This window comes from Salvelinus alpinus, chromosome 23, assembly GCF_045679555.1.
Source record: "Salvelinus alpinus chromosome 23, SLU_Salpinus.1, whole genome shotgun sequence".
Taxonomy (NCBI): domain Eukaryota; kingdom Metazoa; phylum Chordata; class Actinopteri; order Salmoniformes; family Salmonidae; genus Salvelinus; species Salvelinus alpinus.
In genome coordinates this window covers 17,979,477-18,121,903 of record NC_092108.1, presented here as the reverse complement: position 1 = coordinate 18,121,903, position 142,427 = coordinate 17,979,477, and the positions used below count along the sequence as shown (strand labels likewise).

Genomic DNA, 142,427 nt, shown 5'->3' with positions numbered 1-142,427 from the left:
ATTAGATATTAAATGAACGATTTGTTCATCAGTCCTAAATGGCTATTTGGGTCTAATTTGATAAACCGCTTTAGTGGTCACTCATCTATCCAGATTAAACCTGGATTATTAAAAACCTCAGGACAATAGGAGAACTGAATGGACAGGGATTACAGAGAGAAAGTCCAGTTTTGTGTGTGTGTCTGTGTGTGGGCTTGTACTGCGTGGAAGCACAGGGGCAATAGGGTGAAACTGACCCTCTCTAACACCTCTCTCTTTACTTCTCTCTTTTCTTCTCTTTTGCTGGTCTAGTGTTCCTTTATCCCTTTATTCCTCATTGGAGTGTTCACTCTGTTCGTTCAGTTCTCTCTTTTTCGACAGAGCTCTTCTGCTAAACTAACCCCTCTCTTCAATTCACTTCAAGGGCCTCTGCTTTAGAAAACCTCCTCTCTCCTTCTCTCTCCCTCGCCATCCCCTCCCCTCTCCTCCCTCCTCCCTCACACTGTCTATTCCTTAGCCCAGGGTGAGTGGCTGAATTTAATGAATTCTCTTTTCTTCTCCAGCAAGGTGCTGAAAGCTGATTCTGATTATGAAGAGAAAAGGGGTTGTTTTTCTCTTGAAGTTTCAACGTTAAACTGCGTAGTGATAGTTGGCCTCGACTCACCAAAGGTCAGTTGTTTTTTTAATTGTTAAGTTCAGCATTTGGGAAGGAAAATCTGATCCTTGATCTGTGCCTACTGGAAAATTCTACCCGAAGCAAAAACCAATGAAGCCCACAGGTAAACATACAGCTGTTAGACACGCCCTCTGAGGTCACAGTGGATAGAATGATATTGGATCAGCTCTGAGCAGCTGTGAAAACCTGTTTCCCATTAGTTGTGATTGGATAGAGGGAGAAGCTGCTTTATGAGGGGAGATTGTAACTGTTTAATCAAATTATAGTCTTAGTGCCAAAAAAACAAACATTCCGTAATGTTTTGTCTCCCGTCGTCTCCCTTCGTCTCACGTCATGGACTACTCTGGGACACTTACTAAATAATTAAACAGATGTTGTGATGATGAGGGGACAATGCTCAGAGGTGTGTAAACTGTAGACACACATGTACACACACTCTGCCCACTGTGTTTTGCCCCTCTGCAGTATGGTAATGAGCTGCTAATCTCTCCAGTTTACCTCAGGAGGAGTGTGTGTGTGTGTGTGTGTGTGTGTGTGTGTGTGTGTGTGTGTGTGTGTGTGTGTGTGTGTGTGTGTGTGTGTGTGTGTGTGTGTGTGTGTGTGTGTGTGTGTGTGTGTGTGTGTGTGTGTGTGTGTGTGTGTGTGTGTGTGTGTGTGTGTGTGTGTGTGTGTGACAGAGGCGTGGTGCCTGAGGAGTTCTCTCACCCTTCTGCTCTCACAGGGACACAGGCTGTCAACACATTATACAGCAAAGTGTGTGTGTGTCTGTGTGTGTGTCTGTGTGTGTGTCTGTGTGTGTTTTCTGCCTTATTTATTATGCTGAAGCCACATGCACTAATTAGTCCCTTGGACAAGCCCAGGGCCATTTGCAAAATCCCAATGATTAAAAAACAAGTCCAAATCCATCACTCTGTCTGACCCACACACACCTACACACACACACACACACACACTTGCTTACGAACACGTACAAACACGCAAACACACACACACATACGTTACTCATGTTTTCCATGTGTTGGGCATGTGATAAAAAGTCTTACAGAGAATAAAGAAACCACTTCCAAATGTCTGTGGTGTGTGTGTGTGTCTAATGCAGTCCTATCTGTAACAGTGCTGTGCTGTCCATGGAAACTGCATGTGTTACCAATGGAAGGGTAGTTTAATATTTCAACTTGACCTCTAAAGTTTGGATACCCCAGGCTAACTCCTGTCAGAGAGAACACACACACACGCACGCACGCACGCACGCACGCACGCACACACACACACACACACACACACACACACACACACACACACACACACACACACACACACACACACACACACACACACACACACACACACACACACACACACACACACACACACACACACACACACACGCACACAAAGCTTTGAGGACCTGCAACCTGTCAGAAATCACACTCTAGATGTCAAGTGTAGAGTGTGTTCGTGAATGTGACAGACAGAGACACAAAGAGAGACAGAGGGGAGAGGGGTGGAGGTAGAGAGAGAGTGAGAGAGGGACAGAGATAGAAGGAGGGAGAGGGGAGAGAGAGAGGAGAGAGGGACAGAGATAGAAGAAGGGAGAAGCGAGAGAGAGAGGAGAGAGGGACAGAGATAGAAGGAGGGAGAAGCGAGAGAGAGTGAGGGACAGAGACAGCAGGAGGGAGAAGCGAGAGAGAGTGAGGGACAGAGACAGCAGGAGGGAGAAGGGAGAGAGAGAGAGAGAGAGACAGAGACAGCAGGAGGGAGAAGGGAGAGAGAGAGAGAGGGACAGAGACAGCAGGAGGGAGAGGGGAGAGAGAGGGAGAGAGGGACAGAGACAGCAGGAGGGAGAAGGGAGAGAGAGAGAGGGACAGAGACAGCAGGAGGGAGAAGGGAGAGCGAGAGAGAGGGACAGAGACAGCAGGAGGGAGAAGGGAGAGAGAGAGAGAGGGACAGAGACAGCAGGAGGGAGAGGGGAGAGAGAGGGAGAGAGGGACAGAGACAGCAGGAGGGAGAAGGGAGAGAGAGAGAGGGACAGAGACAGCAGGAGGGAGAAGGGAGAGCGAGAGAGAGGGACAGAGACAGCAGGAGGGAGAAGGGAGAGAGAGAGAGAGGTACAGAGACAGCAGGAGGGAGAAGGGAGAGAGAGAGAGAGAGGGACAGAGACAGCAGGAGGGAGAAGGGAGAAAGAGAGTGGGAGAAAGAGAGTGGGAGAAGGGAGAGAGAGAGTCAGGGAGAAGGGAGAGAGAGGGGGACAGAGATAGAAGGGAGAAAGAGAGCGAGGGAGAAGGGAGAGAGAGAGTCAGCAAGAAGGGAGCGAGAGAGAGGGACAGAGATAGAAGGGAGAAAGAGAGTGAGGGAGTAGGGGGAAATATACAAGGTCTGAGGTCATCTGCCTTTGTCCTAAAGAGTAGGAACACAGACTTCATCAAAGAAATTGGAAATACAGACATTGTCATCCTACAAGAAACATGGTATAGAGGAGACGGACCCACTGGGTGCCCTCTAGGTTACAGAGAGCTGGTAGTCCCATTCACCAAACTACCAGGTGTGAAGCAGGGAAGAGACTCAGGGGGTATGCTAATTTGATATAGAGCAGACCTAATCTACTCTATTAAATTAGTCAAAACAGGAACATTTTACATCTGGCTAGAATTTAATAAGGAAATGATCTCAACAGAGAAAAATTTCCTCATGTGTGCTACCTATATCCTCCCAATAGAATCCCCATACTTTAACGATGACAGCTTCTCCATCCTAGAGGGGGAGATCAACCATTTCCAGGCCCAGGGACATGTACTAGTCTGTGGCGACCTAAATGCCAGAACTGGACAAAAACCTGACACTCTCAGCACACAGGGGGACAAACGCCTACTTGGAGGTGACAGTATTCCCTCCCCCATATGCCCCCTTAGACACAACTACGACAACATAACCACCAAAAATGGGTCACAACTCAAGCAGCTCTGTCGCATGCTGGGTCTGTACATAGTCAATAGTAGGCTTCGAGGAGATTCCTATGGTAGGTACACTTACAGTTCATCCCTTGGTAGTAGTACTGTAGATTACTTTATCACTGACCTCAGCCCAGAGTCTCTGAGCGCTCACAGTCAGCCCACTAACACCCCTCAGATCACGTTAAAATCACAGTCTACCTGAACAGAGCAATACTCAACCCTGATGCATCAAAGCCAAAGGAACTGCTGTCACGCCCTGATCTGTTTCACCCGTCTTTGTGCTTGTCTCCACCCTCCTCCGGGTGTTGCCCATCTTCCCCATTATCCCCTGTGTATTTATACCTGTGTTTTCTGTCTGTCTGTTGCCAGTTTGTGTGGTTTGTCTCAGCTCCTGTTTTTCCCTAGTCTCTCTTTTTCTCGTCCTCCTGGTCCTCCTGGTTTTTTACCTTTTCCTGCCCTGACCCTGTACCCGCCCGCCTGACCACTCTGCCTGTCCTGACCCTGTACCCGCCCGCCTGACCACTGCCTGTCTCTGACCCTGAGCCTGCCTGCCGTCCTGTACCTTTGCTCCACCTCTGAATTACCGACCTCTGTCTGACCTGACCCTGAGCCTACCTGCCGTCCTGTACCTTGGCCTCTGCTCTGGTTTATCGACCCCTGCCTGCCTTGACCTGTCCTTTGCCTGCCCCTGTTACAATAAACATTGTTACTTCACACGGTCTTACCTTGATTCCTGATAACTGCACAATATTAAGAAATGCTCTAAGATGGAAGGAAAGTAGTGTAGAAACCTACCAAAAAAGAATTAGGCAACAACCAATTCAATCCCTTTTATACAACTTCCTGTACAAAACATTTCACTGTAATAGTGAAGGTGTAAACTTGGCAGCAGAAAGCCTAAACAGTGTATTTGACCTTTCAGCTTCCCTATCAATTTTTTTTAATCCAAGCAGACAACCTAAGAAAATTTACAACAATGACAAACGGTTTGATGAAGAATGCAAAAACCTAAAAGAAATTCAGAAACCTATCCAACCAAAAACAGGGAGGCCCAGAGAACCTGAGTCTACCCCTTCACTACAAAACAATACAGAAATACACTACGGAAAAAGAAGGAACAGCACGTCAGAAATCAGCTCAATGAAATGGAAGAATCCATGGAATCTAACCACTTCTGGGAAAATTGGAACACACAAAACAAACAACCACAAGAAGAGTTATCTATCCAAAATGGAGATGTGTGGATAAACCACTGCTCCAATCTTTTTGGTTCTATAACAAAGAACAAACAGCAAAAACATATACATGATCAATTACAAATCTTAGAATCAGCTATTAAAGACTACCAGAACCCACCTGATTCTCCAATTACATTGAATGAACTACAGGACAAAATACAAACCCTCCAACCCAAAAAGGCCTGTGGTGTTGATGGTATCCTACATGAAATGAGAAAATATACAGACCACAAATTCCAATTGCCTATACTTAAACTCTTTAACATCATCACTAGAACAGACTGCAGCACCAGGCCTCACCCTACTAGAATCTGAAGTCAAATGTCTACTGTTTGCTGATGATCTGGTGTTCTGTCCCCAACCAAGGAGGGCCTACAGCAGCACCTAGATCTTCTGCACAGATTCTGTCAGACCTGGGGTCTGACAGTAAATCTCAGTAAGACAAAAATAATGGTGTTCCAAAAAAGGTCCAGCTGTCAAGACCAAAAATACAAATTCCATCTAGACACTGTTGCCCTAGAGTGCACAAAAAAACTATACATACCTTGGCCTAAGAATCACCGCCACAGGTAACTTCCACAAAGCTGTGAACGATCTGAGAGACAAGGCAAGAAGGTCCTTCAATGCCATCAAAAAGAACATATCATTTGACATACCAATTAGGATCTGGCTAAAAATACTTGGGTCAGTTATAGAACCCATTACCATTTGTGGTTGTGAGGTCTGGGGTCCGCCAACCAATAATTCACAAAATGGGACAAACACCAAATTGAGACTCTTCATGCAGAATTCTGCAGAAATATCCTCCGTGTACAACGTAAAACACCCAATAATGCACGCAGAGCAGAATTAGGCCCATTATCAAAATACAGAAAAGTGATGTTAAATTCGACAACATTCTATAACAAAGCCATCACCTACAGAGAGATGAACCTGGAGAAGAGACCCCTAAGCAAGCTGGTCCAAACACAAACAGACCCCACAGAGCCCCAGGACAGCAACACAATTAGACCCAGCCAAATCATGAGAAAACAAAAAGATAATTACTTGACACATTGGAGGGAATGAACAAAAAAACAGAGCAAACTAGAACGTTATTTGGCCCTAAACAGAGTACACAGTGGCAGAATACCTGACCACTGTGACTGACCCAAAATTAAGGAAAGCTTTGACGATGTACAGACCCAGTGAGCATAGCCTTGCTATTGAGAAAGGTCACCGTAGGCAGACCTGGCTCTCAAGAGAAGACAGGCTATGTGCACACTGCCCACAAAATGAGGTGGAAACTGAGCTGCACTTCCTAACCTCCTGCCAAATGTATGACCATATTAAAGCCACATATTTCCCTCAGATTACACAAACCCAATTTTGATCAACTCCCATATCTTTTGGGTGAAATGTCACAGTGTGCAATCACAGCAGCAAGATGTGTGACCTGTTGCCCCAAGGAAAGTGCAACCAGTGAAGAACAAACACCATTTTAAATACAACCCATATTTATTTATTTCCCCTTTTGCACTCTAACTATTTGCACATCGCTACAAAACTGTATATAGACATAATATGACATTTGAAATGTCTTTATTCTTTTGGAACTTCTGTGAGTGTAATATTTTTTCTATGCTGTCTCCACCACATTTCCAGAGGTTCATTCACATGTGAACAAGTGTGCTTTTGAGCGAGCGTGCATGCGTACGTGTGTGTGTGCGTGCATCTGTGTCTCTGTGTGTTTGTGCATGTGTGCACGTACATGTATTCTATAGAGACAGCTTACCAAAGCACCTCACAGATTTATACTGTACTTTTCTTTAAAGCCTTTTGTTTCCCATAGACTCCTTATGGAGAAGTCTGGGAGAGGTTAGAGTAGCTGGGGCGAGGAGGAGAGAAGAAGTGGAGAAGAGATGAACAGACTAGAAAGGAGGAGTACATAGACAGTCTTCCTGTGCCATATGGTCGGGGTTGAGTTCAGACAGATAAAATGTTGCCTAGCGACTCACAATGGTTAACCACACAATAATAAATCTCTAACACACATGCGGTGACCTCACCCATTATAACCAGCATGTCCAGAGATGCAACCTCTCTTATCATCACTCAGTGCCTTGGCTTACCTCCACTGTACCCGCACCCCACCATACCCCTGTCTGCACATTATGCCCTGAATCTATTCTACCACGCCCAGAAATCTGCTCCTTTTATTCTTTGTCCCCAACGCTCTAGACCAGTTTTGATAGCCTTTAGCCATACCCTCATCCTACTCCTCCTCTGTTCCTCGGGTGATGTGGAGGTAAACCCAGGCCCTGCGTGTCCCCAGGCACCCTCATTTGTTGACTTATGTGATCGAAAAAGCCTTGGTTTCATGCATGTTAACATCAGAAGCCTCCTCCCTAAGTTTGTTTTACTCACTGCTTTAGCACACTCTGCCAACCCTGATGTCCTTGCCGTGTCTGAATCCTGGCTTAGGAAGGCCACCAACAATTCTGAGATTTCCATACCCAGCTACAACATTTTCCCTCAAGATAGAACTGCCAAAGGGGGAGGAGTTGCAATCTACTGCAGAGATAGCCTGCAAAGTTCTGTCATACTTTCCAGGTCTATACCCAAACAGTTCGAACTTCTAATTAAAAAAATTAATCTCTCCAGAAGTAAGTCTCTCACTGTTGCCGCCTGTTATCGACCCCCCTCCGCTCCCAGCTGTGCCCTGGACACCATATGTGAATTGATTACCCCCCATATATCTTCAGAGCTCGTGCTGCTAGGTGACCTAAACTGGGACATGCTTACCACCCCGGCCATCCTACAATCTAAGCTAGATGCCCTCAATCTCACACAAATCATCAAGGAACCCACCAGGTACAACCCTAAACTACAATCTAAGCTTGATGCCCTCAATCTCACACAAATCATCAAGGAACCCACCAGGTACAACCCTAAATCCGTAAACATGGGCACCCTCATGGACATTATCCTGACCAACTTGCCCTCCAAATACACCTCTGCTGTTTTCAATCAGGAACTCAGCGATCATTGCCTCATTGCCTGTATCTGCTATGGGTCCGCGGTCAAACGACCACCCCTCATCGCTGTCAAACGCTCCCTAAAACACTTCTGCGAGCAGGCCTTTCTAATCGACCTGGCCCGGGTATCCTGGAAGGATATTGACCTCATCCTGTCAGTCGAGGATGCCTGGTCGTTCTTTAAAAGCAATTTCATCACCATCTTAGATAAGCATGCCTCTTTCTAAAAATGCAGAATTAAGAACAGATATAGCCCTTGGTTCACTCCACACCTGACTGCCCTTGACCAACACAAAAACATCCTGTGGCGGACTGCAATAGCATCGAATAGTCCCCGCGATATGCAACTGTTTAGGGAAGTCAGGAACCAATACACGCAGTCAGTCAGGAAAGCAACGGCTAGCTTTTTCAAGCAGAAATTTGCATCCTGTAGCTCTAACTCCAAAAAGTTTTGGGACACTGTAAAGTCCATGCAGAATAAGAGGACCTCCTCCCAGCTGCCCACTGCACTGAGGCTAGGTAACACGGTCACCACCGATAAATCCATGATAATCGAAAATTTCAATAAGCATTTCTCTACGGCTGGCCATGCCTTCCTCCTGGCTACTCCAACCCTGGCCAACAGCTCCGCACCCCCCGCAGCTACTCGCCCAAGCCTCCCCAGCATTTCTCCTTCACCCAAATCTAGATAGCAGATGTTCTGAAAGAGCTGCAAAACCTGGACACGTACAAATCAGCTGGGCTAGACAATCTGGACCCTTTCTTTCTAAAACTATCTGCCGCCATTGTTGCAACCCCTATTACCAGCCTGTTCAACCTCTCTTTCGTATTGTCCGAGATCCCTAAAGATTGGAAAGCTGATCCCCCTCTTCAAAGGGGGTGACACTCTAGACCCAAACTGCTATAGACCTATATCTATCCTGCCCTGCTTCTCTAAAGTTCTTCGAAAACCAAGTTAATAAACAGATCACTGTCCATTTCGAATCCCACCGTACCTTCTCCGCTGTGCAATCCGGTTTCCGAGCCAGTCACGGGTGCACCTCAGCCACGCTCAAGGTACTAAACAATATCATAACCGTCATTGATAAAAGACAGTACTGTGCAGCCGTCTTCATCGACCTGGCCAAGGCTTTCGACTCTGTCAATCCCCGTATTCTTATCGGCAGACTCAATAGCCTTGGTTTCTCTAATGACTGCTTCGCCTGGTTCTACTGTCTACTTTGCAGACAGAGTTCAGTGTGTCAAATCGGAGGGCCTGTGGTCTGGACTTCTGGCAGTCTCTATGGGGGTACCACAGGGTTCAATTCTCGGGCCGACTCTTTTCTCTGTATATATCAATGATGTCGCTCTTGTTGCGGGTGATTCCCTGATCCACCTCTACGCAGACGACACCATTCTGTATACTTCTGTCCCTTCCTTGGACACTGTGCTAACTAACCTCCAAACGAGCTTCAATGCCATACAACACTCCTTCCGTGACCTCCAACTGCTCTTAAACGCTAGTAAAACCAAATGCATGCTTTTCAACCGTTCGCTGCCCGCACCCTCCCGCCCGACTAGCATCACCACCCTGGACGGTTCTGACCTAGAATATGTGGACAACTATAAATACCTATGTGTCTGGCTAGACTGTAAACTCTCCTTTCAGACTCATATTAAACATCTCCAATCCAAAATCAAATCTAGAATCCTATTTCGCAACAAAGCCTCCTTCACTCACGCCGCCAAACTTACCCTAGTAAAACTGACTATCCTACCGATCCTCGACTTTGACGATGTCATCTAGAAAATAGCTTCCAATACTCTACTCAGCAAACTGTATAGAGTCTATCACAGCCCCATCTGTTTTGTTACCAAATCACCTTATACCACCCACCACTGCGACCTGTATGCTCTAGTCGGCTGGCCCTTGATACATATTCGTCGCCAAACCCACTGGCTCCAGGTCATCTATAAGTCTTTGCTAGGTAAAGCCCTGCCTTATCTCAGCTCACTGGTCACCATAGCAACACCCACCCGTAGGACGCGCTCCAGCAGGTATATTTCACTGGTCATCCCCAAAGCCAAAACCTAATTTGGCCGCCTTTCCTTCCAGTTCTCTGCTGCCAATGACTGGAACGAATTGCAAAAATAACTGAAGCTGGAGACTTATATCTCCCTCTCTAACTTTAAGCATCAGCTATCTAAGCAGCTAACCGATCGCTGCAGCTGTACATAGTCCATCTGTAAATAGCCCACCCAGTCTAACTACCTCATCCCCATACCGTTTTTATTTACTTTTCTGCTCTTTTGCACATCAGTATCTCTACTTGCACATCATCATCTGCTCATGTATCACTCCAGTGTTAATCTGCTAAATTGTAATTCTTCGCTACTATGGCCTATTTATTGCCTACCTCCTCATGCCTTTTGCACACACTGTATATAGACTTTCTTTTTTTCTACTGTGTCATTGACTTGTTTATTGTGTTATTGGCTTGTTTATTGTTTATTCCATGTTATTCCATGTGCAACTCTGTGTTGTTGTCTGTGTCACACTGCTTTGCTTTATCTTGGCCAGGTCGCAGTTGTAAATGAGAACTTGTTCTCAACTGGCCTACCTGGTTAAATAAAATAAAGGTGAAATACATTTTTTTTTAACACCCACACATACACATACACAACCTGTCAAAAGTTTTAGAACACGTACTCATTCAAGGGTTTTTCTTTATTTTTACTATCTTCTACATTGTAGAATAATAGTGAAGATATTAAAACTATGAAATAACAAATATGGAATCATGCAGTAAGCAAACAAGTGTTAAACAAATCAAAATATATTTTATATTTGAGATTCTTCAAAGTAGCCACCCTTTGCCTTGATGACAGCTTTGCACACTCTTGGCATTCTCTCAAACAGGTTCACCTGGAATGCTTTTCCAACAGTCTTGAAGGAGTTCCCACATATGTTGAGCACTTGTTGACTGCTTTTCCTTCACTTTGCGGTCCAACTCATCCCAAACCATCTCAATTTGGTTGAGGTCGGGGGATTATGGAGGCCAGGTCATCTCATGCAGCACTCCATCACTCTCCTTCTTGGTCAAATAGCCCTTACACAGCCTGGAGGTGTGTTGGGTCATTGTCCTGTTGAAAAACAAATGATGGTCCCACTAAGCCCAAACCAGATGGGATGGTGTATCGCTGCAGAATGCTGTAGTAGCCATGCTGGTTAATTGTGCCTTGAATTCTAAATCACGACAGTGACACCAGTAAACCACCCCCACACCATAACACCTCCTCCTCTATGCTTTCTGGTGGGAAATACACATGCAGAGATAATCTGTTCACCCACACCGCGTCTCACAGAGACACAGCAGTTGGAGCCAAAAATCTCAAATTTGGACTCCAGACCAAAGGACAAATTTGCACCATTCTAATGTCCATTGCTGGTGTTTCTTGGCCCAAGCAAGTCTCTTCTTATTATTGTGTACTTTAGTGGTAGTTTCTTTGCAACAATTCGACCATAAAGGCCTTATTCACACAGTCTCATCTGAACAGTTGATGTTGAGATGTGTCTGTTACTTGAATTCTGTGAAGCATTTCTTTGGGTTGCAATTTTTGAGGCTGGTAACTCTAATTATTATACTATTATTTCAACAAGGAACACAGACTGAGACCAAGGTCTCTTTTACAGCTGGGCCCTGCGTTTACACATACAGTTTAGGTACAATGATGAACAAACTACACAAGACAAACAAAACAATCACAGATAACAAAAAGATACAGCTGTCACGTTCCTGACCTTATTTCCTTTGTTCAGTCTTGTTTAGTTGGTCAGGACGTGAGCTGGGTGGGCATTCTATGTTATGTGTTTCTATATTTGGTTTAGGGTTGTCAACTAGCCTGATATGGTTCTCAATCAGGGGCAGGTGTTTTACATTTCCTCTGATTGGGAACCATATTTAGGTAAGCTGTTCTCACTGTTTGTTTGTGGGTGATTGTTCCTGTTCGTTGCGTTCTTCGTTGTCTGTATGTTCACATGTTCAGGTCTGTAGCGTCGTTAGTTTCATTTTCTGTTTATTGTTTTTGTTCGTGTTGTTAACCTGTCTAGCCCCCGGGTTCCGCTAGCGGAACCCCCCCCCCCACATTCCACTGAAAAGGCAGCGCGCTAAATTCAAAAAATATTTTTTTGAAATATTTTACTTTCACACATTAACAAGTCCAATAGAGCAAATGAAAGATAAACATCTTGTGAATCCAGCCAACATGTCCGATTTTTTTTATGTTTTACAGCGAAAACACCACGTATATTTATGTTAGCTCACCACCAAATACAAAAAAGCACAGACATTTCTTTCACAGCACAGGTAGCTTGCACAAAACCCCCAAATAGAGATAGAATTAGTCACTAACCAAGAAACAACTTCATCAGATGACAGTCTTATAACATGTTATACAATAAATCTATGTTTTGTTCGAAAAATTTGCATATTTCAGGTATAAATCATAGTTTTACATTGCAGCTACAATCACAAATATCACCAAAGCAGCTAGAATAACTACAGAGAGCAACGTGAAATACCTAAATACTCATCATAAAACATTTATGAAAAATACATGGTGTACAGCAAATGAAAGACAAACATCTTGTGAATCCAGCCAATATTTCAGATTTTTTAAGTGTTTTACAGCGAAAACACAATATAGCATTATATTAGCTTACTACAATAGCCAACCACACAACCGCATTCATTCACCGCAAAGGTAGAGATCGCAAAAAAACAGCAAAATATATAAATTTATTCACTAACCTTGACAAACTTCATCAGATGACAGTCCTATAACATCATATTACACAATACATATATGTTTTGTTCGAAAATGTGCATATTTAGCGGTACAAATCGTGGTTTTACAATGTGAATACGTAGTCAAAATGCACAAAATTGTCCGGAGAAATCTTGGACAGTCACCTAATCTAATCAAATAACTCATCATAAACTTTACTAAAAAATACATGTTGTACAGCAAATGAAAGATACACTAGTTCTTAATGCAACCGCTGTGTTAGATATTTAAAAATAACTTTAGTACGACATACAGCTTACGTTATAGCGAAACAGCGCCCAAAATAAGGGCGGAAAATATGACTAAACATTTTCAACAGAAATATGAAATAACATCATAAATGGTTCCTACTTTTGATGAGCTTCCATCAGAATGTTGTACAAGGGGTCCTTTGTCCAGAATAATCGTTGTTTGGTTGTAAAATGTCCTCTTCTCCTGTCGAATTAGCAACCAAAGCTAGCCATGTGGCGCAAACGTGCCCAACTTCACACGAAGCAAAGAAAAGAAAATTCCGAAAATCGCAATTAAACGTTCAATAAACTGATATAACTCGGTTTAAAATAACTACTTTATGATGTTTTTATCACATATATCAAATAAAATCAGAGCCGGAGATATCTAACGTCTATACCGAAAGCTTTTCAGAATGCAATCTGGGGTTCCTTCTCGCGCCTTCCAAGACAATGAAAATTCCAGACACGTCATTCCAAAAGCTCTTGTTCGGCCTCAGATCAAGCTAAACACCCCATTCCACCTCTCACTGCCTGTTGACATCTAGTGGAAGGCGTATGCAGTGCATGTAGATCCATAGATTTCAGGCAAATTAATAGGAAGGCCCTGGAACAGAGCCTCGATTTCAGATGTTTCACTTCCTAACAGGAAGTTTGCTGCAAAATGAGTTCTGTTTTACTCACAGATATAATTCAAACGGTTTTAGAAACTAGAGAGTGTTTTCTATCCAATAGTAATAATAATATGCATATTGTACGAGCAAGAATTGAGTACGAGGCCGTTTAAATTGGGCACAATTTTTTCCCAAAGTGAAAATAGCGCCCCCTAACCCAAAGAAGTTGTGTTTCCAATAAATATGGAAACATACCACGCTGCGCTTTGGTCCTCCTCTCTTCCACCTAATGACGAGCGTTACAACAGCAGCAGATTGTTACATTTACACACAGGTTACTCCCCTAACAGCCAGAGCAGATGCAAGCAATACAAAAACAAAAATCCTCCTAAAAATGTTTAAAATGGGAAAGTGAGACAAGAGTCTCAAGTTTAAGTTTAGTCTGTAGGCTATTCCATAAGCAAGGAGCGTAACAGGAAAAGGCAGCCATACCCAACTCTGTGGAAATCACATGGGCCTCAAGTGTAATCTATGATGAGACCTGGTTTTAGGAATTATAATTCTAATATTGATGAGTGGTGATAAATAAGAAGGTAGCTAATTCAGAAGTGCTTTATGGACAAACACGAGAGCATGTTGTTCTCGTCTCACGGACAGCGAAGTCCAACCCACATTATGATATAAAACATAGTGGTGAGTTCTGTAGCTAGCACTCGTAATAAACCTAAGTGCGCAATGATAAGTAGCATCCAGCAATTTAAGTGTGGATGCCGTAGCATGAATGTACAGTTGAAGTCGGAGGTTTACATACACTTAGGTTGGAGTCATTAAAACTCGTTTTTCAACCACTCCACAAATTTCTTGTTAACAAACTATAGTTTTGGCAAGTCAGTTAGGACATCTACTTTGTGCATGACAAGTAATTCTTCCAACAATTGTTAACAGACAGATTATTTCACTTATAATTCACTGTATCACAATTCCAGTGTGTCAGAAGTTTACATACACTAAGATGACTGTGCCTTTAAACAGCTTTGAAAATTCCAGTTAATGTCATGGCTTTAGAAGCTTCTGATAGGCTAATGGACATCATTTGAGTCAATTGGAGTTGTACCTGTGGATGTATTTTAAGGCCTACCTTCAAACTCAGTGCCTCTTTGCTTGACATTATGGGAAAATCAAAAGAAATCAGCCAAGATCTCAGAAAAAAATGTGTAGACCTCCACAATTCTGGTTCATCCTTGGGAGTAATTTCCAAACGCCTGAAGGTACCACGTTCATCTGTACAAACAATAGTACACAAGTATAAACACCATGGGACCACGCAGCCATCATACTGCTCAGGAAGGAGATGCATTCTGTCTCCTAGAGATGACCGTACTTTGGTGCGAGATGTGCAAATCAATCCCAGAACAACAGCAAAGGACCTTGTGAAGATGCTGGAGGGAACAGGTACAAAAGTATCTATATCCACAGTAAAACGAGTCCTATATCGACATAACCTGAAAGGCCGCTCAGCAAGGAAGAAGCCACTGCTCCAAAACCGACATAAAAAAGCCAGGCTACGGTTTGCAACTGCACATGGGGACAAAGATCGTACTTTTTGGAGAAATGTCCTCTGGTCTGATGAAACAAAAATCGAACTGTTTGGCCATAATGACCATCGTTATGTTTGGAGGAAAAAGGGGGAGGCTTGCAGGTCGAAGAACACCATCCCAAATGTGAAGCACGGGGGTGGCAGCATCAGGTTGTGGGGGTGCTTTGCTGCAGGAGGGACTGGTGCACTTCAAAATAGATGGCATCATGAGGCAGGAAAATTATGTGGATATATATTGAAGGGGGCTGGGTGATGGGTTGGCCTGACCCTGCCTGTGTGTGTGTGTGTCTGTGTCAGTGAAGGGTTGAGGAGTGTGTGCGAGGGGGTGTATCGGCAGATCCTCCCCACATCCCTTCCACCTGACTGCCTTCCTTTGTGTGTGTGTGAGAGAGAGAGTGTTTGTGACTGTGTGTGTCTCTGTGCAGGCAGGTCACCTGTGATACAAGTCAGTATTCGAAGTCCATCTATTTCTGAGGACATTGGGAGATTATGTGAAAATCGGCCACTAGGGGCAACAGTGAGCAATGTTACCTTCAAGTAGGGTCAGGTTTTGCTCGGGCCATCAAACTCAACTCTGGACCTCAAAGCCAGTTCCACTCTAATCAGGGACTGATTTAGACCTGGGACACCAGAGGGGTGCAATTCATATTCAGGTAGAACAGAAAACCAGCAGGCTACGGACCTTGTAGGTTAAGAGTTGAATACCCCTGGGCTAGAGTGTTGGAAAGGATGGCAGATAGGCGTAAGCATCTGCCTCTGGTTCCAAACCAAAGGTTGTATGTTCAAGTCCAGTGATAGAAAGTTAGTTTTGTTTTAAGCCTATCCCAAACCTTAACCCTTACCTTAACCATTCGAAGTGCATGCCTAACCTTAAGAATTGGGAGTTAATGCCTAAACTTAACCTTGGAACGATACAGAGAAGTAAACTAACACTATGAAATTCTACATTTGGAACAACTTCGAAATTTGATGAATGTCTGAATCTGACGTGAGACTGTAAGAGCTTGTTGTTATGTGAGTGTTTGTGAATGTGTGTGTCTGTGTTAGTGTGTGTGTCTGAATACTTATGTAAATAAGGTATTTTTGTTGTATATTTGTAATACATTTGAAAAAATGTCTAAAAACCTGTTTTCGCTTTGCCATTGATTGATGATGATTTTTTTATTTTTTTTTATTGAATAACGCTGTAACGTAACAAAATGTGGAAAAATTCAAGGGGTCTGAATACTTTCCGAATGCACTGTAGATTTCTGCTACCTGTATAATGCTGCAATATTATTGCCATATTTCTCCTACAATACTTATATTCACTTATATATGAATGCAATATTAACACAACATTATTGTCAGCAGCATACAACACAGAAATGTGCACACACACACTAACACAATATTTATCGAGAGACACATGGATCAGGGGGCCTGGGTCCCAAGAGGTGGGGTCCATGTGGTGCACACACACACACACACACACACACACACACACACACACACACACACACACACACACACACACACACACACACACACACACACACACACACACACACACACACACACACACACACACACACACACACGTACACACACTCACACACATACACAGGTGTTTGTGGAGGCAGAGTGTTAGTCAGAGGGGGGTCTCTCCTTTAGTCCTCATGAAAAGAGCATGATGAGGGAGAACATGATTGACTCTAAACATTAACGTTAATGTTTTATAACCATACATGTTTAATGACCACAGGTTTATATGAGGCGTTGTGTGGTTGTTTCTGCCTGATTGACTCTTATGGGCTTTCTGTGTTTTGGCACATGAGGGGAACCCAGGAGTATGAAGTGTGTTCAAAGTGTTGTTGGCGCGCGCGTGTGTGTATGTGTGTGGGGGTCCATGAATCTAGGGGAATGCCTTCTTTGTTGTGGCGATAACAAAAGCTTTTCCTTTTAGTGTTTGTGCATGAGTAATTACTCCTAGGATTGAGAACGGATCTGGTGTGTGTGTGTCTTCATGTGTGTGTGCACCCTTAACCTTTAAGCGACTGTACCTTCATTGCACGTGTGTTTCCGTATTTGTCTATTCTTTTCTTGAAAGTAGTTAGAGATTTTGTACTTAATATCTAAATATTCTGGAAGTGCTATAAAGTCCAGAAGTTATAGGCAGAATTAGAAAGTTGGCTGTGAGAAGTTTTACAGTATGTTTACTTTTAATACTTCTATCTGCATATTTCAAAACATGGCATGTGATAGTGCGGTGAGTTACCCAGTGGGTTGGACTGTATTTAAAAAAAAACATATTATAAAACTTCTCACACCCAACTTTCTAACTCTGCCTATAACTTCTGAACTTTATAGCATTCCAGGTGACTACTTCATGAAGCTGGTTGAGAGAATGCCAAGAGTGTGCAAAGCTGTCATGAAGGCAAAGGGTGGCTACTTGAAGAATCTCAAATCTCAAATATATTTTGATTTATTTAACACTTTTTTGGTTACTACATGATTCCATATTTGTTATTTCATAGTTTTGATGTCTTCACTATTAGAAAATAGTAAACATAAAGAAAACCCCTTGAATGAGTAGGTGTGTCCAAACGTTTGACTGGTACTGTATATATATATATATATATATATATATATATATATATAACATATTTCCACTTAAACGAACAGTTACACTGGGCATTTAACTGTAGCATAGTGAATAGAATGCATTCCAGAGTAGAACAGTCAAAACCTCACTGAAAGGGTTAACAAGTAACAGTTCCCTGAGCGACAGTCTAACCCACTGTCAGATCATAGCACTGTACACACACACACACGCACGCACGCACGCACGCACGCACGCACGCACGCACGCACGCACGCACACACACACACACACACACACACACACACACACACACACACACACACACACACACACACACACACACACACACACACACACACACACACACACACACACACACACACACACACACACACAGCTCCATAATGTAGGTGCCTAACGCTCTCCTCCTCATGATCAAAAACATGAAACTAGGAACAAAAGGAGAACAGTTAAATATTCAACCTCACAGAGGGGAGACAGGGCTTTCTGACAGAATGCCTAAATGTGAGACTGTCTTCACTAGTTCAAAGGCCTTTGTCATAGAGAAAAACACAGAGAGAGACAGAGAGAGAGAGAGAGAGAGAGAGAGAGAGAGAGAGAGAGAGAGAGAGAGAGAGAGAGAGAGAGAGAGAGAGAGAGAGAGAGAGAGAGAGAGAGAGAGAGAGAGAGAGAGAGAATGTGTTCTAGAGGGGGTAAAGCCCTGAACGCTTCAAACCAAGAACCAAGGGCCCCTAATCAGCCCCCCACGGCCCTCCCACACAAACTATTTTTCTCTGTTCCTTTTTTCTCCCTCTCTCCCTCCCTCCCTCTCTCCCTCCCTCCCACACATACCAAGGACTCTCTTTCTCTCCCCTTATTTTTCTCTCTCTCCCACACAAATTCATAAATCTAACTCTGTATTCTTCCACACTCTCTCCTCGGTGTCCCCCTTTCTCTTCCTTTCTGTCTGCCTTTGCTTCTCTCTCTCCTTCCTTTCCTCTCTAACCCTCTCCCCTTTCTTCTTCCACTATTTTTCTCCCTATCTTTCTCTTTCCCTCCTTTTCTTTCTCACCTTCCTCTCTCTTCCTCTCCTGTGTGTGTGTGTGTGTGTGTGTGTGTGTGTGTGTGTGTGTGTGTGTGTGTGTGTGTGTGTGTGTGTGTGTGTGTGTGTGTGTGTGTGTGTGTGTGTGTGTGTGTGTGTGTGTGTGTGTGTGTGTGTGTGTGTGTGTGTGTTTGTGTGTGTGTGTTTGTCTGTGTGTGTGTGCGTGTGTGCGTGTGTCTGTCTGTCTGTGTGTGTATGTGTGAGTGTCTGTAGACATTATTTTTCATTCCGTTTTTCTTTCATCCTCTCAGTTCACCTTCAAACGTGTGATAAACATGTGAACCTGATTTGAGTGACAGCTGTTTGAAGGGGCGTGTGCAAAGTGGAGTAGAGATTACTGGGAATTGTGAGGGATGATAGTGGGTGAGTCTACAAAGAACAACAGAGGTGGAGAAGAGAGGAGAGAAGGAGAGGAGAGGAGAGAAGGAGAGTCGAATGGAGAGAATGGAGAGGAGGAGAGGAGTTAGAAATGTTGAGATTATCAGTCAGACTGGAATCCCTCAGCAGCCAATCAGTATAAACACACAGCGGCTTCAAGCCAACACACACAGCGGCTTCAAGCCATCACACATATCGCCCCAAGCACAACATAGCTCGTTAGTGCAACATGCCCAAAATGTGTCTCTCTCTCCCTCCCTCTATCTCTCTCTCACTCTCTCTCTCCTACTCTCTCACAAAACTGGCAAAATCATTAATTCCAAATAAATACACATAGACATTACATTTTATGACACAGAACATATATATAATATACGTGGTGAGAATGAAAGTAGCTCATATAGAACTGAAATGTATTTTTGACGAGGAAAAACATGCAATTACACAGGTAACTAACAAAATAAAGGAAACACCAACATAAAGCGCCGTAATAGATGATACCATTCTACCACAATAAATTCTATCCTTTGGTATTGTGTTGATGGTGGTGGAAAACGCTGTCTCAGGCGCCGCTCCAGAATCTCCCGTCAGTGCCAATTGGGTTGAGATCTGGTGACTGAGACACACACAACACATACACACCTACACCCTTTAAAACACTATGGTCCTTTGAGACCCCTCTTTCAAAGTCACTGAGATCTCTTCTAGCCATGGTAGATAAAATAATGGGCAACTGGACATTTTTCTAAATGACCCTCAGCATGATGGGATGTTAATTGCTTAATTACCTCAGGAACCACACCTGTGTGGAATCACATGCTTTCAACATACATATCCCTCATTTACTCAAGTGATTTATTTTATTTTGCCAGTAACCTAAATTTACAGTAGAATGGAATCATTAGTGTGTGCCTATGTGCATGTGTGTGTGTTTGTGTTTCTGTGTGTGTGTGCGTGCCTGCGTCTGTGTACAGCGCCTTTAGAAAGTATTCATACCCCTTGACCAGTGGAGGCTCCTCAGAGAAGGAAGGGGAGGGCCATCCTGCTCAGTGAATTTCATAGAAATTAAAATTGTAGAACATTTAAAAAGTTATCCTTTTTAGATAAAACTATACTAAATATAATCACGTTACAATTTTTTTTTAAAAACAGGTCTACAGTAGCCTCAACAGCATTCTGTAGGGTAGCACCATGGTGTACCCGGAGGACAGCTAGCTTCCATCCTCCTCTGGGTACATTGACTTCAATACAAAACCTAGAAGGCTCAAGGTTCTCACCCCCTTCCATAGACTTACACAGTAATTATGACAACTTTACGAGGATGTCCTCCAGCCTATCAGAGCTCTTTCAGCATGAACTGACATGTTGTCCACCCAATCAAAGGATCAGAGAATGAATCTAGTGTTGAAAGCATAAGCTACAGCTAGTTAGCACTGCAGCGTATAAAATGTGGTGAGTAGTTGACTCAAAGAGAGAGAAAGACAATAGTTGAACAGTTTTTAACAAATTAATTTCTTCCAAAATGAAGGAGAAGTGAAACAGAGAAATAGAGAGATTATCATTTTTTTCAGTTTCACTTACCTTAGCTAGCAAATGCAGCTAGCTAGTTTAGCCTACTGAAACACCCTGCACAAACAGAGGGATGCTATGTTAGCTAGCTGGCTATGACTATTCAACACAACACTGGAACTCTTCCAAGTCAAGGTAATCTTTTGGTATCACTAATTTATTGCCACCAGTACTGTTTTCTGACTGTACACAGTAATGTTACTGTATGATTATAGCGTGTTTACTAACACGTTAGTTCTACTAGCTATGGTGACTATGATGTTACTTTAGCTAAAACGTTTTTTTTGCCAGGTCACATACAGCTGATGTGTTGTGCATTAAAGTCCACAAGTGATGGGAAGAGGTGAGAGGAGGAGAGCGCATAGATGCAAGGAATACACCGTGGCTGCTATGAAAGTGAACTGTGTTTACGCATGATCAGGGGTGTATTCATTCCGTCAATTCTGTTGAAAAATGTTTCTTAAACGGAAGCAAATGGGACAAAATGGGGATAAACTTACCTGAATTTGTCCAATAGAAACTCTTGTTTGCAACTGTCGGACTAATGATTACACCCTATACCCGCTAGATGCACGCAAGAGTGTGCTAGGTGACATTGAATGTCACTGTCTGTCCATGTGTTACTGTCTGTCGCCTCAAATTTGTCTCTCGACCTGTGTGTACCTACATTAAAAAATTTCAATCATAGGCTAGGTTGTAGCAACCTGATGATGGGTGTAGGGAAAATGTGAGTATCATGTAGTAGCCTAAACCTATTGATGTTGCATTGAGCTGGGTGAATGGAATATGAATGAGACTCATCAAATATGCTGTAATAGAAATAAGGCCATGGTCATGAAAGAAATAATCATCCTCCCTCATCTTAAACGGCACTGACCACCACTGCCCTTGACCTATTCCACATTTTGGTGTGTTACACCCTGAGTTCAAAATTGATTAAATGTATTATTTTTCTCACCCATCTACACACAATAACCCATAATGACAAAGTGAAAACATGTTTTTAGAAATGTTTGCACATTTATTGAACATGAAATACAGAAATATCTAATTTATATGAGTATTCACACCCCTTTGCTATGACACTTCATATTGAGCTCAGGTGCATCCAAGTTCCTTTGATCATCCTTGAGATGTCACTAAAACTTACTATTGGAGTCCACCTGTGGTAAATTCAATTGATTGGACATGATTTAGAAAGAAACACACCTGTCTATATAAGGTCCCACAGTTGACAGTGCATGTCAGAGCAGAAACTATACCATGAAGTCCAAGGAACTGTCCTTAGATCGCTAAGATAGAATTGTGATGAAGCATACAGTACCAGTCAAATGTTTGGACACCTACTCATTCAAGGGTTTTTCTTTATTTTTACTATTTTCTACATTGTAGAATAATAGTGAAGACATCAAAACTATGAAGAAAAAAAATATGGAATCATGTAGTAACCAAAAAAAGTATTTCATATTTGAGATTCTTCAAGTAGCCACCCTTTGCATTGATGACTGCTTTGCACACTCTTGGCATTCTCTCAACCACCTTCATGAGGTAGTCACCTGGAATGCATTTCAATTAACAAGTGTGCCTTGTTAAAAAAAAATACAAATAAAGAAAAACCCTTGAATGGGTAGGTGTGTCCAAACATTTGACTGTTACTGTATATCTGGGGAAGGGTATAAAACAATTTCTAGAGTGTTGAAAAGTTTCCAAGAGCACAGTGGTCTCCATCATTGGGAAATTGAAAAAATATGGAGCTACCCAGGACTCTGCCTAGAGATGGCTGTCTGACCAAACTGAGTAACCCGGGTAAGAAGGACCTTGGTCAGGGAGTTGACCAAGAACCCAATGAACACTGTGACAATGGCTGAGAACCTGTCAGATGGACAACAGTCTCTACAGCACTTCACCAATCTGGGTTTTATGTGAGAGTGGCTAGACAGAAGCCACTTCTGAGAAAAAGCCACATGCCTGTTTGGCCCTGTCTGGGGGTATCGTCGGACAGGGCCACAGGGTTTCCCGACTCCTCCTGTCTCAGCCTCCAGTATTTATGCTGCAGTAGTTTATGTGTCGGGGGGCTAGGGTCAGTCTGTTATATCTGGAGTATTTCTCATGTCTTATCCGGTGTCCTGTGTGAATTTAAGTATGCTCCCTCTAATGATCTCTCTCTCTTTTTCTCTCTCTCTCTTTCTCTCTCTCCTCTCCTTTCTCTTCTCTCCGAGGACCTGAGCCCTAGGACCATGCCTCAGGACTACCTAGCCTGATGACTCCTTGCTGTCCCCAGTCCACCTGGTCATGCTGCTGCTCCAGTTTCAACTGTTCTGCCTGGAGCAATGGAACCATGACCTGTTCACTATACATTCTACCTTGTCCTGGACCTGCTGTTTTGGCCTCTCTCTCTACCGCTGTCTCTAACTCTGAATGATCGGCTATGAAAAGCCAACTGACATTTACTCCTGAGGTGCTGACCTGTTGCACCCTCTACAACCACTGTGATTATTAGTATCTGACCCTGCTGGTCATCTATGAACGTTTGAACATCTTGGCCATGTTCTGTTATAATCTCCACCCGGCACAGCCAGAAGAGGACTGGCCACCCCTCATAGCCTGTTCCTCTCTAGGTTTCTTCCTAGGTTCTGGCCTTTCTAGGGAGTTTTTCCTAGCCACTGCATTGCTTGCAGTTCGGGGTTTTAGGCTGGGTTTCTGTTACAGCACTTTGTGACATCGGCTGATGTAAAAAGGGCTTTATAAATACATTTGATTGATTGATTGATTGATTGACAGCACACCTGGAGTTTGCAAAAAGGCAAGTGAAAGACTCTGAGAGCATAAGGCAAAATATTCTGTGGTCTGATGAGACAAAAATGTAAATCTTTGGCATGAATGCAAAGTGCTATGTCTGGAGAAAACCATGCACAGCTCATCATCCATCTAACACCATCCCTACCGGGAAGCATGTTGGTGGCAGCATCATGCTATGGGGATGATTTTCAGCGGCAGGGACTGGGAGAGGGAACAATGAATGGAGCCAAATACAGGAAAATCCTTGACAAGAACCGGCTTCAGAATGCAAACGACCTTACACTGGGGCAAAGATTTACCTTCTAACAGGACAATGACCTCAAGCATACAGCCAAGCAACACTGGATGGCTTCAGAACAATTATGTGAAAGTCCTTGTGTGGCTCAGCCAAAGCCCAGACTTGAATCCCATTGGAAATCTGTGGAAAGACTTGAAGATTGCTGTTCACCGCTGCGCCCCATCTAACTGAACAGAGCTTGAGAAAATCTTTAAGGAATACTGGGAGAAAATCCCCAAATCCAGATGTGCAAAGCTGATACAGACATACTCAATACTGTCATAATCACAGCCAAAAGTGCTTCTACAAAGTATTGAATACTTTTCAATCATTTTCAATAAATTTGCAAACATTTCTAAAAACATGTATTCACTTTGTCATTCTGGGGTATTGTGTGTAGATTGCTGAGATTTTGTTTTTATCCATTTGGAATTCAGGCTGTAACACAACAAATGTGGAATAAGTCAAGGGGTGTGACTACTTTCTGAAGGCACTGCATGTGTTATCTTTCATTGGAGTGTTTGTGTGTGTGTAATTTTGTATTACAGTGAGTGTGTGTGCCTGTGTGTGAGTGAAACACCCACAGCCGTGCTCTGGAGATGAGAACGCGCATGTTGAAATTACCACGCCTCCCAACAGCTTGTGGGCATTCAGTTAAACTATGAATTTTATGTATTTTTTACTTAAACAGTCATCTCCCCCTTCCTCTCTCCATCTCCATCTCTCCCCTCTTCCTCCTTTTCTACCACCTCTATTCCCCTCTCTCCTCCCTCTCCATTTCTCTCCCTCAACTCAAAAAGTGGGTGTATCAGTATTGCTGGTAGATATAGACAGAGTGGGTTTTATCGCCAAAGCTGCTTGTTAATTAAAATCAGACAGGCGTTAGCACAATCACTGTAGCTCATTCATATTCTCCATAAGGGCAGAAAGTAGGCCAGGCTTTGTGTTCCAGTCACTTTTATGCCATCCTTGCACTAGAATGACTTAAATCTGAGTCCAGGAGAGAGGAGAGGAGAGACAAATAATTGCCAATGTATCACAGATGTCATCAGACCATGCTAGAAAGGACATGAGTCCTTAACCTCATCCTTATCCTTAACGCTACCTGCACTCCTACATGAAGTTCAAATAGTGTGTTGTGTATCAGCTGCGGTTGAATGAGTACAAGGGATATAAATAATGGTCACAGGTTCTGATGGAACAGATTGCACATTGTGGTGGTAAGCTCGAAGGTGGTACATTAAACTCTGCATGAGCTGTTATCATCTTCCTTGAGTCTGTCACAAGCTCATTTGCATAATCTCTTGTCTCCTTTTCCAAATGAACACAGTACACACACACACACACACACACACACACACACACACACACACACACACACACACACACACACACACACACACACACACACACACACACACACACACACACACACACACACACACACACACACACACACACACACACACACACACACACACACATGCACTGTTAATAGCCCACTTGAGGATGCGGACACTCCTATTAGAATAATGTAGCCTAACACACATTAACCACTGCGGTGCTTGACAGACCTAGAGGTGAGAGCCTTCTCTTATCCATATGTTACTGTATCAAACAGAGACTAAACACAAATTAACCACACACAACTTATCCCAGAGCACCGCCCAGATATGACTCCTCTGCCCAGTTAAGTGTGGCTCTCACATTCTTCAGTCCAACTCTGGTCATGTGGTTGAAGAAAACAGTTCCGTATTAGGTCTAGGCTATAATTACCCTTGTACACACAGATCATCTTTCACCACATGGCCAATCTGAGATGATATGAGTTCCATTCAGTGGGTCCCTCTCGTCCACTCATTGCAGTCATTGCATAAAGCTGAGTCCCTGAACCACCTGGAAATGAAAATGTGTAATACATTGCATGTAGGTCCTCGAAACGTGAAATAGAAAGGCCTATCCAAAATGTGTTGGCTGCTGCAGGCCTGTTTGGTTACATATTGAGATACTGGGTTGGTACTTAGTGTGCCACAGCCTTGTGGAATAGGCATATAGTGGCCTATCCCTTACCACTAAGGCTTACTGCCCACTGGGCACACACTGGTTGAATCAACGTTGTTTCCACGTCGTTTCAATGAAGTACATTGAACCAACGTGGAAAATATGTTGAATTGACATCTGTGCCCAGTGGGTGGTCTATCCTGTTTGTCTCAACCCTGGCAGTCCAGTGTCTGAAAGCACACGCATGATATTAGTTTCTTGGCGCCCATGCTCTTTGTTGTCTGTTCTACGGGATATTAATACAGGCTGTTTTTCTATAAGAGACTTGTTCACGATATATAGATAACCACTGGCCTCTGTTGGTTAAACAGTAGCAGTTGCTATCAACAGGGGTTTGGATCTACAATATAACTCCCGCCGCATGCACCCATTCACTGCCGTTTAGAGAGGAAAACACTCTCTGGTGGCTTTTGTCTAATAAGGACTAACTAAATTGGGAGAATGGCGCACAGCACGGTACGCATTTTGATGCGTTTAGACACGCCTCATTAACAGTTTAAAATGCAGCCTACACCTGCCTCACGCATTCCGCTCCTCACAGGGGAGAACAGGGACCCTGCGGTGTTGTAACTAGGCCTTGACAACAATGAGGACAATGACATCCTGTCTCAGAAGCTTTTAGCTTCAGGCAAAGATAGAGAGAAAGACGCCTGTATAAAGTAGTTATTAAGCCATTGATCTGTGATTGGATATTTGAATGACTATGAAGTTGAGTAGTGAAAATTCATTATGGCTATTTCTGGAGGGGCTATAGGCCCGGGATTCTGACAATGCAGCAGCTATTCTTCCTGGGGTCCATCGAAATTAAGGCAGTTATACAATTTTAACATTCAAATACATTCACAACACATTAAGTGTGTGCCCTCAGGCCACTACTCTACTACCACATAGAGTACCTTGTTTTTCCTATTTTGTTGCATTACAACCTGTAATTTAAATAGATTTTTATTTGGATTACATGTAATGGACATACAGAAAATAGTCAAAATTGGTGAAGTGAAATGAAAAGAAACGTGTTACTTGTTTAAAAAAAATAATAATAATTTGAAAATTGAAAAGTGGTGCGTGCATCTGTACTCAGCCCCTTTGCTATGAAGCCCCTAAATAAGATCTGGTGCAACCAATTACCTTCAGAAGTCACATAATTAGTTAAATAAAGTCCACCTGTGTGCAATCTAAGTGTCACATGATCTGTCACATGATCTCAGTATATATACACACCTGTTCTGAAAGGCCCCAGAGTCTGCAACATCACTAAGCAAGGGGCACCACCAAGCAAGAGGCACTATGAAGACCAAGGAGCTCTCCAAACAGGTCAGTGACAAAGTTTTGGAGTACAGATCAGGGTTGGGCTATAAAAAAAATATCCAAAACTTTGAACATCCCATGGAGCACCATTAAATCCATTATTAAAAAATGGAAAGAATATAGCAACAAAGCAAACCTGCCAAGAGAGGGCCGTCCACCAAAACTCACAAACTAGGCAAGGAGGGCATTAATCAGAGAGGCAACAAAGAGACCAAAGATAACCCTGAAGGAGCTGCCGAGATTGGAGTATCTGTCCATAGGACCACTTTAAGCCGGACACTCCACAGAGCTGGGCTTTACGGAAGAGTGGCCAGAAAAAAGCAATTTCTTAAAGAAGCAAACATGTGGGAGACTCCCCAAACATATGGAAGAAGGTACTCTGGTCATCAAGGAAAACACTATGTCTGGTGCAAACCCAACACCTCTCATCACCCCGAGAACACCATCGCCATAGTGAAGCATGGTGGTGGCAGCATCATGCTGTGGGGATGTTTTTCATCAGCAGGGACTGGGAAACTGGTCAGAATTGAAGGAATGATGGATGGCGCTAAATACAGGGAATTTTGAGGGAAACCTGTTTCAGTCTTCCAGAGATTTGATACTGGGACGGCGGTTCACCTTCTAGCAGGACAATGACCCTAAGCATACTGCTAAAGCAACACGAGTGGTTTAAGGGGAAACATTTAAATATCTTGGAATGGCCTAGTCAAAGCCCAGACCTCAATCAAATTTAGAATCTGTGGTATGACTTAAAGATTGCTGTATACCAGCGGGACCCATCCAACTTGAAGGAGCTGGAGCTGTTTTGACTTGAAGAATGGGCAGAAATCCCAGTGGCTAGATGTGCCAAGGTAATAGAGATATACCCCAAGAGACTTGCAGCTGTAATTGTGGTGGCTCTACAAAGTATTGACATTGGAGGGGGGGTGAATAGTTATGCATGCTCAAGTATTCTGTTTTTTTGTCTTATTTCTTATTTGTTTCACAATAAAAAAAAATATTTTGCATCTTCAAAGTGGTAGGCATGTTGTGTAAATCAAATGATACAACCCCCCCAAAAAATCTATTTTAATTCCAGGTTGTAAGGCAACAAAATAGGAAAAATGCCAAGGGGGTGAATACTTTCGCAAGCCACCACAATAAAAAATCTGTGTGTATAGTGCATATGTTCTCATGTGTTTGTATGCATGTTTCTGTGCCTGTGTTGCTTCACAGTCCCCGCTGTTCCATAAGGTGTATTTTTATCTGTTATTTTTATATAATTTTACAGCTTGCATGAGTTACCCTTGACAAGGGTGGTTTGTTTAGTTTTTGTATTGTCTAGGGTTTTGTCTTGTCTAGGGTTTTGTCTTGTCTAGGGTTTTTGTTTATCTATGGGGATTTTGTATAGTCTAGGGGTAATTAGGTTTATGGGGGCCTGAATTGGTTCCCAATCAGAGACAGCTGTTTCTCATTGTCTCTGATTGGGGAGTCTATTTAGGTTGCCATTTCCCATGTTGGTTTTGTGGGTAGTTGTTTTCTGTTTTGTGTGAGTACCTGACAGAACTGTTGCGTTTTGTTCCACTTGTTTTTTGTTTCAGTGTTCAGGTTATAATAAACATCATGAACAGGTACCACGCTGCGTTTGGTCTACTCCTTCTTCCTCAGACGAACATCGGTAGAAGTACTGTGTGCCTCCCATAGTCTGTTCTGGACTTGGGGACTGTGAAGAGACCTCTGGTGGCATGTCTTGGGTGTCTGAGCTGTGTGCCAGTAGTTCAATTGCATGGGTGTCTGAGCTGTGTGCACATTTGTGGCCTGCTGGAGGTCATTTTGCAGGGCGCTGGCAGTGCACCTCCTTGCACAAAGGCGGAGGTAGCGGTCCTGCTGCTGGGTTGTTGCCCTCCTACGGCCTCCTCCACGTCTCCTGATGTACTGGCCTGTCTCCTGGTAGCGCCTCCATGCTCTGGACACTACGCTGACAGACACAGCAAACCTTTTTGCCACAGCTCGCATTGATGTGCCATCCTGGATGAACTGCACTACCTGAGCCACTTGTGTGGGTTGTAGACTCCGTCTCATGCTACCACTAGAGTGAGAGCACCGCCAGCATTCAAAAGTGACCAAAACATCAGCCAGGAAGCATAGGAACTGAGAAGTGGTCTGTGGTCACCACCTGCAGAATCACTCCTTTTTTGGGGGTGTCTTGCTAATTGCCTATAATTTCCACCTTTTGTCTATTCCATTTGCACAACAGCATGTGAAATTTATTGTCAATCAGTGTTGCTTCCTAAGTGGACAGTTTGATTTCACAGAAGTGTGATTGACTTGGAGTTACATTGTGTTGTTTAAGTGTTCCCTTTATTTTTTTGAGCAGTGTAATTAGGACTAACTTATTCTTTGCCACCCATTCTGAAATGAACTCTTTGTTAAGTGTTGCAGTCATTTCAGTCATTGTAGTAGCTGATGTGTATAGTGTTGAGTCATCCGCATACATAGACACACTGGCTTTACTCAAAGCCAGCATGTCATTAGATTGAAAAAAGTAAGGGGCCTAGACAGCTGCCCTGGGGAATTCCTGATTCTACCTAACTCTTCATCCACAATATATCAGGGGGTGTAAATCCATAACACTTGTGTTTTTCCAGCAGTAGACTATGATCGTTAATGTCCAAAGCCCCACTGAAGTCTAACAAAACAGTCCCCACAATATTTTTATCATCAATTTCTCTCCGCCAATCATCAGTAATTTGTGTAAGTGCTGTGCTTGTTGAATGTCCTTCCCTATAAGCGTGCTGAAAGTCTTTACTCAGACCCAGGTGGCTTGTCATTGTTGATAGACAACAATAATTGTTTTACCTCTTCCACACTCACTTTACAGAACTCATAAATACACCGCTTGTCTTAAATAATGTGGTCAGATATACTTGGATGGGTACTGTCAGCATTTGTTGCTGGCATGTCATGCCTAAGTTTGCTAACCTTGCCAATTAAATAACCATTAAAGTAGCAATATCAGTGGGTTTAGTGATGAATGGGGGAACCATTCAATGAATGATGGAGAGGACTTAGCATTTTTGCCCAAAATTTCATTTAAGGTTCTCCAAAGCTTTTTACTATCATTCTTTATGTCATTTATCGTTGTTTCATAGTGTAGTTTCTTCTTTTTATTCAGTTTAGTCACATGATTTCTCAATTTGCAATACGTTTTTAGTCATTCTTTATGGGTGCATGCTTATTAGTAACTGGGATAAGCAATTTCATAAGTGTGTCAGGTGCAGCGTGTGGTTGTTTCTCATTACACACCATGGACCAACAAATATTATTTACATCAACAACATAGGAATCACTACAAAATGTATTGTATGACCTCTTATACACTATATTAGGCCCAGCCTTTGGAACTTTGGTTTTCCTAATTATGTATTCTATATTGTGATCACTACATCCGATGGATCTGGATACTGCTTTCAAGCTCATTTCTGCAGCATCAGTAAAGATGTGATCAATACATGTTGATGATTTCATTAGTGTGCTGTTTATAACTACCCTGGTAGTGGGTCTCCCTAGTAGGCATGTTACTTCTGTGAGTAAGAGGAGGCTTTACAACATCCTTACCTTCGCAGCGAGGAAAAACATCCTTTTACAGCGGATTAGTGATAAGGTTCCTTCTATTAAAGATTGGCATAAGATACTATTTGAATGGGTGCCTCTGGAATATCTGACATGTACATTGCATTCTAAAACAGATCAGTTCTACAAAGTATGGGAACCTTATCTAAATTACCTAGAACCTGAGGTATCAGCTATTATGTTGCAAGGATTCTCTTCGAATGGTGGTGATCTATGTATTTCAGAATTACACTGTACGTTCCATGTGTGGAACCTAACTTCTTGGTTTAAACTGAGCTTTTTTGTTTAATTTCTGTTTGTAAGTTTGTTTAAAATGTATGTATTGAGAGACGCAATGATGGGGATGGGGTGAGAAGCGCCGAGCTGGGAGAGGAAAATGGTGTACGTATGTATGGGTGTGTATGTATGTGTATGTGTGTGTGTGTATATATATATATATATACGCAGGTATGTGTAAGTGCTGGTTTTTTTGCTCTGTCTCTGTTGTATCTCTTAATATGGGTGAAAATTGTGAAATTCCAAAAAATACTGTTACAAAAAAACTACCCTGGTAGTTTGACTGACAACCTGAACCAGGTTGCAGGCACTAGTTACAGTTTGAAGCTTTCTCTTGAGTGGGTAGCCTGATGAAAGCCAGTCAATATTTAAATCACCCAGAAAATCTACCTCTCTGTTGGTATCACATACATTATCAAGCATTTCACACGTTATCCAGATATTGACTGTTAGCACTTGGTGGTCTATGGCAGCATTGGTTGCGCATGCAATAGGCCTATGCTTTATTACATTGAGCTGGCTAATATAGAGTTGAGTTGATAGAATGTAGAAATAATTGATGTAAGAACAGACAATGAAGTAGCCTATAATGTAACCATACAACCCCTCTCCCAAGCAAAAATAATATACAGTACTAGGCCTATAGACAAATAACATTAGGCTAGGCAATAGCAACTAAATTATTCTAAAAGACAGATTAAAATTCTTAGAGGAATCTGGACAATCTTCAACTGTGTTCCATTACTGTTTTATTATGAAAAGAAACAGCCTAAAACATTGATTACAGGAATATAGGCCTACCTCTTTTCGTTGGTCTTACTTTTCAATTGTGTGTCTTTGACGGCTCACTTAAATAATGTATGTATGACCACCAGATTCCTATTCACAGAGTTTCCATCGGTCAACCAGGCCTGTAGAATACCTCACTGCATGGCCTCTCTTTACCACTTTCATCTAAGCCACAATCAGGACATATTTCATGCAGTAAGGAGCTCACGCTCAAATGAGTTTAATTGTCCTCGTAATTGACAATTCAGTTCCGGTATATTACCGATTTTCCGGTCCTTCTTTATGGAGAGAGGGTAACCCCCAAGTTATGGGCTCTCTGATCAAATTCATTGGTAACACTTTTATATTGCACTATATTAAAGTCAAATTGGTCAATGCATTGTAAGACTTGTCATAAGCATGAATTAACCACACGTATTTAGCATCTCATAACGAGTTACAATCAGTCATTTTGACATTGGAAGCTTACCACTCATAGCCTAAGGCATACCATTATGAGTTGATGATAAAAAGGCATCAGCCATGTCTTTAGCAATACATTTAGCTTAATATGCAGGTTTTAGATGTTACCACATTTCATCAATGTATGGACACCAGGAACTGAGGGACTAGTTTGTTTTTCTGATTATGTAGGTTCTATCCTGAAATGTAGGCATATGTGTATAATGGTGGGCCCAATAGCCAGACCTAAACAGATTGAGGCTATGGACCTGAGTGAGTCTGAGGTGGGTGTTTGAATGAATGGAAAGCACCAAGATTGTTGTCCATAGTCCTACTGATAAAGCTCATAGCAGGATGGGAAATTCACCCTCCGAGGGTGCAGGCTTTAACTCCAGCCAAAACATCTGAATCTACTAATTATAGTCTTCAATCAAGGTTTGATGAGAAGCCTTGAATTAGGCTTGTTAGGCCTACTGCTTGGCTAAGGCAGAAGCCTACATCCACATGGGCCCTTAGATGGTAAGGTTCCTTACCCCTCATTCAGGCCTATCTGATTACCCTGGGCCCCAAAAGCACTTGTCCTGGCGTAACAAACTCCCTTTAGTCCAGTCACAGCCTCTGCATTAGACCACAGAGACCTTGAATATAGAGCAGGCATTCTTTCTAATGAGGCAGAACTTCATGGTTCCCCTTTAATAAAACTTTCTCTGGCTCCACTTCTACAGCAACAAAGCCTGAATTTAAAAAAGTTTGCCCTGTTTTTTTTGTTGTTGCTGTGACACACAAACGGTTCAGATGAATCGAACACTGCCTCCTATTTCCCCTTGCGCTAATACTGACGCCAGCGTGTGTGTGACAGCGTTCCAGAGATGCTCATGCAGAGAAATAGGCCGCTTTTGCGGGAAGCGCGAGTATCAGAACAGGGCTCCTCAGGGGAAAGCTTTGATGCCGCCTGGTTGTAGTTAATTACTCTACATTTCCCTTTGTGTCTAGCACTCTGTTGAGGTAGAGGACTTTTTCCTTCCTTTTTGTATTTCTTATTATTCTTCCCAGCCCCTTTTCAAAATGTTCTAAGGTTTATTTACTGTGCGCAGAGCTGGGTGGGGTAACTGTGTGTGTGTGTGTCATCCTCTCTGACTCCAACCATTGAACATTCACAGGATTTCACTGTGTGAAATCTTAAAGGGGCTCCAGAGTGGCGCAGCGGTCTAAGGCACTGCATCTCAGTGCTAGAGGCGTCACTACAGACCCTGGTTTGATTCCAGGCTGTATTACAGCTGGCTGTGATTGGGAGTCCCATAGGGCAGCGCACAATTGGCCCAGCGTGGTCCGGGTTAGGGTTTAGCCGGTGTAGGCCATCATTGTAAAGAAGGATTTGTTCTAACTGACTTGCCTAGTTAAATAAAAACAAATAAAGATCCAGTCACTCCTGAGGGAAAGTGTGTGTATTTTGTTTTCTAAAGAGTTAGACAAAGTATATTTTGGTAAGAACCCAGTTTTGCCTCATTAACGTCTCAGGGCCCTCTTGAACAAGAACAATCAAGGACAACAGTTTAAATATTAATTAGAGAATATTGTGCTCGATGTTGTTTCAGAATTCTCATGCGAACCTTTGCCGCATATATACGTTATTTGTTTTAAAGAAGCGGTTGTTTTCTCCTGCAGGAAAACGGGACCCTTTCTTCAAACTCTCCCTGGCACACGCAAAGAGAGGAGAGTGTAAATTGGCGACACGTTGATCGTGCGCAACTGTGTGAATGTGTGTATGTAGCCTATGTGTCTGCTGTCCCCTCACATATGTCTGACCGATGTTGGCCCGATGTATGGCCCGGAGCTGCTCTTCCTCCCGGGGAAGGACTGCCCGTTCCATGATCTCGCCATCACGGTTGACAACTCCATTGTGTCCTCCTCCCAGAGCGCTAAGAACCTTGGCGTGATCCTGGACAACACCCTGTCGTTCTCAACTAACATCAAGGCGGTGGCCCGTTCCTGTAGGTTCATGCTCTACAACATCCGCAGAGTACGACCCTGCCTCACACAGGAAGCGGCGCAGGTCCTAATCCAGGCACTTGTCATCTCCCGTCTGGATTACTGCAACTCGCTGTTGGCTGGGCTCCCTGCCTGTGCCATTAAACCCCTACAACTCATCCAGAACGCCGCAGCCCGTCTGGTGTTCAACCTTCCCAAGTTCTCTCACGTCACCCCGCTCCTCCGCTCTCTCCACTGGCTTCCAGTTGAAGCTCGCATCCGCTACAAGACCATGGTGCTTGCCTACGGAGCTGTGAGGGGAACGGCACCTCAGTACCTCCAGGCTCTGATCAGGCCCTACACCCAAACAAGGGCACTGCGTTCATCCACCTCTGGCCTGCTCGCCTCCCTACCACTGAGGAAGTACAGTTCCCGCTCAGCCCAGTCAAAACTGTTCGCTGCTCTGGCCCCCCAATGGTGGAACAAACTCCCTCACGACGCCAGGACAGCGGAGTCAATCACCACCTTCCGGAGACACCTGAAACCCCACCTCTTTAAGGAATACCTAGGATAGGATAAAGTAATCCTTCTCACCCCCCCCCCCCCCCCCTTAAAAGATTTAGATGCACTATTGTAAAGTGGCTGTTCCACTGGATGTCATAAGGTGAATGCACCAATTTGTAAGTCGCTCTGGATAAGAGCGTCTGCTAAATGACTTAAATGTAAATGTAAATGTAATGATACATCGTGAAGATGTAGTATGGAGAGTGTTGGCTAATTGGCACGACGTTGCCGAGACGTCCGGACTGTGATCACATTCCCCCCTCAGTCGTTGTTTGGACGATGCCTGTCAAGCTGCATGCTGCTCTAGAGACAACATTCATTTACAGATTACCTTTATTTGAGGTCTGGTCTATAGGTTGTAATCCCCATGAACGATTTGAAACCCTTATCAAATAAACACATGATAAACATTGAATTTGAATGGGAAGAAAGATTATTAGCTAAATCACAACAGCAATAATGAAAAACAAATATGCTTGAAGACTTGGCTTAACCTACGTGTTTTGTGTGCGTCTATAATGAAGAGACAAGATTTAAGTCAATTAAGTTTATTAGGCTTTATAGCGTGTTTCTGTCACAGCAACAACCCACGTGGAAACTGCCTGCAGTCAGAAGTTCCAAAACCTGACCAGTACAACAGCAGCCTAACCCCCAATTATTTTTTTTTACCTTTATTTAACTAGGCAAGTACATTTAGAACAAATTCTTATTTACAATGACAGCCTACCCCAGGCAAACCCTAACATCGCTGGGCCAATTGTGTCGGTAGTGACGCCTCTAGCACTGAGATGCAGTGCCTTAGACCACTGCGCCACTGAACAGGGAAGGTTGCCGTTTTCCAAGCCATAATATCCTAACACAACCTAAATGTAAATATGTGACCAAAAAACATGAGATCACGTTATCAACAGATAAGACATTGGGATTTGGCACAAATTCTCCTTTGTTCGTTAGTAAGCCATTTTTTAACTCAAATTTCTTTCTCTTTCTCTCCCTCCCTCCCTCTCTCTCTCCATTCTTTTTTGTCCTCTCTCTCCCTCTACTCTCTCTCCATTCTCCCGCTCTCCCATTTCGGTGTAAGTGTGGGCAGGTATCAGTTTTACATAGTGATCCACACTGATCCTACTGTGGGCTGACGAGACCACCATAGAACAGCTATTGGCTGATTAATTACAAATGCATGCAGAGGGAGAGGGAGAAAGAGGGGGAGGGGATGGGTGGGGGTTAGCGATGCGACAGAGAAAGGGGGAGTTGGGAGTGAGAGAGAAGATGGTTGGGGGTGAGATGTGAGAGAGAAGGGGGAGTTGGGAGTGAGAGAGCAGGTGGGTGGGGGTGAGATGTGAGAGAGAAAGGGGGAGTTGGGAGTGAGAGAGCAGGTGGGTGGGGGTGAGATGTGAGAGAGAAAGGGGGAGTTGGGAGTGAGAGAGCAGGTGGGTGGGGGTGAGATGTGAGAGAGAAAGGGGGAGTTGGGAGTGAGAGAGAAGATGGGTGGGGGTGAGATGTGAGAGAAAAAGATGAGAGATAGGAATTGTAAAGTGAGTGGTGGGAGGAAAAGGGAAAATGTCTATATCGTTGTTTACTTTAAAGACCCGTTCCACCTCAGCCGTTAATGCAGTGAGTAGCTCTCGCTTGTGACTCATCTGCTCTTTATAAAGTAGGTCTGTAGGTGTTTTGCTCGAAGTTCTAATAAGACTTAGAGTTCTAAAAGCCCCCAAGTTCTGAAGTTCTGGGGGGAATCACTCCCACGCTCAACTCTACAGAGCCAAATATGGTGTAATAGATAATTCTACCCAGAACATGTCTCATGAAATGCCAGTAGTTATACATGTTATTTTATTGGAGTTGTCCTACATGTTATATAGATCTAAGATGATCAGTGTGCCTCAGGGCATTGGCCCTGGCCGTTAGCACTAGTCGGGATCAGCTTAGGTCTACCCTTCCCTTAATATTTATGGGGTGAAATGCAATTCTGACTTATGGCCAGTGTGGCAACTGCATAGTGTCTGCATAGTGTTCATGAGGACAACAACAGACATAACTTCACAGGAGTGATACCAGGCGTCTGCCGCTCCCCCTTTAACAGCTTTCTTAACTCATCCTCCCCATCTGTCCATCTGCAACCCACCCCTCCACCCAGTCTGGCAAGTGTGTGCTCGTGTGTGTGTGTGTGTGTGTGTGTGTGTGTGTGTGTGTGTGTGTGTGTGTGTGTGTGTGTGTGTGTGTGTGTGTGTGTGTGTGTGTGTGTGTGTGTGTGTGTGTGTGTGTGTGTGTGTGTGTGTGTGTGTGTGTGTGTGTGTGTGTGTGTGTGTGTGCACTCGCATTTTGCAGGTCCCCCACAAACCTGTTCTGACAGCTTTCCCTTTGATTAGTTCAACTCCTAAACTCTTTTATTTTTATTTTACAGAAATTTGAAAAAACTCCCATATTCGTCCTTCCAGAGACCCCCTGAATTCTTTAGCTACAGCCTCCAACTGAAACGCTCCCTCCCTCAGTAATGTATGGACCAAGGTCCTCAGACAATAACGTTCTGCCATTCCCTTTATTCAACTAATGTGAGAATCTTTATGTGAGTGTTCCTTTGACCTCCTGCTTCTCTTTCACTGTGATGGCGAACAGGGGCAGCTAGGCGAGACACAGCGAGACAAAAGCTGATGAGATTCAAAAGGATTGAAAGAAACAAGGGACAGAGGAGGAGGAGGGAGGAGACGGAGTAACCCTTTAAATCACCATTGGAAAGTCATTAGAAACCTGGCGGGGCCGGGCCGGGATGGCCGGGAAGGCCGCACAGATTGCCTGCTCCCGAACACAAAACCGGTAATGAAGTGGAAGCTAGGAGGGAGTGGCAGGAGACAGATTTCTTTGGATTAGCTATACTGGCCCTAAAGTTTCCCTCAGTCTGTGTGGGTGTAAAAAAATATGTATTCATGAGGTGTTAACAGTTTTGTTTGTCTGATGGTGGAATGTATTCAAAGTGTTGCAGCTATCTGCAACAGATGGCTGAGATGTGATGGATCTGAGCAGAAGTTAACTAACACATTGGTGAGAAAAAAAAGAGGGAGAGAAAATAGAACCCAGAAAAGAGAAAGAATGATCATGTGTTGCCCATGTTACCAATCTGGTGGTAATTTGAGTATCTGAGCTCTCCTCTCGGCTGGTTACTGGGAAAGAGTAGGAGAGAGCAGTGGCGGTTCTAGACCATTTCAACTGGGGGGGCCAAGCTGGGGCCAGTTGTACTGTTAGAGGGGCCAGTTACATTAGACGTTATTGTTGTCATATCGTTTTCTTCACTGCATTGCCGGCATTAGCAGGCAAAATACCATGTTCATAATCATTAGTGTTCCGCGTTGCCACTGTCTAATAAAGGATGTAAAAAAAGAATGATAGCAAAAATGAGTTATGTAAAAATTATTTCATACTCCACATTTAGGGGGGTCCAAAATTGTTGTCACATGGGCACTGGCCCCCCCTGGCCCTCCCCCAGAACCGCTAGTGGGAGAGAGGGGAGAGGAGCATATGATGGGAAAATAGATGTGGTTAACATTGATAATTAATGTTTCATTCAAATAGTCTACATAATGGGATGCTATTATTCGTTTAAAAATAAACATAGCCTACTTAAAGGATAGCTTGGTATAGCCTATATCTGTAAGATGTGATATGATACGCTACGTAAAACTATTCAGCCAACCACGCATTGAGGATAATTCATCTTTTATGAGCCAACGGTTTAAAAGCCTTCAAGGAGGTGCCTGAAACAGTCTAATTTATATTTCATTATTCTCATTCTGTGTCCTGATTTCTCTATTCACACGACATCTGGAGCCTAAATAGTGTCAATTAGAGGACCCGACTCAATAGTCTTTCAAGTGCTCCTCTCTTTAACCTGGTTATGTCGAGGCCTAACAGTTGAGCCTGATGGGGCATTCACACATTTATACTGTCTTTATTTAGCAATGGTCGGTAGGTATTATCCCAAATGGACCCTTTTGAGTCTCCCCTCTCCGTTAGAAGCGATAATGAGATAATTAGTTGTGAATCACGTTAGGAACTAATTAGGATGTGTGCGTGTGATGGCACGCGAGTTAAGCAAAGGTTAGCGGGAGGTTGAAGGGGCGCGAGAGGGGCGACCGCCTGCCTCAACAGCTCGAGGATCGATTATCTTGGACATCCCTATGTACCCCTCCATCCCTAACCCTCTCACCCTCCTCTCCTCTTCTGCCTACTTTCCCATCCGACGGATAATGAAGCCTAAATCACCTCATTTCCATCTCAATGAGTTAAACCCAAAAAGAGACGAGGATCAGGAGACGAGGATCAGGAGACGAACTCCTCACCACAAATGCCGGGCAATCACCAGAGCAAATCGGACAATGAGAGAGGGGAGGGGGGGGGGGGGGGGGGGTAGGAAGGAAGGAAAGGGAGAGTGCGGGTCTGCAAATTGAAATTGAGTGCGGGTCTGCAAAAAAATATTTGTTAAGAAAATGCTAATATGTCTCGTGAACAATAGAAGGGATTTGCGAGGCTCGCACTAATTCTGCTATTGTTGAACTCGCGTGCAGACGGGTGAGAGTGACACACCAATCACGTGAGAGAATGAGGTGTGTGTGCGAGTGTCAGAGCTGGAGTAGTGAAAGCACGCTCACACAAAAGGCAGTTTTGGGTTTGCCGAAAGTCTGTCCAGTATTTTAAAGAGAATCTAAAGAGGTCTTAAGAACAAACCTCTCCCTTTCTCTTTCTCTTACACACACACACACAGATCTCTCTCACACATAATCCGCAAAGTGAGACTCTACACAGTGTAATTTGCCTTTGATTGCGCTCTCTCTCTGTGAGAACACTGAGCTGTGTATTACAACATGCAGGCCTTCGCAGCCTAATACAGAATAAACAGAGCAATTCTCACCGAATAGAATAGAATAGCATTCAGTGAAAAGTCAATAGGCCTACAGCTAGAATCAGTCTACAGAATGTATTGAGTTACATTAGAAGGGTTTTAAAGAGGTAGGCCTATTAAACCTTTTTATTAAAGAATGTTTGGATTAAGGCTTTTGTTTCCACAATAGCAGCCTATATTTGATTGTTGACTGTTGCAAACACATTGCCCAAATGTATTTTCTCACAGGCTGTTCTCTGGTACGCCTGGCGGGCCCATATAGCCAACAGATCGCACTCACAGGTGTAACCTAGTAGTTCACAGGAATCAGAATATTTGACATTCTGCGGCAGCTGGGCCTTTAGAAGATGCCGACTGATATTAGTTCCTTCTGGAAAGTGTTGCCTTAGAGCTGTGTGTGTGTGTGTGTGTGTGTGTGTGTGTGTGTGTGTGTGTGTGTGTGTGTGTGTGTGTGTGTGTGTGTGTGTGTGTGTGTGTGTGTGTGGTGTGTGTGTGTGTGTGTGTTTCTTACGGAAAGAAAGACAAAATCTCTTAAAGACCCGTCACGGGGCCCAGGCCGTTTTCTAAATGTAGACCTATTTGAATAGGAGGTAGCCCCATGTCCAGTCCGATTCATCCCCCATCTCCTGTTTAATGAAAGGAGTTGTGGCCGGGTCTGGGGCAGGACGAGGTGGGGTGACAAAAGCTGCATGTGGCTCTGGCACATTATGCTGCAGTTAGGGGCTGTGTGAGAGCAGCGGGGGTTTGGTTCAGTACAGGCTGGCTCACGGGCACAATACACCCGGGGCTGCATAAAGGGAAGCCCTACCATGCCATTATATTGTCACTGCTAACGAGCGCTTCATACGCCTTTGATATAATCTCACTATTGAAATCCATATAAATCTCCCCGCGTTTACAGCCAAATCCTATTTGTTACGGGTGTGTGTGTATGTGGGGGTGAGTGAGTTTTGTCTCTTCACCTGCGCAGCTCTGTTCTTGCAGACGAGGTTGTGGAGAGAGGCTCGCAAGGCGCTGACACGCATGTCAAATGGGCCCTGGTACACCGGCTTTCATTAACAAATCCCCAATCCCGCTCATACGACATCTCGTGGGCTGATCTGAGCGGAGGCAGATTTAGAATAAAATCAATGTTTAAGTAGATAAAGTGGATATAGCCGTTACTATTGAGTCAAATCTGATTTGATAACAGTTATTGGATTACACACGGGGAAAATAATCAAAATATCTACACAGCTCTTGGTGAATAGAGTTATGGAATTATGAATGACAATAACATAGCCCTGCACATTGGACAACCTTCACAGAAAACTGGTGCACTTGTTAGGTTCATATTCCTATATCTCATACATTTATGAAACCTTTTTTGGTGCAATTTTTTCGTGTAGGTCTATATTACACGTTTTCATTTACAGGCCCACACTGTGGTAGCCTACCCTTTCTTCGGGATTATTGGGTGAGAGGTGCTGCTGACAAACGAATGTGTCCTCTAAAAGGGTTTAGGGGCTCTTTGGGTTGTTTGGACAGGCCTATGTAATACAATTTCCCCTAATAATTGGTCCTTTAGGAGAAGGGATGGATAGGCTTCTGTTCAGAGATTCCCAACCAAACGTATCAATATTCTGGTGAAGAAACTGATAATGCATCGATAGCCCAATGATCCAATACGTTTTAGGCTGTCATAGAGGAGATAGAAATAGAAGAGGTCCTTCTTTATAGGCTACTGTAGGCTAGCTACTGTATGTTACCCGAGTGCTTTGTCCTCTAGCTCAGGGGCACTGCGCATCTTGTCTGTTCTCCACGTGTGTTTGTGCGCAGACTCATTTAACAGACCAACCAACATAAACAAGCAACGGAAACTAAACATTTTAAATCAAGCCGAACGTTTAGCCCACCTATCTGTGCCAAGTTTCTCCACACAGTCCAGGAATCTCTAAGCAGGTTTAGGGATCTTTTAGAAGTTCCCTTTCCGTTTTCAATGCGTGGATTGGTCACAGTGAAGCTCATTTGCATGCGCCGCCCTTATAAATCATCCCACTGCAGCCCTCTCGCGCTGAGAGAGCAAACCTCGGAGAGTGCAAAGCAGAGTGAGCGCGAGAAAAAGAGACAGTGAGCGCGTACTAAAACTAAGGGATTATTATCGCAGCATCCTAATAAGAAAACTGGCGTGCCCAACGAGAGAGGGCGATATTCAACTTGATAAGTGCTTTTGTTTTAATAAATAGTTGAGTTAAGTGCAGCCAGTTCAGTGGATTTTAGTTGTGTTAAATCGGCAGAATGGGTATGAGAGGGTGGAACTGGTGGGTGCTGGTGGGCATCCCACTGGCTGTCCTGCCCACTCTCACGCAGGGAAAGACAGTGAAGTACGAGACATTTGAGGAAGACGCCCTGGCAACTATCATTGGAAACTTGGCCAAGGACATTTCATCCAGCCCCTCCTCCGGCTCCAAGACAAATTTCAGGATGATGAAACAGTTCAACTCGTCTTTTATCCGTTTGAGGGAGAGCGACGGACAGCTGACTATCGGAGAGAGAATTGACAGAGAGAGAATCTGTAAACACACCCTTCACTGCCTCGTCGCCTTTGATGTGGTCAGCTTCTCCAAAGAGCAGTTCAAACTCATCCACGTCGAGGTAGAGGTCAAGGACATCAATGACAATTCCCCCGAGTTTCCACGGAAAGAGTCGAGTCTGGAGATCTCTGAAAACACAGCGGTGGGCACGCGGATCCCGTTAGACTTCGCTGTGGATGAAGATGTGGGGTTGAACTACATCCAGAGCTACCAGATCTCCGTTAACAGTCACTTCACCATAGACGTGCTCAGCAGAGCCGACGGGGTTAAATATGCGGAGCTCGTGCTCATGAAGGAGCTGGACCGTGAGACACAGGCTTCCTATGCGCTCGAGCTGGTTGCTATGGACGGCGGCAACCCGTCCCGCACGGGATCCACGCGCATCAACGTCAAGGTGAAAGACTACAATGACAACAGCCCCTTGTTCGACAGGAGCAGTTTCACAGTGGACCTCCCTGAGGATGCACCAGTAGGGTTTCTCTTACTGGACCTGAACGCAGAAGACCCGGATGAGGGGCTGAATGGGGAGGTGGTGTATGGTTTTGGTCACCAGGTGCCATCCGAGATAAGACAACTTTTCAGAGTGGACCGCAAAACGGGACGGCTCACCCTCGAGAGCCCCATTGACTTTGAGAGCAAGAAAACGTACGAATTCGACGTCCAGGCGACTGACCTAGGTCTGAACCCAAGCCCGGCCATCTGTAAGATAGTGGTGCGGGTCCAGGACGTTAACGACAACGCGCCAGAGATCTCCATCACTCCTATGACGTCCATCACGGCTGGAATTGCCTATATCACGGAGGCTGCATCGCGCGAGAGTTTTGTAGCGCTGGTCAGCACCTCTGACATGGACTCTGGTGCTAACGGACAGGTGCACTGTACGCTTTATGGCCACGACCACTTCAGGCTGCAGCAGGCTTACGAGGACAGTTTCATGATAGTGAGTACGAGCCCGTTGGACCGGGAGAAGATCCCTGAGTATAATCTAACAGTGGTGGCAGAGGACTTGGGCTCCCCACCGTTCAGAACCATCACCCAGTACACCATCCGGTTGATGGACGAGAATGACAATGCCCCTGTGTTCAGTAAATCTGTGTATGAAGTGGCTGTGGTGGAGAATAACACCCCGGGGGCCTACATCACCACTGTGGTCGCCAGGGACATGGACTTGGGACACAACGGGAAGGTGATCTACAAGCTCACTGACACCTACATCATGGGCTCCCCGGTGTCTACGTTTGTCTCACTGGACCCCGCGAGCGGCTCCATTTACGCACTCAGGAGCTTCAACTATGAAGTCATGAAACAGCTCGAACTCTGCATCACAGCCAGCGACGGTGGGTCCCCGCCCCTCAGCGGAACCGCAAGCATTCATGTCAGGATAGTAGACCAGAATGACAACGCACCTGTCATCAACCAGCCCGCGCTAAATAATGGGTCCTCTGAGATTCTGCTGCCCCGGGACGCGCCCTCAGGCTACGTCATCACCCAGGTGGAGGCGCGAGATGCTGATGAGGGCGTGAACGCAGAGTTGTCCTACAGACTGGCATCTGGAGAGGGTTCCGTGTTCTCCGTTAACAAAGCCACCGGGGAGGTCTACCTCAACCGTGAGCTCAGCCACGACGTGGACGAGACCCTGCGCATGACCGTCACGGTGAGTGACAACGGGAGACCTGCGCTCACCGCCACCGCTACGCTTCATTTCCTCATCATTGTGGGCGCCCCGCCGAGCGACAGGACGGTGTACTGGGCAGGCAGCGGGGAGGCGGGGGAGCACGCACAGTGGGACCTGTCAGTGGTGATTATTGTCGTTCTGGCGGGGAGCTGCACGCTCCTGCTGTTAGCAATCATCCTCATTGCCACCACCTGCAACCGGCGGAAACGGGACAAGACTGGAGATGACACCGACTCGTATGGGGAGAAGGAGATCCTGGAAAGGGGCAAGAACATCAGCGACAATCCACTGCTGCCGCTCCATGGAATCGTGGGAGGGTTTGAAGCGCACACCTTCTCTAGCCAGCCCGGGTTTACTGGGGAACACACTGGCAGCAGCGACCTGTGCTCCACCTCTGAGGATGGGAGAGAGGCACCATGCGTCTACGAACCGGACAGCAAACCCAAGGTGAGATGCTGTTTTTAATCTAGGCCTACTACCCCCCCCTTTGTCTGTCGCTTTGTCTCTCTTTTTGTCTCTCTCTTTGTCTCGCGCTCTCTCTTTCTCTTTCTCTCTTTCTCTCTCTCTCTCTCTCTCCCTCTTTGTCTCTCTCTTTGTCTCGCGCTCTCTCTTTCTATTTCTCTCTCTCTCTCTTTCTCTCTCTTTCTCTCTCTCTCTTTCTCTCTCTCTCTCTCTCTGTGCTCTCAGCCACATACAGTGCTATTGTAGTGTGCTGCTGTCCATGGTGCTGAACTATGTGTGTGTTTCTCTCTCTGCTCCACAGGGCTACTCCACTCTGCCCGGCTACGGTAACAGCTACAATAACGGTAAAGAGGCAGTCAGACCAATCACAATCTGGAAGGGCAACTCCTACACCACCATCTCCGCGAGAGACCCCGCGTTCAGCGGGAAGGACAGCGGGAAAGGCGACAGTGACTTTAACGACAGTGACAGTGACATCAGTGGCACCGACCTGAAGAAGGAGGGGGTACCGGTACACCCCATGGGCTGTCACAGTGGTAAGAGACACTTATATTTCTTTATCATCATAACCATTATAGTAATTTGAATGAAATCGGTGTGTATGGAATTTTGCTTTTGTGTTTGGTCGCACAAGTAGCATAACCTCTTCCCCTCCCTCCTCTCTCTCTTTCTCAGGTCTATGGGCATGTACAAGTGAGTGTAAGGTTCTGGGCCACTCTGACCGTTGCTGGAGCCCCTCGGCTGTCCGTGCTCACATTGGTCCCTCACTCGTTCCCACGCCCACCAGCCAGACTGTCTCCTCCTTCAACAGCCTTTCCAAGACTGCCTCGCTGCCCCGGGACTCGCTCCGGAGGGAAAACTATTACCAGGCGCACATCCCCAAAACAACGGGCCTGCAGAGCGTGTATGAGAAGGTGCTACATAAGGAATATGACTATGTCCTGGTCACTCCTCCCAGACCCTTGAGAGTTCAGGAGATTAGTGAAATCACTATCCCAGTCTATGGTCCCACCACGACACGGTGTCCCAGCAATGAAGTCTAAAAAATAACTTAATTTCACAGCGTTCCAAAAATCGGTTTAATTGATAAAACCATGTCAATGAGAATCACATGTTGCTTAGAAATGTATGAGATTATTTGTGGGAAGAATATGTAAATTAGTTTATATATCCAAAATAATATTTGTGTATTTAGCATTTTTAAGTGTTTCATTGTGAAAGTCACATTTGGAGTGTATATCCAATCACTTTAAAGACTTTGTTGGACATACTGTGTAATTTATGCAAGGATTTGTATATAAAGAGTTTATTTTTTATAAAAATCATAATTAAAAATCAAAGATGTGTACATATTAATTGTAATTATACTCGATTCTAAGGCATGACTTCTATTTAAATGGCCCAGAAACCACGGTTTTAGGCTGGAGACCCAATGTATCAAGTTGATAATTATGTATGAATTTTTTGAATGCAATAATGTAATAATTGTTTAGATTTTGTATCACGATATTCGAAAAAAATAAACATTGAAATACTGTTTTGCAACCTTAGTAATCTTGTCCCACATTACTTCTGTTCACTCCTGCATTAGCCTATTTGTGCAAGTCATGCTGCTCTTGGTTTTAGAGGAATAAGGGAGCTAAATAAAAAGGGCTTCTATATTATTAAATAGAGACATAATCCTTCGTCCAGGCATTATGCCCCTTCTGACAATGAAATGAATTTCCCTCATCTATTCTGCAATTTGGAGACGAGAGGTGTCGCTATTGTAAAAGCTGTGCGCTCAGTAGTTGACATTCAGTGACAGGACAGTTTAGGAGTGAGGGATGAAATAGCACCTAAAAGTGAATACAAAATACAAACCCCGCCTACTCGTCTAATCCACATTTGATTGAAGATTGACTTTGACTACTGACGACAAAACGATATGGCCGTCTAGCCAATGTGCTCGCTAGAGGCAAAAAATTGTAACCAATCAAGCTAATCAATCAGATAAAAAATGTACGGAATCCTCTGCACATATTATAGTCTCCAGGAGTTACTTTCTCTGTCTAAAGAGTATAATAGAGTCTGTGGACCACATCAAGGCTTAGAATCATAATCAGTTGCGCACACATACTCAATCAAAATGCACATTGCCAAATGCGTGCCGATGCGTAAAAGTGCCCTTGGTACATTTGGATAGGGAACTGTTTACGCATCGAATGACTATCGCCTATAACCACATGGTGTAATGAATATGTTTGGTAATAAAACATTAAATGATGGCTCAATCAGTGCACATAAGCATTCCGGAGGGGATTTGTTCCCATGGATCTTGCCTTAGGTCCAGAAATATGGTATTGTCAGCTTGAGACAGGATGACACATTCCACAGGATCCACCGCTGAATTTAGGCAATTTTAGAACTGAGTGAGAAAAAGAGAGAGAAGGAGAGAGATAGAGCGACTACTGTAGGAGCAGCTCAGGTATCCCATCTGACTGAACGCATTGTATGTTCCAGGGTGATTTAAGGAAAGGCTTCCTTCTGCCTTTAGATCCGCTGTGCACGTTCACGTTTGTGTTCCACCTACAGAACAAGGCGCGGTCCCGTCTGGATTAGGACTAGAGAAATAGTGCAACATATGTGCCTGTCAAACGTAAATACACACATTATGACAATGGATTTCTTAGATTTTGTAGTCCTACACTGCCTGTATGTGAGTGCCTCTGCCAAGAGATCTGGACATGTTTTACACAGAAGTTAATGAATGCACTTGCCCTGTGGTTGGTTCAAGACCCGAACAGGCTGTTCTTCCTCAGTCTACTCAAAGCCTTAACACCGTCCTACTCTGCATTCCTTATGGAACCCCTGTTGCGAGGCCAACAGAGTGACAGAATTTGAAAACGCATACCTTCCACCATGTCGTTTCCCAGGCCAGTTATATAACACGCCTCTCGCATGAATGGGCAGTTTTGTTCCCCCTGCCCTGTTCCAGAGAGAACGAGAGAGAAGAGAGAGGAGAGAGAGAGAGACCTTTGCTCAGGCTCTCTGACCCATTCGCAGCCATGGCCGGGTGTTCAGAGAAAGAGCCCATCGCCTTAGCGAGATCCGATGACCTGCAACAGTTTATGCCACCGGTAAGCAGCCTATATCATATATCTTTGCTTTAGTTTCTAAATAATAGAAACGTGTAAAGTGTGCCAGATAGACTACTCTCAGAAAACTTTGTTTGTACATTCCACGAAGACACCTGCTCATTCTGAGGGAGGTGTTGTGGTTGAAATGAACTTTTATAAGCGCAACACATTATCAACACTTTATGAACACTTTTTGAACTTTGTTTAGGTGGCATTCATGTGTAAATGGTTAATGTGTTCACCACAGGCATACACTGCTGTGGCCGTTAAACCGGCTGCCACCAGCCGCCTGCTGAAGACCGGGATTGTGGTTCTTATCGCCGGGGCAATTCTGCTGCTGTTCGGGGCTATCGGAGCGTTTTACTTCTGGAACAACAACGACAACCATGTAAGCATTAGTCCCTCTGACGATAGCGAGTTCAAGAGACATTGGGCCTTGAACCAGCCAGCGACTCTTGCTTTTCAAGAGTCAAGAGGGTAGCTGAATGGAAGCCTTGTATGTTTCTAAGACTGAAGGTCCTGCTGATGTACCGGGTTCGAGAGGTGTGAGCGAGGTAGGCCCAGGCTACTTTAAAAATATATGTTTTTAATCAATTTGGTAGCTTTAGGCCTACATGAGTTGAAATGCATTGCCTGAGCAAGAATAGCATACTCATTTTGTTAGGAATTTTTCAATGCGTTTAATTTTGTAGATTTTGGGTGCAGGGTAGTGTCTGTCTGTGCCTGTTTTTCTTGCTGTTTCTAGGATGTGGATGGGGGAATGTAAACAAAACTCACCCATTATGAACCTCCCCACAAGCCATATATAAAATCTACACCCCCCTTCTCTGTCACACACACACATAGTAAACGAAAACTGAAACTAAAATAAAAACTAAAATTAGAAACCCACTTTGAAAACTGAAACTAAAATAAAAACTAAAATATTATAAAAACTAAAACTATACTGAAACTATTATCTTTGACTGCAAAACGAACTAAAATAAACTGAACAAAAATATAAATGCAACATGAAACAATTTAAAATATTTTACTGAGTTACAGTTCACATAAGGAAATCAGTCAATTTAAATAAATTCATTAGACCCTAATCTATGGATTTCACATGACTGGGCAGGGGTGCAGCCATGAGTGGGCCCACTGGGGAGCCAGGCCCAGCCAATCAGACAGATTTTTCCACACAAAAGGGCTTATGGTAGAGAAATTAACATTCAATTCTCTGGCAACAGCTCTGTTGGACATTCCTGCAGTCAGCATGTCAATTGCACGTTCCCTCAAGACATCTGTGGCATTGTGTTGCGTTACAAAACTACACGTTTTAAAGTGGCCTTTTATTGTCCCCAGCACTAGGTGCAACTTTGTAATGATCATGCTGTTTAATCAGCTCCTTGATATGTCAAACCTGTCAGGTGTGTGGATTTATTGGCAAAGTAGCAATGCTCACTAACAGGGTTGTAAACAGATTTGTGCACAAAATTTGAGAGAAATAAGCTTTTTGTGCATATGGAACATTTCTGTTTTTTTTCTTTCTTTCAGCTCATGAAACATGGGACCAACAATTCACATGTTGAGTTTATATATATTTTTTTCAGTGTAAAATAAAATAAATTATAAATTATGTTGAGTTTGAGTTTTGTTCTTCTAAACTTCCAAAATCAAACTGGGTTTTCAAGCTGGTTTTTGAATGGGGTTTTCGAGCTTCTGAATCTGGCGGCTAAATGCTGCCAGTAGATGCCAATGTTTCACATAGGCCTAGCTGGTGCATCGCTATCCCTAGCTATCACTACCTAACAGGGAAGAAATCAGAGGGCGAGCACGGAGTGTGACTGGGCCAAGCTAGAACAACTTCTGAAGTTGCAGGAGCCATTCGCATGCCACACTGACCAACTTCAGACTGACAGCCAGTTGCTGTCTGATGTGGTGACGTGCCTTCTAAACCTTGGGGCACCCAGTTTCGGTCAACTACTGTTGCAAAACAGAACATCTTGTTTGGTTGAACAGAAACACACACAAGCTGGCTGGCTGTGAACTGATAGAGTTGTGATGAAGTGTTGTATTGCTTATGTTTTTGCTGTTGTTGTATCTGTTTTTATTTACCCTATTGGAAGGGGATACATGTGATACATGTTTAATATTACAAAACATAACATGTCAAATGTGCCATGACTTCATTTTTTTTTTTCCCTCTCTCTTTCTGTCAGATAAAGGTAAAGGTACTTGATTATTCTTATATCTACTATTAAAGTTTCAAAAAAGCATTGGATTTGTGTAAACATGGGCAAGAGAGTTTCCTTCCATCAAAATTCTTGCACCAGACTAGGTGCTTATCCTTTAAATCCAAGTCACATAAAATTGAATTATAATTGAAACCTAACCAAATAAATCCATGTTCTGGCCATGAAGTTGTACGGAGTCCTCTACTGGCCAAAAGCCTGTTAGCATGGGCAGCGCCATTGAGGATTTTTACAGTTTTGATTTAGACAACTGGACGGGACTTCCAACTTCATTGACTGATCCCTCCAGATGACCCTGTTGGCATGACCTGATGACCCGGTTGGAGTCGTGACATCAAGATGGACCAGCCAATTAATTTGACTTGAAAATAAGAAAATTGACTATTTCAAGATGGAGAGGGCCTCAATGGCACTGTGCATGCTCTCACAGAGGAATGGCAGCCGTTTTACAGGCTCCTGACCAATTGTGCTATTTTGTGTATTTCTTTTGCGCTGCTCTTAACTTTTTTTTAACATAATGTTTCCGCTGTCATTTCCTATGACCAAAAACAGCTTCTGGACATCAGAACAGCTATCACTAACCTCAATTTGGACGAGGACTTCTGCTTCAATGATTCGGAGGTGAAAGAAGCCCTAAACTCCGACACTCGAAGAAGACAAAGACGGTGCTATAGAGGTCGGCTCTTGAATACCTCATGATAAGCTGTAGACTATACTATTTACCAAGAGAGTTTTCATCTGTATTTTTTTACCACCACTATTTACCACCACAAACCGCTGCTGGCAGTAAGACCGCACAAAACGAGCTGTATAGAGCCATAAGCAAACAAGAAAATGCTCATCCGGAGGCGGCACTCCTAGTGGCCGGTGATTTTATTGCGGGAAAACTGAAATCTGTTTTACCTAATTTCTACCAGTATGTTACCTGTGCAACTAGAGAGATAAAAACATCTAGATCACCTTCATTCCACACACAGAGAGGCATACAAAGCTCTCCCCCACCCTCAATTTGGCAAATCGGACCATAACTCTATCCTCCTGATTCCTTCTTACAAGCAAAAACTCAAACAGGAAGTACCAGTGACGTGCTCAATACAGAAGTGGTCCGATGAAGCGGATACTACGCTACTATTTTGACTATTTTGCTAGCACAGACTAGCACAGACTATGTTCCGGGATTCATCCAATTGCACATCAGTCACCGGCTTCATTAATAAGTGCATCAACGACGTTGTCCCCACAGTGACCAAATGTACCTATCCCAACCAGAATCCATGGATTAAAGGCAACATCCGCACTGAGCTAAAGGCTAGAGCTGCCGCTTTCATGAGCAGGACACTAATCTGGATGCTTATAAGAAATCCGGCTACGCACTCCGACGAACCATAAACAGGCAAATCGTCAATACAGGACTAAGATCGAATCCTACTACACCAGCTCTGACGCTCGTGGGATGTGGTAGGGCTTGCAAACTATCACAGATTACAAAGGGAAACCCAGCCGAGAGCTGCCTAGTGACGTAAACCTACCAGATGAGCTAAATGAAGAAGGGCGGGGGTATATGTTTCATGATTAACGGCTCATGGTGTAATTGTGATAACATACAGGAATTCAAGTCCTTTTGTTCCCCTGATCTAGAATACCTCACAATCAAATGCTGATCGTATTATCTCCCAAGATAATATTCTTTGGTTATAGCCACAACCGTGTATATTCCCCCTCAAGCTGATACCACGACAGCACTCAAAGAACTCTGCTAGGACTTTATGCAAACTGGAAACCACATATCCTGAGGCTGCATTTATTGTAGCTGGGGATTTTAACAAAGCAAATTTGAGAAAAAGGCTGCCGAAGTTCTATCAACATATCAACTGTAGTTCTTGCGCTGTCAAAACACTCGACCACTGTTACTCCAACTTCCGGGATGCATACAAGGCCCTCCCATGCCCTCCTTTTGGCAAATCTGACCACGAATCCATTTTGCTCCTCCCTTCCTATAGGCATAAACTCAAACAGGAAGTACCCGTGCTAAGGTCTGTTCAACGCTGGTCTGACCAATCGGAATCCACGCTTCAAGATTTGATCACACGGACTGGGATATGTTCCGGGAATAATATTTACGAATACACTGATTCGGTGACTGAGTTTATCAGGAAGTGTATAAGAGATTTTGTACCCAATGTGACTATTAAAAGGAAAAGGAAAACCAGCCACGTCGCTGTCACTGACGTCTTGCTTCCAGACAAGCTAAACACCTTCTTTGCCCACTTTGAGGGTAACACAGTGCCACCGACGTGGCCCGTTACCAAGGACTGTGGGCTCTCCTTCTCTATGGCCAATGTGAGTAAGACGTTTAAGCGTGTTAACCCTCGCCTAGCCGCGTCCTCAGAGGATGCGCAGACCAGCTGGCTGTGTGTTTACGGACATATTAAATCTCTCCCTGTCCCAGTCTGCTGTCCCCACATGCTTCAAGATGGCCACCATTTTTCCTGCACCCAAGAAAACAAAGGTAACTGAACTAAATGACTATCGCCCCGTAACACTTCTGTATCACTGCTGTCATCATGAAGTGCTTTGAGAGACTAGTGAAGGATCATATCACCTCCAGCTTACCTGTCGCCCTAGACCCACTTCAATTTGCTTACCGCCCCAATAGATCCACAGATGATGCAATCCCATCACACAGCACACTGTCCTATCCCATCTAGACAAGAGGAATACATAAGTAAGAATGCTATTCATTGACTATGGCTCAGCATTCAACACCATAGTACCCTCCAAGCCATTAAGCTCGAGGCCCTGGCCTGAACCCCGCCCCGTGCAACTGGGTCTTGGACTTCCTGACAGGCCGCCCCCAGGTGGTGAAGGTAGGAAACAACACCTTTGATCATCCTCAACACTGGGGCCTCACAAGGTTGTGTGCTCAGTCCCCTCCTGTACTCCCTGTTCAGCCATGACTGCGTGGCCAAGCACACCTCCCACTCAATCATCAAGTTTGCAGATGACACAACAGTAGTAGGCTTGATTACCAACAATGACGAGACAGCCTACAGGCCGGAGGTGAGGGCTCTGGGAGTGTGGTGCCAGGAAAATAACCTCTCACCCAACATCAATAAAACAAAGGAGATGATCGTGGACTTCAGGAAACAGCACCCCCCCTATCCACATCGACGGGACCGCAGTGGAGAAGGTGGAAAGCTACAAGTTCCTCAGCGTACACATCACTGACAGACTGAAATGGTCCACTCACACAGACAGTGTGGTGAAGAAGGCGCAACAGTGCTTCTTCAACCTCAGGAGACTGAAGAAATGTGGCTTGTCACCTAAAACTCTCACAAACTTTTACAGATGCACAATTGAGAGCATCCTATCGGGCTGTATCACCGCTTGATAGGGTAACTGCACCACCCGCAACCGCAGAGCTCTCCAGAGGGTGGTGCATTCTGCCCAACGCATCATCGGGAGCAAACTACCTGCCCTCCAGGACACCTACAGCACCCGAGGTCACAGGAAGGCCAAAAAGATCATTAAGGACAACAACCACCCAAGCCACTGCCTGTTAACCCCGCTATCATCCAAAAGGCGAGGTCAGTACAAGTGCATCAAAGCTGGGACAGATAGACTGAAAAACAGCTTCTGTCTCAGACTGTTAAATAGCCAACACTAGTACATAGAGGCTGCCTACATACAGTGGGGAGAACAAGTATTGGATACACTGCTGATTTTGCAGGTTTTCCTACTTACAAAGCATGTAGAGGTCTGTAATTTTTTATCATAGGTACACTTCAACTGTGAGAGACGGAATCTAAAACAAAAATCCAGAAAATCACATTGTATGATTTTTAAGTAATTAATTTGCATTTTATTGCATGACATAAGGATTTGATACATCAGAAAAGCAGAACTTAATATTTGGTACAGAAACCTTTGTTTGCAATTACAGAGATCATACATTTCCTGTAGTTCTTGACCAGGTTTGCACACACTGCAGCAGGGATTTTGGCCCACTCCTCCATACAGACCTTCTCCAGATCCTTCAGGTTTCGGGGCTGTCGCTGGGCAATACGGACTTTCAGCTCCCTCCAAAGATTTTCTATTGGGTTCAGGTCTGGAGACTGGCTAGGCCACTCCAGGACCTTGAGATGCTTCTTACGGAGCCACTCCTTAGTTGCCCTGGCTGGGTGTTTCGGGTTGTTGTCATGCTGGAAGACCCAGCCACGACCCATCTTCAATGCTCTTACTGAGGGAAGGAGGTTGTTGGCCAAGATCTCGCGATACATGGCCCCATCCATCCTCCCCTCAATATGGTGCAGTCGTCCTGTCCCCTTTGCAGAAAAGCATCCCCAAAGAATGATGTTTCCACCTCCATGCTTCACGGTTGGGATGGTGTTCTTGGGGTTGTACTCATCCTTCTTCTTCCTCCAAACACGGCGAGTGGAGTTTAGACCAAAAAGCTCTATTTTTGTCTCATCAGACCACATGACCTTCTCCCATTCCTCCTCTGGATCATCCAGATGGTCATTGGCAAACTTCAGACGGGCCTGGACATGCGCTGGCTTGAGCAGGGGGACCTTGCGTGCGCTGCAGGATTTTAATCCATGACGGCGTAGTGTGTTACTAATGGTTTTCTTTGAGACTGTGGTCCCAGCTCTCTTCAGGTCATTGACAAGGTCCTGCCGTGTAGTTCTGGGCTGATCCCTCACCTTCCTCATGATCATTGATGCCCCACGAGGTGAGATCTTGCATGGAGCCCTAGACCGAGGGTGATTGACCGTCAACTTGAACTTCTTCCATTTTCTAATAATTGCGCCAACAGTTGTTGCCTTTTCACCAAGCTGCTTGCCTATGATCCTGTAGCCCATCCCAGCCTTGTGCAGGTCTACAATTTTATCCCTGATGTCCTTACACAGCTCTCTGGTCTTGGCCATTGTGGAGAGGTTGGAGTCTGTTTGATTGAGTCCATATATTTATATATTCACTTTTCGTCCATATATTTATATATTCTTAATTCCATTTCTTTACTTAGATTTGTGTGTTGGGTATATGTTGTGTAGTTGTTATATATCCCTTGTTAGATATTACAGCACTGCCAGAGCTAGAAGCACAAGCATTTCGCTACACCTGCAATAACATCTGCTAAACATGTGTATTTGACCAATACAATTTGATTTGATTTGAAATGCCTTCTATGCTCGCTTCGAGGGAAGCAACACTAAACCATGCGTGAGAGCTCCAGCTGTTCGGAATGACTGTGTGATTACTCTCTCCTTAGCCTATCGGAGTGAGACCTTTAAGCAGGTTAACATTCACAAGGCTGCAGATCCAGACGGATTACCGGGACACATACTCAGAGCATGCGCTGACCAGCTGGCAAGTGTCTTCACTGACATTTTCAACCTCTCTCTGACCCAGTCTGTAACACCTACATGTTTCAAGCAAACCACCATAGTTCCTGTGCCAAAGAACACCAAGGTAACCTGTCTAAATGACTACCGACCCGTAGAACTCACATCTGTAGCCATGAAGTGCTTTGAAAGGCTGGTCATGGCTCACATCAACACCATCATCCCAGAAACCCTGGACCCACTCCAACTCGCATACCACCCCAACAGATCCACAGATGACGCAATCTCTATTGCACTCCACACTGCCCTTTCCCACCTGGACAAAAGGAACAGCTGTTTATGAGAATGCTGTTCATTGACTGCAGCTCAGCGTTCAACACCATAGTGCTCTCCAAGCTCATCACTAAGCTAAGGACCCTGGGACTGAACACCTCCCTGGACAAACTGACGGGCCACCACCAGTAGGTGAGGGTAGGCTGCAACACATCCTCCACGCTGACCATTGACACGGGGGCCCCTCAGTGGTGCGTCCTCAGTCCCCTCCTGTACTCCCTGTTCACTCATGACGGTTGGCCGCGCTTGACTCCAACACCACCATTAAGTGTGCCGACGACACAACGGTGGTATGCCTGATCACTGACAATGATGAGACAGCCTATAGGGAAGAGATCAGAGTCCTGGCATTGTAGTGCCAGGACAACAACCTCTGCCTCAACGTGTGCAAAACGAAAGAGCTTATTGTGGACTACAGGAAATGGAGGGTCGAACATGCCCCTTCCATTTCGACGGGGCTGTAGTGGATCAGGTCGAAAGCTTCAAGTTCCTCAGTGTCCACATCACTAAAGACCTATCATGGTCCGAACACACCAACACAATCGTGAAGAGGGCATTACAACCCCTCTTCCCCCTCAGTAGGATGAAAATATTTGGCATGGGCCCTCAGATCCTCAAAACCATCTATAGAATCTTGACTGGCTGCATCACCGCTTGGTATGGCAACTACTCTGCATGTGACTGCAAAGCGCTACAGAGAGTAGTGCGTCCGGCCCGTATCATCACTGGCGGTACCAGAGCGCCAAGTCTGGGACCAAAAGGCACCTGAGCAGCTTCTACCCCCAAGCACACACACTACATACACTCACACGCACAAAATACACACACACATGCATATCGACGCCACACGTACACTCACACAGACACACTTTCACACTTCACATACGCTGCTGCTACTCTATTACATATCCCGATTAGGGTTGAATGGCGGGAACCCGGTTATCGAGATTTACAGGGATTTACCACCCAAAACCTCCCCCTTAAGTAACTGCGAGAAACCGGTAAATTACAATAAATGATTTATATGAACAGCATGGAGTGAAATGGACTGTTAAATTATATGTGATGTCTAAATCTGGCTTCTCTATGGCCTCTGCATGATGAATCAACGCTCAGGATGGGGACAGACAGCCCATCTCAGTATGGAGCGCAGTTCACAATGTATTGTAGACCTATCATCTCATCATGGTAACTTTTTTTCTTGTGACAGGTAGGCTTGCATTTGCTGCAGCATAGTCTATGCTACAGTAATATAAAGACCGAATTTACCCATCTCCATCTGGTTTTCAGGGCTCACCTTGTTTTTTTAAATTGTAAATATATATATATTTTTTTCAGAGTCAGAGTTTTACAATCAAATATCGTTGTTTTAAATCAGTGCACACGCGAGCACTCTCTCTCAGTCTTTCTCCCTCTCCATCAACTACATTCAAATTGATTCCAAAATAGATCATCCTGTTATAGTTGATATATACATGTCCTAGCCTATGTCTTTCAAGAAATATATTCAATGCAGTATTTGTCATGTTTTGTCATTGATCATCATGTCTTGTCCCTGTGCTTCCCTCTGCTGGTCTTATTAGGTTCTTTCCCTCTTTCTATCCCTCTCTCTCCCCCTCCCTCTCTCCCTCTCTCGCTCTCTCTCTCTATCGTTCCGTTCCTGCTCCCAGCTGTTTCTCATTCTCCTAACGACCTCATTTACTCTTTCACACCTGTCCCCTATTTTGCCCTCTGATTAGAGTCCCTATTTCTCCCTCTGTTTTCCGCTTCTGTCCTTGTCGGATTCTTGTTTGATGTTTGCTGTTCTGTGTCCTTGTTTCCGCCCTGTCGTGTTTTTGCCTTCTTCAGATGCTGCGTGTGAGCAGGTGTCTATGTCAGCTACGGCCTGTGCCTTCCTGAAGCGACCTGCAGTCTGTGGTCGCGTCTCCAGTCGTTCCTCTCTACTGACGAGAGGATTTCAGTTTCCTGTTTTGGATTTACCTAGGTCTCGCTAATGCTCCAGCTGTCTTTCAGGCATTAGTTAATGATGTACTGAGAGACATGCTGAACATCTTTGTTTTCGTTTACCTTGACGATATCCTGATTTTTTCACCGTCACTCGAGATTCATGTTCAGCACGTTCGACGTGTACTCCAGCGCCTTTTAGAGAATTGTCTCTACGTGAAGGCTGAGAAGTGCGCCTTTCATGTCTCCTCTGTCACATTTCTCGGTTCTGTTGTTTCCGCTGAAGGCATTCAGATGGATCCCGCTAAGGTCCAGGCTGTCAGCGATTGGCCCGTCCCTAAGTCACGTGTCGAGTTGCAGCGCTTTCTCGGTTTCGCTAATTTCTATCGGCGTTTCATTCGTAATTTCGGTCAAGTGGCTGCCCCTCTCACAGCTCTGACTTCTGTCAAGACTTGCTTTAAGTGGTCCGGTTCCGCCCAGGGAGCTTTTGATCTCCTCAAGAAGCGATTTACATCCGCTCCTATCCTTGTTACTCCTGACGTCACTAAACAATTCATTGTCGAGGTTGACGCTTCAGAGGTGGGCGTGGGAGCCATTCTGTCCCAGCGCTTCCAGTCTGACGATAAGGTCCATCCTTGCGCTTATTTTTCTCATCGCCTGTCGCCATCGGAACGCAACTATGATGTGGGTAACCGCGAACTGCTCGCCATCCGCTTAGCCCTAGGCGAATGGCGACAGTGGTTGGAGGGGGCGATCGTCCCTTTTGTCGTTTGGACTGACCATAAGAACCTTGAGTACATCCGTTCTGCCAAACGACTTAATGCACGTCAAGCTCGTTGGGCGTTGTTTTTCGCTCGTTTCGAGTTCGTGATTTCTTATCGCCCGGGAAATAAGAACACCAAGCCTGATGCCTTATCCCGTCTCTTTAGTTCTTCTGTGGCTTCTACCGACCCCGAGGGGATTCTCCCTGAGGGTCGTGTTGTCGGGTTGACTGTCTGGGGAATTGAGAGACAGGTAAAGCAAGCACTCACTCACACTGCGTCGCCGCGCGCTTGTCCTTGTAACCTTCTGTTCGTTCCTGTCTCTACTCGTCTGGCTGTTCTTCAGTGGGCTCACTCTGCCAAGTTAGCTGGCCACCCCGGCGTTCGGGGTACGCTTGCTTCTATTCGCCAGCGGTTTTGGTGGCCTACTCAGGAGCGTGACACGCGCCGTTTCGTGGCTGCTTGTTCGGACTGCGCGCAGACTAAGTCAGGTGACTCTCCTCCTGCCGGTCGTCTCAGACCGCTTCCCATTCCTTCTCGACCATGGTCTCACATCGCCTTAGACTTTATTACCGGTCTGCCTTCGTCTGCGGGGAAGACTGTGAGAGCCGCCAATAAACGTAGGATTAAGAGTCCTAGGTATTGTCGCGGTCAGAGAGTGTGGCTTTCCACTCGTAACCTTCCCCTTACGACAGCTTCTCGCAAGTTGACTCCGCGGTTCATTGGTCCGTTCCGTGTCTCTCAGGTCGTCAATCCTGTCGCTGTGCGACTGCTTCTTCCGCGACATCTTCGTCGCGTCCACCCTGTCTTCCATGTCTCCTGTGTCAAGCCTTTTCTTCGCGCCCCCATTCGTCTTCCCTCCCCCCCCCCGTCCTTGTCGAGGGCGCACCTATTTTCAAGGTACGGAAGATCTTGGACATGCGTTCTCGGGGACGTGATCACCAGTACTTAGTGGTTTGGGAGGGTTACGGTCCTGAGGAGAGGAGTTGGGTTCCATCTCGGGACGTGCTGGACCGTTCGTTGATTGATGATTTCCTTCGTTGCCGCCAGGGTTCCTCCTCGAGTGCGCCAGGAGGCGCTCGGTGAGTGGGGGGGTACTGTCATGTTTTGTCATTGATCATCATGTCTTGTCCCTGTGCTTCCCTCTGCTGGTCTTATTAGGTTCTTTCCCTCTTTCTATCCCTCTCTCTCCCCTCCCTCTCTCCCTCTCTCGCTCTCTCTCTCTATCGTTCCGTTCCTGCTCCCAGCTGTTTCTCATTCTCCTAACGACCTCATTTACTCTTTCACACCTGTCCCCTATTTTGCCCTCTGATTAGAGTCCCTATTTCTCCCTCTGTTTTCCGCTTCTGTCCTTGTCGGATCCTTGTTTGATGTTTGCTGTTCTGTGTCCTTGTTTCCGCCCTGTCGTGTTTTTGCCTTCTTCAGATGCTGCGTGTGAGCAGGTGTCTATGTCAGCTACGGCCTGTGCCTTCCTGAAGCGACCTGCAGTCTGTGGTCGCGTCTCCAGTCGTTCCTCTCTACTGACGAGAGGATTTCAGTTTCCTGTTTTGGATTTACCTATGATAATATCCAGGAGTATCATTGTTTGTTTATGACTGGAATAAAGACTCTGTTTCTTTAAGTCGCTTTTGGGTCCTCATTCACCAGCATAACAGTATTAGCCTTATGTTTAGCTAATTACTGATGGGTGATGCATAATAAGCTTCTAACTTATAACCTCTGTCTCTTGGGAATACGCACCTCCGCCCGCCTCTCTCCTTTAAAAAATGCTCCGTAGCTCTTGGAGTCCCAGGCAGGAAAAGCTAGACTAGAATAGCTTGTCGGACATAATTTTTTTCAGCATTTCTTATACCAATAGACTATTTGAAGAGGGATGCAAGCTCTTGTTAGCTGAAAGTTAAATACAGCAGCCAATAGAACTCACAGATAGTTTGAAAGAAGAGCGAACACGCGATGGCAGTAGGCAATAGAGCCCCACAGTGGAGGTGTCATAATAACTATAAAACCTTTTGTTTTATTGTGGAGACATACAAACTATGAAATAACACATATGGAATCATGTAGCATACCAAATAAGTGTTAAAACAAATCATAATATATTTTTTATTTGAAATTCTTCAAAGTAGCCTCCCTTTTCCTTCATGACAGCTTTGCACACTCTTGGCATTCTCTTAACCAGCTTCATGAGGAATGCTTTTCCAGCTGTCTTGAAGGAGTTCCCACATATGCTGAGGACTTGATGGCTGCTTTTCCTTCACTCTGCGGTCCAACTATAGGCCAAAAACTCATACATGTCTCCTAGTCTCCCACGCCTAGGCTACCTTCTATCCCTAACACTAAATAATAAAAAAAAAGGAAATAGAAAGATTTTTATCAAACTGAAACTAAATAAAAAATAGTAAATCAAGTCTGAAAACTAACTTCAACTAAACTAAATGCTAAAAGCGAATAGAAAACCCCCATATTAAATCTTAAAACAATGGTCACCTCACACAACCTCGCACAAAACTATTATTCCTTCTCCATCGCTCCTTCTTACAGGTATGAAAACATTCCCTATGTGTGTGTGTGTGTGTGTGTGTGTGTGTGTGTGTGTGTGTGTGTGTGTGTGTGTGTGTGTGTGTGTGTGTGTGTGTGTGTGTGTGTGTGTGTGTGTGTGTGTGTGTGTGTGTGTGTGTGTGTGTGTGTGTGTGTGTGTGTGTGTGTGTGTGTGTGTGTGTGTGTGTGTGTGGCAGGTCTACAACGTCCACTACAGCATGAGTATTAACGGTAAGGTGGAGGAGGGCTCTATGGAGATTGATGGTACCAACAACATAGAGAGATTCCGCACCGGCAGCGGAAATGGTGAAGCAGTGGAGGTCCACGACTTCCAGGTTGTAAGTTTGAAAGAACAACAGCAATGACAGCGACAACAAAAAATTATAATTCCAATGGTACATTGAAGTAATTATGTAACATGTTGGATGCACATTGCTCATACAATTTTAAATGTGTTTGTTATAATCCATTTGCTCTCTTCAACCTCTCTCTCTCCAGGGTATAACTGGTGTCCGTTTCGCTGGAGGAGAGAAGTGTTACATTAAGACCCAGGTCAAAGCTCACCTGCCTGATGTGAAAACTCTCAACAAAGACTCACTTCTGTTCGACCTGGTAGGAATGACCTCAGTTCTCTTACTGCCTCTCTCTATCCAGTCTCCCTCTCCCTCTGTCCACAGGCGTAACACAGCTCCTCTGGGGCGCCTGGCAAGGTCGCTGTTTGTTTTAGCTAATGGATAAATGTTTATTGGTAGGCCTATTTGGTGGTCATTTTCTCAGGTTAAGCCTAACATTTCACGAAGCTATACACGGTATCACAATGCTGACATTATTTTACTTCTGGCTTGTGGCAATAATATAATTCAGTCATTAAAGTTCGAAATTCAAACAATGCAGATTGTCAAATTAATTTCCGATACAACAGAATACTAATCAGCTACCAATTTATTTTTATTTTTATATACAGCTCAATATATAGGCTACCTGAACCTGCATGACATGAGCTGTCCTCGCCTTCTCACAGCTTGGATAGAAAGTAAAACCAGTCTATTAATGTAAAAAACATACTGTGAGTCCACCCTCAAAACACTAGCTTAGTAGGGATTGTTTCATTATGAAGTGTACTATCTATAGCTATTGTACCAGTCCAAAGTCTGGACACACCTTAACATTCAAAAGTTTTTCTTTATTTTTTACTATTTTCTACATTGTAGAATAAAAAGATATGAGATGGGTTGTGGTCGGGTGATTATGGAGGCCAGGTCATCTGATGCAGCACTCCATCACTCTCCTTCTTGGTAAAATAGCCCTTACACAGCCTGGAGGTGTTGAGTCATTGTCCTGTTGAAAAACAAATGATAGTCCCACTAACCTCAAACCAGATGGGATGGCGTATTGCTGCAGAATGCTGTGATAGCCATGCTGATTAAGTGTGCCTTGAATTCTAAATAAATCACAGTGTCACCAGCAAAGCACCATCACACCTCCTCCTCCATGCTTCATGGTGAGAACCACACATGCGGAGATAATCCGTTCACCCACTCTGCATCTCGCAAAGACACAGCGGTTGGAACCAAAAATCTCATTTGGACTCATCAGACCAAAGGACAGATTTCCACCGGTCTAATGTCCATTTCTCGTGTTTCTTGGCCCAATGATGTCTCTTCTTCTTACTGGTGTCCTTTAGGAGTGGTTTCTTTGCAGCAATTCGACCATGAAGGCCTAATTCACGCTGTCTCCTCTGAACAGTTAATGTTGAGATGTGTCTTTTACTTGAACTTTGTGAAGCATTTATTTGGGCTGCAATTTCTGAGGCTGGTAACTCTAATGAACTTATCCTCTGCAGCAGAGGTAACTCTGGGTCTTCCTTTCCTGTGGCGGTCCTCATGAGAGCCAATATCATTATAGCGCTTTATGTTATTTGCAAAAAGAAACTTTAAAAGCTCTTGAAATTTTCTGGATTGACTAACCTTCATGTCTTAAAGTAATGATGGACTGTCATTTCTCTTTGCTTATTTGAGCTGTTCTTGCCATAATATGGCCTTGGTCTTTTACCAAATAGGGCTATCTTCTGTATACCACCTCTACCTTGTCACAACTGATTGTCTCAAACACATTAAGAAGGAAAGAAATTCAACAAATTAACTTTTAACAAGGCACACCTGTTAATTGAAATGCATTCCAGATGGCTACCGCATGAAGCTGGTTGAGAGAATGCCAAAAGTGTACAAAGTTGTCATCAAGGCAAATGGTGGCTACTTTGAAGAATCTCAAATATAAAATATATTTGATTTGTCCCTATGTGTTCCGTATGTTATTTCATAGTTTTGATGTCTTCACAATTATTCTACAATGTAGAAAATAGTAAAAAATAAAGAAAAACCTTGAAATAAGTGTCCAAACTGTTGACTGGTACTGTATAATACCATCTTTAGCGTCTTTAGCTGCGATTTAGGCGCTATTTAATATCTTTTTATAAAAATTACACATCAAATAGCCTAACAATGAGGAAAAAAGTAGTTGGCTTGAGGAATAAATTCAGCTACTATTTATTGTCTGCTAATAGCCTACACAAATGGACTGCAATATTCAAGGAAAATTAAATGAGGCCTAAAACAAATTAAATCCAACTTGAGACTCCCTTGGTCTCCTGAAGTACTCCTTTTTTGTGTGCAAATGTTTTCACCACGGCCTGTAGGTCCAGGTTGCGGCCCGACTGTTTTCTATACTGAGTATTGCCAACCCAGACAGTCTTTCCTCAGACATTGTGAATTATATGTCCATTGCGCTGCACACAATTTAAACTTATTTTTGAATGATGCATGCCAAGATATACCAGAGATAAGGGACTGTTGATATTCCTCAATCTCAATCGTCAATTCACCAGTAAGAACAAAAATCAAACCACTTTTTTTGTTCAAGCCCTCAAGAACTGTTGTCTGCAAAATATGACAACCTGTTTGTATCTGCTGATTTATTGTCTGTCCAATATCCAGACGACCTGTCCCCAGAGCTTCCTATTCAGTTAATCTTGTTCCGTAACGTGTTGAGGCCAGCAATTAAGGAGAATGAGAAACGCAATTAAAGATATTGCAGAACTGCTCTAATTTAAGCACTCCTCCCTTCTGCCTAGTTTCCCTTATGTTGCTACGGCAACCAAGCTGTTTTTACCATCCCTGTAACTGTCGTTTCTGCAGAGGGCTCGTTCTCTAAACTAAAACTCATAAAGAACTACATAAGAAGCATTAGGCTCTCTGTCTGATATGAACTTTAGAACACCTGATTAAGCTCCACTCATTGCACTGTCACCATCGTAGCCTTGACCACGACATTTGTTCATGAATATCCCCCTTATACTTTCAATCAGTTTAAATGTTTCTTTTTCAAGGGCTGAGGAACTTTTTCAGTCACATTCCTGAAGCCCAAGAAACAAACACTTAGCTTCCTGGTACATATGGAAATCAAAAAAGGTATATGAATAAATTTATTTTTAGAAGGTTACTGTCAAAAGGATTTATTACACACAAAAAAAAAATAGACATTGATGACAGGCACATGGGCCCGCAGATCTCATGGGCCCCTCAGCCTTGTTGGGGCTGCGGGTGTGTCCGGTACACCAGTGCCTCTGTCTCTCTATCTCTCTCTCTCTCTTTCCGTCTCTCTCTCCCTCCCTCTATCTCTCTCACTCTCACACTTGCGTGCTACTTCACTCATGTGTGTGGTTAGTTGGCCTGGATGTGTTTAGCCTGAGGGCTTGTAAAGGGAAAGGAAGAGATTGTAGTAGATTGGCATCCAGACCCAAGACGAACTGAGCGGTCTGACTCTGGCTGGGTCAGCTGTGAGGGGCTCTGTCTGCCACAAACGGTATACGCGCAAACAATTGAACTGGATGTATCTAGCCTCAGGGCCTGTACAGGGCAAGGAAGAGCTCGCCGCAGACCGGCACCTATGCCCCAAGTCATGAGCTGTCTCAAAGCCCTGGACTGGCTCATGTCTGTCACAATTTCTACTCAGAGTGAAGACAGTTTAGAAGTATTTGATGGTGAACATCTATCTATTCATGTTCCTCTATACTGGTGTTGTTTTTTCCCTTAATGTAGCAACTTAATGAACAGCCAGAGAAGGTCATGAGCCAGTAACCCTGCAGTCAGGAGAAGCATAAAGTTCCAGCTCACATACAAGGAGGCTAACATACAAGGAGGCTTTAAAGTCCTGTTAGCAGCTGTCAGATTATCAGAGAGCTAGAGCCTCGATCTGGCTCTGATGCCATGGTGCCAGGACCGGCTGATAACCCAGCACACACTGAAACGGTGATAGGTTGGTAGAGGAGTGGCGGAGGGAGTTTTGGGCCATCTCCGCCCAGGGGATGTAAACCACCCACTCCCCCGGCCGGTCCTGGCAATTGGACCGCAGAAACCTACCCACATCCTGGTTGACTCTCTCCACCTGCCCGTTACTCTCGGGGTGGAAACCTAAGGTAAGGCTGACCGAGACCCCCAGGCGTTCCATAAACGCCCTCCAGACTCTAGATGTGAATTGGGGACCCCGATCAGAAACTATATCCTCAGGCACCCCGTAGTGCCGGAATACGTGGGTGAACAGGGCCTCCGCAGTCTGTAGAGCCGTAGGGAGACAGGGCAAAGGAAGGAGACGGCAGGACTTAGAAAACCGGTCCACAACGACCAGGATCGTGGTGTTACCCCGCGACGGGGGAAGATCCGTCACGAAATCCACCGATAGGTGTGACCACAGTCGTTGTGGAACGGGAAGGGGTTGTAATTTCCCTCTGGGCAGATGTCTAGGTGCCTTGCACTGTGCGCATACCGAACAGGAGGAAACATAAACCCTCACGTCCTTAGCTAAAGTGGGCCAACAGTACTTCCCAGCAAGGCAGCACACCGTCCGACCGATGCCAGGATGACCAGAGGAGGGTGACGTGTGAGCCCAACAGATAAAACGATCACGGACATCAAACGGAATGTACAGACGCCCAGCTGGACACTCAGGGGGAGTGGGCTCTGCACGTGATGCCCGCTCGATGTTCGGGTCCACCTCCCATACCACCGGTGCCACCAGGCGAGAAGCTGGAATTATGGGAGTGGGATTCATGGACCGCTCCTCTGTATCATACAGCCGGGACAGTGCGTCTGCCTTAACGTTCTGGGAACCTGGTTTGTAGGATAGGGTGAAAACAAAGCGGGTGAAAAACATGGCCCACCTTGCCTGGCGAGGGTTCATTCTCCTCGCCGCCCGGATGTACTCCAGATTGCGGTGGTCAGTCCAAATGAGGAAAGGGTGTTTAGCCCCCTCAAGCCAATGCCTCCACGCCTTCAGAGCCTTGACAACAGCCAACAGCTCCCGGTCCCCCACATCATAGTTTCGCTCCGCCGGGCTGAGCTTCTTCGAAAAGAATGCACAGGGGCGGAGCTTCGGTGGTGTACCCGAGCACTGAGACAGCACAGCTCCTATCCCCGCCTCGGACACGTCCACCTCTACTATGAATGCCAAGGAGGGATCAGGATGAGCCAGTACAGGAGCCGAGGTAAACAGAGCCTTCAGGTGACCAAAAGCCCTGTCCGCCCCAGCTGACCACTGCAGTCGCACCGGTCCCCCCTTCAGCAAGGAGGTAATGGGAGCCGCTACCTGACCAAAGCCCCGGATAAACCTCCGGTAGTAGTTGGCAAACCCTAAGAACCGCTGCACCTCCTTTACCGTGGTTGGAGTCGGCCAATTACGCACGGCTGAAATACGGTCATTTTCCATCTCCACCCATGACGCGGAAAAGCGGTACCCTAGGAAGGAGACGGACTGTTGGAACAGACATTTCTCCGCCTTGACGTATAGGTCAAGCTCCAACAGTCGACCAAGCACCCTGCGCACAAGGGACACATGCTCGGCGCGGGTAGTGGAGTATATTAGAATGTCATCTATATACACCATTACACCCTGCCCGTGCAGGTCCCTGAAAATCTCATCCACAAAGGATTGGAAGACTGATGGAGCATTCATTAACCCATACGGCATGACGAGGTACTCATAGTGCCCAGAAGTGGTACTAAATGCCGTCTTCCACTCATCCCCTCCCCGGATACGCACCAGGTTGTAAGCGCTCCTGAGGTCCAATTTTGTGAAGAAGCGTGCCCCGTGCAATGACTCTGTCATACTGGCGATGAGAGGTAGCGGGTAACTGTATTTTACCGTAATCTGATTTAAACCTCGATAGTCAATACACGGGCGTAAACGTCCAACCTTCTTCTTCACAAAAAAGAAACTCGAGGAGACGTGGAAGGCCGAATGTATCCCTGTTCCAGAGATTCGGCGACATATGTTTCCATAGCCGCCGTCTCCTCCTGTGACAGAGGATACACGTGACTCCTGGGAAGTGCAGCACCTACCTGGAGATTTATCGCACAATCCCCCTGTCGATGGGGTGGTAATTGAGTCGCCTTCTTTTTACAGAAGGCGAGTGCCAAATCGGCATATTCGGGGGGAATGTGCATGGTGGAAACCTGGTTTGGACTTTCCACCGTAGTGGCACCTAAGGAAACACCTACACACCTCCCTGAACACTGACAGGACCATCCCTTGAGAGCCCTCTGTTGCCACGAAATAATAGGATCATGAGAGGCCAACCAGGGAAGGCCCAACACAACAGGAAACGCAGGAGAGTCGATCAGGAAGAGACTAATTCTCTCCTCGTGACCCCCCTGCGTTATCATAGTAATGGGAGCTGTGACCTCCCTAATTAGCCCCGACCTCAAAGGACGACTATCTAAGGCATGTATAGGGAAGGGAACATCAACAGGAACAAAATGGATCCCTAATCTAGGTGCCAAGGAGCAGTCAATAAAGTTCCCAGCTGCACCTGAATATACTAGCGCCTTATGCTGGGAATGCGGGGAAAACTCAGGAAATTCTATAGGTAACCACATGTGTGCAACAGGGGGCTATGGGTGAGTTGTGTGCCTACTCACCTGGGATGACCCACCAGTGCTCCGCCTGCTACCTTGACTTCCTGGAGAACCACTCCAGCACCGACCAGCAGTATGCCCTCTGCGGCCACAGCTGGTGCAGGGAATGGTCCCCCCTCCGGCCCCCCTCATAGCAGCCCCTCCCAACTCCATCGGTGTTGGATCCAAGGTGCTAGGAAATGGAACGGACGGACCCCGATCCGGACGTCCGCGGGAGGCCAACAGGTTATCCAGCCGGATAGACAAGTCCACCAGCTGGTCCAGGTTGAGAGTGGTGTCCCTGCAGGCTAGCTCCCTACGAACGTCCTCTCATAAACTACACCTGTAGTGGTCGATCAGGGCCTGCTCATTCCATCCCGCACCAGCGGCCAGAGTTCTGAAGTCCAGTGCGAACTCTTGAGTGCTCCTCATCCCCTGTCTCAGATGGAACGATCGCTCTCCCGCCGCTCTCCCTTCAGGTGGATGATCAAAAACTGCCCGGAAGCGGCGGGAGAAGTCCTCGTAGTCATCCAGAGTCGGGCCTTCCCTTCCCCAGATGGCGTTGGCCCACTCCAGGGCTTTTCCAGTCATGCAGGAGATGAGGGCGCTCACTCTCTCGCGTCCCGAAGGGGCCGGCTGAACAGCTGCCAGGTAGAGCTCCAGCTGGAGTAGGAACCCCTGGCACCCGGCAGCTGTTTCGTCATACGCTCCCGGGAGCAAGAGCCAAATCCCACTGGGTCCTGACAAAGGAGGGGTGGACATCGGTGTGGGTTGAGGTGCGGGCGTAGGTGATGATGTTGGATTTACAGGAAAGCCTCCTCTCTCCCATCTGTCCATTGTTTGCAGCACGCGATCCATGGCTGTCCCCGAGACTTTGTAACATAGTCGCGTGCTGCTGGACGCGCTCCTCTACTGGGAGAGAAGGGCTGGCTGCACCTGCTGACTCCATTTGAAAGGTCCGTGATTCTGTCAGCGATTGGGTACAGAGATGTAGCGGAGTCAGGCGCAGGACACAGGTTAGAGCAAAACAACTGAGTTTACTCAATAAAACAAACAAGCAATATTCCAATAAGGAAAATACATACAAACTAACACCTACAACAACCACTAAGACACCAACAATCACGGACAGAACAGAAAGGTATGCCAGAGGGTTAAATAAGGAACATGATATGGGAATTGAAACCAGGTGTGTGTAATACAGACAAAACAAAACGAAAATGAAACATGGATTGGTGGTGACTAGAAAGCCGGTGACATCGACCGCCGAACACCATCCGAACAAGACTTCGGCGGAAGTCGTGACACACAGTTTCGATTTTGGTTTCGATAATTTTTAAAACCATTAAATGTACTAGTCATTATTTGGGTTGATGCTGTAACAACTCAGAATAAAACCATTAGTAAATGTCCCATGATGGTAGTGATGCCCATTACTATTTATCTCTTATTAGCCATCATTTATTCACATTACTTTAATAAAACAGTTCAGTATTTTATTTTACTTTTGTTTTATTTGATTACTTTATTATTTAATTCCACATCATCTTCTCATCTCTCTGTCTGACAAAATCACTATTTAGGTAGATCTTCAAAGTAAATAAGGCATACATTTATGACTGCTGAATATAACTATCGATCACTTAGATCATGTATTTTCAGGTAGAGATACCTCGCAAAGCAACTGCTCTCTATCCCTCTCCGATCCTGCAGTTTTCTGTCTCTTTTACATAGCAGGTGTAAAAGAAACACAGACTGGACAAGTAGGCGCACAATGGATTATGGTCATTGTAGTTAATTACCATGTAGAATATTGTTCTTTTGGAAACTACAACTCCCTACTACATCGCACAGTTCGGGCTTAAACGGATTTATCTCTAGAGAAACGGCTGCAATGTGCGTAATGAGCTCATGGAAAAAAACTGAATTCAAATAATTAAACCATTAGTTGTTTAAAAAGGGGAAAATATAGATTTCGGTGAATCGCTCAGCGCTATACACACACGTGTACACACACACACACGCACACGCACGCACACACACACATACACACACACACACACTAGCACATGCCTCTCAGAGAGAAGGATTGCTTTTGCTTGTGAGTCATCTTTTCACACTCTCGCTCTCTGGCCAAACTGGGACGAGGTGGGTTGGATCGACACACTGATCTTAACAACATCTGAACAAGCCTGTCAAGCTGTCACAGTGCTGCAAGTTGTGTTTGTGTGTGTTTCTCTGTGTGTGTGTGTGTTTGTGAGTGTGTGTGTAAGCTGTCCCTGTGCCGAAATGAGGCCGTCTGATTATTTAAATCAGTTAGCGCTGCATATGCACCATGTACACATCATTAAACATCATGCAGGGCTGTTCTCTCACAAACACACACACACACACACACACACACACACACACACACACACACACACACACACACACACACACACACACACACACACACACACACACACACACACACACACACACACACACACACACACACACACACACACACACACACACACAGTACATGACTCTCTGCCTTGTAAACAGCCATTTATTTATTCTGCTGTGTGCCAAACTGTGTGTGTGTGTGTGTTCGGCTCAGATAGGGAGATGTGGTTATAATAGTAGCTGCAGGCTGGTCATCTGCTGTAATTTAGAGTGATGGGAAATATGGGTCAGATAAACTCTTATCAGTCTCGCAGGGGTGACACACACACACACACACACACACACACACACACACACACACACACACACACACACACACACACACACACACACACACACACACACACACACACACACACACACACACACACACACACACACACACACACTGGGTCAGATAAACTCTTATCGGTCCTGCAGTGGAGGACCCTTGCTGTTGTTTGTCCCCCAAGCTAATAATTTAAAATGAAAAAGTAATCTGTTGGGTTAGATGATAACATTCCCCTGATCTATTACCTGTTTAGTAACTAGCAACACATGTTTATTACTCTAATAATACAATGTTACTACCATGTTATTAGTGTTAGCTGTGTGTTTGTGTCTATCTCTGTGTGTGTGTGTGTGTGTGTGTGTGTGTGTGTGTGTGTGTGTGTGTGTGTGTGTGTGTGTGTGTGTGTGTGTGTGTGTGTGTGTGTGTGTGTGTGTGTGTGTGTGTGTGTGTGTGTGTCACCCCTGCGGAGTGTGTATTTTTGATCTAGAAATCAGATGATATACTTTTTAATATGTAGGTCATGTTTTTCTGTCAGCTTGTAGACTTAATGTGAATGTCTCCTGACTTTGTTTGAGCACCTAAATACTGGAGAACCTGAAGGTTTTTTCATCAACAGAAGAGCTACTGGGTCATTACACAAGATGAGTGCCTTTGCGTTCCTTTGATATTTTAAGTAGAAACTGTGCACCAATTATGAATATCAAAAGCCTGCAATATTAAATGAAGTTGCCTTTGGAGAATTCAATAAATCAGACTTTTAATATAATAATAATTTATTAAACGTCTAACTCGCTTTTCATAACAATCTGAAAGCTCTTCAAAAGCAAAAAACAAACAAGCAATACATCATGAGTTCACTAGCTATAGTTAGGTCAACCAGTAGAGGCAAAGTCATTGTGTGCATTAATCCTCCAAAGATGGATAGGGACAGTTCATGGCTTGATCAGAGGAAGGTGGTCAGGGAGACGGTTGATGAAGGGTGTATGTAGAAGGCTACTCTGGGAACCAGCCTGAGTCATGTAGCTACTGGTCTTCTCCTTCACAATGCATGGCACCCACTTGGCTGATTGCTCAGCAGCTCTGGGTGCCAGAAAGCTCACCACACACAGTTATGACTAAAGGCTTGCTCCGTCAACCCTGTGTCACTTCTATCAAGATTTTAACCCACTTAGTCCCACATTTTATCCAAGTTTAAATGGTAAAGCCCTAGTTATTTTGTTGCTTTGACAAAGTTACTTCTGAAGAGTATTATTTATTTCATGTGATTAATGATTCATTTACGTCTGTCCCTCATTTTAAGGTCAACCCTGTTATGTGAACTGAACTCTCATTTTAATATGGTTAAACTATTCCTTAAAAAAAATAAACATTGACTATCTAATAGTCAAATCCTAGAGTTAAAGAAGGTGAGATGGTTCTACTCTTTTTGGACATTTTCTGGTGTTTTGTGGTGGAAAACTAAGCAGGTCGAGCATAACACGCCAACCCTGTAACCCATAGATAGACTAGCTAGATATGTTTTAACAATTGCATTTTTTTTGCCACTCCGTTGCAGACAACAACCTCCATTCCCCGTCACAAAGGGATTTATGACTGATTTAAGAAGAAATCATCAATCCTGTTATGATCAACCCTGTTACTTTATTTGGCACTTATATTTTTTACGTCATGAAATTGGAAAACGTGCTGTTTATTAAGTTAAAGATGTGCTCTTTATGACAGAATGTTAAAATGAGGTGAAATCAAAAATAAATTGACCAAGTTACCTTTCTCAAAAGGCACCGAATTGGTGGAACAACTCTACTGTATTTTCTACTCAGTTCTACCTCAGGGCTTCATAAAGTATGAGAGATTGACCTGTTTTAATATGTACTTTGTTATTGGTTTCATTTAGAAAACATGCAAAATATTTAAACAGAAAATGGGGAACGAGAAAGAGCAAACCACATCAAAACAGACAAGGAGTCAAAAGAGTCCGAAAATTGCCATTAAATAGGAAAATAATTACTGTCCGTCAAACATAGTGTAAGCCCAGGGGCTTTCCAGAGCCCGTGTCTGTCTGTCTGGCAACTTTGTATAGTCGAGAGCTACTTATATGATTTACATTTCAATGTTTATTGTGTATTTATAACCCCCCCTGTCTTTCTCTCTCCAGGAGGATGAGGTGATGCCTGCTAAATTTGAGGAACAGTCACGGATCTGGGTGGCAGCTGACGTGCCCCTCTCTGACCCCGCCTTCCTCAGCTCCAAGATCCGTGATTTGTGTGGAGACCTGCCAATCTTCTGGCTCCGCCCCACCTACACCAACAGTACCCAATCAGCCCCTTTATATTATCACAGAACAACAATAAGTTATGAAAGTAACTCCAAGCAATGCACATAGCAACATGATGCACTAGAGATATGCAAAACAGTACAATTATTAGGTTTTTTGCAATTAGTATTAGCAATGTAGGTGTGCTGCCTTCAAAAGTGGCTCCAATAATGACCAGATGTCAAATTATGTTGTGTTGGCTTCCATAGTGTATTGACTGTCTCTGTGCTCTCCCCAGGTGGGCAGAGGAAGAGGAGGGCGGCCCCTCATCAGCGTCGCCAGGCACCCGGGGCAGAGGAGGAAGTGAACCCGGAAGCAGAATTTAACCCCGAGAACCCCTATCACGTGAGTTCCCGGACCAATCAGTCAGTATGCTGTGTTACTCGAGATTCCCACAGCAGAGCACTAATATTTGGCCTTCATTGACAGTGTTTGCTGTGTTACCATTGGCTTATTCTAACAGCCAGACCACATCCTCTCTCAGATATATAATGTTATGTTCACACGCTTATGTCAACAGTTGAGTGTCTGACAAATGGTTTCTGTCCTGGTCCCGTCTCTCTCCCAGCATGCACAGCTGTGTGAGCAGGAGCAGATGTTGGGGTCACAATGTCACCCCGACCGTGTGTGATTATGTGAGTGCGCCTGTCACTCAGAGCGTGTGTGTGTGTTTGCTTGTCACGCCGAGTCTGTCTGCGCCTCATGAACCCCTTTAGAATACCAAACTAAAGTCCCATTGAGCCTTTCAGGAGTGTAAATTGCTCCCCTCCTGCCCCTCTGTCCATGTGTAGACCCCTAGACTTCCCCTAATCCTCACCGCTCCGCCTCCTTCTCCTTCCCCTGAGAGAAACAGACATCCCCAGACTCCCAATAGAACCAGACTCCCAGAGACACAGAACTCTGTTTGCATTTGAAATAAATCATTGAATGAGAAATATAATTCTACACAGAAACACATTATACATTTATACACAGACATAAATGGGTTTAGAGAGGTGTTGAAAAATGTGGCTATTATCAGTATTTCACTCTCTCACTCCCCTTACTCCCTTTCTGTCTCCCTCTATCCTCCTACTTCTCCCCTCTATCTGCCTTTCCTCCCCTTCTGTTCCTCTCACTCAACATAAAGCGTGGCCTGGATGGCGAAGAGGGCACCATGACCTTTGACCCCATGCTGGACCACCAGGGCGTGTGCTGTACGGAGTGCCGGAGGAGCCACACCCAGTGCCAGAGGATCTGTGAGCCCCTGGGCGGGTTCCAACCCTGGCCCTACCACTACCGCGGGTGCAGGGTAGCCTGCAGAGTCATCATGCCCTGCCGTTGGTGGGTGGGACGCATCCTGGGCATCCTCTAAACACCCCTCAACCAGCCCTGGACTGGTAGAGTCCAGAGAGAAGGAGAGGCGGGTAGAGAGAGAAGAGGGTAGGTGGATTCGGGCGAGGGAAAAAACAAATCATTCAAGGATATTCAGTTTTCCATCATAAGATATGCTATAACACAGACAATACCATATGACATACAGTACATGTATGCTCATACAATACTCTTTAGAAAAGAGTACTCTTTCATACCACATACCCGTGATAACAAAATCATCCTGTCTGATCTTGTCACCTTAAACAAAACATATCAAAGTAACATCAGTACAGATTTTATATCAATTATATATAATATGATCTGTGATAGTTATGATTTGTGGAAACGTGTATGTAAAGAGCTAACACCTTTCCTTTTAGCTTTCTGGTGTAAATAAATGTAAGAAGTATTCTATAGGCTGAAATATGAGTTGGAGGACTAGACTGTATGTCAGCTGTGCATGCCTTTAGGTATTCATCATGCTAGTGAGAAATGTTGCTGTCCTAACTATTTCCTAACCGTTTTTTCTCCAGAAGTAGGGCCCACTAACAACATGTGATGTTTGCTTTGTATTTCTCCTCAAAAGTAACTATTAAATAACTATTTCAAAGTGCAATTTCAATGAATAAACCTTTTTTTAAGTAAACATATATAATTCATTTTTGCCATTCTTATTGCATAGCAACACATTACTTCAGCAATGTACTGTCCTCAATACATAAGCGGCCCTTCAAACTGTATGTTGCAGAGATGAATGCTACCGTACACAGCATGCATGCAGCCAAACACACTGGAGTTAATATGTCAAATATACTAGTTGATCCATAAGGTGAAAAACTTTGAGAGCAGCAGTGAGTTTCAGAGATCTAGAAAGCTTTAATGTCCGAGTTCCAGTTCTAGAAGTGTTTAATGAGACTTAAGACTGCAGCCGTCATGCTGAGATCTTACCCACAATGCAAAGTGCTTAACTCCTTTTGATGTTAGTAGAGCAGCTTCAGGCAGGCGGCTGTGTGGGTGCGTGAGATGCAGTTAAGAGTTTTAACCGAAGCCATTTGATCGCCATGACACCTGAAACAATGTGCAATGAATTTAACACTTAACTCAGTGAGGAAGGGAAGGGGTGTGTGTATTTTTCACTTAACTCAGTGCGAGGGCTGATGATGCAGTTAGATCCATATTAATGCTCCTGCACTTAACGCAACGTCCACTCAAAGCAGAGAGCAGCAGAGTGTAGTGTGTGAGGATGAGGTCTACTCCCTGTAATATAGTACAGTAGATTAGTACAGGAATGGGTGTGTTTGGTATTAGTGATTGACGATGCTAGCTTTCTTTGGGCCACCTTCAGTAGCCAAACGCTGCAGATAAAATGCAGCGAATAGAGCAGATTTGATTCCTTTGATGTACATAACATATGTTTATCTGAAAGTTTTAAAATTGTTGTCCTTCTGAACACGCCCCAGGTCTCTTAGACAACATTACAGACAGTGAAACAAAGAATTGTGATCCATAAACAAAATAATTTATTTACATTTAAGTTTGAATCACATTGAGGAAAAGGAAATTAAAATTCGACTTCCATTGCATGACTGTACTGCTGCTGATGTGGAAAAATATTATAGAATTCTTATAAAAGTATAACAAAAAACAAACAAAAATCAAAACATTTCACATATTTTGTATTCATTCCAAGTGGTGAATGGGACGACATAAACGTCCCACCCACCCCGGATAAAGAAAGGCTCGAAACACAAGAACAGCCACAAGAGGTGAAAAGTGTTTCCCAACCTTTCAGTCCAGGAATCAAGTTCAACCCTACACTACCTTTAACCAAATTGGCCATTCAGATGATTCCCAGTTTTTCTATTATATATAGGATAGAGAGATGTATCGACTAACCTCTTTATAGTGTTTGTGAGAATGGTTAAACGCTAGGGTTACTAGTGGTTCCTGGACTGCGGCGAAAAGCACCAAAGCTCTAAAACCAATATTGACAGACGGACTGGAAGGTGGAGGGAGGGGTGGGTTTGGGGGAATAAAGTGGACATGTCCATTGGAGGCAAAGAGAAGGAGAAAGCAATTACACTGAAGCTGGAGACTCATCTCCCTCACTAACTTTAAGCACCATTCGGGGGAGAGGAGATATGGGCGATCCATTTGAGGCAGAGAGCGAGAGTGTTCTTCAGTACTTCTTAAACTCCATGTCATCAGGAGGGCTCATCTCTACCATTCTCCTCCCAACGTCTGTCCAGTTGGTGCTCAGGACTGTACCACCCGACTCCATCTACAGGGGGAGGAGAAGAGAGTCAGTGATACTGACTGTGTACTGCTAAAACAAAAACATCTTTCTCCGTTCCTCTCGTTGTGTGTGTATACCCACGAAGGATTTGTTCATGGCCCGTTTGACCTCGTCAGTGCCGTCACAGTAGATTTGTTGAAAGAGTTCGTTAAGCGCTGCGTCTCCCTCCAGCTTCTTCTCCTTCTCCTCCTCACTGATGTCCCCCACCACCTTGTCCCAGTTACGGCTGGAGGCAGACGATGACGGGTACTGGTCTACACAGGAACACACACGCATTAAAAAGGTTTCAGTACCACAAACCAGTTCTGAATTTGTTATATGTTAGTGTAAGGGAGAGAGCGCAAAAGGTGGAGAGCGCACGTGTGTGTGTGTGTGTGACGGAGAGGAACTGACTGGGGATGAAGTGTTTGACGTTGGGCTCCTGTCCCTCTCCCTCCAGCTTCTCCCACCTGATCCCCTCTATCTTCTGCATCTTGACCTCCACCTAAGAGAGCGGGAAGGAGGGAAGAGAGAGCGAGAGGACAGAAAGAGAGCGAGCGAGCGAGCACAGAAAGAGAGCGAGCGAGCGAGGACAGAAAGAGAGAGCGCGAGCGAGGACAGAAAGAGAGAGCGCGAGGACAGAAAGAGAGAGCGCGAGGACAAAGAGAAAGCGAGAAGACAGAGAAAGAGAGAAGACAGAGAAAGAACGCCAGTAAAAGAGCGGGGAGAAAGAATGAGAGCGGAGGGAGAGAAGAGGTAGTTGTTACGTCTAAATAGGGCTCAACACAGAAGTTCAGAAGATGGTAGCTCAGACAGAGCCCACCAGTCTCTTAGTGGTGTGATCAGCTCACGACAGACACACAGGGATATGCGGGGGCACAGCCCACACCCAGATCTTCCAGACAGAGCGCTAACGAGACGTCTGTCAGATTGAGGGGCCGGAGTGCGTGTGATCAACACAGCTCAATATACTGGTGTGTGTGGGTGAGAGCTATCATTCTGTCGATCACAGCGGCAGGAGCACACATTTTGGGACAGATCATTACATCGGAGAAGAAAGGAGACAAGAAGATGAGAGGAGAGCCGCCACCATCCACACCCACTGAGCTGCAGTGACAGGCCCCATACCAGTGGGACATGCAATCTGCTGAGTTCTCCAGTACCCCCGTCATCTTAGGTTTGTTTGTGTGTAAGTAACTGTGTGTGTGTGTTCAGAGACGGTCTGATAGAGTAGGGGATGCGCTGGCATGTCGACGCAATTAAAGAACATTTCTGCTCGGCAGGGAGATGAGATTGTTCATTCATGAAGGTGTCAGGAGAAGATGCCAGAGCATCAGAGGACACACATTCAGACAAGAGCACTGATTACAGAGCTAACAGAGGAGCTCAACACTAACCCAATACGACTCTACTAGGACAGAATGGTACACTATATACACACACAAGTATGTGGACAAATTAGTGCATTCGGCTATTTCAGCTCCATCTTTTGCTAACAGGTGTATAAAATTGAGCTCACAGCCATGCAATCTCGATAGAGAAACATTGGCAGTAGAATGGCTCGTACTGAAGAGCAGAGTGACTTAAGGTGGCACCGTCATGATGCCCCCTTTGCAACATGTCAGTTTGTCAAATTTCTGCCCTGCTAGAGCTTCCCCGGTCAACTGTAAGTGCTGTTATCGTGAAGTGGAAACTTCAAGGAGCCACAAGGGCTCAGCCGCGAAGTGGTAGGCCACAGAATCTCACAGAACTGGACCACCAAGTGCTGAAGCGCATAGCACATTAACATTGTCTGTCCACTCACTACCGAGTTCCAAACTGCCTCTGGAAGCAACGTCAACACAATAACTGTTCGTTGGGAGCTTCATGAAATGGGTTTCCATTGCTGAGCAGCCGCACACAAGCCTAAGTTCACCATCCGCAATGCCAAACGTTGGCTGGAGTGGTGTAATGCTCACCGCCATTGGACTTCAGAATACTGATGAATCACGCTTCACCACCTGGCAGTGCGACGGACGAATCTGGGTTTGGCGGATGCCAGGAGAACGCTACCTGCCTCAATGCATAGTGCCAACTGTAAAGTTTGGTGGAGGAGGAATAATGGTCTGTAGCTGTTTTTTATGATTCGGGCTAGTGAAGGGAAATCTTAAAAGCTACAGCAAATGACATTATAGACAATTCTGTTCTTCCAGATTTGTGGCAACAATTTGGGGAAGGCCCTTTCCTGTTTCAGCATTGCAATGCCACTGTGCACAAAGCGAGGTCCATACAGAAATGGTTTGTCGAGATCAGTGTGGAAGAACTTGACTAGCTGCACAGAGCCCTGACCTCAACCCCATCAAACACCTTTTGGATGAATTGGAACGCTGAATGCGAGCCAGGCCTAATCGCACAACATCAGTGCCCAACCTCACTATTGCTCATGGCTGAATGGAAGCAAGTCCCCGCAGTAATGTTCCAACATCTAGTGGAATGCCTTCGCAGAAGAGTGGAGGCTCTTATAGCAGCAAAAGGGGGGATATACTCCATATTAATGCCCATGATTTGGAATGTCCACATACTTTTGGTCATGTGGTGTATCTCAAATATTAGGACTGACTGACCCATGTTCAACTGCTGTCCACAATTGCAACCTCCATGGCCACCATGGATATTATTTGACCCGGCTGGTCATCTATGAACATTTGAAAACATCTTGAAAAACGATCTGGCTTTATGGCCACACATGTACTCTAAATATTTCCACCAGGGAACAGCCAGAAGAGGACTGGCCACCCCTAGGAACCTGGTTCCTCTCCAAGTTTCTTCCTAGGTTCCTGCCTTAATGGGGAGTTTTTCCTGGCCACTGTGCTTCTGCATTGCTGGCTCTTTGGGGTTTTAGGCTGGGTATCTCTTAAGCACTTTGAGACAACTTTGTGAGAAAGGGCTATATAAAATACAGTTGATTGATTGATTGATGGAACCCTCCACTTTGACCTTCAATGTTCTTCATAGTACAGTGCATTTGGAATTATTCAGATCCCTTGACTTTTTCCACATTGTTACATTACGGGCCTTATTCTAAAATTGATTAAATAGTTTTTGCTTTTCTTAATCTACACACAAGCAAAAAACAAAACAAAAATTTGCTAAAAAAATAAAAACCTGAAATATGACATTTACATACAGTGGGGAGAACAAGTATTTGATACACTGCCGATTTTGCAGGTTTTCCTACTTACAAAGCATGTAGAGGTCTGTAATTTTTATCATAGGTACACTTCAACTGTGAGAGACGGAATCTAAAACAAAAATCCAGAAAATCACATTGTATGATTTTTAAATAATTAATTTGCATTTTATTGCATGACATAAGTATTTGAACACCTACCAACCAGTAAGAATTCCGGCTCTCACAGACCTGTTAGTTTTTCTTTAAGAAGCCCTCCTGTTCTCCACTCATTACCTGTATTAACTGCACCTGTTTGAACTCGTTACCTGTATAAAAGACACCTGTCCACACACAATCAAACAGATTCCAACCTCTCCACAATGGCCAAGACCAGAGAGCTGTGTAAGGACATCAGGGATAAAATTGTAGACCTGCACAAGGCTGGGATGGGCTACAGGACAATAGGCAAGCAGCTTGGTGAGAAGGAAACAACTGTTGGCGCAATTATTCGAAAATGGAAGAAGTTCAAGATGACGGTCAATCACCCTCGGTCTGGGGCTCCATGCAAGATTTCACCTCGTGGGGCATCAATGATCATGAGGAAGGTGAGGGATCAGCCCAGAACTACACGGCAGGACCTGGTCAATGACCTGAAGAGAGCTGGGACCACAGTCTCAAAGAAAACCATTAGTAACACACTACGCCGTCATGGATTAAAATCCTGCAGCGCACGCAAGGTCCCCCTGCTTAAGCCAGTGCATGTCCAGGCCTGTCTGAAGTTTGCCAATGACCATCTGGATGATCCAGAGGAGGAATGGGAGAAGGTCATGTGGTCTGATGAGACAAAAATAGAGCTTTTTGGTCTAACTCCACTCGCCGTGTTTGGAGGAAGAAGAAGTATGAGTACAACCCCAAGAACACCATCCCAACCGTGAAGCATGGAGGTGGAAACATCATTCTTTGGGGATGCTTTTCTGCAAAGGGGACAGGACGACTGCACCGTATTGAGGGGAGGATGGATGGGGCCATGTATCGCGAGATCTTGGCCAACAACCTCCTTCCCTCAGTAAGAGCATTGGAGATGGGTCGTGGCTGGGTCTTCCAGCATGACAACGACACGAAGCACACAGCCATGGCAACTAAGGAGTGGCTCCGTAAGAAGCATCTCAAGGTCCTGGAGTGGCCTAGCCAGTCTCCAGACCTGAACCCAATAGAAAATCTTTGGAGGGAGCTGAAAGTCCGTATTGCCCAGCGACAGCCCCGAAACCTGAAGGATCTGGAGAAGATCTGTAGGGAGGAGTGGGCCAAAATCCCTGCTGCAGTGTGTGCAAACCTAGTCAAGAACTACAGGAAACGTATGATCTCTGTAATTGCAAACAAAGGTTTCTGTACCAAATATTAAGTTCTGCTTTTCTGATGTATCAAATACTTATGTCATGCAATAAAATGCAAATTAATTACTTAAAAATCATACAATGTGATTTTCTGGATTTTTGTTTTAGATTCCGTCTCTCATAGTTGAAGTGTACCTATGATAAAAATTACAGACCTCTACATGCTTTGTAAGTAGGAAAACCTGCAAAATCGGCAGTGTATCAAATACTTGTTCTCCCCACTGTAAGTACTCAGACCCTTTATTCAGTACTTTCTTGAGGAACCTTTGGCAGCGATTACAGCCTGGATTCTTCTTGGGTATGACTCTACAAGCTTGGCACACCTGTATTTGGGGAGGCTCTCCCATTCAACTCTGCAGATCCTCGCAGCTCTGTCAGGTTGGATTGTGAGCATTGCTGCACAGCTATTTTCAGGTCTCTCCAGAGATGTTTGATTGGGTTCTGGCCGGGCCACTCAAGGACATTCAGAGACTTGTCCCAAAGCGACTCCTGCATTGTCTTGGCTGTGTGCTTAGGGTCATTTTCCTGTTGGAAGGTGAACCTTTGCCCCAGTCTGAGGTCCTGAGAGCTCTGAAGCAGGTTTTCATCAAGGATCTCTCTGTACTTTGCTCTGGTCATCTTTCCCTCAATCCTGACTAGTCTCCCAGTCCTTCCTGCTGCAAAACATCCACACAGCATGCTGCCACCACCATGCTTCACCGTAGGGATGGTGCCAGGTTTCCTCCAGACGTGACGCTTGGCATTCAGGCCAAAGAGTCCAATCTTGGTTTCATCAGACCAGAGAATCTTGTTTCTCATGGTCTGAGAGTCTTTAGATTCCTTTTGGCAAACTCCAAGTGGGTGGTCATGTGCCTTTTACTGAGGAGTGGCTTCCATCTGGCCACTCTACCATAAAGGCCTGATTGGTGGAGTGCTGGTTGAGAGTTGGTTGTCCTTCTGGAAGGTTCTCCCATCTCTCAGAGGAACTCTGGAGCTCTGTCAGACTGACCATCGGGTTCTTGGTCACCTCCCTGACCATAATTATGTAAATAAGGTTTTTTATTTATTTATTTATACATTTCCAAAAATGTCTAAAAACCTGTTTTCGCTTTGTCAATATGGGGTATTGTGTGACAATTTGTTTTGTCACACAATACAATGCCACAGAAATTCAAGTCGAGGTAGCATGCAATTGGCATGCTGACTGCATGAATGTCCACCAGAGAATTGAATATGAATTTCTCCATCATAAACTACCTCCGTCATTTTAGAGAATTTGGCAGTACATACAATCGCAGACCAAGTGTAATCACGCCAGCCCAGGACCTCCACATCCGGCTTCTTCACCTGGGGTATCGTCTGAGACCAGCACCCCGGATAGCTGATGAAACTGTGGGTTTGCACAACTGAAGAATTTCTGCACAAACTGCCAGAAAACATCTCACGGAAGCTCATCTGCGTGGTTGTCGTCCTCACCAGAGTCTTGACCTGACCGCAGTTCAATGTCATAACAGACTTCAATGGGCAAATGCTCAACTTCGATGGCCACTGGCACGCTGGAGAAGTGTACTCTTCACATTTAAATCCTGGTTTCAACTGTACCGGGCAGATGGCAGACAACGTGTGGTGTCCTATCAGCGAGCGGTTTGCAGATGTCAACGTTGTGAACAGAGTGGGCAGGCATAAGCTACATACAACACAATTGCATTTTATCTATGGCAATTGTAATGCACAATTTGAATACCGTGACAAGACCCTGAGGCTCATTGTCGTGCCATTCATCCGATGTCATCACCTCATGTTTCAGCATGATAATGCACAGCTCCATGTTGCAAGGATCTGTACACAATTCCTGGAAGCTGAAAATGTCCCAGTTCTTCCATGGCCTGCATACTCAGACATGTCACCCTTGAGCATGTTTGGGGTGCTCACGACAGGATGTTCCAGTTACCGCCAATATCCAGCAACTTTGCACAGCCATTGAAGAAGAGTGGGACAACATGCCACAGGCCACAATCAACAGCCTGATCAACTACGCAAAGGAGATATGTCGCAAATGGTCGAGTGGTCACACCAGATAAGGACTGGTTTTCTGATCCACGCCCAAACTTTTTATTAAAGGTTTCTATGACCAACAGATACGTATCTGTATTCCCAGTCACGTGAAATCAATAGATTAGGGCCCAATGAATTCATTTCAATTGACTGATTTTCTTATATGAACTGTAACTCAGTAAAATATTTAAAATTGTTGCATGTTGCGTTTATATTTTTGTTCAGTGTAGTAAAAAAAGGGACGAAAAATAGATACAAATAACACTAATAAATATAAAAATAATACATAATGAGTAACGATAACATGGCTATATACACAGGGTACCAGTACCGAGTCGATTGAGGTAGATATGTACATATAGGTAGGGATAAAGTGAATAGGCAACCAGATAGATAATTAACAGTAATGGCAGCGTATGTGATGAGTGAAAAGAGATTAGTGCAAAAAGGATCAACGCAGATCTTCCGGGTAGTTATTGGTTAACTATGACTAACTACTAAGCTGTCTTATAGCTTGGGGGTAGAAACTGTTCACTGTTCTGTTGGTTCCAGACTTGGTGCATCAGTACCGCTTGCCGTGCGGTGGCAGGGAGAACAGTCTTTAATCATTTTCACAGCCTTCCTCGGACACCACCTGGTATAGAGGTTCTGGATGCAAGGGAGCTCGCACCCAGTGATGTACTGGGCCAATAACATTACTCTGTGTGGCACATTGCGGTCGGATGCCAAATAGTTGCCATACAATGGTGCAGCTGTAGAACTTTGAGGATTTGAGGAACCATGCTGAATCATTCCAGCCTCCTGAGGGGGAAGAGGCGTTGTCGTGCCCTCTTCACGACAGTGTTGATGTGTGTGGACCATGAGTTTCATAATGATGTGGACACCGTGGAAATTGAAGCTCTCAACCGGTTCCCCAAAAGCCCTGTCGATGTGGATGGGGGCATGCTTGGCCCTCCGTTTCCTGTAGTCCTCGATCAGCTCCTTTGTCTTGCTGACGTTGAGGGAGATTGTTGTCCTAGCACCACACTGCCAGGTATCTGACCACCTCCCTGTAGGTGGTCTCATCGTCGTCCGTGATCAAGCCTACCACCTTCGTGTTGTCTGCAAACAATGATGCAGTTGGAGTCATGTGCGGCCACTCAATCGAGCGTTAACAGGGAGTACAGGAGGGGATTAAGCATGCACCTGAGGGGAACCCCCGTGTTGAGGGTCAGCGTGGCGGATGTGTTGTTTCCTACCCTCACCACCTGGGGTGGCCCATCAGGAAGTGCAGTTGCAAAGGGAGATGTTTAATCCCAGGGTCTTTAGTTTAGTGATGAGCTTGGAGGGCACAAAGGTGTTGAATGCTGAGCTGTAGTCAATGAACAGCATTCTCACATAGGTGTTCCTTTTGTCCAGGTGGGAAAGAGCAATGTTAAGTGGAATGCGAATTGGAGTGGGTCTAAGGTGTCTGGGACGATGGTCTTGATGTGAGCCATAACCAGCCTTTCAAAGCATTTCCTGGCTACAGATGACAGTGCTAGATGGTCATTTAGACAGGTAACCTTGACGTTCTTGGGCACAGGGACTATGGTGGTCTGCTTGAAACATGTACAGTTGAAGTCAGAATTTTACATATACTTAGGTTGGAGTCATTAAAACTCGTTTTTCAACCACTCCACAAATTTCTTGTTAACACACTATAGTTTTGGCAAGTTGGTTAGGACATCTACATTGTGCATGACACAAATAATTTTTCCAAAAATTGTTTACAGACAGATTAATTCACTGTATCACAATTCCAGTGGGTCAGAAGTTTACATACACTAAGTTGACTGTGCCTTTAAACAGCTTGGAAAATTCCAGAAAATTATGTCATGGCTTTGGACGCTTCTGATAGTCTAATTGACATAATGTGAGTCAAGTGGAGGTGTACCTGTGAGTGTATTTCAAGGCCTACCTTCAAACTCAGTGCCTCTTTGCTTGACATCATGGGAAAATCAAAAGAAATCAGCCAAGACCTCAGAAAAACAATTGTAGACCTCCACAAGTCTGGTTCATCCTTGGGAGCAATTTCCAAAAGCCTGACGGTACCACGTTCATCTGTACAAACAATAGTACGCAAGTATAAGCACCATGGAACTACGCAGCCATCATACCGCTCAGGAAGGAGACACGTTCTGTCTCCTAGAGATGACCGTACTTTGGTGCGAAAAGTGCAGATCAATCCCAGAACAACAGCAAAGGACCCAGAAGATGCTGGAGGAAACAATTACAAAATGATCTATATCCATAGTAAAATGAGTCCTATATCGACATAACCTGAAAGGCCGCTCAGCAAGGAAGAAGCCACTGCTCCAAAACCGCCATAAAAAAGCCAGACTACGGTTTGCAACTGCACATGGGGACAAAGATCATACTTTTTGGAGAAATGTCCTCTGGTCTGTTGAAACAAAAATAGAACTGTTTGGCCATAATGACCATCACTATGTTTGGAGGAAACGGGGAGGCTTGCAAGCCGAAGAACACCATCCCAACCGCGAAGCACGGGGGTGGCAGCATCGTGTTGTGGGGGTGCTTTGCTGCAGGAGGGACTGGTGCACTTCACAAAATAGATGGCATCATGAGGACCGGAAATTATGTGGATATATATTGAAGCAACATCTCAAGACATCAGTCAGGAAGTTAAAGCTTGGTCACAAATGGGTCTTCCAAATGGACAATGACCCCAAGCATACTTCCAAAGTTGTGGCAAAATGGCTTAAGGACAACAAAGTCAAGGTATTGGAGTGGCCATCACAAAGCCCTGACCTCAATCCTATAGAACATTTGTGTGCAGAACTTAAAAAGTGTGTACGAGCAAAGAGGCCTACAAACCTGACTCAGTTACACCAGCTCTGTCAGGAGGAATGGGCCAAAATTCAACCAATTTATTGTGGGAAGCTTGTGGAAGGCTACCTGAAATGTTTGACCCAAGTAAAACAATTTAAAGGCGATGCTACCAAATTCTAATTGAGTGTATGTAAACTTCTGACCCACTGGGAATGTGATGAAAGAAATAAAAGCTGAAATAAATAATTCTCCCTTATATTATTCTGACTTTTTACATTCTTAAAATAAAGTGGTGATCCTAACTGACCTAAGACAGGGAATTTTTACTAGGATTAGATGTCAGGAATTGTGGAAAACATTTAAATGCATTTGGCTAAGGTGTACATAAACTTCCGACTTCAACTGTAGGTATTACAGACTGGGTCAGGGAGAGGTTGAAAATGTCAGTTAAGACATTTTCCAGCTGGTCATCGCATGCTCTGAGTACACATCCTGGTAATCCATCTGGCAATGCGGCCTTGTGAACATTAACCTGTTTAAAAGGTCTTACTCACATAGGATACGGAGAGCGTGATCACACAATCATCACAAACAGCTGGTGCTCTCATACATTGTTCAGTGTTGCTAGCCTCGAAGCTTGCATAGAAGGTATGTAGGTCGTCTGGTAGGCCTCTGTAATCCATGATAGTTTTGCAAGCCCTGCCACATCCAACAAGCACCAGAGGGATAGTTCAACCAAATTACATATTGGTTTCCTTACCCTATAAGCAGTCTTATGGACAAGGTATGACAACAATCCATGCTTTGATTTTGTTTTCCACTGTTTCAAATGCTAACATTTTAGCATTTGTAGCACAAATTCAATGCAAGTTAATGGTACCTATATTAGCATTTTCATGCTTCATGTCTGAATCACAAGGTATAAAAAAATGTATTGTATAACTCAATGATGGTTTGCATATGAAGCGTAGAAATGCTAATATAGGTACCGTTGACTTGTGCCACACATTGGATTTATGCCACAAATGCTGAAAAGATAGCATTTGAAACAGTGGCAAGGTAAACAATACCAAAATCAGGGGTTGCTGTCATACCTTGTCCAATTTTGTAATTTGGGTGAACTATCCCTTTAACATTGATGGGGTGGGGGGGTATTTAAAAAAAAGAAGTAAATAAAAAATACAATCGGAATAGCATCATCTGGTGGTCAGAACCTGGTAATATCAGGATGTAGGATGGGACAAATCTAACTTCAATAACCAATTTCTCTGAAAAAAACTATAAACATAATAACAGATTACATGACATAGAATGAAGAAACAATACTCCATTCTACTTGTCAGACAGAGCACTGATACTGTATACTCGTTGTTGGGGTGGGATTGGCGTGGGGGGGGGGGGGGGGGGTCAGTGGATGGCTTTTGTCCATTTGTTATTTAGAATCTTCATGTCTCACTCATTGTTCGAAAAAAAAGTTTGGTCCAAATGGGATGTTAGGTACCATATTTATTGATTATTATATTTTTTATTTAACCTTTATTTAACTAGGCAAGTCAGTTAAGAACAAATTCTTATTTACAATGACGGCCTAAGAACAGTGGGGATTCGATCTAGCAACCTTACGATTACTGGCCCAAAGCTCTAACCACTAAGCTACCTGCCGCCTGTATGAATCCTACAAATTAAAATGGCCAATTTGGGTGGAATCAATTAGCTTAATTTATTAGAAATACAATTATATTTCAACAAAATAATGTTGCAGGAATGCTAATATGATCAGTTTCAAACTACAGAAATTATCTCAGAACGATCTGAAATGGTGGGTGTCATGGCTTGCTGAAATGATATGGAACAACCCATTTGCTACTTCCACCAAGATCTTTCTGCAAACACAGACCTAGTCAACCTTAGCGGACAGTGCATGGGAATGGGCTGGGAGACTGAGAAAGAGAGACAAGGCAGCGAGAGCCTTTGTGGAGGCAGCGTGTGCCTATTTGTGCGCGTGCGTGTGTGACGGGCTAGGCGCTGCTTCTTAAAGGGATGTGACAGCACAGTCACTGCTCCCAGGGGCCATACTGAGCAACACGCACAAGCACAACTCGTACCCCCTGCCTGTCAGAGTTGAGTCCCTGTGTCCCATGTACTAGTCCCACGTGCTCTTGCCCCAGTCACATTCCGCCTTGCCATACGCACACAGTCTTCCACTCGCAGACAAACACACAACCCCCAGACAGTATGTCTAACACAAGTACACATATGCTTGCATATACACACAGGTGAATCCATTTGATTTCAATCACTTTTTGACAGCACCCATTTTGATTTGAACGAAACATTCCATACATATTTGCTCATTGTACAAGTGCTCAGAAAGTGACTTTTTGGACCTGAGCGCCAAAACATTTAAGAGATAAAGCTGCTCAAAGTTGACCTATTTGCATACCCCACCATACCATGAGTAGTGCTGAGCGATTAGTGCTTTTTGTCGGTTCGATTATAAAATAATAAAAATACAATAACGGTTTTGATCATTTTTTAAAACATTTAATGCACTATGCATTATGTGGGTATTTGTATTTATTATGGATCCCCATTAGCTGCTGCTACTCTTCCTGGGGTCCAGCAAAATTAAGGCAGTTAATAGAACTTTAAAACATTACAATACATTCACAACACACTGTGTGCCCTCAGGCCCCTACTCCACCACTACCACATATCTACATTACTAAATCCATGTGTATGTATAGTGTGTATGTTATTGTGTGTGTGTATGTGTATGTGTCTGTGCCAAATGTTTGTGTTGCTTCAAAGTCCCCGCTGTTCCATAAGGTGTTTTTTTAAATCAAATTTTACTGCTTACATCAGTTACTTGATGTGGAATAGAGTTCCATGTGGTCATGGCTCTATGTAGTACTGTGTGCCTCCCATAGTATGTTCTGGACTTGGGGACTGTAAAGAGACCTCTTGTGGGGTATGCATGGGTGTCCGAGCTGTGTGCCAGTAGTTTAGACAGACAGCTCGGTGCCTTCAACATGTCAATACCTCTCATAAATAAAAGTAGTGATGAAGTCAATCTCTCCTCCACTTTCAGCCAGGAGAGATTGACATGCATATTATTAATAATAGCTCTGTGCAAATCCAAGGGCCAGCCGTGCTGCCCTGTTCTAGGCCAATTGCAATTTTCCTAAGTCCTTTTATGTTGCACCTGACCACACGACTGAACAGTTGTCAAGGCGCGACAAAACTAGAGCCTGTAGGACCTGCCTTGTTGATAGTGTTGTTAAGGCAGAGCATCGCTTAATTATAGACTTCTCCCCATCTTAGCTACTACTGCATCAATATGTTTGACCATGACAGTTTACAATCTAGTGTTAATCCAAGCAGTTAAGTCATCTCAACTTGCTCAATTTCCACATGCTTTATTATAGGATTTAGTTGAGGTTTAGGGTTTAGTGAGTGTTTTGTTCCAAATACAATGCTTTTAGTTTTATAAATATTTAGGGCCAATTTATTCCTTGCCACCCACTGAAACTAACTGCAGCTCTTTGTTGAGTGTTGCAGTCATTTCAGTCGCTTACGTGTATAGTGTTGAGTCACCTTAGCCATATACATTTAAACTCAGTTTCACAATTCCTGACATTTAATCCTGGTAAAAATTCCCTGTCTTAGGTCAGTTAGAATCACCACTTTATTTTAAGAATGTGAAATGTCAGAATAATAGTAGAGAGAATGATTTTGTTCAGCTTTTATTTCTTTCATCACATTCCCAGTGGGTCAGAAGTTTACATACAGTCAATTAGAATTTGGTGTAATTGCCTTTAAATTGTTTAACTTGGGTCAAACGTTTCAGGTAGCCGTCCACAAGCTTCCCACAATAAGTTGGGTGAATTTTGGCCCATTCCTCCTGACAGAGCTGGTGTAACTGAGTCAGGTTTGTAGGCCTCCTTGCTCGCACACGCTTTTTCAGTTCTGTCCACAAATGTTCTATAGGATTGAGGTCAGGGCTTTGTGATGGCCACTCCAATACCTTGACTTTGTTGTCCTTAAGCCATTTTGCCACAACTTTGGAAGTATGCTTGGGGTCATTGTCCATTTGGAAGACCCATTTGTCAACAAGCTTTAACTTCCTGACTGATGTCTTGAGATGCTGCTTCAATATATATCCACATAATTTTCGGTCCTCATGATGCCATCTATTTTGTGAAGTGCACCAGTCCCTCCTGCAGCAAAGCACCCCCACAACATGATGCTGCCACCCCCGTGCTTCACGGTTGGGATGGTGTTCTTCGGCTTGCAAGCCTCCCCCCGTTTCCTCCAAACATAACGATGGTCACTATGGTCAAACAGTTCTATTTTTGTTTCATCAGACCAGAGGACATTTCTCCAAAAAGTACGATCTTTGTCCCCATGTGCAGTTGCAAACCGTAGTCTGGCTTTTTTATGCCGGTTTTGGAGCAGTGGCTTCTTCCTTGCTGAGCGGCCTTTCAGGTTATGTCGATATAGGACTCGTTTTACTAAGGATATAGATACTTTTGTAATAGTTTCCACCAGCATCTTCTGGGTCCTTTGCTGTTGTTCTGGGATTGATTTGCACTTTTCGCACCAAAGTATGTTCATCTCTAGGAGACAGAACGCATCTCCTTCCTGAGCGGTATGATGGCTGCGTAGTTCCATGGTGTTTATACTTGCGTACTATTGTTTGTACAGATGAATGTGGTACCTTCAGGTGTTTGGAAATTGCTCCCAAGGATGAACCAGACTTGTGGAGGTCTACAATTGTTTTTCTGAGGTCTTGGCCGATTTCTTTTGATTTTCCCATGATGTCAAGCAAAGAGGCACTGAGTTTGAAGGTAGGCCTTGAAATACACTCACAGGTACACCTCCACTTGACTCACATTATGTCAATTAGCCTTTCAGAAGCGTCCAAAGCCATGACATAATTTTCTGGACTTTTCCAAGCTGTTTAAAGGCACAGTCAACTTAGTGTATGTAAACTTCTGACTCACTGGAATTTAATTATAAGTGAAATAATCTGTCCGTAAACAATTTTTGGAAAAACTATTTGTGTTATGCACAAAGTAGATGTCCTAACCAACTTGCCAAAACTATAGTTTGTTAACAAGACATTTGTGGAGTGGTTGAAAAATGACCTAATGACTTCAACCTAAGTGTATGTAAACTCCCGACTTCAACTGTACATAGAAACTCTGGCTTTGCTCAGTCAGTGGCATGTTGTTAGTTTTATTCTGTTACAGCATAATTTCTTACTATTAATAAAAGTCATATGGTAGTGACTGCCCATTGCTGCTTATCACTTATTAACCATAATTTATTAATGACTTTAATTAAATATTTAAGTTGTTGTGTATATTACACTTGTTCAACTTGATAACTATTATTTATATCCAAGTCATCATCTCTATAGAGCTGCTGCCTATGCTGTCTGACAAAGTCACTATTTAATAGTTTTTCAAATGAAATAAGGCATACTTTTATGTAGTGATGGGTGAAAAACAAAATCGATAGTTACATACTGTATCGCTTTAAAAACAAAATCTCAATATTATTTTTGCGCTAGTTGGCTGTACCTACACCAAAACGACAGTATTTATCCTCCATAGATTGTTCACCATTTAAAAAAAAAAAAGGAATACAATTTGTTTTCAGCACTTTTACTGCCATGACTGATCAAAACTCATTTTCCTCATGGCTCTCTCATCCCTCTGCAGCCGACATATGGTAAGCAATCTGTTTGGAACGTCGAATCGCAATAAAAATCAGTATCGTATCGCAATATTTTTTGAATCGTGAGAATCGCAATACATATCGTATCGGCAATAAGAATCGTGATAATATCGTATCGTGATGGTCCCTGCCAATTCCCAGCCCTACTTTTATGACTGCTGAATACCAACTATCAATCACTTAGAGCATGTCTCTTCAGGTAGAGATGCCTCGAAGCAACTGCTCTCTATCCCTCTCGATTGTGCATTTCTCTCTTCTCTCCCTCTGTGTCTGCCACACACTAACCTAATGTAGCAGGTGTAATGGATTATGGTAATTGTCGTTAGTTACCACTTTTTCTGCCCTACACTATGTATAATATTGGCTTGTTGGAAACTACAACTGCCTACTACATAGCACAGTTTGGGCTTGATTTGATTTATCTTAAGAAAACCTGTGCAATGTGCACATTCAGCTCAGAAAAAAACTAATGGAATTCAAATAATTTAACCGATTTCAGTCAATTAGTTGTTTAAAAAAAAACAAAATAACCAAGATTTCAGTTAATCGCTCAGCACTAATCATAAAACATGAATGTCTTCATCACTGGAAAAGATAAATGGTTGAGGTTGATATAATTTAAAAGCCTACAAACAGGGTTTTCAAATTATTTTATAATTTGATAAAAAAAGTTAAATAAATGTATTTTTTTTAACCTTAAACATGAATTATCAAAAAAGCGTGTAAACTATGTTGTAACTTTTACATTGAGTTGTTGTTGTTGTGCCTGCCATCGGTTGATACACAACATGCTCTTGCATACAGGGTGGGTGTCATGTATGACATTTCAAATGGTACAGCAAAGATGGTCAGAGGTTCACACATTTTTTTAAATGATTTTCTCATTAAAGTCTTTAAATTGATATTCGACAGTGGGTGGACTGGCGGCCATATTTGTGGAAGTAATTAGAAGTTAAAATTTAAATACATTTAAATGTCAATGGTGTACCAGCTAAAGTGCAGTGGTCTGAAGAGATGGTCTGAAGAGAAATAGAATTCATAGAATGGACCTATGATTGAAATGACACCCACCCTGTATTCATGAGCATGTTTTGTCTTAACCAATGGCGGGCACAACACAAAAACCTCAGATGTTATAAAGTAGGGTCTTAGCTACAACACAAAAACCTCAGATGTTATAAAGTAGGGTCTTAGCTACAACACAAAAACCTCAGATGTTATAAAGTAGGGTCTTAGCTACATGCTAATATGAAGATGTTTTTTTCTTTAATAAATGACTTTGACAACCCTGTTTGTAAGCTTTTAAATGACAATTAACTCAACCGTTTATCTTTTCCATTGAAGACCTGGATGTCTCATGGTATAGTATGCAAAATGGGTCAACTTTGAGCACCTCCATCTCCTAAAGGTTTTTTTGCCTGATGACTCCAGCAAATTCTTCCGCTACTCTGTTTGCTACATACTTCAGTCTGAGACTGCCATTATTGAAGTAGTTTGTGGTGACATCAAAATGAGGGGTGTTGTACAAAACAAAGTCATCAGTGATTGGATCATCTCTAACTAATCAGAGTATCAAAGGCAATGACACATTGTCAAAATGGCGCTTTACCCACGTGTTTTCGTTCGGGCTCTGGCCCAACACATTGGTTTCTGGGACGAATCACAATGGTTAGAATGTGTTTGCATTCTAAAAATAGTCGGGGAGGTGCTCAGATCCAGACGACTCATTGCAGAGAATAAACTAACATCCGTGGCATAGTGTTTGGCCGGAGCAAGGAGTTTGGGTAGCCAACAAAAATGTTTTCGCATTCAGGTTAAAAAAGTCACTTTCTGACCACTTCTTCCATGGGCAAATATGTATGGAACCAAGGTATGATATTATTTGGTTCTCGCAAAATAAGAGGGGCGCACCGCCACCTTGGCTGCGACACTATTTAAAGATTTCAGGGAAAATTAAACAGATATTTAGATATGATATAGTTACTATCTTTGATTGACAATGACATTGTTGAATCATAGAAACTTTGTAATGGCAGTCAAACAAACGTCAACTGCCCAAAGTTGCTAAGCTTGCTTGATAACCTTCAAATGAATTACAGAATATCTCCAATATTTATACAGATATCAGATCAGCTCATGAATAAAGGAGGATAGGGGAGATGAAGAGCGGAAATAGTTCAAGGTATCTTAACGGGGACCAACTGTTTTAAAAATAGCCATACCTACTCTCATACCGTTTGTTGCTCACACCTACTGAAGCTCTCATATGGGCAACAAGTACAAGACAGCACAGAAGGGGGAAATATTAGAGCGGTAATTTAGGGGATGGGTTAAATGCGTAAGACACATTTCAGTTGAAGGTATTCAGTTGTACAACTGACTACGTATCCCCCTTTCCCTTTCACATAAGCGAGCGACGTGCTTTGATTATGCAACCTATAGATTACAGAACAAAGTTAGTAATTTTTAGTTGAGACACGACTCAGAATTTGGGGTTTCAGTGGGATTGGAACTGGAAATAAAAATAGCCTAGGGTCTAGGACATGTGAAGATAGGGAAATTTTCCCTCATGCCTCTCTGAATTGTTAACAGCATTCATGTCTGACAGAGATGCCCATGTATTGAATTGTGCATAGGCCTATGAAATTTGTGACTGTCTGAAGAGTCAAAATAACAGCTCAAAGAGGCACACATTATTTTATAAGCTATACCAGTGATTCCCAACCAGGGCTACTAGGACCCCTGGGTGTACTTGGCCTATCCACAGGGGGTACTTGAGAAGACTCATGAGACCATATACCTACTGGTAAAATGCACAAGGGGGGTACTTCTGTGGTATCCAGGCACAGCAAAATTCAGTTGGTGGTACAGTAACCAGAAAAGGTTGGTAACCACTGGCTATACTGCAGGGGTTTTCCTTTAGGGTTTATTAACTGCATTCGGGTCGCATGGCAGCCCCTACTTCAGATTACAGCAGAGAAGAATTTAAAAAGCAACTTATCAAATAAAAATACAGTCTGGTTAGGGAGGCTGACAGGCATGGAAATTACAGGGAGGGAGATTGTATGTTATCTATTCACAGAGACAAGATGAGTTTGGAGTGTGTGTGTTTACCCTTCCGTTCTGATCAAACACTCTGGTGTGTAACTGGCTCCATGCTGTCGTGACAACCCCGCGCGTTAGAATGTCTGTCATAGCCGATGAGGGAGGTCAGAACTGACAGATGTGAGACACAAACTCCCTGTGTGTGTGTGTCTCTCCCTGTGTGTGTGTGTCCCTGTGTGTGTGTGTGTCTCCCTGTGTGTTTGTTCCTCCCTGTGTGTGTGTCCCTGTGTGTGTGTGTGTGTCTCTGTGTGTGTCCCTGTGTGTGTGTGTCTCTCCCTGTGTGTGTGTTCCTCCCTGTGTCCCTGTGTTGTGTGTGTGTGTGTGTGTCTCCCTGTGTTGTGTGTCTCCCCCTGTGTGTCTCCCTGTGTTGTGTGTGAGTATCCCCGTGTGTGAGTGTGTATATGTGTGTCCCCATGTGTGTGTGTGCGTGTCCCCGTGTTTGTGTGTCCCCGTGTGTGTGTGTGTGTCCGTGTGTGTGTCCCTGTGTATGTCTTTGTGTGTGTCCCCGTGTGTGTGTGTCGCCGTCTCCCTGTGTGTGTGTGTGTGTGTGTGTGTCTGTGTGTGTGTGTGTGTCCCTGTGTGTGTCTCCGTCCCTGTGTGTGTCCCTGTGTGTGTGTGTGTGTATCTGTCGCCCTGTGTGTGTCCCCCCCTGTGTATCTGTCGCCCTGTGTGTGTGTCCCCCTGTGTGTCTCTGTCTCCCTGTGTGTGTGTGTCTCCCTGTGTGTGTCCCTGTGTGTCTCTCTCCCTCTGTCTCTCCCTGTGTGTGTGTGTGTCTCCGTCTCCCTGTGTGTCTCCGTCTCCCTGTGTGTGTGTGTGTCTCCGTCTCCCTGTGTGTCTCCCTGTGTGTGTGTCCCCCTGTGTGTGTCTGCCTCCCTGTGTGTGTGTGTGTGTGTGTGTGTGTGTGTGTGTGTGTGTGTGTGTGTGTGTGTCTCCCTGTGTGTGTCCCTGTGTGTGTCTCTCCCTCTGTCTCTCCCTGTGTGTGTGTGTGTGTCTCCGTCTCCCTGTGTGTCTCCGTCTCCCTGTGTGTGTGTGTGTGTGTGTGTGTGTGTGTGTGTGTGTCTCCGTCTACCTGTGTGTGTTTCCCTGTGTGTGTCTCCGTCTCCATGTGTGTGTGTGTGTGTCCCCGTGTGTGTGTGTGTCTCCTTGTTTGTGTGTCCCTGTGTGTGTGTGTGTGTCCCTGTGTGTGTGTGTGTGTGTCTCTCCCGGTGTTGTGTGTGTCTCCCTGTGTGTCTCCCTGTGTTGTGTGTGTGTGTGTCCCCGTGTGTGAGTGTGTATATGTGTGTCCCCATGTGTGTGTGTGCGTGTCCCCGTGTTTGTGTGTCCCTGTGTGTGTGTCCCTGTGTGTGTGTGTCGCCGTCTCCCTGTGTGTGTGTGTGTGTGTGTCTCCCTGTGTGTGTGTGTGTGTGTGTCTCCCTGTGTGTGTCCCTGTGTGTGTCTCTCCCTCTGTCTCTCCCTGTGTGTGTGTGTGTCTCCGTCTCCCTGTGTGTGTGTGTGTGTCTCCGTCTCCCTGTGTGTGTGTGTGTGTGTCTCCGTCTACCTGTGTGTGTGTCCCCGTGTGTGTGTCCCTGTGTGTGTGTGTCTCTCTCCCTGTGTGTGTGGTGTGTGTGTGTGTGTGTGTGTCTCCGTCTACCTGTGTGTGTTTCCCTGTGTGTGTCTCCGTCTCCCTGTGTGTGTCCGTGTGTGTGTGTGTCTCCTTGTTTGTGTGTCCCTGTGTGTGTGTCTCCCTGTGTGTGTGTGTCCCTGTGTGTGTGTGTGTCTCCCTGTGACTCCATCTGTGTCTCCCTGTGTGTGTGTGTCCGTGTGTCTCCCTGTGCGTGTTTGTGTGTCTCCCTGTGTGTGTCTCCCTGTGCGTGTGTGTGTCTCCCTGTGCGTGTGTGTCTCCCTGTGCGTGTGTGTCTCCTTGTGCGTGTGTGTCTCTCCCTGTGCGTGTGTGTCTCTCCCTGTGCATGTGTGTCTCTCCCTGTGCGTGTGTGTCTCTCCCTGTGTCCCTGTGTGTGTCTCTCCCTGTGCGTGTGTGTCTCTCCCTGTGTCCCTGTGTGTGTGTCTCCCAGTGTGTGTGTCTCCCAGTGTGTGTGTGTGTGTGTGTGTCTCCCAGTGTGTGTGTGTGTGTGTGTGTGTGTGTGTGTGTGTGTGTGTGTGTGTGTGTGTGTGTGTCTCCCAGTGTGTGTGTCTCCCAGTGTGTGTGTGTGTGTGTGTGTGTGTCTCCCAGTGTGTGTGTGTGTGTGTGTGTGTCTCCCAGTGTGTGTGTGTGTGTGTGTGTGTGTGTGTGTGTGTGTGTCTCCCAGTGTGTGTGTGTGTGTGTGTGTGTGTGTGTGTGTCTCCCAGTGTGTGTGTGTGTGTGTGTGTGTCTCCCTGTGTGTGTGTGTCCCTGTATGTGTGTCTCCGTCTCCCTGTGTGTGTCCCTGTGTGTGTGTGTGTCTCCCTGTGTGTGTGTGTGTGTGTCTCCCTGTGTGTGTGTGTGTGTCTCCCTGTATGTCTCCCTGTGTTGTGTGTGTGTGTCCCCGTGTGTGTGTGTATATGTCTGTCCCCATGTGTGTGTGTGCGTGTCCCCGTGTTTGTGTGTCCCTGTGTGTGTGTCCCTGTGTATGTCCTTGTGTGTGTCCCCGTGTGTGTGTGTGTCGCCGTCTCCCTGTGTGTGTGTGTGTGTCTCCCTGTGTGTGTGTGTGTGTCTCCCTGTGTGTGTCCCTGTGTGTGTCTCTCCCTGTGTGTGTGTGTCTCCGTCTCCCTGTGTGTGTGTGCGTGTCTCCGTCTCCCTGTGTGTGTCTCCGTCTCCCTGTGTGTGTGTCCCCGTGTGCGTGTGTGTGTGTCCCCGTGTGTGTGTCCCTGTGTGTGTGTGTCTCTCTCCCTGTGTGTGTGTGTGTGTGTCTCCGTCTACCTGTGTGTGTTTCCCTGTGTGTGTCTCCGTCTCCCTGTGTGTGTCCGTGTGTGTGTGTGTCTCCTTGTTTGTGTGTCCCTGTGTGTGTGTCTCCCTGTGTGTGTGTGTGTGTGTCCCTGTGTGTGTGTGTGTGTCCCTGTGTGTGTGTGTGTGTGTGTCTCCCTGTGACTCCATCTGTGTCTCCATGTGTGTGTGTGTGTGTGTGTGTGTGTCCGTGTGTCTCCCTGTGCGTGTGTGTGTCTCCCTGTGCGTGTGTGTGTCTCCCTGTGCGTGTGTGTCTCTCCCTGTGTCCCTGTGGTTTTGTGAATGTGTGTGTCTCCCCGTGTGTCCCTGTGTGTGTGTGTCCCTGTGTGTGTGTCCCTGTGTGTGTGTGTGTCCCTGTGTGCATGTGTGTCTCCCAGTGTGTGTGTGTGTCTCCCAGTGTGTGTGTCTCCCAGTGTGTGTGTGTGTCTCCCAGTGTGTGTGTGTGTGTGTGTGTGTGTGTCTCCCTGTGTGTGTGTGTCCCTGTGTGTGTGTGTCCCTGTGTGTCTCCCTGTGTGTGTGTGTGTGTGTGTGTCTCCGTCTCCCTGTGTGTGTCCCTGTGTGTGTGTGTGTCCCTGTGTGTGTGTCTCCCTGGGTGTGTGTGTGTGTGTGTGTGTGTCTCCCTGTGTGTGTCCCTGTGTGTGTGTGTGTCCCTGTGTGTTTCTCCGTCTCCCTGTGTGTGTCCCTGTGTGTGTGTGTATCTCTCTCCCTGTGTGTGTGTGTGTGTCTCCGTCTCCCTGTGTTGTGTGTCTCCTTGTGTGTCCCCGTGTGTGTGTGTGTGTCCGCGTGTCTGTGTGTGTCTCCCTGTGTGTGTGTGTGTGTGTCCCTGTGTGTGTGTCTCCCTGTGTCCCTGTGGTTTTGTGAATGTCTCCCTGTGTGTGTGTGTGTGTGTGTCCCTGTGTGTGTGTGTGTGTGTGTCCCTGTGTGTGTGTGTGTGTGTGTGTCTCCGTCTTCCTGTGTGTGTCCCTGTGTATGTCTCTGTCTCCCTGTGTGTGTCCCTGTGTGTGTCCCTGTGTGTGTGTGTGTGTGTGTGTGTGTGTGTGTGTGTGTGTGTGTGTGTGTGTGTGTGTGTGTGTGTGTGTGTCTCCCTGTGACTCCATCTGTGTCTCCATGTGTGTGTGTGTGTGTGTGTGTGTCCGTGTGTCTCCCTGTGCGTGTGTGTGTCTCCCTGTGCGTGTGTGTGTCTCCCTGTGCGTGTGTGTCTCTCCCTGTGTCCCTGTGGTTTTGTGAATGTGTGTGTCTCCCCGTGTGTCCCTGTGTGTGTGTGTCCCTGTGTGTGTGTCCCTGTGTGTGTGTGTGTCCCTGTGTGCATGTGTGTCTCCCAGTGTGTGTGTGTGTGTCTCCCAGTGTGTGTGTGTGTGTGTGTGTGTGTCTCCCTGTGACTCCATCTGTGTCTCCATGTGTGTGTGTGTGTGTGTGTGTGTCCGTGTGTCTCCCTGTGCGTGTGTGTGTCTCCCTGTGCGTGTGTGTGTCTCCCTGTGCGTGTGTGTCTCTCCCTGTGTCCCTGTGGTTTTGTGAATGTGTGTGTCTCCCCGTGTGTCCCTGTGTGTGTGTGTCCCTGTGTGTGTGTCCCTGTGTGTGTGTGTGTCCCTGTGTGCATGTGTGTCTCCCAGTGTGTGTGTGTGTCTCCCAGTGTGTGTGTCTCCCAGTGTGTGTGTGTGTCTCCCAGTGTGTGTGTGTGTGTGTGTGTGTGTGTGTCTCCCTGTGTGTGTGTGTCCCTGTGTGTGTGTCCCTGTGTGTGTGTGTGTCCCTGTGTGCATGTGTGTCTCCCAGTGTGTGTGTGTGTCTCCCAGTGTGTGTGTCTCCCAGTGTGTGTGTGTGTCTCCCAGTGTGTGTGTGTGTGTGTGTGTGTGTGTGTGTGTGTGTGTGTGTCTCCCTGTGTGTGTGTGTCCCTGTGTGTGTGTGTCCCTGTGTGTCTCCCTGTGTGTGTGTGTGTGTGTGTGTCTCCGTCTCCCTGTGTGTGTCCCTGTGTGTGTGTGTGTCTCCCTGTGTGTGTGTGTGTGTGTGTGTGTGTGTGTGTGTGTGTGTGTGTGTGTGTGTGTGTGTGTGTGTGTGTGTGTGTCTCCCTGTGTGTGTCCCTGTGTGTCTCCGTCTTCCTGTGTGTGTGTGTGTCCCTGTGTGTTTCTCCGTCTCCCTGTGTGTGTCCCTGTGTGTGTGTGTATCTCTCTCCCTGTGTGTGTGTGTGTGTCTCCGTCTCCCTGTGTTGTGTGTCTCCTTGTGTGTCCCCGTGTGTGTGTGTGTGTCCGCGTGTCTGTGTGTGTCTCCCTGTGTGTGTGTGTGTGTGTCCCTGTGTGTCTGTCTCCCTGTGTCCCTGTGGTTTTGTGAATGTCTCCCTGTGTGTGTGTGTGTGTGTGTCCCTGTGTGTGTGTGTCCCTGTGTGTGTCCCTGTGTGTGTGTGTGTGTGTGTGTCTCCGTCTTCCTGTGTGTGTCCCTGTGTATGTCCCTGTGTGTGTGTGTGTGTGTGTGTGTGTGTGTGTGTGTGTGTGTGTGTGTGTGTGTGTGTGTGTGTGTGTGTGTGTGTGTGTGTGTGTGTGTGTGTGTGTGTGTGTGTGTGTCTCCCTGTGTGTGTGTGTGTGTGTGTGTGTGTGTGTGTGTGTGTGTGTGTGTGTGTGTGTGTGTGTGTGTGTGTGTCTCCCTGTGTGTGTCCCTGTGTTTCTCCGTCTTCCTGTGTGTGTGTGTGTGTGTCCCTGTTTGCCCAAGAAACAATGCATGTGAATGAATACAATATGTAATGTGACAGTGTGGGTTTTGCCAGTGTGTGAGTGTGTGTCTAGGGCCGGCCATGAGAGCCCGTGGAGCCCTGAGTACCAGGAAACAGACACGGCTTTGTGGGAGTGGACAGGGCCTGCACTCTCCAACCCTCTTCGCTCCTCTCCCCCAACCCTGTGTCTTTCTCTCCCCCAACCCTGTGTCTTTCTCTCCCCCAACCCTATATGTCTTTTTCTCCCCCACCCCTATATGTCTTTCTCTCCCACACCCCCTCTCCTCACCCACCTCTCTCCGCTTCTTCACCCCCCTCTCCCCTCCGCGCTTCTTCTCTCCCCCACCCCTTTCCGCTTCTCCATCCCCCGCTTCTCCCCCCCCGGACCCCTCGAGCTTCAACACACATGCACCTCTGGGTCTGCTGTCGCCATGGTGAACTGTGAGTGTGTGTGTGTGTGTGTGTGTGTGTGTGTGTGTGTGTGTGTGTGTGTGTGTGTGTGTGTGTGTGTGTGTGTGTGTGTGTGTGTGTGTGTGTGTGTGTGTGTTTGTAGGGAGGAAAGAGGTGCTACATCCTCTCTCTAGGGGGGAAACTAGTTTTGGAATTGGCTGGCAGGAACTCAGGAATAACTTCTCTACCTCACTTTCTAATCCATTTCTTCTTTCTGTGTCCCTCCATCTTTTCCCCTCTCTGCTGAGCTATGAGGCTGCATGTCTATCTGTCCTCCAAATCATCTCCCCCTTCACTCTGTCATCCTCCCCCCCGTTGTGCCGTGTGTGTGGCATGTCCCACTATCTCGTTAGCAGACTGAGCACCATCTCATGCCCTGAGCGAGCCCCGACAGCCTACACCTATCCAGATTCCCAAAGCACACTAGATGGGTTGGCTCTCTCCCTCCCTCTCACCCAAACCACCAAAACCCTTTTAGACATGTACACGCACGCACAAACACAGGATGAAATTCTCACAAACTCATTGGATCCGTTTCAAGCTAGTCATACACTCATTGAAACCTTTTCAAGCGTGCCATTTGTCATAGATACAATATATCTATATTCCATTTTGACATTCAGAAGGATTGTCCAAAGGCTTCTGTCAGTTCAACAGAATACAGCAGAAACACCAGAGAGCCATGGAGAGATGCCTACACCTTCATTAGCCTACACCCTCATTAGCCTACACCAGGGCTCTCCAACCCTGTTCCTGGAGAGCTTCCCTCCTGTAGGTTTTCGCTCCAACCCCAGTTGTAACTAACCTGGTTCAGCTTATCAACCAGCTAATTATTAGAATTGGGTGCGCTAGATTATGGTTGGAGAAAAAACCTACAGGGCGGTACTAGGAACAGGGTTTGGCAGCAGGTAGTCTAGCGGTTAAAATCTGTCAATGTGCTTTTGCTCCTGTAAATTGCTGTGGATAAGAGTTTCTGCTAAATGACTCAAATGTAAAAATGTGAGACCCCTGGTCTACACTATATACACACATATTAGTGTACACTAACAAGTGTCCTTCCCACTCATTAATGTCCATAATTACCAACAACTTCAGAGCTTGTTAATTCTCACAGGGAAGCTCTCTGGTGTGTGTTGACACAGTCAGGTCTGTATTAAAGAGGACTCTCTGCTCTACTAATGGTTAATTACCACATTCCAGTGTGGTTATTCTCTGGTAACCTGCTGTGTGTTAAATCACATCGCTATAGGTTCCTTATAAAGACTTTGAGGGCTGCAATTTTATGCCCTTTTTGAGGCAAATGGTAGTTCTGATAGGCTGAGTGTTTTGACGTGTGTGTGTGTGTTACCTTTGTGGAGAGGACCTTGAAGGTGCTGTGTTGGGGGACAATGGGGTGCAGCAGGTTCATGTTCAAGCTGAAGTCCTCCCCTGAAGGAAGCTTCACCACAGCCGACAACTACAGAGAGAGAGATACACACAATTATAAAACACACACCTCTTTTTATAGTGGGGGGACTGTTTCATCAAATTCACCCTGAGGGGTTTAGTGCTGGTCTGAAATCAGTTGGGCTTTCTTTCTTGGATTGGGGATTTAGACTTAGATCTAGGAACAGTTTACCCTCCCTGAGTTTACAGGCACCCCTGATGGCTTAGCTGTGGGAGTGAGTGAGCGTGTATGTATGAAGGCACATGTGCCCATAGGAGTGCCCCTGGAGGAAAAGCCCCTAGCCATCTTATTACCCCTAATAACACCTCCCCTACTGTTCTCACAACCACAGAAAGAGAGAGTGGGCAAGGGCAGAGAGAAGGTAGGGGTGCGAGATGTGGAATTGGAATCAGGCCCCTCTCTGTGTGTTCCAGAGGGAGCGCTGCTCTACTGTAACGGGAACTCAGGCGACACAACAACCCCCTATTTTACTGCTGTGTACACACACGAGCCCTACTCAGCCTCTGGGCGAATGACTCCCCTCCGAATGACTCCCCTGAAATCTTTCATTTCAGATCCAGAACATCCATTACTCCTCATCTCCATCTCATTTAAACCCAAATCATTAATTTACAGCACAGATACAACACTATGCACCTACTTCGAATTGATTCAACGTTATCTACACCACCGCCGCAAACAGACTAATTTTAAGGTCAAAAGATGAGAAATAAAGACATGCTAGGGACAGCTTCCTCCTCAGCAACTATACAGGGCTGCTAATAGTCTGGCAGCACTCGTGACAGCTTGGAACTGTACTTCTCTCTCCTCAAGAGCCCCTTATACACACACACATCAGTGTATAAACTCAACAAAAGAAAGGTCCTCCTACTGGCAACTGCGTTTATTTTCAGCAAACTTAACATGTGTAAATATTTGTATGAACATAAGATTCAACAACTGAAACATACACTGAACAAGTTCCACAGACATGTGACTAACAAAAATGGAATAATGTGTCCCTGAACAAAGTGAGGGTCAAAATCAAAAGTAACAGTCAGTATCTTGTGTGTCCACCAGCTGCATTAAGTACTGCAGTGCATCTCCTCCTCATGGACTGCACCAGATATGCAAGATCTTGCTGTATGTTACACGACTCTTCCACCAAGGCACCTGCAAGTTCCCAGACATTTCTGGGGGGGAATGGCGTGCTCAATGGGATTGAGATCCAGGCTCTTCGCTGGCCATGGCAGAACACTGACATTCCTGTCTTGCAGGAAATCACACACAGAACGAGCAGTATGGCTGGTGGCATTGTCATGCTGGAGGGTCATGTCAGGATGAGCCTGCAGGAAGGGTACCACATGAGGGAGGAGGATGTCTTCCCTGTAACGCACAGCGTTGAGATTGCTTGCAATGACAACAAGCTCAGTCCGATGATGCTGTGACACACCGCCCCAGACCATGACGGACCCTCCACCTCCAAATTGATCCCGCTCCAGAGTACAGGCCTCGGTGTAACGCTCATTCCTTCGACGATAAACGCGAATCCGACAATCACCCCTGGTGAGACAAAACCGCGACTCGTCAGTAAAGAGCACTTTTTACCAGTCCTGTCTGGTTCAGCGACGGTGGGTTTGTGCCAATAGGCACAAACCCACTGGTGATGTCTGGTGAGGACCTGCCTTACAACAGGCCTACAAGATATGCATATTATCAGTAGATTTGGAGAGAAAACACTGAAGTTTCTAAAACTGTTTGAAATATGTCTGTGAGTATAACAGAACCCATATGGCAGGCAAAAACCTGGAAAAAAAATCCAACCAGGAAGTGGGAAATCTGAGGTTTGTAGGTTTTCAAGTCTTTGCCTATCCAATATACAGTGTAAAATTTGGTCCGATTGCACTTCCTAAGGCTTCCACTAGATGTCAACAGTCTTTAGAACCTTGTTTCAGGCTTCTACTGTGAAAGGGGAGAGAATAAGAGCTGATTGAGTCAGGTGTCTGGCAGAATGCCATGAGCTCAGTCTCTCGCGCACCCGTGAGAGTTAGCTACGTTCCTTTTCCTTTCTAAAGACAAAGGAATTGTCCGGTTGAAACATTATTGAAGATTTATGATAAAAACATCCTAAAGATTGATTCTATACATCGTTTGACATGTTTCTACGAACTGTAATGGAACTGTCGTCTGAACTAAGTGCCTGCGCCGTGTGAATTTGGATTTGTGGACTAAACGCGCAAACAAAAAAGGAGGTACATAAATGATGGACTTTATCGAAAAAAGACCATCATTTATGTCCAAATACCTCCTTTTTTGTTCGCAGCTAACTCTCACGGGTGCGCGCGAGACTGAGCTCATGGCATTCTGCCAGACACCTGACTCAATCAGCTCTTATTCTCTCCCCTTTCACAGTAGAAGCCTGGAACAAGGTTCTAAAGACATTTATTGTGGAACTGGGATTCCTGGGAGTGCATTCTGCTGAAGATCTTCAAAAGGTAAGTGAATATTTATCATGCTATTTCTGACTTCTGTTGACTCCACAACATGGCGGGTATCTGTATGGCTTGTTTTGGTCTGTGCGCTGTACTCAGATTATTGCATGGTGTGCTTTTTCCGCAAAGCTTTTTTGAAATCTGACACAGAATCTCCACACATTAAGGGAGAAGTTTATCTATAATTCCATGCATAACACTTGTATCTTTTATCAATGTTTATTATGAGTATTTCTGTAAATTGATGTGGCTCTCTGCAAAATCACCGGATGTTTTAGAAGCAAAACATTCCTGAACATAACGCGTCAATGTAAACAGAGATTTTTGGATTTAAATATGAACTTTATCGAACAAAACATACATGTATTGTGTAACATGAAGTCCTATGAGTGTCATCTGATGAAGATCAAAGGTTAGTGATTAATCTTATCTCTTTTTCTGCTTTTTGTGACTCCTCTCTTTGGCTGGAAAAATGGCTGTGTTTTTCTGTGACTAGGTGCTGACCTAACATAATCGCATGGTATGCTTTCATCGTAAAGCTTTTTTGAAATCGGACACTGTGGTGGGATTAACAACAAGGAACTTCCGGCGCCGAAAAGAGATGGCCGCCTCGCTTCGCGTTCCTTGGAAAATATGCAGTATTTTGTTTTTTTATGTGTTATTTCTTACATCGGTACCCCAGGTAATCTTAGGTTTCATTACATACAGTCGGGAGGAACTACTGAATATACGATTAACGTCAACTCATCATCGTTCCTACCAGGAATATGACTTTCCCGAAACGGATCCAGTGTTTTGCCTTCCACCCAATACAATGGATCTGATCCCAGCCGGCGACCCTGTGCGACGCCGAAAAAGGGGCAAACGAGGCGGTCTCGTGGTCAGGCTTCGGAGACGGGCACATCGCGCTCCACTCCCTAGCATACTACTCGCCAATGTCCAGTCTCTTGACAATAAGGTTGATGAAATCCGAGCACGGGTAGCATTCCAGAGAGACATCAGGGATTGCAACGTGCTCTGCTTCACGGAAACATGGCTAACTCAAGGGACGCTAACGGAGTCGGTGCAGCCAGCTGGTTTCTTCATGCATCGCGCCGACAGAAACAAACATCTTTCCGGTAAGAAGAGGGGCGGGGGGGTATGCCTTATGATTAACGAGAAGTGGTGTGATCATCATAACAACACACAGGAACTCAAGTCATTCTGTTCACCTGATCTAGAACTCCTCACAATCAAATGTCGACCGCATTATCTACCAAGGGAATTCTCTTCAATCATAATCACAGCCGTATATATTCCCCCCCAAGCAGACACATCGATGGCCCTGAACGAACTTTATCTGACTCTTTGTAAACTGGAAACCACACACCCTGAGGCTGCATTCATCGTAGCTGGGGATTTTAACAAGGCTAATCTAAAAACAAAACTCCCTAAATTCTATCAGCATATCGATTGTGCTACCAGGGCTGGAAAAACCCTAGATCATTGTTATACTAATTTCCGCGACGCATATAAGGCCCTCCCCCGCCCCCCTTTCGGAAAAGCTGACCACGACTCCATTTTGTTGATTCCAGCCTACAAACAGAAACTCAAACAACAAGCTCCCGCGCTCAGGTCTGTTCAACGCTGGTCCGACCAATCTGAATCCACGCTTCAAGACTGCTTCGATCACGCGGATTGGAATATGTTCCGCATCGCGTCCAACAACAATATTGACGAATATGCTGATTCGGTGAGCGAGTTCATTAGGAAGTGCATTGACGATGTCGTACCCACAGCAACGATTAAAACATTCCCAAACCAGAAACCGTGGATTGACGGCAGCATTCGCGTGAAACTGAAAGCGCGAACCACTGCTTTTAACCAGGGCAAGGTGACCGGAAGCATGACCGAATACAAACAGTGTAGCTATTCTCTCCGCAAGGCAATCAAACAGGCTAAGTCCCAGTACAGAGACAAAATCGAGTCGCAATTCAACAGCTCAGACACAAGAGGTATGTGGCAGGGTCTACAGTCAATCACGGATTACAAAAAGAAAACCAGCCCCGTCGCGGACCAGGATGTCTTGCTCCCAGACAGGCTAAACAACTTTTTTGCCCGCTTTGAGGACAATACAGTGCCACTGACACGGCCCCCTACCAAAACCTGCGGGCTCTCCTTCACTGCAGCCGAGGTGAGTAAAACATTTAAACGTGTTAACCCTCGCAAGGCTGCAGGCCCAGACGGCATTCCCAGCCGCGTCCTCAGAGCATGCGCAGACCAGCTGGCTGGTGTGTTTACGGACATATTCAATCAATCCTTATCCCAGTCTGCTGTTCCCACATGCTTCAAGAGGGCCACCATTGTTCCTGTTCCCAAGAAAGCTAAGGTAACTGAGCTAAACGACTACCGCCCCGTAGCACTCACTTCCGTCATCATGAAGTGCTTTGAGAGACTAGTCAAGGACCATATCACCTCCACCCTACCGGACACCCTAGACCCACTCCAATTTGCTTACCGACCCAATAGGTCCACAGACGACGCAATCGCAACCACACTGCACACTGCCCTAACCCATCTGGACAAGAGGAATACCCATGTGAGAATGCTGTTCATCGATTACAGCTCAGCATTTAACACCATAGTACCCTCCAAACTCGTCATCAAGCTCGAGACCCTGGGTCTCGACCCCGCCCTGTGCAACTGGGTCCTGGACTTCCTGACGGGCCGCCCCCAGGTGGTGAGGGTAGGTAACAACATCTCCACCCCGCTGATCCTCAACACTGGGGCCCCACAAGGGTGCGTTCTGAGCCCTCTCCTGTACTCCCTGTTCACCCACGACTGCGTGGCCATGCACGCCTCCAACTCAATCATCAAGTTTGCGGATGACACTACAGTGGTAGGCTTGATTACCAACAACGACGAGACGGCCTACAGGGAGGAGGTGAGGGCCCTCGGAGTGTGGTGTCAGGAAAATAACCTCACACTCAACGTCAACAAAACAAAGGAGATGATTGTGGACTTCAGGAAACAGCAGAGGGAGCACCCCCCTATCCACATCGACGGGTCAGTAGTGGAGAAGGTGGAAAGTTTTAAGTTCCTCGGTGTACACATCACGGACAAACTGAATTGGTCCACCCACACAGACAGCGTTGTGAAGAAGGCGCAGCAGCGCCTCTTCAACCTCAGGAGGCTGAAGAAATTCGGCTTGTCACCAAAAGCACTCACAAACTTCTACAGATGCACAATCGAGAGCATCCTGTCGGGCTGTATCACCGCCTGGTACGGCAACTGCTCCGCCCACAACCGTAAGGCTCTCCAGAGGGTAGTGAGGTCTGCAGAACGCATCACCGGGGGCAAACTACCTGCCCTCCAGGACACCTACACCACCCGATGTCACAGGAAGGCCATAAAGATCATCAAGGACAACAACCACCCAAGCCACTGCCTGTTCACCCTGCTATCATCCAGAAGGCGAGGTCAGTACATGTGCATCAAAGCAGGGACCGAGAGACTGAAAAACAGCTTCTATCTCAAGGCCATCAGACTGTTAAACAGCCACCACTAACATTTAGCGGCCGCTGCCAACATACTGACTCAACTCCAGCCACTTTAAAAATGGGAATTGATGGAAATTATGTAAAAATGTACCACTAGCCACTTTAAACAATGCCACTTAATATAATGTTTACATACCCTACATTACCCATCTCATATGTATATACTGTACTCTATATCATCTACTGCATCTTGCCATCTTTATGTAATACATGTACCACTAGCCACTTTAAACTATGCCACTTTATGTTTACATACCCTACAGTACTCATCTCATATGTATATACCGTACTCTATACCATCTACTGCATCTGCCATGCCGTTCTGTACCACCACTCATTCATATATCTTTATGTACATATTCTTTATCCCTTTACACTTGTGTGTGTGTGTAAGGTAGTAGTTGTGGAATTGTTAGGTTAGATTACTTGTTGGTTATTACTGCATTGTCGGAACTAGAAGCACAAGCATTTCGCTACACTCGCATTAACATCTGCTAACCATGTGTATGTGACTAATAAAATTTGATTTGATTTGAAGTTTATCTTTAAAATGGTGTATAATACTTGTATGTTTGAGGAATTTGAATTATGAGATTTCTGTTTGAATTTGGCGCCCTGCACTTTCACTGGCTGTTGTCAAGTCGATCAAGTTAACGGGATTTCAACCACAGGTGCATGTTCATTAATTGTTTATGGGTCATTGAACAAGCATGGGAAACAGTGTTTTAACCCTTTACAATGAAGATCTGAAGTTTGGGATTTTTACGAATTATCTTTGAAAGACAGGGTCCTGAAAAGGGACATTTCTTTTTTTGCTGAGTTTATCTGACAGAATTGTGTGTGTCGCGTGCTTGTTTATATTTGTGTGTGACTATGTGTGTGTGTACCTGTCTGTTGTTGAAATTAACGATAACACCATCCTTGGGAGCATTTTTCACCATGATGGTGACGATGACCTGGGAGTCTGTCTGGTACCAGTCGTGTCTGGGGAAGTACACACACACACACAAGATCAAGTTATACTACCTGCCTGCATATATAATGAGTCCCAAATGGTCCCTATTCCCTATGTAGTGCACTACTTTTGACCAGGCACCATAGGGCTCTGGCCAAAACTTCAATCACGTATATCCTACCAATGGGACATTAAAAACTGTAATATCTTATGTTTCACTGAGTCGTGGCTGAACGACGACATGAATAATCCTGTCTGGGTTGGCGCCCCCCTTGGGTTGTGCCGTGGCGGAGATCTTTGTGGGCTATACTCGGCCTTGTCTCAGGATGATAAGTTGGTGGTTGAAGATATCCCTCTAGTGGTGTGGGGGCTGTGCTTTGGCAAAGTGGGTGGGGTTATATCCTGCCTGTTTGGCCCTGTCCGGGGGTATCATCGGATGGGGCCACAGTGTCTCCTGACCCCTACCGTCTCAGCCTCCAGTATTTATGCTGCAGTAGTTTGTGTCGGGGGGCTAGGGTCAGTCTGTTATATCTGGAGTACTTCTCCTGTCTTATCCGGTGTCATGTGTGAATTTAAGTATGCTCTCTCTAATTCTCTCTTTCGGAGGACCTGAGCCCTAGGACCATGCCTCAGGACTACCTGGCATGATGACTCCTTGCTGTTCCCAGTCACCTGGCCGTGCTGCTGCTCCAGTTTCAACTGTTCTGCTGCTCCAGTTTCAACTGTTCTGCCTGCGGCTATGGAACCCTGACCTGTTCACCGGACGTGCTACCTGTTCCAGACCTGCTGTTTTCAACTCTATAGAGACAGCAGGAGCGGTAGAGATACTCTCAATGATAGGCTATGAAAAGCCAACTGACACTTACTCCTGAGGTGCTGACATGTTGCACCCTCGACAACTACTGTGATTATTATTATTTGACCACGCTAGTCATTTATGAACATTTGAACATCGTGGCCATGTTCTGTTATAACCTCCACCCGGCACAGCCAGAAGAGGACTGGCCACCCCTCATAGCCTGTTTCCTCTCTAGGTTTCTTCCTAGGTTTTGGCCTTTCTAGGGAGTTTTTCCCTAGCCACCATGCTTCTACACCTGCATTGCTTGCTGTTTGGAGTTTTAGGCTGGGTTTCTGTGCAGCACTTTGAGATATATGCTGATGTAAGAAGGGCTTTATAAATATATTTGATTTGAGCTAAAGGGTAGAGCTGCCGCTTTCAAGGAGCGTGACTCTAACCCGGAAGCTAATAAGAAATCCGGCTATGCCCTCCGACGAACAATCAAACAGGCAAAGCATCAATACAGGACTAAGATCAAATCGTAGTACATCGGCTCCGACACCTGGATGTAGCAGGGCTTGCAGATTACAAAGGGAAGCACAGCCGAGAGCTGCCCAGTGACACGAGCCTACCAGAAGAGCTAAATAACTCCTATACTCGCTTTGAGGCAAGTAACACTGAAACATGCATGAGATCATCAGCTGTTCCAGACGACTGTGTAATCACGCTTCCCGCAGATGATGTAAAACATTAAAAACTTAAGGATCTGACCCTTTTTTATTTATTTTTTTTGCCTAAAAATGACATACCCAAATCTAACTGCCTGTAGCTCAGGACCTGAAGCAAGGATATGCATATTCTTGATATCATTTGAAGGAAAACACTGAAGTTTGTGGAAATGTGAAATTAATGTAGAAGATTATAACACATTAGATATGGTAAAAGACAACACAAAAAAATAATATGCGTTTTTTCCCCCTCTCCATCATCTTTGAAATGCAAGAGAAAAGCCAAAATGTATTATTTCAGTTTAGGTGCAACTTAGATTTTGCCCACAAGATGGCAGCAGTGTATGTGCAAAGTTTTAGACTGAAACAATGAACCATTGCATTTCTGTTCAAAATGTTCTACAAAGTCTGCCCAAATTTGCCTAATTGGTTTATTGATACATTTACAAGTTCATAACTGTGCACTCTCCTCAAACAATAGCATGGTATTCTTTCACTGCAATAGCTACTGTAAATTGGACAGTGCAGTTAGCTTAAATTCTTGTTAATGTCTATGTCCTGGGAAATGTTCTTGTTACTTAAACTCATGCTAATCACATTAGCTCAACCGTGCGTGGGTGGGTGAAGGTGGGGGGGTCTAATACCAACATGTTTCAAGCAGACCACCATAGTCCCTGTGCCCAAGAACGCTAAGGTAACCTGCCTAAATGACTACCGACCCGTAGCACTCACGTCTGTAGCCATGAAGTGCTTTGAATGGCTGGTCATGTCTCACATCAACACCATAATCCCAAAAACCCTAGACCCACTTCAATTTGCATACTGACTCAACAGATCCACAGATGATGCCATCTCTATTGCACTCCACACTGACCTTTCACACCTAGACAAAAGGAACACCTATGTGAGAAAGCTATTCATTGACTACAGCTCAGCATTCAACACCATAGTGCCCTCAAAGCTCATCACTAAGTTAAGGACCCTGGGACCAATCACCTCTCTATGCAACTGGATCCTGGACTTCCTGACAGGCCGCCCCCAGGTGGTGAGAGTAGGTAACAACACATCCGCCACACTGATCCTCAACACGGGGGCCCTTCAGGGGTGCGTGCTTAGTCCCCCTCCTGTACTCCCTGTTCACTCATGACTGCACGGCCAGGCACGTCCCCAACACCATCATTAAGTTTGTAGACGACACAACAGTGGTAGGCCTGATCACGACAACAATGAGACAGCCTATAGCAGAGGTGGGCAACTCCAGTCCTCAAGGGCCTGATTGGTGTCACAGTTTCTCCATCCCTAGCAAACACAGCTGATTAATCAAATTGTATTCGAAACTGAAGATCATGATTAGGTGATTATTGGAGTCAGGCGTGTTAGCTGGGGCTGGGGCAAAACTGTGACACCAATCAGGCCCTTGAGGACAGGAATTTCCCACCACTGGCCTGTAGGGAGGAGGTCAGAGACCTGACCGTGTGGTGCCAGGACAACAACCTCTCCCTCAACGTGATTAAAACAAATGGAGATTATTGTGGACTACAGGAAAAGGAGGACCGAGCACTCCCCCATTCCATCGACAGGGCTGTAGTGGAGCAGGTTGAGAGCTTCAAGTTCCTTGATGTCCACATCACAAACAAACTAACATGGCCCAAGCACATCAAGACAGTCGTGAAGAGAGCACAACAAAACATATTCCCCCTCAGGAGACTGGAGAGATTTGGCATGGGTCCTCAGATCCTCAAAAGGTTCTACAGCTACAACATCGAGAGCATCCTGGCGGAATGCATCACTGCCTGGTATGGCAACTGCTCGGCCTCCGACCACAAGGCACTATAGAGGTCAGTGCGTACGGCCCAGTACATCACTGGGTCCAAGCTTCCTGCCATCCAGGACCTCTATAGCAGGCGGTGTCAAAGGAAGGCCCTAAAAATTGTCAAAGCCTCCAGCCACCATAGACTGTTCCTTCTGCTACCGCACGGCAAGCTATACCGGAGTGCCAAGTCTAGGTCCAAGAGGCTTCTAAACAGCTTCTATCCCCAAGCCAAAAGGCTCCTGAACATGTAATCAAATGGCTACCCAGACTATTTCCATTGCCTGCCTGCCCACCCCTACCCCTTTTACGCTGCTGCTACTCTGTTATTATCTATGCAAAGTCACTTTAATAACTCTACCTACACGTACATATTACCACAACTAACCGGTACCCCCTGTATTAGGGATGCACGATATATCAGGGAAGATTTCGGAATCGGACGATATTAGCTTAAAATGCCAACATCGGTATCGATGTCTAGTTTAACGCCGATGTGCAAAACCGATGTCAAAGCTGACATGCATACCTATAACGTAGGTACATGATGTAATGACGCCATGTAAAATGTTGCACTACATAGCATTCCTAACCTAGCACACAATGTCTGCTGTGTGGATCGAGCAGTCAACAAGTCGAGCAGTCATTTGAAGGAGTAAGAAAATATCAGTGAGACAACTCAAATGCGAAATCCATTAAAGCCAAGATAATGGAATTCATTGTCCTTGACAATCAACCGTTCTCTGTCGTGGGTGATGTTGGCTTTTGCCGACTCGTCGAACACTGGTATACACTACCAAGTGCGCTATTTTTTCCAGATGTTTCCCTACCGGAGTTACACAGTAATAGCGTCACTGCTATTAGCTTCAAGACATACATACTATGGAACGCCGTTTGGGTCTTTGCGTGTCAAAAAGATACAGCGGCACCGTCAAAAGAATTATGCCATAGTTTTATTTTGAAGGCTAACCGCAAAGTCCACTATTGTGGCTAATCCTTATTGTGGCTAGCTTCACATAGATGGGTCTGACCACCATTGATGAAATAAGAACTGTCTTCTAAATTAGGGTTATTTTAGATGACGACATCTAAAATGACACCTAGCAGATTGTCGTAATTGCTATGTTTTTTGGGAAGAACATTGTTTACATCCATCCAGCTTTTTTTATGACCAGCATTGTAGGTGCGAGACAACTTTACCAGCATCATAGTATTCGTATCGATGAATCGTTGTGACAAATAAAATACGAGTGAGTGTAATCAATGTGTAATAACTAAGTAAAAAATGTATGAACGCGTTAAATTATTATGTGACGTGCAGTCGTATTCAGGTCCTGATTGGTCAACAAGCTTATTTGACACATGAAAGTGTTATTTGACGTGTATCTTTTTTGACACGCAAAGACCCAAACGTCGTTCCATAGAAATTCTGGATGAGAATGAAACGACTAAACAAATGAACAACAAAACAGCGCGCCTGCAGGGTTGAAATATGCTTCTCTCTTTGTTTACTATGGTGCTAACTCAAATAATAGCATCGTTTGCTTTAGCCGAAAAGCCTATTTGAATTCTGACATGTTGGCTGGATTCACAACCAGTGTAGCTTTAATTTGGTATCTTTCATGTGTGATTTAATTAAAGTTTGATTTTATAGTAATTTATTTGAATTTGGCGCTCTGCATTTTCTCTGGCTTTTGGCAAAGTGAGACAGTAGCGTCCCGCCAAAACTCAGATTGTTGGATATAAATATGAACTTTACCGAACAAAACATACATGTATTGTGTAACATGAAGTCCTATGAGTGTCATCTGATGAAGATCATCAAAGGTTAGTGATTCATTTTATCTCTATTTCTGCTTTTTGTTACTCCTCTCTTTGGCTGGAAAAATGGCTGCGTTTTTCTGTGGCTATGTACTGACCTAACATAATCGCAAGGTGTGCTTTCGCCGTAAATCCTTTTTGAAATCAGACATGTTGGCTGGATTCACAACAAGTGTAGCTTTAATTTGGTGTCATGTGTGATTTCATGAAAGTTAGATTTTTATAGTAATTTTTTGTGGGACGTTAACTTCTCTGGGATATGTGGGACGCTAACTGTACTAGAAGGCTTAAAAGGCCCCTAAAATATCGGTATTGTTTTTTTTTGGCAAGGAAAATATCGCATATTGGCCAAAGATTTCATATCAGTGCATCACTACCCTATATATAGCCTCGCTATTGTTATTTTACTGCTGCTCTTTAATTATTTGTAAAATATTTTGGGGGGGGTATTTTTCTTAAAACTATTGTTGGTTAAGGGCTTCTAAGTAAGCATTTCACTAAGGTCTACACCTGTTGTATTCGGCGCATGTGACAAATACAATTTTATTAGAAAAGTAGTGCACTATAGAGAATAGGGTGATATTTGGAATACAACCATGAAGTATACTTACTTGATGTGTGGTGTCTGCTGTGGCATCCAGGCATCCCAGGAAGAGAGAAAGTTAAAACAAACAAAAATAGGAGAGAGAGAGACTGGGCTTACTGGATGTGCTCGCACTAGCAATTAGAACAGAATAAGTAAGGTTTGGAAAGTTGGGAACAACAGTGCCCCCATGAGGCGGAGAGTGGAACTGAACACCAGAAAAACCTGTATACAGTCGTAAGGTTTGTGTTGGTTGATTTATTTCAGTTTGAAAATACACATATATACATAAATAAAAATTACAAAATTACCTGGGATAGCACAATAAAGTAAATTACTTATTTCCATTGTGGCCCTTTAAAAGTGCATGGTGCAATACTTACATAGATACAGGCATGGTACAGGGATAGATAGAATAATTGTAGGAAGACCCGTTATTTATTTATTTTTATTTATTTATTTCACCTTTATTTAACCAGGTAGGCTAGTTGAGAACAAGTTCTCATTTGCAACTGCGACCTGGCCAAGATAAAGCATAGCAGTGTGAACAGACAACACAGAGTTACACATGGAGTAAACAATAAACAAGTCAATAACATGGTAGAAAAAAAAAGAGAATCTATATACAATGTGTGCAAAAGGCATGAGGTAGGCAATAAATCGAATAATTATAATTTAGCAGATTAACACTGGAGTGATAAATCATCAGATGATCATGTGCAAGAAGAGATACTGGTGTGCAAAAGAGCAGAAAAGTAAATAAATAAAAGCAGTATGGGGGGTGAGGTAGGTAAATTGGGTGGGTAGTTTACAGATGGACTATGTACAGCTGCAGCGATCGGTTAGCTGCTCGGATAGCAGATTTTTAAAGTTGTTGAGGGAGATAAAAGTCTCCAACTTCAGAGATTTTTGCAATTCGTTCCAGTCGCAGGCAGCAGAGAACTGGAAGGAAAGGCGTCCAAATGAGGTTTTGGCTTTAGGGATGATCAGTGAGATACACCTGCTGGAGCGCGTGTTGCGGGTGGGTGTAGCCATCGTGACCAGTGAACTGAGATAAGGCGGCACTTTACCTAGCATAGCCTTGTAGATGACCTGGAGCCAGTGGGTCTGACGACGAACATGTAGCGAGGGCCAGCCGACTAGGGCATACAGGTCGCAGTGGTGGGTCGTATAAGGTGCTTTAGTAACAAAACGAATGGCACTGTGATAAACTGCATCCAGTTTGCTGAGTAGAGTATTGGAAGCTATTTTGTAGATGACATCGCCAAAGTCGAGGATCGGTAGGATAGTCAGTTTTACTAGGGTAAGTTTGGCGGCGTGAGTGAAGGAGGCTTTGTTGCGGAATAGAAAGCCGATTCTTGATTTGATTTTGGATTGGAGATGTTTGATATGAGTCTGGAAGGAGAGTTTGCAGTCTAGCCAGACACCTAGGTACTTATAGATGTCCACATATTCTAGGTCGGAACCGTCCAGGGTGGTGATGCTAGTCGGGCGTGCGGGTGCAGGCAGCGAACGGTTGAAAAGCATGCATTTGGTTTTACTAGCGTTTAAGAGCAGTTGGAGGCCACGGAAGGAGTGTTGTATGGCATTGAAGCTCGTTTGGAGGTTAGATAGCACAGTGTCCAAGGAAGGGCCGGAAGTATATAGAATGGTGTCGTCTGCGTAGAGGTGGATCAGGGAATCGCCCGCAGCAAGAGCAACATCATTGATGTATACAGAGAAAAGAGTCGGCCCGAGAATTGAACCCTGTGGTACCCCCATAGAGACTGCCAGAGGACCGGACAACATGCCCTCCGATTTGACACACTGATTTCTGTCTGCAAAGTAGTTGGTGAACCAGGCAAGGCAGTCATTAGAAAAACCGAGGCTACTGAGTCTGCCGATAAGAATATGGTGATTGACAGAGTCGAAAGCCTTGGCCAGGTCGATGAAGACGGCTGCACAGTAATGTCTTTTATCGATGGCGGTTATGATATCGTTTAGTACCTTGAGCGTGGCTGAGGTGCACCCATGACCGGCTCAGAAACCGGATTGCACAGCGGAGAAGGTACGGTGGGATTCGAGATGGTCAGTGATCTGTTTGTTGACTTGGCTTTCGAAGACCTTAGATAGGCAGGGCAGGATGGATATAGGTCTGTAACAGTTTGGGTCCAGGGTGTCTCCCCCTTTGAAGAGGGGGATGACCGCGGCAGCTTTCCAATCCTTGGGGATCTCAGATGATACGAAGGAGAGGTTGAACAGGCTGGTGATAGGGGGTGCGACAATGGCGGCGGACAGTTTCAGAAATAGGGGGTCCAGATTGTCAAGCCCAGCTGATTTGTATGGGTCCAGGTTTTTCAGCTCTTTCAGAACATCTGCTATCTGGATTTGGGTAAAGGAGAAGCTGGGGAGGCTTGGGCGAGTAGCAGCGGGGGGGCGGGGCTGTTGGCCAAGGTTGGAGTCGCCAGGAGGAAGGCATGGCCAGCCATTGAGAAATGCTTGTTGAAGTCTTCGATTATCACGGATTTATCGGTGGTGACCGTGTTACCTAGCCTCAGTGCAGTGGGCAGCTGGGAGGAGGTGCTCTTGTTCTCCATGGACTTTACAGTATCCCAGAACTTTTTGGAGTTAGAGCTACAGGATGCAAATTTCTGCTTGAAAAAGCTGGCCTTTGCTTTCCTGACTGACTGCGTGTATTGGTTCCTGACTTCCCTGAACAGTTGCATATCGCGGGGGCTCTTCGATGCTATTGCAGTTCGCCACAGGATGTTTTTGTGCTGGTCGAGGGCAGTCAGGTCTGGAGTGAACCAAGGGCTATATCTGTTCTTGGTTCTGCATTTTTTGAACGGAGCATGCTTGTCTAATATGGTGAGGAAGTAACATTTAAAGAATGACCAGGCATCCTCAACTGACGGGATGAGGTCAATATCCTTCCAGGGTACCCGGGCCAGGTCGATTAGAAAGGCCTGCTCGCAGAAGTGTTTTAGGGAGCGTTTGACAGTGATGAGGGGTGGTCGTTTGACCGCGGACCCGTGGCGGATACAGGCAATGAGGCAGTGATCGCTGAAATCTTGATTGAAGACAGCAGAGGTGTATTTGGAGGGCAGGTTGGTCAGGATAATGTCTATTAGGGTGCCCATGTTTACGGATTTAGGGTTGTACCTGGTGGGTTCCTTGATGATTTGTGTGAGATTGAGGGCATCAAGCTTGGATTGTAGGACTGCCGGGGTGTTAAGCATATCCCAGTTTAGGTCACCTAACAGAACAAACTCTGAAGCTAGATGGGGAGCGATCAATTCACAGATGGTGTCCAGGGCACAGCTGGGAGCTGAGGGGGGTCGGTAGCAGGCGGCAACAGTGAGAGACTTATTTCTGGAGAGATTAATTTTTAAAATTAGAAGTTCGAACTGTTTGGGCATAGACCTGGAAAGTATGACAGAACTTTGCAGGCTATCTCTGCAGTAGATTGCAACTCCTCCCCCTTTGGCAGTTCTATCTTGACGGAAAGTGTTATAGTTGGGTATGGAAATCTCAGAATTTTTGGTGGCCTTCCTAAGCCAGGATTCGGACACGGCAAGGACATCAGGGTTGGCAGAGTGTGCTAAAGCGGTGAGTAAGGCAAACTTAGGGAGGAGGCTTCTGATGTTGACATGCATGAGGCCAAGGCTTTTTCGATCACAGAAGTCAACAAATGAGGGTGACTGGGGACATGCAGGGCCTGGGTTTACCTCCACATCACCCGAGGAACAGAGGAGTAGTAGGATGAGGGTGCGGCTAAAGGCTATCAAAACTGGTCGCCTAGAGCGTTGGGGACAAAGAATAAAAGGAGCAGATTTATGGGCGTGGTAGAATAGATTCTGGGCATAATGTGCAGACAGGGGTATGGAGGGGCGCGGGTACAGCGGAGGCAAGCCCAGGCACTGGGTGATGATAAGAGAGGTTGTGTCTCTGGACATGCTGGTCTCAATGGGTGAGGTCACCGCATGTGTGGGGGGTGGGACAAAGGAGGTAACAGAGGTACGGAGAGTGGAACTACAGGGTCCATTGCAAACCAAAACAATGATAATGATAACTAGCCTGAACAATAGTATGCAAGGCATATTGATATATGAGAGAGACATACAATAAGGCATAAAGTGATTGCAGGTCTTGATTGGGAGAGCTAGCTAAAACAACAGGTAAGATAACAGCAGCAATAACAGGGTGCTAGTCTAACACAGCAACAACAGGTAAAAATGGCGACGACTCGGCAGAGAGGGTCGGATTAACTACACACAGATCCTGAGTTAAAGCAGAGCCGACAGATAAAACACAAATAAACAGAATGGAGTACCGTGAATTAATGGACAGTCAAGCATGCATCAGCTATGTAGCCAAGTGATCATAGTGTCCAGGGGGCAGCCGTAGATGGAGCAGGGAGGCCTCCACTAAGCTAGCACGCGGCGTTTAAAGTTAGTAGCCCGGGGGGTGGTCTGCTCAGACGTGGTCGTGTCGACAGAGAATCCAAGCCGGATGGCGAAAGAGAGGTTGTGAATTGTAGAATTGTGTTTGCTAACTGGTGCTAGCTTCGTGGCAGTGGCGCTAGCTGCAAGCTAGCTGTGAGGATCAGAAGTAGTGGCTCAGGGATTACGGCAGGAATCCGGCGTTGTTGTCGAGAGACAGTCCGATGCTGGTAAATTGGTGAGTAATATCCAGGCTAATAACAGGGCTGGTGTCTGTGCAGAAGGTAAAAGCTACTAGCAGCGGCAAAAAAATTGCTAAATTAGCTTGTAGCTGATTTAGACCAGTTGTGATGGATTGGCAGGGCTCTGTGTCGGCAAAAAAAAAAGGTCCAGTCCAATTGGCAAAAGAGGTATTGTAGCCCAAGAATTCGCTGGTAGACCTCTTCGGCTAGCCGGCAGATGGGCCTAGCTCGAGGCTAGCTCAAGGCTAACTGGTGCTTGCTTCGGGACAGAGGTGTTAGCCAGTAGTAGCCACTCGGTTGCAGCTAGCTAGCTGTGATGATACGGTGTAATTGGTTAGCACTCAACTTATTCTTGTTTCCGTTCTGATTCGCCGCTGCAAGGGACAGGAAACAGAATGTTACAGTCAAACAGTTTTCCATTACTCATACATTAACCGAACAGAGGAACACGCAAACACGCGCCAGACACACACCTCCCTGACATCGCAGAGGCAGTTTGTTTGCCAGTCCATCTACACCTATTAAAACCCCAATGTATTTACCAGTTATGTCTGTTATAATATTCACCGCTTTCATTAGAGAGAGAGGAGGCAGAGGGAGGCGTTTGTGAGTGATATCATCATGTGCACACCACATTTTGATGTGTGGGGGAGTCAAACAGAAGCGCCTGGCACTGTCACTATACACATGAAAGAGACGGGAGGTAACTCACAGGGTAAGGCCAGCTCATGGCAACAGACGACTGAGGTGTGTGTGTGTGCATTGAATTAGTGTAGTTTTTAATCTGTTCGAAGACGTATTATCCGTGTGTGTGTGTGTGTATGTATGTATGTATATTTTGTTATGGATGGGAGGGGGGTCACATGGCTGTTTTGAACGCGAGCCCAACACCCCATGGATGTGTGTGTGTGTAACTGTGTGGATGTTTACTGGGATTGATCTGAGGCAAGGCACCTCTCCCCCACCCACCACCCCAGACAGATACACTGTACATTATTGTGATCCAAACAGGTTCAGTTTAAACCCTTTGAGACGACAACAACAGACACACACAGCTTCTCTAATGAAGAGTTAGTTAGTACAGTGTTAGAATTCAGATAGAGGTGGGAGATGGGCCTGTGGCTAGGGTTTAGATGGTTGTTGAGCTAAGAGAACAGATCCTACTTACTCGTCATCATCACAGCGTTTGAGCCACGTTCGGAAAGTGTCATCTGAACCTGTGGAGCCGAAAGGAGAACACAGTGTTCAGACAATCTCACCCAGTTGGAACAAAACTACTGCAGGCAGAATCTACACACAGCCACTTACACTTCTGTACATTTGACCAGAATGGAAGGCGCATCCGATACAGTTAATATTCCAATCAGAGGTCAAGAGCTGTTACTATTAGGGATGTGTAGCTCTCCTTTCATGAACGACTCGATATGCATCTAAATGCATGGTCTCCGATACACACAAACTAAAAAGTGTTGTTCCTGTATCGTGTGTGTCAATGGTGTGTGTAGCCACCTGAGCTGAGCAATTGGGTAGACTGAGCATCTACCACCCAACTATCAGATTAGGGATGGGGAAATGTATGCTTTTTGTCCCAACTTTTAAAAATCTGAAACCACCATCACCCACTGATTAACTTGTCATTTTTGCAGATTGAAAATGTTTTGAACTAGTACTACGTCAATAGCTTGGCATTTAGCCAATTAACATAAAGCAGCTATGGATTTTACCTGTCTTGAAAGCGAATGGTTTAGACTGTTTGTAATTTTACAGGAGCTCTCCCTAACAAGAAATGATTGGTCTTATATATTCTGTTCATGTAAAAATGACCAATTACACTGACTGTTTAAAACAAAAGTAGCAAAACTATTTCTTATGGTGACTCTAAATACAATCTGAATGATTAAAAACCCCAATCAGCAGTTGGATGCGAGTTGCGTTCCACTCTGGTAGGCTACACAACTCCAGTAAAAAAACATTTTCTACATTTGTTAACAATGACCCAGCAAAATACATAGGCTTCATTAGCTGAGTGACAACCTATGATTTGACATTGTCAAAAGTCATTTTACAAGCATCTGAATGCTGAAGGTGCCAGATGTACAAATATCCTATTAGAACAGGGATAGGCCTACATCCCATTGGCTAGAGCAACTGTGTTTCCCGCACTTTTCACAAAGTTGTTATCTGACAGTCATACGCAGTTACATGTATAAAAGTTGGATAGGCTACTAAACTGAAGGAAGAAGCATCCGTTCGGTCACAACTGGTAAAATGTATTTTCCGAAAAAACAACAACTGTGAACCGGAAATGTGTAATATTTGAATCGTTTTCTGAGCGATGCATACTTAATTTGGATCGGTTCAAACCGATGCACTCATATCTTAAACATTAGAACCGGGGGCCGATGCGTATCGGTGAATCGTTACATACCAAGTTACTATATTTCTAACACCAACACTATCTTACGGTTTTAGATCTACAGTACCAGTCAAAAGTTTGGACACACCTACTCATTCAAGAGTTAGATTTTTTTTAAACTATTTTCTACATTGTAGAATAGTAGTGAAGACAACAAAACTATGAAATAACACATATGGAATCATGTATTAAGCAAAAAAGTGTTAAAAACAAAATATATTTATATTTGAGAATCTTCAAAGTAGCCACCCTTTGTCTTGACATCTTTGCACTCTTGGCATTCTCTCAACCAGCTTCATGAGGAATGCTTTTGCAACAATCTTGAAGAAGTTCCCACATATGTTGAGCACTTGTTGGCTGCTTTTCCTTCACTCTGCAGTCCAACTTATCCCAAACCATCTCAACTGGGTTGAGGTCGGGTGATTGCAGAGGCCAGGTCATCTGATGCAGCACTCCATCATTCTCCTTCTTGGTTAAATAACCCTTACACAGCCTGGAGATGTGTTTTGGTTCATTGTCCTGTTAAAAAACGAAATTATACTCCCACTAAGCGCAAACCAGATGGGATGGAATATCACTGCAGAATTCTGGGTTAACCATGCTGGTTAAGTATGCCTTGAATTCTAAATAAATCACACAGTGTCACCAGCAAAGCACCCCCACACCTCCTCCTCCATGCTTCACAGTGGGAACCACACATGCAGAGATCATCCGTTCACCTACTCTGCGTCTCACGAAGACACGGCGGTTGGGACCGCCAAAAATCTCACATTTGGACTCATTTCATTAGACAGATTTCCACCGGTCTAATGTCCATTGCGCTTGTTTCTTGGACCAAGCAAGTCTCTTCTTACTGGTGTCCTATAGTAGTAATTTCTTTGCAGCAATCTGACCATGAAGGCCTGATTCGCGCAGTCTCCTCTGAACAGTTGATGTTGAGATGTGTCTGTTACTTGAACTCAGTGAAGCATTTATTTGGGCTGGAAAAACTGGTAACTCTAATTAACTTATCCTCTGCAGAGGTAACTCTGGGTCTTCCTTTCCTGTGGCGATCCTCATGAGAGCCAATTTCATTATCGCGCTTGATGTTTTTAGGCAACTGCACTTTAAGAAACTTTCAAAGTTCTTGAAATTTTCCGTATTGACTGACCTTCATGTCTTAAAGTAATGATGGACTGTCATTTCTCTTTGCTTATTTGAACTGTTCTTGCCATAATATGGACTTGGTCTTATACAAAATAGGGCTATCTTCTGTAACCTCCCCTACCTTGACACAACACAACTGATTGGCTCAAACGCATTACGAATGAAATTCCGCAAATTAACTTTTAACAAGGCACACTTGTTAATTGGAATGCATTCCAGGTGACCACCTCATGAAGCTGGTTGATAGAATGCCAAGAGTGTGAAAAGCTGTCATCAAGACAAAGGGTGGCTACATTGAAGAATCTCAAATATAAAATAAATGTTGATTTGTTGAACACTTTTTTGGTTACTACAAAATTCCATGTGTGTTATTTCATAGTTTTGATGTCTTCACTATTATTATACAATATAGAAAATAGTAAAAATAAAGAAAAACCCTTGAATGAATAGGTGTGTCCAAACATTTGACTGGTACTGTACATGACGTGTCTAAGGATAGGGGTAAGGGGTCGGTTTGAGATTTAGGGGAAGGTGTTAGTGGAAGGGTGTAGGTGCTGAAATGGAACCAGGCCACTGTGCCCTCCACTTGTCCCCTCAGCAGGCCTCACCATCCAGACGGTGTCCCTTAGTGAAGGCAGCATGTGACACCTCAAAGTGGTTCAGGTGGTACTCTGCCATTCTGAAGGGAGGGAGACAGGGGCAGGCTTGTTATCAGTAACAGATAGAAACTCAGGGAAAAACTGACACCAATTTAAGTTTGACAGATATAATGATTTAAGGGGGATGTGGAGTGGCAGGGTTCATGCACATTTAAACAGATGGAATATCATGCCTACTCTATGACTTAACCAAATATCCATGACCAACAATTGGTGGTGTCTCTATGTATGTATAAAAAAAGTAAGCAGAATGTGGTATTGACACTGGGAGGTTACTCTCTGATCCCATGTACCATCTCCTGATGTTGTACAAGGCACTTAACCCCCCCACAGTCACAGAAATAAAGTCAGACAGACATTCCTGCCAGAAAATACACAAGCTGCAAAAGTAAATGCATGTCAACTCAGCTATCATGGGCTAGGGCCAAACTGCACACATACCCTGTTCTCATGAAGGCAATGGAACAACTTCATGGTCACATACACAGAGTAGGTAAGTCTTACCCATTCTCATGAAGGCAAGAAGAAGGCTGGGGTTGAGCTGCTGGGATTTCTTGGCATCGTTGACAGCACCTGTAGAGACAGACAGACAGACACACACACGAGAAACATAGCTTAAGTTTCTGAAGCAAAGACAAAAATATAGAACATAAGACAATCAGTAAAGAAAAGTTGGATTTTATCAAAAGCTAGAGCAGTAGTTTGTCGACCAAATCAAATTTTATTTGTCACATGCGCCGAATACAACAGTGAAATTCTTATTTACAAGCCCGTAATCAACAATACTTTAAGAAGATGCAAGGAGGATTGGGGTTAGGGTCTGACTGATAGCAGTACTTTAGGGTTAAGTTTGGGTAAGATGTTGGGGGTTAGGATAAGAGACTTACAGGTGTAGTTTCAGTTGAAGGTGGGTGTAGGCTCGTTGGCAGAACCATTCTGCATTGTCAGAGTGTCCTTCCAAGGCTTCATTCAATTCCTGTGAGAAAATTTCAGTGTCATCAAATAGGCAAGTTTGGGGTCAATTGAATTAAATTCCCAAGATACATATGTTTATGAGCACTAGCGAAGGTTGACTGTTTGGATACATTTTCATGTTCCCAACAACTTAACCTGGCTTTCTGTACAAAATCTACACTTACAATAGCTAGCTAGCTATAATAAAAGTGTGATAACAGGTGGTTAGCCAGTTAGCTAGCTATGCTGGTTAGATTTATTGGTTTCTTGTCCAAGCTGTTAGTTAACTGCTGTAAAAAGTTACATATCACTACTGGAGTTGAGCAACAACTATTTTCAGACAAAAATTTGGTAGTGTGGCTAAACTTAGTATCTAAATGTAACGTTAGCACAACATTAGCTAGAGTCACTAATACGTTAGCTAGCTATAATAGTTAACTTTTTTTAATTTCACCTTTATTTAACCAGGTAACGTTAGGCCAGTTGAGAACAAGTTCTCATTTACAACTGCGACCTGGCCAAGATAAAGCAAAGCAGTGCGACAAAAAACAACACAGAGTTACATATAAACAAACGTACAGTCAGTAACACAATAGAAAAATATATGTAGTGTGTGCAAATGTAGAAGAGTAGGGGGGTAAGGCAATAAATACGCCATAGCGGCGAAATAATTACAATTGAGCGTCAACACTGGAGTGATAGATGTGCAGATGATGATGTGCAAGTCGAGATACTGGCGTGCAAAAGAGAAAGAGGATAATTAACAATATGGGGTTGAGGTAGCTAGCGGTACCTCAAAAAACATTTAAAATCCCCAGACTATTTAGTTATCAAGAATAATGCATTTTACTTTCAGTTAAACTAGCTCATTCTAGTTTGACAGATAGTTGGCTAGAAAGTTAGCCAGTTAGCTAACATTGGCTATCCAGCTAACCGTTTTTTACCTCAAGAGCTTTCTGTGGGTCCTCGTCTATGACGCTATCGGGGAAACTGCTAAAACTGCAAAACAGAACTAACGTTAGCCTCTTGAACAAGGACACATTTCAAATAAAATCCTCGAAAATGTAATATACTTGCCGTTCGGTTGCCATGGAGCTAGAAGTGTTGTCAGGGGGAGATAGCCGTGGCTAGCTAGCTGGAAAGTTCTAGATAGGAATCAGAAAACAGTAGAGGCGTGTGTACGCACCGTACCGGGCCCTGTCAACCGTCAGCTGAATAGGCTAGGTAGGCACTTCTCACTACCGAACCCTAACCGCGTGGAAGAGTAGGTGCGGGCAAGAAACATTTTCACACGGTTTGTAAAAAAGAAAAAAAAAAGTCAGGATTCATTCAAAATTAAAACTTTTATTTCTTAAAAACAAGTTTAGTAATTCCTATTTTATCTACTCCTTCTGTATAAATTGCATGAAAACATCTGCATGAACATCAATACATTGCATATAGTATAAAAGCCTGGTACAGTATTTTCACAATTAGTTCCTCACACAATAGCAGTAACAAATATATCAGAGACTTCCAGCAAAGAAGCATAAGGCAATATTATCAAAGGAAAAGATTGCATGGGAAAATGTGCTTTTTATTAGGATATATATAAGCCATTCTTGTAGGATCAGCAAAACTAACCATAGATCAGAGTCTAGGCCTGAGGAGCAACATCATCATACTTCTTTGCATAGATGAGTACATTTGGGAATTGGGATGGTATATACTGTGTTTGTGCAGCGAATAAACACAGAGAAACAGCTGACAGAAAAAGTGTTAAGTCACATGTTCACAAACACATATATTTATATATCAAGGCATATATGGTCCAGGAAAGCACATGTATAACTATTACAGCATATCAGGAATGCTAACAGGATTGCTGGCAGAAGGGCTCTGGTTAGGAGTTGCCCATAGGGGCAGATCTAGGATCAGCTTACTGTCCCCAAATGATGACCAGGGAAAACCTTAGATCAGGGTCATTGGGCAACTACCAACTCTGGCAGAAGTACGTTTACTCTCTCTTAAAAGCGTGAGAGAAGTTCTATCATTCAGTTATCATCATTGATAGTCATCAGCCACCCCGTCAACATCGAGATTAAGAAGCTGTAAAGCCAACAGTACCGCTGCAAAAATTAAACAGACAATCCCTTTTGATTTGTATTTATTTGTATTCTCTACCTCTTTCAGCTAGAGGGCACTATTTTTATGTTTGGAAAAATAACGTTCCCAAGGTAAACAGACTATTTCTCAGGCCCAGATGCTAGAATATGCATATAATTGACAGATTAGGATAGAAAACACTCTAAAATTTCCAAAACTGTCAATATGGTCTGTGAGTATAACAGAACTGATTTTCCAGGCAAAAACCTGAGGAAATCCAACCCGGAAGTGCTTTTTATTTGGAAAAATCCCTGTTTCATTGCCTGCCCATCCTCCATTTAAAGGGGTATCAACCAGATTCCTTTTCCAATGGCTTCCTCAGGCTGTGACTAGGCTTTAGACATAGTTTCAAGCTTTTATTTTGAAAAAATTAGCGAGATTTATCAAAACGCGTCAGGTGTCCTTTGATTAGTTCATGCGCTGGAGAGTTGTAGCTCGACATTTTCTTTCTCTGTAGTATTGAATAGTTTACCGTCCGGTTGAAATCTTATCGATTATGTATGTTAAAAACAACCTGAGGATTGATTATAAAAAACGTTTGACATGTTTCTACGAACATTACGGATACTTTTTGGAATTTTTGTCTGCCCTTCAGGACCGGCACGAGCCTGTGGTTTTCTGAACATAATGCGCAAACCAAATGGAGGTTTTTGGTTATTGTGAACTGGGAGTCTCGTGAGTGCAAACATCCGAAGATCATCAAAGGTAAGCGATTAATTTTATTGCTTTTCTGACCAAGCTAATTTGCGGCTAGCTGTTCTTACTGTTTTGTCTAGTGATTGATAAACTCACAAACGCTTGGATTGCTTTCGCTGTAAAGCATATTTTCAAAATCTGACACGATAGGTGGATTAACAACAAGCTAAGCTGTGTTTTGGTATATTTCACTTGTGATTTCATGATTATAAATATTTTTTGAATTTGGCGCTCTGCAATTCAGCGGTTGTTTACGAAAATGATCCCGCTAAAGGGATCCGTGCGTCAAGAATAACCAAAAGCCTGTAAAGTTAAGGGCTCAGACACACCAGTAGTGTTTGCTGGCCGAGAGTACTTAGCATCTCTGAACGTAATTTCCGATTTCACATGTAGAATCCTGTGGAAAATGTAGGCAGTCAGATGTCTACAGCGGGTGGTCCCTACAACACAGCACGTTGAATGATCTGCCGACAAACACTAGAACCACAATCCGTGCGATGTGCCATCTCTATGGAATATATTCCCTGAACACATCGACTAGGACACGTTTACCTCAAGCACTGATGGTGGGTCTTCTACTGGTGTGGGTGACAGTATGAGAGTGTGTTTACGTGGAAGATCAACAACTGACACACACATAAATAAGAATGTTAAGGAGCAATATGTGGAAGCTAGCGTGCTACAGATTAAGACTGCCTTTGGTGAAAGCTGGAAAATTATTGTTTGAATATTTGAGGCACTTTGGTAGGTGAGAGAGTGGTGACAAAGACATTGTACATGTTAATAGTGCAAAGCACTGGTCATGGCGGAGAAAAGAACATTGAGAGAACAAGAACAGCGCACGAGCGCCCATGCATTCAGTGGAGCTGAATTGCAAACAGAGATAGAGCAGTGCAGATTCTCTGCAGCGAGGCTGTAGAATCCAGTGTATGTCTTTGGTCGGCAATTAGAATGTCTGCCATGTTGGTATCAAGAGTTCTAAGACAATTACATTCTTGTTAGAATGCCGATTAGGAATGTTATCGACATGGAGTGTTTGGTGCCAACATGGAAGACAGTTTGGTTAACTCTGTAAGAATTGCTCTGGTGCATAAGGGAATGTAAGAGTGAGAGAAAGACCATCCAGGTCTGTCACATCTGTAAAATAAATCAAATTTACATCACAACTGTCCAACATCTTTCTCTAAAGTCTCCCTTTGAAAATCATTGTCTTCTGCAGTCGTCTTGGCTATGGGGCAAGTGGCTGATACTGATTAGCTGTCTCGGGGCATCCTACTCCACAATCAGTGGAGGGCTGTAACTGCAGAGTCACTATCTGACTGGTGGTCTGTTCTGCACTAGCAGCCTGTCTCTCACACAGACTCCCCAGCAGCTGAGCAGTTCTGAAGACTGACCCATGCTGACCAGGCTGCAGAGACTGCACGTTCTGCAGAGTCCGCAGCATCTCAGCTGAGACTATAGGCAGATGCTGCTGCTGGATCAGACTGCCCCCTGGTGGCCGGAGGACTGTCCTGCGATGGGCTAAGGACGGGGCTGGGGGTTGGGTCTTGGGTTTTGGGCCGGGTCGGCGCCGCTGGGCTGCTGCTGGACCTATGCTGGTCTGTCTGGACCTAGGCAGACAGCCTCTGGTAGCCTGGGGAGGGGGAAGGAAAGAATGCTCGTAGGACCCTAAATCGTCCAGGGATTGGTCGCTGTAGGGCAGACTGTCCTCTGGGTCATCTGGGACGCCATCATCATCATCGTCCTCTTCTTCCTCATGATGGTCTTGGTCCTCCTGGTCTTCGTCGTCGCTGATGAAGACCATGTCTTTGGGCAGAGAGGCAAACTGGTAGACCAGCCTCTGACCCTCTACCTTGTTCAGAATCCCACGCTGGTAGTAGTACCTGTCAGGGACAGAGAGAGGACAGCTTTGATACACACACACCTGCAGGGACACAGATTGGAAGTTATTATTATTGTAATGCAATTAATGTAACTACAGCGATGTAACTACAGCGTACCTGAGTGCTCGGCCCATGGTCTCATAGTTCATGTCTGGTTTGTTCTTGTGTTTGCCCCAGAGTCTGGCCACAGCCTTGGAGTTGACCAGCTTAAAGATCCCTGCATGCCGATTGGTCCATTTGATGTAACGTGGGCAGGCCTGTCTGTCCTGGAGAAGCTCAATCAGGAACTGCCACAAGAACATAGTGTTACCTGAAACAGGTAAGGGAGAGGTGAGATGGAGTGTGTGTCTGTTTGTGTGTATGTATGTACCAGAGGAGAACGGCAGGTAGCCTAGTGGTTAGTGCGTTGGGCCAGTAACCGAAAGGTTGCTAGATCGAATCCCCGAGCTGACAAGGTAAAAACAATTCAAAATCAGTTGTTCTGCCCCTGAACACTGTTCCTAGGCCGTCATTGTAAATATGAATTATTTGTTCTTAAAACTGACTTGCCTAGATAAATTTAAAAAACGACTGCCTCTTCTCATTGAAGCCAAAGTTCAAGGCCGACCATGGTACTGCATGCATTCTTTGCAGAAAACAGGATCCTCATTATAGTGAATGGGAAAATAGCTATCTTCATGGTCATTCTTTGTGTAAATATATATATTTTTAAGACAATCTTGGAACCAATAATTGCTTCTACAAGACCAGATTATTTTAAAATCACATAAAGTAGAAGTTATAAGGGTAATTTAGTTGCTAATGAAAGCCTGCAGTACCCCAGTCAGTCTTCAACTTGAGATACTCAATAAGAGCGTATGTTATGCATCAGTTAGTGCTATCCGGGGTCCTTGGGACCTCCCTATCCTAAACCCTAACCCCTACCCCTACCCCTACCTAACCATAACCCTTACCATTTTAAAATGTCAACTTCAATGTGGTAAGAACGTCCCAAGGATACCAAATAGCAATAACCGTTATGTAGCCATAAGACGCCATCTTAACCGACTTCCTTGGCTTCAAATGCGCTATTGAGTCTTCACATAGAAATGAATGGTGTCACGTGATTGATCATATACAGCCATTGGTGTGTACCTTTGCTGTATTTGCCCCTCTTGAATGTGATGTCCGGTGTGGGAGATTCAGGCCTTTTGGATTTCTTAGCTAAAATGCATAACAGAGTAGTTGTTATGTCACAATGACATGTTTGACATTGTCAAAATGACAGTAGTCCATAAATGGCCAGGTGAGAAAGAAAAAAGTAGTTGTATTGTCAAAACTGATGAGCAGGCATACGAGCCAAGGTTGTTGTGGTTATGATTACAATTTATAGTTTGAAAGCATGGCCATATAATGACAATCTAACCTCTCTTCTTCTTTGGTTGCTCAGCAACAGTCTCCCTCTGCAGCGTGACCCACTGGGGCTGGCCCAGAGCTCCCACAAGGCCTTCCGCTGACACCGTCAACTGGTGGGTAACGGGTGACGTGATGACATCACCCAGGGCGGGGACGTACAGCTGGGCTAGAGGGGAGGAGACAAACACACTGTTTGGGGTTACAGTGTAATAAATGAGTCTACAAGGAGACAATTTGATTATATATGAGAACAGGATGAATACATCTGCTCCAAGCAGAGCAGAAATATAGATGCTTGTTTGCACTAGGGAGTGATACAAAGAAACCTGGGGCGCGTTCAGCAGGATGCAATGTTTTGGAACGTTCCCGATAGAAATAGGCTATGTAAAATAACATGCCTCTCTGACATGTATAACAAGGGATCATATCAGCTCTGATCTGCAACGTTCAACAATGTTTGGCAACTGAACGTGGCCATTGTGATGGTAAAGAACAAGCTCAAAACCCAGTTAGATTTGTTTATGCAAAGACTGAGTTAGAGTCAAGACAAGTTACTCACTGAGCTACTAACTTAAACTAGCTGTGTGTGTGTGTGTGTCTCACTGTAGTGCTGTTGGTCCAGAGAGAGGGAGTCAGGGGAGTCCATGTTGAGGAGAGTCTCAGCTGCCACCAGTGTTTCCATGGTTTCCTCATCGCCACTCTCACTGTCCTCCACTGGAGAGGGAGCGGGAGAGAGGAGATAGGAGAGAGGTTGGGATAAAGGGAAGATATGTAGAGAGAGAGGCGGGGTAATGTGTCAGCATGACATCATGGCTCTGTCTGTAGGCTTATCCCTAGTGATGGGACAGTGGGAGTAAACAAGAGGGCTATCTAGCTACTACACTGTTAGCTAGCATAGGAGCCTTTCTATAACAGGAGGTTGGTGGCACCTTAATTGAGGAGGACGGGCTCGTGGTAATAGCTGGAGCGGAATGGTATCAAATACACCAAACACATGGATGGTTTCCATGTGTTTGATGCCATTCCATTTGCGCAGTTCGAGCCATTATTATGAGCCTTCCTCCCCTTAGCAGCCTCCACTGCTTTCGATCACAACAAAAGTCTAACTGTATATTCGCTAGCTAGCAAAATCAAGCTTAAACAGAGATGGTCATAATAATGTTGTAACAGGCCATGGCTGAACGATTGACAGAGAGCTAAAAGTAGAAAAGAAAAAAGGAACTTGCTAGCTGCTAAATTAGCTAACTAAAGTTAGCTAACATGCTAGAAAGTAGACAAGTGAAGCTACAAAACCTATTGGCTACACATTTACTTGCATTAAGAGCCTCACTACTAAATCATTAGTTTCACAAACTGTTTACTCAAGAGAGCTAGCAACATGATAAGCAACTTTGTCAAAGCTGCAGTAGCCACAAGACGTGTATTTTGTTTCACTTCCTGGATTTGCCAACTTCTCTGATTGGTTCAAGTGTGAAGGCCACAGTACACATGTGCTCAGCCAGCTTTATGATCTTTGTTTACAGCCCCCTCACCAAAATGAGTAGAGATATCTTGGTCATTCATACCTTGACGTGCATTTTGGACCTCATAACTTTTGGGGGGAAAAGTTGAAATATAAAAGAAAAAAATGTATTCTATCAGAAAAAGGACATTTGACTTTCAGGCACTTTGTGTGCATTTTCCAAACTGTTAGGTGTATAATCATAACAGGGTGGAACCTAACAGGGTGGAAATTTGGAGCCTAAATTAGCCATAGCTCTGTGAGTGAGCAAGATTGAGCTAGCATAATGGTGAACACTTGAACAGGATTTGAACTTCTCTATCAAACATATTTTAACATTTTGAAAAGTGCTTAATTTTCTCTATAATTTAGCCTAACAGGGTGGACATGAAATAGGACATAAAGACTAACAACATGAAACATGGAAAGATGGACAGTGGTGGAAAAAGTACTCAATTGTTATACTTGAGTAAAAGTAAAGACAGCTACATAGAAAATGGTGCAACTAAAAGTAAAAGTTACCTAGTAAAATACTACTGAGTAAAAGTATCTGGTTTTAAAAATGTACTTAAGTAGAGTGGTAGAAAAAGTACTTAATTGTCATACTTGAGTAAAAGTAAAAGTAAATGCTATACATCAAATTCCTTATTTTATTAAGCAAACCAGACAGGCACACGCCAACACTCAGGCATCATTTAGAAACGTAGTTTTGTGTTTAGTGAGTCCGCCGGATCAGAGGTAGTTGGAATGACTATGTGTTATATTGATAGGTGAATGAATTGGACAATAATTCTGTCCTGCCTGAGCATTCTAACTGTAACGAGTGCTTTTTGGTGTCAGGGAAAATGTATGGGGGTAAAAAGTACATATTTTCTTTAGGAATGTAGTGGAGTAAAAAGTAAAAGTTGTCAAAAATATAAATAGTAAAGTTAAGTACAGATGACACCACATTGAGAAAGTGTGGGGTATTGTAGCAAGGGGTTGTTTTCTTAAACGGAGAATTGCAACAAACTAACAGGGTGGAAAGTGATATCAGGGACACAGAAGTGGTATTTCCTGCAGACAGAAAAGACACCGCATTATAGGAATGACCCAGCTAGGGTATTCTTTCTAAATGCCTCATTATATAGAAGCTAAGTTAGCCACAGTACTAAACTACAGTATTTTAGACTGAAACTGCTCAGTTGTTATACTCCAGTAAGGATATGTGCTATAAACACAGCAGATAGCATCTTAGTCGAAGTAGCTAGTGTGCTAGCTAACCTTTCTACCATAGCAAGCTAATCAGCTAACCACCTGAATGTATTGACTGACTGCACAAAGTCTGTATCATGAATTGTTTTGCCCAGCACAGTTTAGGATGTGCATATCACCCTCCTGTTTTACACTGACATTTTCTCTCAGGAGCTGAATGAAGCCTCGGAGCCTACACCACCCGGCTATACAGAAAAACCCTACCTGTTAGTCAGACCCCTTATCCTAACATCTTACCCAAACGTAACCCTCCTAATCTACTACAAAACTACGTCAAAGTGTCTGTTTCTGTCTACAGGTGCTGTTGACTATGCCAAGAAGGCCAAGCTGCTCAACCCCAGATTGCCTTCATTAGACCGTGCGTGTTTGTTGTTACCTGTTGTTAGCAGGTGGTCTTCTGTGTGTGTCTGCTCACAGGCCAGGCCTGTGTAGGAGAGCAGGTGGGATTGTGGGATCTGCTCCACTATCACTGCAGGATAGGCCAAGTGCTCATCCAGCTGCAACACACAGGGACAAATGATCTGTCACTCACTTCAATTCAGTTATTTTACATTCGAGCCAATGCTTTATTTAATCATTTCCAATATCTAGTGTATGATATTGTAAGACAACAGCCAAAGTAAGGCTTGAACCAGCAACTCTGCAGTTAAATTGGAAGGGTACTAACATCTGTGCCATGAGGTTCCGAAGTCTTGGCAGAGGTTGTACACTGACATACAGTGAGGCTAGACTTTAGGGTTTTAACTTAAGAGTTGTGTGAATGAGTGGACTACTTTCACTGTTCCTATTAGAAATATGTCAGTATGTTCCCAATGTAAATTGGTGATGATCTTTCAATAACTATGGCTGACGTCATCATCATGTTATCCTTGGCTACTGTACATGTAGATTCTATCTCTGGATTCAATAGAGCTTGTCTGCACTTTGATATTTCATTTCCCAAGTGGTTCTACACTGATGTGTGATTTTAAAAGAGGCTTTGATGTTTTATCTGTTGGTGTGCAAATACACACACACACACACACACACACACACACGGTCGTTCCCACCTGTAGTCCATTGTTCACGTGGTCGCTGGCAAACTCAAAGATGAGTTCCGTCTGCTGCAGCATGGAAGACATTCCAGAATACTCCAATAACAGGTCTACGATGTCATCATCCCAGCATTCCACATCAGATGTCCAACAGTTTCACACAACACGTTCTAAGTTCCAGAGCACCGAATCGAAGTTACAGGTGTCAAATCACAGGTTCTGTGTTCCAGAAGTTCCAGAGCAGAGAGAGTTGTATCAAAAGGTTCCCCCTGTCCGTTTCTCACAGGTCCTCCTGAGGATGAGTCACTCTTAACTGCATGCCTGAACAGCACAGTGACTAAACTGTCTAAATGAAAGTAACTTCAGTTAAATAGCTGTCTAGTAACTCGTTCCTCACTCCAGCGCAGTGGCTTGACCTCTCAGAAGAGTGAGTGTTGGCTTGGCTAGTTGGTTAAATTGTTGAGGTAAAATCCTGCAGGAGTCCTCAGTAGATGTTCCATAGATGAGATGCTGAACAGGAGCAGAGACAGAGAAATTGCAGGGAGAAACAGTTACTTGTTTCCTTCTGTCTTTCTAAGTTTCTACCCTCGATGAAGAAGTGGAGGCCGCCAACGGTCCTGTGGTCTCAACCTGAGAAAAGGGAACAGAGAGAGACTGGTGGTGGGAGATGGTAGCGGGAGGGAGAAGAGAAAGAGATTACATTAGAGAAGTCTCTTCAGTGCATGATAACTCTACTTGTAGACTACATAAGCTACACTCTTTCTGATCAAAGTGCAGACAGTGAACAGAATCACATGATCAGGGCTCTATAAACTCCGCTGGCAGAACAACAGTCTGTGGGTTCAGTCTGTTAGTGAGGGGCAAAAACACTGTCCTCTGTCAAACTGAGGCAAGGCCTCTTATAACAAGCAACTGTTTATATTCCTATCCCTCTTATCACACTATTATGCCACACAGACCTTCTGCTCTCTTTCTCTCAGCTCTCACACGCACAGCTTTCTTATCTCCCCTTCTAAAGAGACCAAACCAGCAACAGGAAAGAAGCTTCCGGACTGCGTCATGAGTGTGTTTGTGTGTGTGTGTATGGGGGGAGGGGTGGGAGGAGGCAAAAAAGAGAAACTGCGCCTGCTCAGAGCACCTAATGCTCAGGTCGGACAATGGACTTCTGCATTAGGGTGTGTATCATCCATACACTGTGCCAGGTCACCCTGACGTGTGTGTGTGTGTGTGTGTGTGTGTGTGTGTGTGTGTGTGTGTGTGTGTGTGTGTGTGTGTGTGTGTGTGTGTGTGTGTGTGTGTATGTGTCCGTTTGAAGGGAGGGGAAACTCCTCATTGAGATATGGTGCTTTCCCTCTGGTCAGGGCAGGCACGCCTGGAATGTGTTTGGAATAGTTCATATGAGAGATAAGCACAGAGCGAACAGACAGACACAGGGTTACATTACTACAGAGAGAAGGAATCACAAAAGGTGCTAGGTAATGATTGCCTGTGTTTTTGACGGCTGTTTAATCTTATTAGGATTTCTTCACACCCCGACACAGACTGTAATGTACATTTTCTAAACAAAAACTCATAAGGGATTTGTTGCGTTACTAACAGGCATCGATAACAAACAAGACTGAAAAACCTACATCTGACAAACCTACATCTTCGTCCATCACTCCTACATCATTATAACAGGGTACTGTAGTTCCACCAATTGAGTACCTTTGGGTAGTGTAATTTGGTGAAGAAAAAAAAACTTTTATTTGACCTAATTTTAACATTCTGGCTGTCATAAAGAGCACATGTTCAACTTCAAAAAGAAATAAGAATTCCCATCTTAAGAGGTTAAATAAAATACTATAGTAAGTGTCAAATAAAGTAACAGGGTATACCGTAACATAAACAGGAATTCTAGTGTCAAAATTGTCTACATAGTGTAAATTGGATAATTTAAGTCATAAAGTTATTCTCGTCTAAATTGTAGTATGGAACATCCGTGCGTCTCAACAGGTAAATGAAGGTTGCTTTTTGATTTGACCACTAAAATGGGGTGAACAGCTGCGGTGATTGCTCTATATCCAATAGCAGTGGCAGAAAGCAGGTTGCCATTAATTAACCCAGGTTTATTCGACAAAAGCAATGTTGCAACAAAAAAATATTAGATGTAGGTGATATTTCTTAAAGATCTACAAAATTTGTATCTGTTCAACAGGGGTTGATTTTTATTTTGTCTAACTTTGTTTATTGCAACAAATGATGGTGGAAACGGTGTTTTTCAAATAAATGATGATTGCCGAATACTTTTAAAAATATGCCGGGCACGTGATGTAGGCTAATCACGTAACTATAAGCTCTACTCCACATTTAATGCTAAATGCCTACTGCTTGCAAAATAAAACAATTATGTTTCTTTGCAGGACAGGGATTGTCCTGACGTGCAAGAATGCCTGAAATGCTTGGGCTTGCTTATCTGGTTGACTGGCAAGTTTCACCATCCAATTATTTCAGATCTACAGGAATGCAAGTTTCACCAAGGCATGGATCGTGGTGATATGTTGGCACATGATAATTATTAGAATATGGAAAATATTGGTCAATTATTGCATTTTATCCATGCTGGCTTTCGCGGGCTACATGAGACAAAAAACGGATAGGTGGGAGAGCATAATTGTATGCCGTCGCCAATTTATTAATGCACAATTTGCCTAAATGGGTAATGGAAACACTTCAACCACTACACTACATTTATTCTACACTGTAGATTTTGGCAAAAAAATATATATTTTTTAAGGCGTGACATCATTATGTCCAGCTGTTTTCATAGACACAAGATAGATCAATGGAAACTCACCATAGCAGACAATTGTTGCATTTATTTTCTATGCAAACTTTTTAAATGTCGACAACAAAAAAAAAGATCACTGGGCAAGGTTGTGGAAACATAGCTATTGAGACAGACCTCCCCAACAGCTCTGACTTTGTTTACATAAGACGTCGCGCATTTTTTTTACTTGTTAAATACTACACCGAACCTCTTAGTAAAATTGAGCAACTAAAACATTAAAATTACAGATGTCTTGAGTTATTTTAGATTCATTCTGGGAGTTTTGAGGATGTGAAATAGGCTTCCATGTCTAGTGTCTCATGTGGGACAAACATCATTTACCACACGCGGAATCGGTCAAGAAACACACTTCCAAGACTGAAATCTTGTTTTTCTAATGATCAACAGAGAAACACACGTGTCAATTGGCGTGTTCAGTGGCTCTTTAAATCAGCCATAAATCCCCCTGTGACAGAGGAAATGGAAGCTTGTTGTGTGCAACAGGGTGGGGCAATTGAATGCAAGCTTAAATGTATTTATTTTTAAAACACAAAAAAACAACACGGTTGGCTTGTTACAGTGTGATCGACCTGCTCACTTTTCCACCACAAAACCTGCTTTACCACTATGGATTTGACAATTAGATGTTCAATGTTTCTTTAGATTTTTTTTTTTAAAGAGTCACCATAACAGGGTTGACCTTAAAATGAGGAACAGACGTAAATAGATCACACTAATCACATGAAATAAAAACATTTCTTGACACTTTGTCAAAGCAAAAAAATAACTAGGGCTTTACAATGGTGGTGAAAACGAGGACACATTTTGGGGTTTAAATGGATTTAAATCTTCCTAGAAGTCACAGAGGGACGCTTTAGCAAGTCTTTATTCATATAAAAAAACAGATGTATTGAATTTTCCATGTGGTTTATTTAAATGGCCACTTCATTGAATAAGCTTTTAAAATGCAATATTGGTGCACAACTTCTAAAATATCAAAGGGACACAAAACGCACTCTTTACGTGGATTGACCCAACACCATCATCACGTGACTGAAACAATCAACCCCCAACAGCAACCCAGCCCAGCCCTGTCCTCTCTGTGTTTAAGGCCTTGTCCTTGTTGTCACGTTATATAGACTGTATATAGACACACTGTATATAGACTTTTCTATTGTGTTGTTGACTGTACGTTTGTTTATTCCATGTGTAACACTGTGTTGTTGTTTGTGTCGCACTGCTTTGCTTTATCTTGTCCAGGTCGCAGTTGTAAATGAGAACTTGTTCTCAACTGGCCTACCTGGTTAAATAAAGGTTAAATAAAAAAAATTAAACGTTAGATAGGATAACATACACACGCTCCTTTACTTTCCACCTCCACCTCTCTATTTGTTCACTCAGTCACTCACATTTTCTCTCCACTCTTTTACTCACCTGTCCTCCTCTCTTCAGGCAGTTACTGACTGTTGTTAGCACCAGAAAATCCTGTTTTGCTGTTTCTGGCCTACCATAACCTCTCTCTCTCACACACACACAGTAGGTAAACAACCACGTACAGGTAACATGCACCATGACGACAGTTGTTGTGCTACACGCCTGTGTTTACCTGAGCTCCTCCCACTCTATCCTTAACCCCTTAGAGAGAGAGAGACTTCCCATGAGACAGCCTGAGAGCTGCTCACAGGTCAGACATCATGCATGCTGTATTCATGCCGATGCATTTTGAATGCCATTATTTTCTGTTTTGCCTGTTCAGTAGATATGTTGCTATATGTGTTGTTTCTTCCATAGTGTGTGTGTGCGCGCGTGCATGTGACGGCTGAGAGAGCAAGATGCGACTGAGGCTGTTATCGCACAGGAAGCACAACCCATTCTGTGGGCTCCACTTCCTCCTGAGAGAGCGGGAGGGTGCCAAACACAACGCTGGAACAGCTGTCACCACGGAGAGAAATGTTCCACTGTCTGCCAGGCTGCCATCTTGTATTGTGGTTGTTTTGAATGTTGGGTTATCGTTAACGCTTCCCCAAGTTCTCTGTGTCTTGTCTATTTCCCAATATTGTTAAATGACTCCTTGTTTCCCTGGACAATGGTGACGAGAGGAGATTCTTAAGAATATTTGGGACATGACACAGTCCATCTAGAGGTTCATCCATCACGTGTGTTGGTGTCTGTGGCTTCAGTCATGTGATCTGATCCTGTGAAGTTGCTGCCAGACCCTTAGGGACAGTGATAAGCTCCATAACACACTCGCTGTCCTGTGTGTGTGTGTGTGTGTGTGTGTGTGTGTGTGTGTGTGTGTGTGTGTGTGTGTGTGTGTGTACACAAAGAGCATTGTGAATTAGGCCAGGCTGGTAGGGGAATAGGGTGAGGAGCTGATAAGCTTCCCCTGTTGCCCGGGGTGACTGGGCCTGGCCAATCTAACATGGAGGAATTATGAGGCGATTCTGAATAACACAGCTGTGTGTTTTGGTGAGCTTAAAATCGCACCCCCCTTTCTGTGTATGACTTGTGTGTACGTGTGTGTGAATGTCTGGCCCTGTGTGAGTGTGTGTGTGTGTTTGCTCGCATATACACTGAACAAAAATTTAAACGCAACGTGTAAAGTGTTGATTCCATGTTTCATGAGCTGAAAATAAATGATCCCAGAAATGTTCCATATGCACAAAAAGCTTATTTCTCTTAAATGTTGTGCACAAATTTGTTTACATCCCTGTTAGTGAGCATTTCTCCTTTGCCAAGATAATCCATACACCTGGCAGGTGTGGCATATCAAGAAGCTAATTAAACAGCATGATCATTACACAGGTGCACCTTGTGCTGGGGACAATAAAAGGCCACTTTAAAATGTGCAGTTTTGTCACACAACACAATGCCACAGATGTCTCAAGTTTAGGGAGAGTGCAATTGGCATGCTGACTGCAGGAATGTCCACCAGAGCTGTTGCCAGAGAATTTAATTTTAATTTCTCTACCATTAGCCACCTCCAAGTCATTTTAGAGAATTTGGCAGTACGTCCAACCGGCCTCAATACCGCAGACCTTGTGCATGGCATCGTGTGGGAAAGCGGTTTGTTGATGTCAATGTTGTGAACAGAGTGCCCCATGGTGGCATTGGGATTATGATATAGGCAGGCATAAGTTACAGACAACGAACACAGTTGCATTTTATCTATGGCAATTTGAATAAATACAGTGACAAGATCCTGAGGCCCCTTGTGAGGCCCATTTTTTGTTAAGGTATATGTGACCAACATATGCATATGTAACCGATGTGAAATGGCTAGCCAGTTAGCGGTGGTGTACGCTAATAGCGTCTCAATCGGTGACGTCACTCGCTCTGAGACCTTGAATCAAATCAAATCAAATTTATTTATATAGCCCTTCTTACATCAGCTGATATCTCAAAGTGCTGTACAGAAACCCAGCCTAAAACCCCAAACAGCAAGCAATGCATGTGTAGAAGCACGGTGAAGAAGTTGTTCCCTTTGCTCTGCAAGGGCCGTGGCTTTTGTGGCGCGATCGGTAACAATGCTTTGTGGGTGTCAGTTGTTGATGTGTGCAGAGGGTCTCTGGTTCGGGGCGAGGAGAGGGACGGAAGCTATACTGTTACACATAGCTGTATTCCCAGTCATGTGAAATCCATATATTAGGGCATAATGAATTTATGTCAATTGACTGATTTCCTCATTACTGTAACTCAGTAAAATCAATGAAATTGTTGCATGTTGCATTTATATTTTTGTTCAATATATATGTTTATACTACAAAGTCACAGGTGCAGGTATGTATTCTCAATAACACATGGACCATGCCAAACGCACAACCGAAGTTTTGGGGTTTCTGCAATGCTCAACTGTAGAGCACTAAACACTTTCACTTTCACTTCAGCCTCAATCTACTACACCACATGTGTCAAACTCATTACACCGAGGGCAGACCCACCGAGCGCCGAATGTCTGCGGGTTCCGCTCCGCCCTTGTACTTGATTGATTAAGGTCACTAATTAGTAAGGAACTCCCCTCACCTGGTTGTCTACGTCTTAATTGGAAGGAAAAAAACAAAAACCCGCTGACACTCGGCAGTCCGTGGAATGAGTTTGACACCCCTGTACTACACAGACCCACCTCCTATTATTAACATATTATTAACATAATAGCATTCTCTTTGTAAAATCGTCTATTATCTTTTCTGCTCTACGATAGGAGCAGTGCGCTTACCTTCTGTTGTATGTTACGGCTGTGCTGTGTCTGTGTGTAGTAGCTGGCTGGTACAATACGGACAAAGCTGAGAACAGGAAACTGTCTTTTTACCCCTCCTGTGACATAAAACAAACTCCGGTTAGAGAATGCCTTTTGGCACAGATATAGGTTCAGCTTAACGTCCTCAAACCCTCACAGTAACCACTAGGGGGGAAATACAAAGCTGACCTCAGATCAGTATCCAGAGGGTGACTTCATCCTTCTCCGCAAACAACTGCTCTGCTTCCTCTTTCCCCTAAGGGCCCCTCCCACAGTGAATTCTTATTGGCCACCTGTCCTGAAGTAGAGGTAACCGCTGGCGACCATTGTCAGCAATGATCTAAGGCAGCGTTTCCCAAAATCGGTCCTCGGGACCCCAAGAGGTGCACGTTTTGGTTTTTGCGCAAACACTACACAGCTGATTCAAATGATCAAAGCTTGATGATTAGTTGGGGGGGAGGTTGGGAAACCCTGATCTAAGGTAAACACAGGTATACGACGGTCTTTGCAAATCTCCAGAGGGCAGAGCAACAATACCATGTAGTACACACTCCCATGCATGCACGCGCACACACACTCACCGCTCAGGGCCAGGTATGTATGCGAGATGAACAACAGTGTTTCTCAATTACATAGTCACTAGCCCTCCCTAGTGGCCGTGTTTATTACATTTGACATTTTAGTAATTTAGCTGACGGTCTTATCCAGTGGTGAGTGCATACATTCATTTTTTTCGTACTGGAGTGTACAACTGCTAATACATTCATGCATAATTCAATATAGGCCCATCCTTCCTTCCTTCCTCCCTCTATAATGTAATCACTGATCTGACATGACTGGAACTTGGTTAACTGCAATGTACAGAAA

General features: G+C 44.6%; 3 protein-coding genes and 1 pseudogene across 6 annotated transcripts; 2 read left to right on the top strand and 2 right to left on the bottom strand.

Moving 5' to 3' along the window:
• The first annotated feature begins 41,793 nt into the window (after positions 1 to 41,793).
• On the top strand, positions 41,794 to 46,011 carry LOC139550384 (protocadherin-8-like). Its single transcript, XM_071361256.1, has 3 exons — positions 41,794 to 44,446; positions 44,763 to 44,997; positions 45,137 to 46,011. Exons 1-3 carry the CDS (start codon positions 42,029 to 42,031, stop codon positions 45,502 to 45,504), a joined length of 3,021 nt encoding a protein of 1,006 aa, XP_071217357.1. The 5' UTR covers positions 41,794 to 42,028; the 3' UTR covers positions 45,505 to 46,011.
• A 1,408-nt stretch (positions 46,012 to 47,419) lies between these two features.
• Positions 47,420 to 74,720, top strand: LOC139550439 (leukocyte cell-derived chemotaxin 1-like). Its single transcript, XM_071361343.1, has 7 exons — positions 47,420 to 47,580; positions 47,828 to 47,968; positions 60,933 to 61,073; positions 61,234 to 61,347; positions 72,560 to 72,713; positions 72,957 to 73,063; positions 73,848 to 74,720. The coding sequence occupies exons 1-7, from the start codon at positions 47,509 to 47,511 to the stop codon at positions 74,070 to 74,072; spliced, it is 954 nt and encodes a 317-aa protein (XP_071217444.1). The 5' UTR covers positions 47,420 to 47,508; the 3' UTR covers positions 74,073 to 74,720.
• Positions 74,721 to 75,571: 851 nt separating this feature from the next.
• On the bottom strand, positions 75,572 to 125,841 carry LOC139550440 (protein SGT1 homolog; annotated as a pseudogene).
• Positions 125,842 to 125,930: 89 nt separating this feature from the next.
• On the bottom strand, positions 125,931 to 141,653 carry LOC139550383 (ETS-related transcription factor Elf-1-like). Of its 4 annotated transcripts, none has more exons than XM_071361251.1 (8): positions 141,540 to 141,653; positions 134,530 to 135,168; positions 133,857 to 133,977; positions 131,329 to 131,439; positions 130,736 to 130,891; positions 130,465 to 130,533; positions 129,448 to 129,640; positions 125,931 to 129,330 (listed from the first exon to the last, which is right to left on the bottom strand). In XM_071361251.1, the coding sequence occupies exons 2-8, from the start codon at positions 134,599 to 134,601 to the stop codon at positions 128,676 to 128,678; spliced, it is 1,377 nt and encodes a 458-aa protein (XP_071217352.1). In that variant the 5' UTR covers positions 134,602 to 135,168; positions 141,540 to 141,653; the 3' UTR covers positions 125,931 to 128,675. The 4 variants fall into 4 exon arrangements, with proteins under 4 accessions (XP_071217352.1, XP_071217354.1, XP_071217355.1 ...); XM_071361253.1 differs by lacking the exon at positions 141,540 to 141,653 and adding an exon at positions 138,758 to 140,339; XM_071361254.1 differs by lacking the exon at positions 141,540 to 141,653 and adding an exon at positions 135,474 to 135,545.
• Positions 141,654 to 142,427: the final 774 nt, after the last annotated feature.

Coding starts and splice junctions, on each gene's coding strand:
- LOC139550384 (XM_071361256.1), top strand. CDS start 42,029: ATGGGTATGAGAGGGTGGAACTGGTGGGTGCTGGTGGGCATCCCACTG. Junction 44,447..44,762: donor AACCGGACAGCAAACCCAAG/GTGAGATGCTGT, acceptor TCTGCTCCACAG/GGCTACTCCACTCTGCCCGG. Junction 44,998..45,136: donor CCCCATGGGCTGTCACAGTG/GTAAGAGACACT, acceptor TCTCTTTCTCAG/GTCTATGGGCATGTACAAGT.
- LOC139550439 (XM_071361343.1), top strand. CDS start 47,509: ATGGCCGGGTGTTCAGAGAAAGAGCCCATCGCCTTAGCGAGATCCGAT. Junction 47,969..60,932: donor GGAACAACAACGACAACCAT/GTAAGCATTAGT, acceptor TGTGTGTGGCAG/GTCTACAACGTCCACTACAG. Junction 61,074..61,233: donor AGGTCCACGACTTCCAGGTT/GTAAGTTTGAAA, acceptor CTCTCTCTCCAG/GGTATAACTGGTGTCCGTTT.
- LOC139550383 (XM_071361251.1), bottom strand. CDS start 134,601: ATGTCTTCCATGCTGCAGCAGACGGAACTCATCTTTGAGTTTGCCAGC. Junction 133,978..134,529: donor ACGTGAACAATGGACTACAG/GTGGGAACGACC, acceptor TGTGTGTTGCAG/CTGGATGAGCACTTGGCCTA. Junction 130,534..130,735: donor GCAACCAAAGAAGAAGAGAG/GTTAGATTGTCA, acceptor TATGCATTTTAG/CTAAGAAATCCAAAAGGCCT.